This window comes from Apium graveolens, chromosome 6, assembly GCF_009905375.1.
Source record: "Apium graveolens cultivar Ventura chromosome 6, ASM990537v1, whole genome shotgun sequence".
Taxonomy (NCBI): domain Eukaryota; kingdom Viridiplantae; phylum Streptophyta; class Magnoliopsida; order Apiales; family Apiaceae; genus Apium; species Apium graveolens.
Genome location: NC_133652.1, coordinates 93,576,874 through 93,721,052, shown reverse-complemented (window position 1 = coordinate 93,721,052; position 144,179 = coordinate 93,576,874). Strand labels below are relative to the sequence as shown.

At 34.9% G+C, this 144,179-nt stretch overlaps 3 protein-coding genes across 3 annotated transcripts; 2 read left to right on the top strand and 1 right to left on the bottom strand.

The window, feature by feature from the left end:
• Nucleotides 1–78,056: 78,056 nt before the first annotated feature.
• LOC141663810 (BEACH domain-containing protein C2) lies at nucleotides 78,057–107,486 on the bottom strand. Its single transcript, XM_074469635.1, has 32 exons — nucleotides 107,384–107,486; nucleotides 104,970–106,870; nucleotides 103,416–104,200; nucleotides 101,652–102,326; nucleotides 101,124–101,258; nucleotides 100,192–100,296; nucleotides 99,883–99,996; nucleotides 98,541–98,617; nucleotides 97,255–97,336; nucleotides 96,721–97,038; nucleotides 95,125–95,741; nucleotides 88,951–89,035; nucleotides 88,591–88,785; nucleotides 87,678–88,226; nucleotides 87,453–87,596; nucleotides 86,906–87,373; nucleotides 86,611–86,756; nucleotides 86,362–86,431; nucleotides 86,194–86,277; nucleotides 85,476–85,532; nucleotides 85,302–85,370; nucleotides 85,138–85,224; nucleotides 84,944–85,060; nucleotides 84,243–84,392; nucleotides 84,071–84,155; nucleotides 83,763–83,883; nucleotides 83,473–83,569; nucleotides 83,275–83,388; nucleotides 81,999–82,368; nucleotides 79,536–80,272; nucleotides 79,183–79,305; nucleotides 78,057–78,503 (listed from the first exon to the last, which is right to left on the bottom strand). The coding sequence occupies exons 2-32, from the start codon at nucleotides 106,825–106,827 to the stop codon at nucleotides 78,486–78,488; spliced, it is 8,652 nt and encodes a 2,883-aa protein (XP_074325736.1). The 5' UTR covers nucleotides 106,828–106,870; nucleotides 107,384–107,486; the 3' UTR covers nucleotides 78,057–78,485.
• A 2,523-nt stretch (nucleotides 107,487–110,009) lies between these two features.
• On the top strand, nucleotides 110,010–112,931 carry LOC141668935 (early nodulin-like protein 18). The gene is made up of 2 exons (XM_074476001.1): nucleotides 110,010–110,346; nucleotides 112,226–112,931. The coding sequence occupies exons 1-2, from the start codon at nucleotides 110,151–110,153 to the stop codon at nucleotides 112,648–112,650; spliced, it is 621 nt and encodes a 206-aa protein (XP_074332102.1). The 5' UTR covers nucleotides 110,010–110,150; the 3' UTR covers nucleotides 112,651–112,931.
• Nucleotides 112,932–113,693: 762 nt separating this feature from the next.
• Nucleotides 113,694–123,017, top strand: LOC141665078 (calcium-dependent lipid-binding protein). The gene is made up of 12 exons (XM_074471061.1): nucleotides 113,694–114,017; nucleotides 114,132–114,240; nucleotides 115,671–115,772; nucleotides 116,671–116,721; nucleotides 117,523–117,643; nucleotides 117,944–118,065; nucleotides 118,192–118,290; nucleotides 119,305–119,385; nucleotides 119,489–119,574; nucleotides 121,178–121,403; nucleotides 121,967–122,131; nucleotides 122,473–123,017. Exons 2-12 carry the CDS (start codon nucleotides 114,136–114,138, stop codon nucleotides 122,818–122,820), a joined length of 1,506 nt encoding a protein of 501 aa, XP_074327162.1. The 5' UTR covers nucleotides 113,694–114,017; nucleotides 114,132–114,135; the 3' UTR covers nucleotides 122,821–123,017.
• Nucleotides 123,018–144,179: the final 21,162 nt, after the last annotated feature.

The following is a 144,179-nucleotide window of genomic DNA, read 5'->3' as shown; positions in this document are numbered from 1 at the left end:
CAAGGCTCTTGTCACAAAGAAGAAAAACTGGACAGACACCTCTGATTCTGAAAGTGAGGAGAACTATGCCTTGATGGCAAATGCTGATATGGCAAATGCTGAAAGCAGTACTGAAGCTGCTGAGTTAAAGGTACCTCAAACTACATATGCCTTTCATACTGATGATATTAATGAGTTGAGAAGATATCTTAAAACCATGTTCATTAGCTATAGAGACCAAACTTTAACATGTGAAAGATTAACTTCTGAAAATCTTGCTTGTAAAAAGAGGAATGATTATTTAGAAAAGAGTTAGTCATGTTCCATCAAACTCAGAAAGATAGAGATGATGCTTTCTATGTTAGGGATGAAGTACTTAAAATGAATGAATCTCTAAAAGCTGAATTAGAAAAGGAAAGAGAGATTATCAGGAATTGGACTAACTCTGGTAGAACAACTCAGAATTTGTTAAGTAGTGAAAACTGGAAAGAGGGCTTAGGTTATGGAGAGGATAAGAATGATAAAGGAACTGTAGATATTAAGCCTATAGTTGTTAAACAAAAGCCAAAGTTAAAACCTGTTAAGTTTGTAGCTGTAAAGTCTGATACTGAGAAATCAGAAGTTAAAAAGGAATTAACTTCTGACAAACTAAAACAGGAAAAGACAACTGAAGTAAACGTAGGCTTAATGACAAAGAAGCAGCTTAAACATAAGCTGAAAGATGTTAAGAATACAAACAAGGTAAAATCACCTAGGAAAAATAGGAATGGAAAGGAAGGTGTGAATAAAAGCAATGATTATAAGCCTATTCCTGATGCTCCTAGAAAAACGTGTCATAACTGTGGAAGTTCTAACCATCTGGCTTCTTTTTGCAGGAAGAATAAGAACATAAACTCCTTACCTTCAAAGCAGGAGTTAAGAGTCAGTCTGTTAGATATAAGCCACAAAATCCTTGTTTTCATTGTGGTAGTTTATGGCATTCCATTTATACTTGTAAGGAATATCATAGTATGTACTATGATTATTATCAAATAAAACCTTCTTTAAAGAAAGTTAGCATTGTTCCTTCTAGTGTAAGTTCTGATTCAAAGTCTGATAGTGTAAATTCTGATAAGAAAAATGTTAACATAAACTCTAATGCTAAATTCGCTGCAAATGTTAACAAACTTAATAAGGCCAAAGGATCCAAGCAAGTCTGGGTCCTTAAAACTAATCATTAGTGGTCTTTGTGATTGCAGGGCAACAGGAAAAACATCCTAGCTCTGGACAGTGGATGTTCAGGACATATGACTGGAAATAAAGCACTGCTATCAGACTTTGTGGAGAAGGCTGGCCCAAGTATTTCTTATGGAGATGGCAACATTGGAAAAATGTTGGGATATGGCTATATCAGTCTTGGGAATTTCATCATTAAAGAAGTAGCTCCAGTCTCAGGACTTAAACACAATCTGCTGAGTGTTAGTCAAATCTGTTACAGAGGTTATCATGTGGATTTCTTTGAAGAACACTGTGAAGTTGTAAGTAAATCTACAGGCAAAGTTGTTTTGAAAGGATACAGGCGTGGTAACATTTATGAAGCCCGGCTTTCAAGAAGTACTGATGGTTCTGCAGTCTGTCTGATTAGTAGAGCATCAATTGAAGAAAGCTGGAACTGGCACAAGAAACTCTCTCATTTAAATTTCAACAATATAAATGAATTAGTCAAGAAAGATCTTGTGAGAGGACTGCCAAAGTCCTTACTTACTTCTGATGGCCTTTGTGATTCTTGTCAGAAGGCTAAACAAAGGAAATCTTCATTCAAGAGCAAGACTGGATCATCAATTCTTGAGCCTTATCACCTACTACATGTTGATCTATTTGGTCCTGTAAATGTCATGTCTATTTCAAAGAAGAAATATGCTATGGTCATAGTGGATGAGTTCACCAGATACACATGGGTGTATTTCTTGCACACAAAAAGTGAAACTGCATCTATCTTGATTGATCATGTCAGGCAACTGGATAAATTGGTCAAAGATTCTGTGAAGATTATAAGAAGTGATAACGGCACTGAGTTCAAGAATTTGATAATGGAAGAGTTCTGCAAAAACCATGGAATCAAGTAGGAATTTTCTGCTCCTAGAACTCCACAGCAAAATAGAGTTGTTGAAAGAAACAATAGAACTCTTATAGAAGCTGCACGAACTATGCTTGATGAAGCAAAGCTTCCAACCTATTTCTGGGCTGAAGCTGTGCAGACTGCTTGTTTTACTCAAAATGCAACACTCATTAACAAGCATGGAAAGACACCATATGAGATAGTGAAGAAAAAGAAGCCAAATCTGAAATATTTTCATATATTTGGATGTAAGTGTTTTGTTCTTAAGACTCATCCTGAACAGCTATCAAAATTTGATCTAAAAGCTGATGAAGGAATCTTTGTTGGATATCCACTTTCCACAAAAGCCTTCAGAGTCTTTAACTTGAGAACAAGGGTGGTCATGGAATCTATCAATGTCTTCTTTGATGATAAGAAAATTACTGGACTTAAAGATTTCAATGATCATGATCAGCTGAGATTTGAAAACGAAGTCTTAAATTCTGATACTGAAAATCCTGACAGTCTAAATCCTGATATTGCAAACTCTGATGGGTTAAGCTCTGATGTTATTGAAACTGTAATGACTACGCCAAAGGAAGATGCACCTGTGCAGGGGGAGCATACTAACGATGCAACCACATCTCAAAAAACATCAGAACATACAACTGGCTCTTCAAGTTCTGATTCATCAAGTTCTGATAAGCCAAGTTCTGATAATTCCAAAAATTTAAATACTGAAGGATCCAACTCAGAGAGCATAGTTTCAGGGGAGCATCAGAAGATGTTGATGAAGATGGCATGGATCATGGGGGAGCATCTAGTTCTAGAGAAAACCTTCCATCTGCAAGAAAGTGGACTAAATCACATACACCTGACTTAATAATTAGAAATCCTGATGCAGGTGTCAGAACTAGAACAGCTACTTTAAGTGAATGTCTTTACAATTCTTTTCTTTCTCGGACTGAACCAAAGAAAGTGGAAGAAGCTCTTCAAGATGCTAATTGGGAGCAAGCAATGCAGGAAGAGCTAAATGAATTTGAAAGAAACAAAGTCTGGACCCTAGTGCCAAGACCAAAGAACAGATCTGTTGTTAGTACAAAGTGGGTATTCAGAAACAAAACTGATAGTGATGGCATAATTACAAGGAATAAAGCAAGGTTGGTTGCAAAAGGATATTCTCAACATGAGGGAATTGATTATGATGAAACATTTGTACCAGTTGCTAGATTGGAAGCCATAAGGATATTTTTGGCTTATGCTGCTCACAAAAAGTTTACTGTCTTTCAAATGGATGTGAAAAGTGCTTTTCTCAATGGAGAATTGGAGGAGGAAGTATATGTTGAGCAACCTCCAGGCTTTGTCGATCCCCAATATCCAAATCATGTCTACAGGCTTGATAAAGCACTTTATGGCCTTAAGCAATCTCCTAGAGTATGGTATGAGACTTTAGCTCAGTGGATTTAACAGAGGAACTATAGACAAAACACTGTTCTACCTTAACCATGGAAAGGACTTACTTCTGGTTCAGATTTATGTTGATGATATCATCTTTGGTTCTACAAATGACAGACTTTGCAAAAAGTTTGCCAAACTGATGCAGTCAAGATATCAAATGAGTATGATGGGAGAACTTAGCTATTTTCTGGGCCTTCAAGTCAAGCAGAATGAAGAAGGCACTTTTATTTGTCAAACCAAGTACACCAAAAACTTACTGAAGAAATTTGGAATGCAAGATTGTTCAAGTGCATCCACTCCCATGGCCACTGCAACAAAATTGGATAAGGATACCGGTAAATCAGTAGATATTACTGATTACAGAGGTATGATTGGCTCTCTACTCTATCTAACTGCTAGTAGACCTGATATCATATATGCTACCTGTCTTTGTGCAAGATTTCAAGCAGATCCAAAAGAACCTCACTTAACAGCTGTGAAAAGAATATTCAAATATCTTAAGGGAACAACTGATCTGGGATTGTGGTATCCCAGAGAATCAGATTTTAAACTAATAGGTTACTCAGATGCAGATTTTGCAGGTTGCAAAATTGACATGAAGAGCACAAGCGGAAGCTGCCAATTTCTTGGAGGCAGATTGGTTTCTTGGTTTAGCAAGAAACAAAAATCAATTTCCACATCAACTGCAGAAGCAGAATACATTGCTGCAGGAAGCTGTTGTGCACAGATTCTTTGGATGAAGAATCAGTTACTGGATTATGGGTTAACATATTTTAAAATCCCTATTTACTGTGATAATCAAAGTGCTATTGCTATGACAGGTAATCCAGTTCAACACTCAATGACAAAGCATATCAGCATAAGGTACCACTTCATAAGGGAACATGTGGATGAAGTTACAGTGGAATTGCACTTTGTTCCAACAGATCAACAACTAGCATATATCTTCATAAAATCACTGTGTGAAGCTACTTTTACAAGATTGGTAAATGAACATGGAATGGTTTCAGGTTCTTTCTCTAAATCTGTTTAGTTTTGTTCTGATACATCAGACTTTATGATCAGTATTTACAGATATTCCTCTCTTTGTGTATTCTGTGCCTAATTGAAAATTGCTTAAGTACTGATTGTTGTCTGATGTGAATTTCTAAACTTTGATAGTGAAATGACTGTTTCTGTGACTATTCAATCCTATGAGGATAATTGTGCTAGATGCTGACCAAGTAGTCTTTAATATACTAGAGATCCCGTGTTAGAAGTAATTATTTATGTGGAAATCTATTGACATAAGCAAATTCTGATATTGAGCTTAGTTACACTTACTTTGTCTATCTTATTACTAAGTCAAAAACTAGAATAATGCTTCTCATCTGTTAAGTTCTGATGTTAGTAAATCTGCTGAATGTACTAAGTGCTGATAAACCTCACTTATCAAAAGAAAAAGGAAAAGAAAAGGGAATAAAAATCAGGTACTCCTTTGAGATCTAGAGTAAAAATGTGGAAGGGACGACCCAAGTGCATTGCTGGTATTAAGTAATATGCATTAGAAAAGCAAATAATTATTTTTCTTGGTGACTTTTCACACTCTATGATTACTGGAGCAATACTCTGATAATAGCATAAATTCTGATAAGCAGTCGTGACTCACTTACACTGAGAAGCCACTGTAAAATGGAATTTCAAAAGATGCATAAAATAAGCACAAAACAGTTGAGGTGGACTCATGCATGAACTCATTCAATAGTAGGTTTCAGAATAATGACAGATTTTAAGTAAAGTTCTTATTTATGCCTTATTTCTAAGATGTCCTGAAGTGAATCAGACTTTACTCTTTGTATGATATTTCGCTTAATGCACACATTTACACTCCATATGAATGATGAAATTTACTGTGGCGATCAATATTGTTTTCGATGAATAGTTTGTGTGTTAGATTGCATAAATTCTGAGAATAGGTTCTGATGGAAGTTCTGATGATTAAGTTCTGAAGAACCGAAATCAGAATTTGAGTGAAGAATTACAAAAATAGGCATTCCATTTTTCGAGTTAAGAAATCATGTTCTGATGACTGTTAAGTTCTGATATAAGTCTAAGTGCTGATATTAAATTCTGATTCTTTACTCGACTTATTTGTGGTTAAAATCTGAAACGGTCTTATTTTAAATCAGAATATGTGTGGGTGGAATATTAACAGTCAATACAATTAGGGTTAGTGGTACACGTCCATGCACAGTAATATTTACTTGTTTCTTGTGCGCATTAAACCCTATTTTACACTTCCAATGGCTGTTTTTATTCTCCTCAGTCTAGGGAGACGAGGTAGAATTATTTCTACCTGTCAGCATTAAATTTTCCTTGCGTCTCCTGACATTATATTGCCTATATAAACCAACACTTCACTCCAGTCAGCACATCTCTAAATTCCTCTCAAACTCACTCTCGTTTTATTCTTAACACCAAAAATGGCTGCATTTGGCTGGTTTTACAATTATGGGGATGAGACTGTACATGTCTTTATAAATGGAATTCTAACTCCATACCCTATCGCCAACATCCCTCACAATCTCTGGATTCAATTTTCAGAGGTTATTAAACGTGATCTGTTGACAGTTCGAAGAGAACTTCATCTCCGACGTCTTCGACAGCAGGAGCGAATCATACGACTCGCTAATCTCTTTGTTGAGAGCAGGAAGAAGAAATAGTTTTTTCTCCCTGTTTCTCTTCACCATCAGCTTTGTCATGCTTCTTAGCTTAGGACAATAGTTGATGCTGATAGGCTTTGTAGCTTAGGACACTCTTGTAATCTTGTGCTGTAATTTTAATTTCATGAATGTATTCTCTTAATATACTAATGGAATTCTTATATTTTTGCAAGATGTTGTCTCTGAGTTGTTTGAAATTCTGATACATTTTTAAATCCTGATTTATCCATATTCTGATGACCATTTTATTACTGATACAAATCAAGTTCTGATTCTGACGTGGCAGTACCTGATTCCTTGATTTATTTTTGGTCATTCTCTCACCTGATGTATTTTTACAGAATATTGGTTTCGTAGTAAAAATGATTTAATAAGTGGAAACAGTTTAAATTTTAAATTAAAACTGAATTACCTTGATTAATGGGATTATTTGGTAAGTGGAACGGTTTTTTCTTGAAAAACTGCATGTGATAAGTAATGATTACTATTTTCCCATGCCCATTAATTATTCTTTACTGCTGCATGTCTGACAGGTGTCCAACGGTTACTTTTTCTACCGTGTATAAGTAAAAGAGAGAGAAGATTGTAAAATCTTTTATTTACTTTCACACTTTATCTTTTTTTACTTCTATTCTCTCTCATCTCCTGATGTTCTTTTTCGTACATACATTATATCAAACACCTTATAGGCAACCTTAATTCTCAATTTTTCTCATGGCACCTAAGGATTTGATCATAGATGGAGCCAAGTTCGTTCCCAACAACTATGTTGCAATCTTAAATCATGATGAAGCTCCATTTGAGTTGCACTTTGTGCAAGATCTTCTAGCACACAGTGAAATTGGGTATGCATTGACCCAGCCTCAAGTCATTTCCAGCCAACAAGTTCTGACGTTTTGGAGGACTGGGCATTTTGACAATGGTGGTGCTACTAGTACTCCAAGTATTATTTTCGAAGTCAATGATGTTGAGCATGTGGTAACTCCTAGAGCAGTTCGTAAAGCTCTACACTTACCAGAAGGCTGCATTTTCTCAACACCGGAGGAACCAGTTCTACAGCAGCTCATGGCCAATTTGGGGTATGAGAAGAGTTTGGCCAAGCTTGGACAGTTGAAACGAGCACATATCAGAAAGGAATGGAGCTTTTTCTTCGACTGCATCACTAAAGCATTTGGCAATAAGTGTTCCAACTTTGATGACATTCCAATCATGAGTCAGCACATCAGGTATGCTATTATTCACCAAACTCATTTTGATTTTGCAAGTGATGTGCTAGGTTTTATTGGGGATAGGATGACAGAGGATAGAAATGTAGTTTACTTTGCTAGATTATGTCGGCTTATATATACCTTTTGCTGTGCTAATCAACCCCAACCAGCCAGTTCTTTATTTCCACCTTTTAAACTTGCAAAACGTGCTTTTAATGACTTGGTAAATGCTGACCTTAAGAAAACGGTGGTCAGACCCTTATAGATACCTCAGTCTGTAAAATAGATCTTGGTAAATGTTGATCCTCTAACCTACAGATCTGTTTACCCTGATGTACAACCCACCACCACCACCCAGACAACTCAACAACCATCCGAACATACCATACATACACCTCAATCTACTCAACCTTATGTCAGAACATATCTCAAAACTTCACAGCTACCTCAACCTTCATCATCAGCACATACTGTGAAGCCTTCATCTTCCAAGCCCAAGAGGACAAAGACTATACCTCAAACAACACAGAAGAGAAGGAAGTTTGTTCTGAGAGATGAGTCAGATAGTGAGGAATAGGTTCCTGTATCAGAACCTGTTATACAAGAAGCTGAGAAGGTCTTTTCTCAGAAGGATACTGGAATTGGGGGATCTAAGCTTCTCAAAAGGCTTAGAAGAATGTCTTATACTGAAACTCCCAAGGAATCTACACCTTCAAAGAAAAGAAGGAAACAGAGAGCTCACAGGCCAGCTTTAGATGATGAGGAAGCAGCAGCTAAGGAAGGAGATTAGGAATCTCTGATCTCAAAAGAGCCAGAATTTATTGGAGCTACTGCATCTCCATCTTCATTGTCACCAACTCATGAAGCTCCTGCTACAGATAAAGCATCTACACCACATGTGTCTCCTGTACATGAACCAGTATCTACTGAAGACCCAGGCACAAGTGTTGAAATTGATATTCACAATCTAGTTGTGCCTGAAGTTCTCTATTTAGAAGCTCCAATAGCAATAAATCCATCAACAGCACCACTTACTGATGCTAATGGAACTCCAAAATTGTCTACAACACCTTCTCTGCATCTAGATATTGATGATTAGAATATAGGTGAGCATCAAACTATGGATGTTGATCAGAACTTGGAAGCAAATCAGCACTTAGAGGAGGATGTTGAAGTCTCAATTGCTTCTCATACTGTTCTTTTAACAGAAGATGCTGATTCTGTCAGTTCTGATGCTGCAAATGCTGATGATACTGGTGATGCTGCTATAAATGCAGATGCTGATGAAGCTGGTCCTTTAGGACATGCACCTCAACAGACTGTTTCTAAATCTGAACTAGTCAAGAAGTTTGTTCGAGGAGAAGCACCAGTACCTTGGAGTGAAACTCCTAGAGGACATGAGTGGACTAAGGAATGGAATACAGTTACCTTTGTTCCATCTGAAAAGATTCTTGCTGAGCACTTGGCAAAAGCTGATGAGATGTTAATTAATGATGATTTCAAGACACAGCTTCGAGTCACTGCATTGGGTACTAGACATCTGCAAGGTCTACATTCAACAACTCATGCAGAGTTACATAAAATTCAGGAAGAATTGCTCAAGCAAGAAACGATTAAGAAAATTGACAAGAAAACTTTCTTCCAACCTACCTTTGACAGAGTTGCTTACATTGAGAAGACCAAAGAGAAGCAACAGTCTCAGATTGATGATATTTTGAAAAATCAAGCTTCTCAGCAATCTCAACTCGATGAAATCCAATCCTCAGTGGAATTGATTGTCTCTCTTCTCTTACCTGCTGATGCCAAAAAGGGGGAGAAGGTAATTAAGTCCAAATGCAAAACTGTTAAGACACTGAAGGGGAAGGATGATGAAAAAGATGACCAGGGAAACTCTGGAATGGGTGGAGGTCATGGTCAAGGTAGTGGTTTCTCATCAAGAAGAGCTGAAGCTACAGGTCATAGAACAAGTTCTAATACTGGAAAAAGAATTACTTCTGATACTAGTAAAAGGATAAATTCTGATGAACTTTTGGATCTTGATGAAGAATTATCAAGACAGTTATTTCTTAAGGAAAATCCAGGAATGGACTTTGAGAGTCTGATGGAAGAAGAATCTAGACTTAAGTCAGAAAAATCAATTCTAAATCTAAAGCTTCTGTTGGTAAAAAGAAACTTCCTAAGGCCAAAGGCATTGTGATAAAAGAAAGGACAAATCCTGAAGTAACCAAGGTCAAATCACAATTGCAGATAGATCCAAGGTCCAAGGGTAAAGAAAAAGTTAGTGAACCTATAAAGGTTTATGTGCCTCTTGTGGATGAAGAAATTACTGTTGAGGATGCTGATCTTACTCTGACTTCAAGCAAGATTTCTAAGACCACCTCTGATATGGCTCAAGTTGTTCAGAGTCGAGATATATAGTTAGTTTTGATATTACAAAGAAGCAAGTAACCTCTGACATAGCTCAAGTTGACTTGATATCAGAAGATAAGGAAAAGGAAACCTCTGACATTGCTCATGTTAAACCCTCAAAGTTACTCCTACCAGGATTCACCAAAGTCAAACAGACTCAACCTTTGAAGACTGCATCAAGTGGTTTTGAAGCAAGAGTGGTTACTGGAAAGGAAGCAAGAGATAAATCTGGATTGGGTAGTGCTGATGAAAGAAGAGTACAGAACACAACCAATGATCCAACTTCCTTAAGTGAACCAGGTATTGGAGCAACTCCTGAAAGATTGAATCAACTAGAATCTGTACAGATGGTTTACCATACCTACTTGAAAGAACACATTTTGTTGTACTTCATGACAGATGGTAGGGTTTATCATATAAGGGAAAATGTTATTCCACTGAAGTATTTTGAAGAATTGGAACATGTATTATTCTTACTTCAAATGAATGACAGAATAACAGAAAGTGTTGCAAACTATTTGAAGAATCAAATTCAGAGACAGAAAAGGCTTTATTCTGTAAAGTCTGACAGCACATATCTTCCAAGGTACAGAGATTACAAGGGTGATATTGTTGAGATGAAGCCTAACTCTGCTAAGATTATAACTACCTTTCTGGGTTATAAGGCTGTAGAATTCAATCTTGAGTCTGACAAGGCGTATTTGATCAGACTGGATCAGGACATAAGAAAAGCTAGAATTAATGATCTCAGGGCTGCTATCTTCCAAACTGGTGAAGATTCTGCAGAACTTAAAGATGCTAAAAGGAGGATGATTGATGAACTCAGATATGATGATAGATGTTTGTTAAAGAACTATCTCAGAACAACTCCTGACATCAGAGAGATCAGAAAATGAAGCCAAGTCAAGATCTACAACTGCTTAAATTCTGATATGAATACAGACTGAAGTTGTTATCAGTAGTTAAAGTTGGTAAAACTTTAAGGACTGTAAGTTGTAGTTATCTAGTCAAATTCTCATGCATTTGTACTTAATATTTTTGACATCATCAAATATCTGTTAAACTTGTATATTATGCTAATTTACAAGTTGGGGGAGATTGTTAGATATATTTGATAATGTTATGACTAATATGATTTATGTTTAGTTTTCGGATCTTACTTAAACAGGACAAATCAGTACTTAACTGAAATCAGCACTTATACTGAAGTCAGAACTTAAGTTATCAGTACTTAAGGTTCAGGAGATATTTATCAGAAGATAATATCAGGACTTAAAGGAAATGTTCAGATAAGGAAGGCGGCTGATTGAAAGGAAAAGAAGATCAAGACAAACGTAAGAAGAGATATGTATGAAGAAGAAATTCTATGAAGAATAGAATACTTGGAAGAAAAGATATCTGATTGATATATTTCAGGAAGCAGAATTATATTCCATATCAATTAATGATTATCTTGTAACTGTGTAGTATATAAACACAGACATAGGGTTTACACTATAAGTGTTATCGTTATCGAGAATATTATTCATTGTAACCCTAGCAGCTCTCGTGATATTTGTTCATCACTGAGAGAGGACAGTTCCATACTATAACAGAGTTTATTTCTTTGAATAAAGTTTGTTTTCTGTTACTTGTGCTATTAGAATTCGATTTGATTGTGCTATACACTGTATTCACCCCCCTCTACAGTGTGTGTGACCTAACATTTCAAGTCACAAATTGGTAGCCATTCCCCAATAGTCACATCTTTCCATTGTATTTTGTATTTATAGAAGTGTGTCATTACATTTGAGATTAGTTATTCTTTCAACCTTTGATTAAACCCAAAGAAACATGTAAATCATGGAACATGTTGAACGTGTATGGCAATTCCCTGCTCAAGGTTGGATGAAGATAAATGTTCACAGTGAGTTTATTCAGAATGCTCCTGAAGGTCAGAATAGAAATGGCATTGGCATTATTGTGAGAGATTCAAATGGCCTTCTTATTCGATCAACATATGGCACCATTCCAGGCCTAACTAATCTTAATAGTGCCTTATGGGCTGTTTTGATAGGAATGCGTAGAGCATTTCAAGACCAGTACGAACGTGTTATCATTGAGACTGATAATATACAGGCTTACCGTGAATGCAAGTATTACAGAGAGGATGGAATAACACCACATACTAGGAGTACATTCAGATGTATCCTTTCATGTCTTATGATCCTAACATTCGTTATGAAATTAATTTGGTACATCCGCAAAGGAACTCTGTTGCAAGATGTCTGGCATCAATTGGTAGACAAAATTTGCACGATTTGCAGATATTGGACCGTCCTGTTGACAACATTAAAGAATTTCTTAATATGGATTTAGGTCTTGGCCCTCCACAAGTACGATTTCAGGATATTGAGATTAATGACCCTGAACTTGTTCAAGATGGACATGTTGTGAATTTCTAAGCATGTTCAATGGTTTGTGATTGTTCCTGTTAAGTATGTATATGTGAATATGTAACAAATTTGTACACTTTGGTTATATATATAAATGCAAATATTTATTGTAGTTATAAAAAATGTTTTTTGTAAAAGATAATGATTTGATATTACATGCATTGTCCGTCACTAAATTTGACCCACATCTATAAAGTTGTATCTTTCTTACTGACACGTTTATCAATTCGAGTCATGATTATGTTGATTTCCACAAGGCAAATATATATTGGAAATTGTTTTTATTACTGCAAGTCATAATGATGTAGTATTCCTTTCCAATAATCCAAGCGACCCCCATTGTTTTATTACGTTTTTCTGAATTTACATATTTTTAAACAATTACAAAGTAAAGTAGGAAATGAAAAGGTTTTATTCACATTTAATGCAGTTAACTTCAGTATTTGGAATACATAAAGCATCTTATTTTTTCACAAACTTGCTCTGCTCCAAGTGTGCTATCAATTACATATATAATAGTTGTAGCACGTTTCCTTTTTTCTAGACCTTATCACAGTCAGTTTAAATTCTAATTGTGCTTCATTGCCCAAAATACTTTCTTCAGTTCATCATGCCAAACTTTAACATTTTCACCGTCAATACTGACATTATGTCTATATTGTTTGGCTTCTTAATACACGATCTTGATAGCTTTCAAATGTTCGGAAAGTTTCTGATGGCCTATTATACCAAATCTAGCCGAATACAAGTTAAGGAGATGTTGCAGAAGCTCAACTGGGATGCTCTATCCCAGTACCATAATCATTATCTAGAAGTTCGGCATAACCAATTCCATGGTTTCATTCTTTTTACCATTTCTCTGGAAGTTGAGCAAGCTATGTTTTATAACTCGGTTCGAATGCTTTTCATGCGCAATAATGTGGATCATAATCTTGAAACTCCCTCTTTTCTCTCCATTAATCATTTCCCATCTAATTTTAGTTATGTGTTTTTAGAGCAGTTTACAGACCATATGAAAGAGATCAGGTTGTTGAAGAAATGTCTCATATTCTTACAATTCTTGATCTTAAATCGAAGTTATTAGACATTGTTCATTTGCTTGAAGATATATACTGGAACATATCGGACGTAGATAATCTGCTTCCTGTATCTAAATTCTGTCCAAATGCAATAAATAAAGACCTGATCAACATGATTGAAGGGAATCCTTTTGGTGAAGAGCTTTGGTATTCACTTTGTGAGTTGACTGTTAAGGAGAAGTACAGTGAAGAAGGTGATTTATATCATGCATGCTTAACCATGTCACATATCTGGAATTCAAGTTGTGGTCATTGCAAAGTGCAGCTACTTTTGTTCAAGATTTTGTTGGGTGATGTTTGTGATTGATGTGTTGCACTTTTATTTAATTTTAGTACAAAATTAAAACCTTTGGTAGTTGAACTTGTGTTATTTCTTGCCTTGATAATGAATGCTCTATTGTTTTGATAATGAATGCTCTATTGTTTTTCTTTCTTTTTGTTTAAAGTTACATGACAATGATCTGTAATATATATGTTTTGAACATGGAAATGACATTATTGTGGTATATATTCCAAGATAGATTGTATGACACAATCTTTTGTTACAAAAAAATAAGAATATGATAAATACAACAATTATATAAGTAAAGATTTTTTTATTTCATTTCCACAATTAAAGTATTGATCAGACTACATAATTTGCCCATTTTTTGGAGAACTTGGGATTATGTCATACTAACATAACCTTAAAGTTGTTTGACGTGGTTAGATGGAAATCTTCATTAACTAAAAGTATCCCTGATTTGTAGTTAATGATGTACCAAAACAATACCAAACCCATATTAGTGTCTAACAAATCAAGTGTAACTGAACAGATTTAAAATATACAAATATTGTATTTTTATTCCATGAATTTATGTTATGATTAGGTAAGTACCTTAATTGAAGCATGGAAGAAATCAGTACATATGCCCAATGGCGTGTGTACCCAAAAGTTATCACATAATATTTAAATCCAGTAATAGCCAATCATACAAATCCCATTATGTACGCATTGCGTCTACGAATTAAATCCATGCCACAATAATTGGCTAAAGTATGAACATTACATGTCTTGAAACCGAGAGCATAAGTTACAAACATTATAAAAGCAGTATAAATGCAAGCATAGTAATGAGATGTATTCAGACCAATTCATCTCCATTGCATTATCCCTGAAGTGTTTCCTGATCATTCTCTGCATCAAGAGAAAGATCATTTCAAGATTTAGATGTGTGTGAAAGAATGTAGTCAAATAATCTTGTTTTAATCAAGTAAAAAGAAGTTATGTAAGGTAAGCAATTATTGTCAATTAATATGACCATATTGTATTACAATTTTGTTATTAGTAGAGTTCTCACTAGCCTCTGGGGTCTGATCTTCAAACAACTTCTGTACTCCATATTTTTCAAAAATGAAAGCTTCAAACCGACCAGCTTCCCAGTTTGTGAACACTATAAAATCTCCCATGTTGAGGCTAAATTTTGCTGGAATTTTATAAAGACCAAAGAACCGCTTCTCATGATAGCAAAAATAACATGTAAACATTGTATCCAAAGGGAAACAGTAGAGAACAACTTCTGGGATATGCTTGCCATATCGTGCCACAAAAGGATGTGGAATATCCTTCAATAGGAGTTAGATCATATTAATCCTATGTTTTTATATTTTGTAAAAAAAAGCATATGTGCATAACATATTACAAGTTAATGAAAAAATAACTTACAACTATGCCATCATAGATTGTTTTCTCAGTAGCTTTAACTAGAATTTTAACTTTAGCTCCAGCAACATTGGTTGATCATGTGTATAAACAGTATAATAACAATCATGACTTAAGATCGGCTTTCCAATGTGTAACCAAATATTGAAGAGCAGAAGACGGTATTACCTCTCTTTGCCGCATAGAGATTTGGATCTTCAGGCTTGACATAGTTTATCTCACATCCAGTCTTATCAAATATGTGACCCCAGTAATTTCCTTTAGATTCAAAATAGAGAAGAAGCTTACAAGCACTTCCTTTTGGGTAAACTTGGATGAGTTCCCCAAGTACAATTAGGCTGCCACTCTTATTATCATAAGTGAAATCTAGCTTCTCGCCATTTGGTAGCATTATGTGTCCAGTAACAGCAAGTTTGCCACCATATTGATTAACAATAGTGGCTGGTAATTTCTGCAACCATAAATAAAGAGCCTTTCAATAATTCAATTAACAAGCACGATCACATATTCACACAAAATATAAAGTTATTTACCAATTCAAGCATAGTTGGATCAAACAGAACTATGAATGATGGAATCTTCACAGGGTCAGAGGTAGTATGCTGCGTTTGAATAATAAAAATAGTTATTATTAGCAACTACATAAATAGTATAATATTCCAATTAGTAAAACATGTTGAGTTCAACAAAACTCAGTTCAATGAATGGCTAAGTCCAGGCAGTCATGGGGGATACGATTAGAAATCAAAAAACCAGACTCAACATTGTTTAATGAATGTCCCGGCACATAACAGATTTAGACAAAAATCATAACACACCCTTCCAGACAAAACGGATTGTGACTATCAACCAGGTACTTAAAACATTTACATGATTTTTTGCACCATGTAAGTCAATATACAGATGGAAATACCTTTTCATTGCAACATAAAGGATTAGAAATCAATATACCTATGTGCAATATGCTACTGACTGTCCCAACACATAACCAACTATCCCAAGATCACAACATACACTTCGACCCAAAATGGTTTGATTGTATAAACCACATACTTAAACACTTTATAATATTTTTTCAACATATAAGTCAACATATAATATGACAATACTGTATACAAAAATACCCAATATGAATCAATACACAATCTTTTCATCAGATTACAATGACAAATCTATTTAATGTTAATAACTAATTTCATAGCACCATGAATGTAGATTATTCAGAATACTTATATGTAAACAAAGATGAGCAAGATTGATCAAAGCAAATTAAATTAACACAAAACAGAGATTTATCTACATTCATCACATTACTAATTGAATGACAGAGTATACATACCTCCATGAGTTGAGTAGAATGATGAAAATCAAAAGTTCCCTGACGATTGTTTGTGCCGAGTTTGGAGTTTTGTTCGGTGTTAGTATTGATGAGAATGGTCTTTTGCATGCAGGGGTTTATTTTGATCCAGTGAACAAAAGTCAATCAACACGGTTCTCTATGTGTAATTACAATAGGTGCTTATTTAATGGAAAAGATGTAATAAAATTTACATGTTATGTTACATAATTATGAATATTAAGTAAGATTACATATATTTTAAGTATGCATTCAAATTATGTATTTGAAAAAATGTGTAAATTTTACAAACTTAAAATCGAGAAGAATATTAAGTTATTATTTTTCCAATATTAAAATTTAAGTTAGAAAACATTATGCCGCAGTTTTAAAAGAATTATACTATAGAATAATTTTGAATAATTTTCAAGAAGTTTATTTGTCTGAATATGCCCTGAATACGGATTATAAAATTACTATTTATATTATTAAAATACACAGCACTAATAAATTTTGATTTTAATAGATTATGTCATTTTTTTATACATTTTCTCTCATATCTTCATGTATGAGCATTCAATAGTTTAAAAAAAGTATTTGGTATCTTTTGTAAATCTTTGGAGGTGTATTATATATGTTATTGTAATAAGATGTTTTATAATTGTAATTTGAATAAAAATAATAATAGGCTTATAGACTTATTATATTTATGTCTAAAATTTTGACGAAGAAAGTAATTCGAACAATCATTATCAAATATCTATTAAATATTAAACATCTCAACTACAGAATATAATAAATATATTTATTATTGATTGTATTGTATTAATTTTTTAACCCTATGGTAAAGGCTTAAAATTAATACAAAAACATTTATTTTTGAAATATTAAGACTTATTCGAGCTAATTTATTATAAAATATTTTCTTATGAATGTTTAGTTTTGTATTTTACGCCATAATATCATCAGAGGGGAAAATTTCTAATAATCGTTGTATTTAATAGATTATGTGTTATTTTGGAATCCATGTTTAGTCATCTTCCCATGATAAAGTTGCAATAGATATTCCATTTGTTGTTCCAATTTATTTTCACATTCATATAATTTGGAAGAGAATTCAATATAACATAAACTATTGCAATACAATATTTGATGAGAATAAATGTTTGCATTGATCAAGATAATATCATCACACTTATTCCTACCGGATCGAGATAATTAATTTCAAATTATATTCTTTTGAGGTTTTAAAATTGCTTATGTAGGAAATGATTACTGTAAGTACAATTTGTTAAAATAGATTAATAAATAGTTTTTCATAATTAATGTACCAATCCAGTTTAGGTGTAGGGAAATGATAACACCCATAAAATAATTAATGTACAAACTTACATTTTAGAAGAATATTTGTTATTTTTTTCCAATAAAATCATTTAATTTGTAAAACATTATGCCAAAGTTTGAACAGAATAATACTACAAATTATTTTTCCTATATTTCAAATAGTTTATTTGTCCGAATATGTCATTCGCTAGATTATAAATATTACTATTTATCTAAGATAATTAATTTCCAAATAGTTTTGCATGAGGTTTTATTTTAGCCAATTCACGCTAATATATCATCAAAATACACAACACTAATAACGATTGCTTTTAATAGATTGTGTGTCATGTTTTTATACATGTTCTCTCATATCTCCATGTAAAATTTGTAATAGTTTTCAAAATACATTTGGTATCTGATAAGATTTTTTGGACCTGTATTAAATATATTTTTGCAATAAGATGCTTTGTAATTGTAGTTGGAATAAAAATAATAGTAGACTTATAGAGAAAATAGAATTTTCAGAAAAGTTTTGACGAATAAAGTAATTCGAACAATTGTTATCAAATGTTGGGTAAATATTAAATATCTCAACTACAGAAAAGAATAAATGTCTTTATTATTTATTATAGTGTATTATTTGTAACCGCATGTTATAGTCTTAAAAAAACTATATGACATTTTCAAACATTATGACTTATTTCTACTAATTTTTTTAAAATTTAGTTCTTATGAACTTTTATATTTCTATTTTACGCCATAATATCATCACAATTAAAATTAATAATAACCATAGTTCGTCATAATTAACGTACGAATCGAGTTTTTATGTACGAAAATGATAATTCCCATGAAATAATTTACGTGAATATTGTATAAGACAATTTAACCTAAATTTAAGGTCATGTTGATACCACGTTAACTTACTAAAATTATTTGCAGAATATTGCATTTGTAATGGAGAAATAAAATTCTAACAAACTCTTATCTAAAGATCACGCCAACTATGTTAACATCAATCATGTACCTAAATCCATGGCTGACGTACTAATCCTCATATATATATATATATATATTTCATGTGTTATATGAATATTATAAAGTAAAAACCATTTAAGAAAAAATTGTTGTTAGTTAACCTTTTGTGATTGCTGCCATGGAAGACAACCTTGCATTGGTTAATAGCACTAGGACTGATTGGAGGGTTCGTGTACGTATTACTAGGATGTGGCCTTCATTTTCTCGCATTCAACAATTTCGAGGTGTTAATCTAATTGTGCTTGATTCAGAGGTAATGTCTTGCGCTTTGTGTAGTAGTAGTATATGATTATTGTTTGTATAGAAGAGTTTCCAATGAGCTTTTGTTATGCAGGATTGTCATGTATTTGCATTTGTAAATCGTGTGATTTGGCATGATGTTAGCAATATCATACTTGAAGGAAACATATATGATATTCACAATTTTGTAGTAATGGAGCCTACAGGACTTATGAGGCCTGTATCTACTGATAAGATAATTGTTTTTTCACATGATACCATTGTCCATCCTATTCTGATTTGAAGTAAATACCATTCCAAGGCACAAGTTTGAGCTTAAAACCATTCCTGAGATTTTTGATCTTGCAATGTCACTCTCTCAACATGTGCCTCCTGTACATGCTATAGGTATTTTGGAATATTATCACATATTTCTTTTTAATTGAATTCATGATTGAAAAAAGCTAAATAGTAACTATTTTGTAGATATTGTTGGTATGCCTCAGAATATTGATCCAATAAAGCAAGTTTATACACGATTTGGTGAGAAAAAGTTTCTTCGATTTGAGTTATTTAATGGCAGGTAAGACCATCATTTCAGTAATAAATGTAGTGTCGAACAGTGTTGAACAATGTTTATCTGATAGTCTCATTATCTTTCTTTCCATTTCAGTAACGTGGTTAAGATTTTTGCTTGGGATGAATTTACTGTTGATTTAGCAAATGCACTTCAGGGATATGTTGGGTATCCTCCAATACTTATCTTGACAACCATGAGGCCACTAATCCACAATGGTTCCATTTTCTGCTAATCTACATATTTTTACTACAAAATATAATAGTTTTTCATGGTGCCAACTAAAGCTTATCGTTGAATTGCTTCTAACAGGTTCACTGCAGATAAAAAGTTCATCATGTTCGCGGATTTATTTCAATATTAATCATCCTGCTATTGAAGTGTTGAGGCAAAGGTATCAACACTCTTTTAGAGATGTCAATTATTACTATATATGCGACATAAACATTAATTTGAGAGGTATAAACTCTAATGAACATTCTTTGCACTATTGTGTTTACAAGATACTTGCTGGATTGGTCTAAATAAATGACTATTCACGTGAAGTTTTACATATGGCATTGTAATGTTTTAATGTTTGCTATTTTGCATTATAAAAGCTTAATATGAATTTAAAGAGGATTGTTTTGAAACTTAAGTATTTAGCCAATCTTTCTTTTCTGAATATTGAGTTGTATGGATGTTTAATTCAATCTGTTATATGTCACTGCCAACTTTAATATTTTCTTATGACATGTTACAAATTTGTAAACCATCCATGTTGTTATGTAGCCATGATTTAAGTGGAAATCCAATAAAGCAATGATCTTACCATGAAACAATATGTAATCCAACAATGATATCATTTGATTATAGATAACAACAATGTTCACTTTGATCCAATAATGTTACAAACACTGTTTCCAGAATAACAACTTTGTTACTAATTTATACTAAACCTGATTACAGAATAACATACTAACATTCTTCTAATAATCAAATGAAGTTTTATCATATATTGCGACTATAATCATCCATTAATATGCGAATTCTACCAATTGATTCAATCAACTTATCAGCCTGAGCATTAAAATTAGCAAGATGTTCCTTCCACCCATCGTCAAACTTTTGAAAGGCACTCATCATTTCTGCAGCAGTCAATTTCAAGGTTGTCTCATGCCCACGCAGAGAGGAAGACGTATCACTTAGGAATTTTGGTTGATTTTTCATATATGATGTTGGTATTTCTTCATTGCTTTGGGATGATTCTCCACGCTTTTTTCTTTATCCATTCTACAAAATATCTTCTATGTTGCTGTAGAGGAGAGATGTAAAATTAATAAAGACAATTACCAAGCATTGGTAAAATATTAAAAGATATAAACATGTACACAATACTTGATCTGTTCTTCCAGGCCAACCGAGCGAGCAGACAAATCTGATTGCCTACTTTCCATGGATGCATACAACTCTGAGAAGAAAACATTTGCATCTTCCAAATCAGTGTTGAAATCTGTGCAAGTGGCAGCCAATGTCTACAACTCTTGCATTGCCACATTTTGCATCCTTGACCATCATTTCCTCTGTTAGGTCACACACACACTGTAGAAGGGGGTTGAATACAGTGTATAGCACAATCAAATCGAATTCAAAGAACACAAGTAACTAGAAAACAAACTTTATTAAACTCTGTTATAATGTAGAACTGTCCTCTCTCAGTGATGAACAAATATCACGAGAGCTGCTAGGGTTACAATGAATAATATTCTCGGTAATAATAACACATATAGTGTAAACCCTATGTCTGTGTTTATATACTACACAGTTACAAGATATTCACTAATTGATATGGAATATAATTCTGCTTCCTAAAATATATCAATCAGATATCTTTTCTTCCAAGTATTCCATTCTTCACAGAATTCCTTCTTCATGCATATCTCTTCTTGCGTTTGTCTTGATCTTCTTTCCTTTCAATCAGCCACCTTCCTTATCTGAAAGTTTCCTTAAGTCCTGATATTATCTCCTGATAAATATCTCCTGAACCTTAAGTGCTGATAACTTAAGTTCTATCTTCAGTATAAGTGCTGATATTCAGTTAAGTACTGATTTGTCCTATTTAAGTAAAATCTGAAAACTAAATACAAATCATATTAGACATGACATTATCAAATATATCTAACAATCTCCTCCAACTTGTAAATTAGCATAATATACAAGTTTAACAGATATTTGATGATGTCAAAAATATTAAGTACAAATGCATGAGAATTTAACTAGATAACTACAACTTATAGTCCTTAAAGCTTTACCAACTTTAACTTTTGATAACAACTTCAGTCTATACACACTTCAGAATTCGAGCAGTTGTAGATCTTGACTTGGCTTCACTTTCTGATCTCTTCGATATCAGGAGTTGTTCTGAGATAGTTCTTTAACAAACATCTCTCAGCATATCTGAGTTCATCAATCATCCTCCTTTTAGCATCTTTAAGCTCTGCAGTATCTTCACCAGTTTGGAAGATAGCATATATGAGATCATTAATTTTTGCTTTTCTCAAGTCCTGATCTAGTCTTATGACATAGGCTTTGTCAGACTCTAGATTGAATTCAAGTACCTTAATACCAAGATATGTTCTGATCTTTGCTGTATTAGGTTTCATATCAACAATATCACCCTTGTGATCTCTGTACTTGGGACAGTATGTGCTGTCAGACTTCACAGAATAGAGCTTCTTCTGTCTCTGAATTTGAGTCTTCAAATAATTTGCAGCACTTTTTGTTAATCTGTCCTTCACTGAAGTAAGAATAAAACATGTTCTAGTTCCTCAAAATACTTCAGTGGTATAGCATTTTCCCTTATATGGTAAACCCTTCCATCTGTCATGAAATATAACAAGATGTGTTCTTTCAAGAAGGTATGGTAGACCATATGTATAGATTCAAGTTGATTCAATCTTTCAAGAGTTGCTCCAACACCTGGTTCACTTAAGGAAGTTGGATCATTGGTTGTGTTCTGCACTCTTCTTTCATCAGCACTACCCAATCCAGATTTATCTCTTGCTTTCTTTCCAGTAACCACTCTTGCTTCAAAACCACTTGCGGCAGTCTTGTTCGGTGTAGCGGAGTTGTAATCTTCCTATTAATGATTGTGACAGCTTTTATAGGATACGTACCACCTTGGGGTCAGATGAGCTTTTGGGGAGCTACAGTAATTACAAGCTTAGCTAGCGCCATACCTATAGTAGGAGATACCATAGTGACTTGGCTTTGGGGCGGTTTCTCCGTGGGCAATGCCACCAAAGGTTGAGTCTGTTTGGCTTTAGTGAATCCTGGTAGGAGTAACTTTGAGGATTTAACATGAGTAATGTCAGAGATTTCCTTTGACTTATCTTCTGATATTAAGCCAACTTGAGCTATGTCAGAGGTTGCTTGCTTCACAGTCATATCAGAACTAACTATATCTTGACTCTGAACAACTTGAGCCATGTCAGAGGTTGTCTTAGAAATCTTCCTTGAAGTCAGAGTAAGATTAGCATCTTCATCAGAAATTTCTTCATCCATAGGAGGCACATAAACCTTTACAGGTTCACCAACTTTTTCTTTGCCCTTGGACCTTGGATCTATCTGCAATTGTGATTTGGCATTGGTTGCTACAGGATTTGTCCTTTCTTTTATCACAATGCCTTTAGCCGTAGGAAGTTTCTTTTCAACAACAGAAGCTTCAGATTTGGAGTTGACTTTTTATAACTTAAGTCTAGCTTCCTCTTCCTTTAGACTCTCAAAGTCCATTCCTGGATTTTCTTTCAGAAATAACTATCTTGAAATTTCTTCATCAAGTTCCAAAAGTTCATCAGAACTTATCCTGTTACCAGTATCAGAAGTTATTCTTCTCCCAGTATCAGAACTTGTTCTATGACTTGTAGTTCCAGTTCTACTTGATGAATGATCTTTACCTTGACCATGACATCCACCCATTCCAGAGTTTCCCGGGTCATTACCATCATCCTTTTTCTTCAGTGTCTCAACAGGTTTGCATTTGGACTTAATTACTTTCTCCCCCTTTTTGGCATCAGCAGGTAAGAGAAGAGAGAGAAGCAATTCCACTGAGGATTGGATCTCATTGAGTTGAGATTGCTGAGAAGCTTGATTTTTCAAAATTTCATCAATCTGAGACTGTTGCTTCTCTTGGGTTTTCTCAATGTTGGTAATTTTGTCAAAGGAAGGTTTGAAAAACCTTTTCTTGTCCAACTTGACAACTGTGTCTTGCTGATTTAAGGTTTCTTGAATCTTGTCCATATTGGCCTGAGTTACAGACTGTTGACCTTGAAGGTGCCTTGTACTAAGTGCAGTGACTCTTAGCTGTGTCTTGAAATCATCATTGACTAACATCTCATCAGCTTTTGCCAAGTGATCAGCAAAAATCTTTTCAGTAGGAACAAAGGTAAATGTGTTCCACTCCTTAGTCCACTCATATCCTCTAGGAGTTTCACTCCAAGGTACTGGTGCTTCCCCTGTAACAAACTTTTTGACTATCTCAGCTTTCGAAGGAGCTTGTAGAGGTGCATGTCCAGAAGGACCGGCTGCATCAGCATCTAAATTTATAGCAGCATTACCAGTATCATCAACATTTGCAGCATCCGAACTTACAGAGTCAACATCTTCAGCATCCTCTGATAAAAGAACAGTATGAGAGGCTATGGAGGCTTCAACATCATCCTCTAAGGGCTGATCTCCAACTAAGTTCTGATCAACATCCATATTCTGATGCTCACCCAAAATCTGATCTTCAGTATCTAGATGCAGAGAAGGTGGTGTAGGCAATTCTGGATTAAAGTCATCAGGAATTTGTGTTGTTGGTAGAGTAACTTGAGTTAGTGGAGCTTCTAGATACAAAACCTGAGGCACTTCCAAGTTATGAATGTCAATTTCATCACTTGGCCCCTGGTTATCAGCATATATTTGAGATACTGGAGGTGTAGGAATGTGAGTAGTTTTTGGCTCATGTAGTGGAGAGTGATGAGTTGCATGAGGGTCTGGATTAGCACTAGGAGAATTGTGAGCTTTAACAGGGTCTTGTGAGATCAGAGATTCCTGATCCCCTTCCTCAGTTGTTGCTTCCATTCCTTTACCAGAATCTTCAGGCCTTTTTGCCAATGTTTTGAATCTTTTTGCTTTTAAGGAGACTTTAGGAGCTGTATCATCAGAATTATGCTTTCTAAGCCTTTTTAGGGGCCTAGAACTCCCAATATCAACATCCTCCTGAGAAGAGACCTTCTCAGCTTCTAGAACAATAGGTTCTGAGACAGGAACCTGTTCCTCAACATCTGATTCATCTCGCAGAATGAATCTCCTTCTCTTCTGTTATTTCTGAGGTACTTTCTTAGTCCTCTAAGGTTTGGAAGATGAAGGCTGCACTGTAGGATCTGAAGGTTGAGGTTGAGAAGTTTGAGGTAGTTGAGTAGAGGTGGTAGGTGCTGATGGATGAGGTACAGACGGTTGGACATCAGGATATAGTGCAGTGTATTTAACAGAATCATAGGTTATTAAGGCTTGTTTGACAGATAAAGGAATTAAGAGGGATATTAACACAGCCTTCTTATTATCAGTAGATAATAAGTCAGTAAAAGCTCTTTTAGCTATTCTGAATGATGAAATTAATTCACTAGCATTTCGGGGCTTATTATCACAACAGAAACTATAGATAAGCTGACAGAATCTAGCAAAATAAATAGTAGATCTATCTTCATTTATTCTGTCCCCAATAAAACCTAAAATAGCACTTGCATAGTCAAAATCAGTTCGATTTATGAGAGCATACCCGATTTGTTGGTTGAATTTGGGAATTGCATCAAAATTGGAACATTTGTTTGCAAAAGCCTTGGTTATGCAATCAAAGAAGAAACTCCATTCCCTCCTTATGAAAGATCTTTTTAACTGGCCCAGCTTTGCCAATGTCCTCTCATATCCCAGACTAGCCATCATGTTTTGAAGAACTGGATCTTCAACAGTAGAATAGACACAGTTCTCAGGTAGCTGCAGTGCTTGTCGAACCATAGACAAAGTCACAACATACTCATCCTCCCCTGATGAAAAAATAATACTTGGGGACCCTTGAGCACCACCATCATCATATACACCGCTTCTCCAGAACTACAGTACTTGAGTACTAGAGACTGCTTCAGGTTCAGTCAGAGCATACCCAATATCAGAACTAGCAAGAAAGTCCTGAATGAAGTGAAGTTCAGACGGTGCTTCTGACTTGCTAAGAATAGCAGAGAAGTTATTAGGAACAAACGTAGCTCCATCAAAAATTATGTCCTTGGGTGCCATGAGAAATTCGTGAGAAAGAAAATTGCCTGTAAGGTGTTTGATATAATGTCTGTATGAAAAATCTTCAGTAGATGAGAGAGAATAAAAGTAAAAAGAGAGAGATAAAATATGAAAATAAATAAAATATTTTACAATCTTTTCTCTTTTTTACTTATACACGGTAGAAAAAGTAACCGTTGAGACACCTATCAGACATGCAGCAGTAAAAGATAATTAATGGGCATGGGTATTCAGTAATCATTACTTATCACATGCAGTTTTTCAAGGAAAAACCGTTTCACTTACCAAGTAATCCCATTAATCAAGGACGTTCAGTTTTATTTTTAAATTTTAAAACTATTCCCACTTAATAAACTTTTATTACTGCTTTACCAATATTCAGTAAAATTATGACCAATGAGAGAATGACCATTAATAAACCAAGTAAACAAATACTGCCTCGTCAGAATCAGAACTTGATTTGTATCAGGGCTAAAAAGGTCATCAGAATATGGTTAGTATCAGGATTTAAAATGTTATCTGAATATCAAATGACTCAGAGACAAAATCTTGCATAAATATAAAATTTCATTAATATATTGAGCAAATACATTTCATGAAATTTAAATTACATGCTTAAAATAATAAGATTGTCCTAAGCTACAATTCCTAACATCAACAGCTTTAGTCCTACGCTAAGAAGCCAGACAAAGCTGACGGTGAAGAGAAACAGATAGATAACAATTATTTCTTCTTCCTACTCTCAACAAAAAGAACAGCGAGATGAATGATTTGCTCCTGCTGTCGGAGAGCTTCTCTCCTTTCTTCTTCCAGACGCTCAAGATGGCGATGATAATCCATATAAAAGAACAAGAGGTCTGTGAGGACCTCTTGGGGAACTGAGTCCCTAATTTCATCAGGAACGGCAGTGACATGCCATTCCTGCTGTCGTTCAGTACACCTCAAATTGATAGTGAAAGTATCATAGTTCAGAACTAAGTTGAAATGAACCATATTTATGATGAGTAAAAAAAATGAGTTTGAGAGAAAATGAGAGATGTGTTGGCTGGAATGAGGCGTTGGTTTATATAACAAATAGAATATCAAGAGACGCAAGGAAAATTGAATGGTTATAGGTAGAAATAATTATACCTCATCTCCCTAGACTGATGAGAATAATAACAGCCATTGGAAGTTGAAAACAGGATTTAATGCGCACACGAAATAAGTAAAAATTAATGTGCATAGACGAGTACCACTAACCCAAATTATTTTGAATGTTAATATCTCACCCAAACATATTCTGATTTTAAATAAGACTGTTTCAGATTTTAACCACAAATAAGTCAAGTAAAGAATCAGAATGTAATATCAGAACTTAGACTTATATCAGAACTTAAAAGTCATCAGAACATGATTCCTTAACTCGAAAAGCGAATGCCCATTTCTGTAATTCTTCACACAAATTCTGATTTCGTTTCTTCAGAACTTAATCATCAGAACTTCCATCATTACTTGTCCTCAGAATTTATGCAACTGACACTTAAACGTTCATCTAAAACAACATTTATCACCACAGTAATTTTCATCATTCATATGGAGTGTATGTGTGTGCAGTAAGCTAAATTTCAGATAAAGATTAAAGTCTGATTTACTTCAGTATATCTTAGAAATAAGGCATAACTAAGAACTTTGCTCAAAATCTGTCATGATTCTGAAGTCTACTTTAGAATGAGTTCATGCATGAATCCAACTCAACTGTTTTGTGCTCATTTTATGCATCTTTTGAAATTCCATTTTACAGTGGCTGCTCAGTGTAAGTGAGTCACGACTGCTTATCAGAATTTATGTTATTATCAGAGTATTTCTCCAGTAATCATAGAGTGTGAAAAGTCACCAAGAAAATATTTATTTTGCTTTTCTGATGCATATTACTTAATACCAGCAATGCACTTGGATCTTCCCTTCCACATTTTTACTCTAGATCTCAAAGGAGTACCTGATTTTAATTTCTTTTTCTTTTTCTGTTGATAAGTGAGGTTTATCAGCATTTAGTACATCCATCAGATTTACTAACATCATAACTTAACAGATAAGAAGCACTATTCCAGTTTGTGACTTAGTAATGAGATACACAAAGTGAACTTCAACTAAGCTCAGTATCAGAAGTTGCTTGTGTTAAGAGATTTCCACATAAATAATTACTTCAAACATGGGATCTTTAGTATATTAAAGACTACTAGGTCAGCATCTAATATAATTATCCTCATCGGATTGAATAATCAAAGAAACATTCATATCACTATCAGAGTTTAGAAATTCACATCAGACAACAATCAGTACTTAAGCAATTTTTAATTAAGCACAGAATACACAAAGATAGTAATATCTGTAAATACTGATCATAAAGTCTGATGCATCAGAACAAAAACTAATCAGATTCAGAGAAAAAACCTGAAACCATTCCAAGTTCATTTACCAATCTTGTAAAAGTAGCTTCACACAGTGGTTTTGTGAAGATATCTGCTAGTTGTTGATCAGTTGGAACAAAGTGCAATTCCACTGTACCTTCATCCACATATTCCCTAATGAAGTGGTACCTAATGCTGATGTGCTTTGTCATTGAATGTTGAACTGGATTTCCAGTCATAGCAATAGCACTTTGATTATCACAGTAAATAGGGATTTTAAAGTATGTTAACCCATAATCCAGTAACTGATTCTTCATCCAAAGAATCTATGCACAACAGCTTCCTGCAGCAATGTACTCTGCTTCTGCAGTTGATGTGGAAATTGACTTTTGTTTCTTGCTAAACCAAGAAACCAATCTGCCTCCAAGAAATTGGCAGCTTCCACTTGTACTTTTCCGGTCAATTTTGCATCCTGCAAAATCTGCATCTGAGTAACGTATTAGTTTAAAGTCTGATTCTCTAGGATACCACAATCCCAGATCAGCTGTTCCCTTAAGATACTTGAAAATTCTTTTCACAACTGTTAAGTGAGGTTCTCTTGGATCTGCTTAAAATCTTGCACAAAGACAGGTAGCATACATGATATCAGGTCTACTAGCAGTTAGATAGAGTAGTGAGCCAATCATACCTCTGTAATCAGTAATATCTACTGATATATCAGTATCCTTATCCAATTTTGTTGCAGTGGCCATGGGAGTAGATGCACTTGAATAATCTTGCATTCTAAATTTCTTCAGCAAATTTCTGGTGTACTTGGTTTGACAAATAAAAGTGCCTTCTTCATTCTGCTTGACTTGAAGGCCCAGAAAATAGTTAAGTTCCCCCATCATACTCATTTGATATCTTGACTGCATCAGTTTGGCAAACTTCTTGCAAAGTCTATCATTTGTAGAACCAAAAATGATATCATCAACATATATCTGCACCAAAAGTAAGTCCTTTCCATGGTTGAGGTAGAACAGAGTTTTGTCAATAGTTCCTCTGTTAAATCCACTTTCCAGAAGAAACTGAGCTAAAGTCTCATACCATGCTCTTGGAGCTTGCTTAAGGCCATAAAGTGCTTTATCAAGCCTGTAGACATGATTTGGAAATTTAGAATCTACAAAGCCTGGAGGTTGTTCAACATATACTTCCTCTTCCAATTCTCCATTGAGAAAAACACTTTTCACATCCATTTGAAAGACAGTAAACTTCTTGTGAGCAGCATAAGCCAAAAATATCCTTATGGCTTCCAATCTAGTAACTGGTGCAAATGTTTCATCATAATCAATTCCCTCCTGTTGAGAATATCCTTTTGTAACTAGCCTTGCTTTATTCCTTGTAATTATGCCATCACTATCAGTTTTGTTTCTGAACACCCACTTTGTACCAACAACAGATCTGTTCTTTGGTCTTGGCACTAGGGTCTAGACTTTATTTCTTTCAAATTCATTTAACTTTTCCTGCATTGCTTGCACCCAATCAACATCTTGAAGAGCTTCTTCCACTTTCTTTGGTTCAGTCTGAGAAAGAAAAGAATTATAGAGACATTCACTTGAAGTAGCTGTTCTAGTTCTGACACCTGCATCAGGATTTCTAATTATTAAATCAGGTGTCTGTGATTTAGTCCACTTTCTTACAGATGGAAGGTTTTCTCTAGAACTGGATGCTCCCCCATGATCCATGCTATCTTCATCAACACTTTCTGATGCTCCCCCTGAAATTATGCTCTCTGAGTTGGATCCTTCAGAAATTGAGTTTCCAGAATTATCAGAACTTGGCTTATCAGAACTTGATGAATCAGAACTTGAAGAGCCAATTGTACGTTCTGATGCTTCTTGAGATGTGGTTGTATCTTTAGTATGCTCCCCCTGCACAGGTGCATCTTCCTTTGGCATAGTCACCATAGTTTCAATAACATCAGAGTTTAATCCATCAGAGTTTGCAGTATCAGGATTTAGACTGTCAGGATTTTCAGTATCAGAATTTAAGTCTTCATTTTCAAATCTCAGCTGATCATGATCATTGAAATCTTCAAGTCTAGTTGTCTTCTTATCATCAAAGGAGACATTGATAGATTCCATGACAACCCTTGTTCTTAAATTGTAGACTTTGAAGGCTTTTATGGAAAGTGGATATCCAACAAAAATTCCTTCATCAGCTTTTAAATCAAATTTGGATAGCTGTTCAGGGTGAGTCTTAAGAACAAAACACTTGCATCCAAATACATGAAAATACTTCAGATTTGGCTTCTTTTTCTTCACCATCTCATATTGTATCTTTCCATGCTTGTTAATGAGTGTTGCATTCTGAGTAAAACAAGCAGTCTGCATAGCTTCAGCCCAAAAATAGGTTGGTAGCTTTACTTCATCAAGCATTGTTCGTGCAGCTTCAATAAGAGTTCTATTCTTTCTTTCAACAACTCCATTTTGCTGTGGAGTTCCAGGAGCAGAAAATTCCTGCTTTATTCCATGGTCTTTGCAGAACTCTTCCATGATCAAATTCTTGAACTCAGTGCCATTATCACTTCTTATTATCTTCACAGAATCTTTGACCAATTTATCCAGTTGCTTGACATGATCAATCAAGATAGATGCAGTTTCACTTTTTGTGTGTAAGAAATACACCCATGTGTATCTGGTGAACTCATCTACTATGACCATAGCATATTTCTTCTTCGCAATAGACATGACATTCACTGGACCAAATAGATCTACATGTAGTAGGTGATAAGGCTCAAGAATTGATTATTCAGTCTTGCTCTTGAATGAAGATTTTCTTTGTTTTGCCTTCTGACATGAATCACAAAGGTCATTAGGAGCAAATACTGATTTTGGCAGTCCTCTCACAAGATCTTTCTTGACTAATTCATTTATATTGTTGAAATTTAAATGAGAGAGTTTCTTGTGCCAATTCCATCTTTCTTCAATTGATGCTCTACTCAACAGACAGATTGCAGAACCATCAGTACTTGTTGAAAGCTTGGTTCATAAATGTTACCATGCCTGTATCCTTTCAGAATAACTTTGTCAGTAGATTTGCTTCCAACTTCACAGTGTTCTTCAAAGAAATCCACATGATAACCTCTGTCACAGATTTGACTAACACTCAGCAGATTATGTTTAAGTCCTGAGACCAGAGCTACTTCTTTAATGATGACATTCCCCAGATTGATATTGCCATATCCCAGTGTTTTTCCAATGTTGTCATCTCCATAAGAAACACTTGTGCCAGCTTTCTCCATAAAGTCTGATAGCAGGGCTTTATTTCCAGTCATATGTCCTGAACATCCACTGTCCAGAACTAAGATGTTTTTCATGTTGCCCTGCAATCACAAAGACCACTAATGATTAGTTTTAAGGACCCAGACTTGCTTGGATCCTTTGGCCATATTAAGTTTGTTAACATTTGCAGCGGACTTAGCATCAGAGTTTATGTTAACATTTTTCTTATCAGCATTTACACTATCAGACATTGTATCAGAACTTACACTAGAAGGAACAATGCTAACTTTCTTTAAAGAAGGTTTTATTTGATAATAATCATAGTACAAACTATGATATTCCTTACAAGTATAAATGGAATGCCATAAACTACCACAATGAAAATAAGGATTTTGTGACCTATATCTAACAGACTGACTCTTAACTCCTGACTTTGAAAGTAAGGAGTTTATGTTCTTATTCTTCCTGCAAAAAGAAGCCAGATGGTTAGAACTTCCACAGTTATGACATATTTTTCTAGGAGCATTAGGAACAGGCTTATAATCATTGCTTTTATTCACACCTTCCTTTCCATTCCTATTTTTCATAGGTGACTTTACCTTGTTTACATCCTTAACATCTTTCAGCTTATACTTAAGATGCTTCTTTGTCATTAAGCCTACATTAACTTCAGTTGGCTTTTCCTGTGTTAGTTTGTCAGAAGTTAATTTCTCGTTAACTTCTGATTTCTCAGTTTCAGACTTTACATCTACAAACTTAACAGGTTTTACCTTTGGCTTTTGTTTAACAACTATAGGCTTAATTTCTACAGTTCTTTTATCATTCTTGTCATCTCCATAACCTAAGCCCTCTTTCCAGTTTCCACTACTTAACAAATTCTGAGTTGTTCTGCCAGAGTTAGTCCAAGTCCTGATAATCTCTCTTTCCTCTTCTAACTCAGTTTTTAGAGATTCATTCATTTTAAGTACTTCATCCCTAACATAGAAGGCATCATCTCTATCTTTCTGAGTTTGATGGAACATGACTAACTCTTTTTATAAATAATCATTCCTCTTTTTACAAGCAAGATTTTCAGAAGTTAATCTTTCACATGTTAAAGTTTGATCTCTATAACTAATGAACATGGTTTTAAGATATCTTCTCAACTCATTAATATCATCAGTATGAAAGGCATAAGTAGTTTGAGGTACCTTTAACTCAGCAGCTTCAGAACTGCTATCAGCATTTGCCATCAAGGCATAGTTCACCTTACTTTCAGAATCTAAAGTGTATGTCCAGCTTTTCTTCTTTCTGACAAGAGCCTTGCCTTTGTCACTCTTCACTTTCTTGCAATCAGGAGATATGTGGCCTTTCTCACCACAGTTGTAGCATTTGACATTTGTGTAATCTCCTCTGTCAGACTTCCCTCCTTTGCCTTCAAATTTTCTGAAACTCTTCTTATCAGAACTTGCACCTTTCCTGGAAAACTTCTTTCCCTTCCTGAACTTTCTGTATGCAATACTTGTGATTCCTTTCATCATAAGAGCACACAGCTTCATAATCTCTTCATCAGCATCCATCACAGGCAAGCTTTCAGTTTCTGAGTCATCATCACTATCAAAACTTGATGACTCGGTATCAGACTTTGCGATGAGCGTTTTTCCCTTGCCTTTCCTTGAGGTGGCTGCTTTGGGGGATTCTTCCTCAGCCTTAAGAGCAATTGTTCTTGACTTTTCTCCTTTACTCTTGCTTCTTTGTTCTATCTCAAGTTCATGAGTCTTGAGCATCCCATAAATTTCATCAAGAGTTGTTTCTTCAAGATTATAGTTGTATCTTATAATTGTGGCCTTTAAATCTCAACTTTCAGGAAGAGCTAACAGGAATTTAAGGTTTGAATCTTCAAGATCATACTCCTTATCAACTAGTGACAAATCATTCAAGAGTTTGACAAATCTGTCATATAAATCAGTCAATGACTCGTAAGGCTTTGAGTCAAAGTGTTCATACTCTTGAGTGAGTATAGTCTTCCTGTTCTTCTTAATCGAATCAGTTCCCTGGCATCTTGTCTCCAAGGCATCCCATATCTCCTTTACAGTCTTGCAGTTAATTATCCTGTTTGACATTACATTATCAATGGCACTATGCAGCAAGTGTCGTACCTTAGCATCGTTAGCAATTGTTGCTATATCTTCAGCAGTGTAATCACTGTTCTCCTTTGGTACAGATTTTGCTGCTTCACCTGCAATTGCAACTGCGAGTTTGGTTGGCTTGTGAGGTCCTTCATTGATTATGTCAAGATATTCTGGATCTGTAGCTTCCAGAAATATAGTCATCATCACCTTCCATATGGGATATTCAGATGGTTTCAGTATGGGAACTCTAATAGCCTTATATCGACTATGGATTTGAGTCTTTGGAGGTTCTTCAGTTTTGGCGGGCTTGGTTGGAGTTTCTGCTTCAGACATGATTGTTTTTGGATCTTAAACTGTTTGTGTGTTAACAGATAGGCTCTGATACCACTTGTTAGGTCACACACACTGTAGAAGGGGGTTGAATACAGTGTTTAGCACAATCAAATCGAATTCAAAGAACACAAGTAACAGAAAACAAACTTTATTAAACTCTATTACAATGTAGAACTGTCCTCTCTCAGTGATGAACAAATATCACGAGAGATGCTAGGGTTACAATGAATAATATTCTCGATAATAATAACACATATAGTGTAAACCCTATGTCCGTATTTATATACTACACAGTTACAAGATAATCGCTAATTGATATGGAATATAATTCTGCTTCCTAAAATATATCAATCAGATATCTTTTCTTCCAAGTATTCCATTCTTCACAGAATTCATTCTTCATGCATATCTCTTCTTGCGTTTGTCTTGATCTTCTTTCCTTTCAATCAGTCGCCTTCCTTATCTGAAAGTTTCCTTAAGTCCTGATATTATCTCCTGATAAATATCTCCTGAACCTTAAGTACTGATAACTTAAGTTCTGTCTTCAGTATAAGTGCTGATATTCAGTTAAGTATTGATTTATCCTGTTTAAGTAAGATCTGAAAACTAAACACAAATCATATTAGACATGACATTATCAAATATATCTAACATCCTCTTTGTACTGGATGAAGCCATTTATGATCCGCCAATAATAATTTTTCCTCTGTGTTTGTTTGTATGTTTGAGGTGAGTACAATAACCCTTATATAAGCACATAAAATGTAGCAGTTTCCATGTTGTAGAATGTGCAGTTAAGTAACCGCAAGTTAGTTACCATAAAATGTGGTAAGTGCGGGTAACTTCCACCATATTTAGCAGCAAAAAAGTCATGTCCAAAATCTCATATTACCTCTTCTAAAAAGTAGTTTCCACATATGTGTAATTCTTTTGTTCTGAAGTATTACTTCTACCATACTTAGATGGTAAACGTTGTTTATAAGCATCTTCATATGCACATATTGCAGGCAAACATTGTGACATTATGGCATGTAAATGCTGCAACAAAAGTAAAAGGATGTGAACATTGATCAGTTTGGTTGCTCACATTGCACAGTTTGGTTCCTCAACTGTGACCTTGCTCAGTTTGCTACATTGCTGCAAACATTGATCAATTTTGTTGCTCCAGATGCAAACTTAATTACCCAGTCATGCATCTGAGGTTCTAGACTTATGGTAGAAAAAATAACTATGACTGCTTGCATTCTTTTGTAACCTTAATAGTTTATTGTTTAATTTAATTACATAATAAATGAAATGAGATGTGTTGAAAATATTTAAATTTTGCATAATTCTTAGAATAGATTTTAAGTTATATGAGTTGTCGACGGAATGTTGTGTTAGCGGAGAAAAAAATAGTGATTACTAATTTTATAATTATAATATATTACATCATATTATAGAAAGCGATACAATGTTTTAACGCTATAGTTTCTCGAGAGTTATGAATAAACTCTCGATGAAACCCTAAACTTTTCAATGATAAAATTTTAACGCTATAGTTTCTCGAGAGTTATGAATAAATGTTTTATTTACTACATGAACTCAATAGAAATTTAATTTGAACGGTATGGAAGACAATAAAATTTAGATGCATAATCCAAATTTAAACCAATAAAATCCATAAGATTAATACATCATCTTTCAGACACAAAGTACTCGATCACATTCATCTACTTTCCAATTTCATAGAGATTAAACGCACTATTCGATAACTATATCGAATATTAAGTCTTCTTGATGAAAAGTAAAAACCAAGGTATCGTCTTGGTCCAGCTCATTATCTGTTGTAAATTGGTTCCATCCAGCAGAGAATCAAGGAAATCCAGTAGAACACACTACCTTAACATTCCATGTTAGAAGCCCCCTCCTCAAGGTTACATTTTCACCATTTATCCATCTCCTACCATTTGGATGTATAGCTGTTGGGATATACTACAAAAAAATATCATTTTTCAATTAATTAGCCACAACACAAGTGAACTTTATATTGTATTTGTGAACATATTGTAGGTGAATTGAAGGATTAGTGTAATAATACCGCTCCATGACATGTGTTGTTCACATTTGAAGTTGTCAGCGTTGCGGTGAACTGCATCGCCATTACTTGAACATTTTCCTCATCAATTACACCCTCTTCTACAACATCTTCTACTGCTCCTTCAATATCCATATCAAAGATATCTTCTTCCTGCATTCCTGCTTCAGAAATTTATGCAGCATCATCAGCCTCTTCTTTAATATTCATGTCAACAATCTGTTCTATTTCCGCAATTCCACCTTCAAGCTCTTCATTAACATTTGCAGACAATTAAGAAAATGTATTAAGATGAATATTTTCATAAATAGCTTCTCCATTATTAGCGAATGAGTGCATTGCTTCAATAAGTCTTAACATTTTAACAAGAATATTATATGACTAATATTTGGTATCCTAATTACCAGACAAATTAAATGATATGCAGTACTTAAAGTATTACCATTTCTTGATGAACATCTGACAGGTAATTTTTCAATTTTTGAACTATCAAAAATGACAGTGTCAAACTTCCCACATCCTCTGTAGGTAAGCAACATAAAATCCTTCCTCTCGAACATTTTGTAATTTACTAGCTCCAGTAGATCAGAAATCTTCCCAGTAGATTCAGAGTACTGACAATTGTATATCATCCCATTCTTTAACATCAACTGTACTTTGACAGGTATTAACTGTCCAAAAGAGGTGTGAAACTCTTCTGGTATGGTCTGTCACAAGCATCATAAGTATCGCTAGGTTTAAAAGTTAGTATTACTACAAAAAAGAGATACTGATCATAGTGCGGGAAAATAAAGATTAGGCTATTTAAAGCTTACTATTACTCCTGTTAGATATATTTGATAATGTCATGGCTAATATAATTTATGTTTAGATTTCAGATCTTACTTAACAGGACAAATCAGTACTTAACTGTTGATCAGTACTTATACTGGAAGTCAGGACTTAAGGATATCAGTACTTATATTATCAGGAGATAATTATCAGAAGTTAGATATCAGAACTTAAGTGCTGAAGGATGATTAGAGAAGGATAGTAGCTGATTAAAGGAAAGAAGATCGAGATAAACATAAGAAGAGATATGCATGAAGAAGGAATTCCGTGAAGAATGGAATACTTGGAAGAAAAGATATCTGATTGATATATTTTAGGAAGCAGAATTATATTCCATATCAATTAGCGATTATCTTGTAAATGTGTAGTATATAAACACAGACATAGGGTTTACACTATAAGTGTTATCATATATTCGAGAAGTTTATTCATTATAACCCTAGCAGCTCTCGTGATATTTGTTCATCACTGAGAGGTAACAGTTCCATACTGTAACAGAGTTTATTGTTTCAATAAAGTTTGTTTTCTGTTACTTAATATATTAAAGTTCGATTTGATTGTATTATACACTGTATTCACCCCCTCTACAGTGTGTGTGACCTAACAAGTGGTATCAGAGCCAATTTGTTAACACACATACAGCTAAAGATCCAAACACAATCATGTCTGACACAGAAACTCCAACTAAGCCTACCAAAACTGAAGAACCTCCAAAGCCACAAATTCAAAGTCGGTATGAGACTATCAGGGTTCCCATACTGAGACCATCTGAATATCCCATATGGAAGATAAGGATGACCATGTTCCTGGAAGCAACAGATCCAGAATACCTTGATAGAATCAAGGAAGGGCCTCACAAACCAACCAAGCTCGCTGTTGCAGTTGCAGGTGAAGCAGCAAAGACCGTACCAAAGGAGAAGAGTGATTATACTGCTGAAGATATAACATCAATTGCTAAGGATGCCAAGGTACGACACTTACTGCATAGTGCCATTGATAATGTAATGTCAAACAGGGTAATCAACTGCAAGACTGCTAAGGAGATATGGGATGCTCTGGAAACAAGGTGTCAGGGAACTGACACAATTAAGAAAAACAGGAAGACAATACTCACTCAAGAGTATGAACACTTTGACTCAAAGACTAATGAGTCATTGAATGATTTATATAATAGATTTGTCAAACTTTTGAATGATTTGTCATTGGTTGATAAAGAGTATGATCTTGAAGATTCAAACCTTAAGTTCCTGTTAGCTCTTCCTGAATGCTGGGATTTGAAGGCAACGACAATAAGAGACAACTACAATCTTGATGAAACAACTCTTGACGAAATCTATGGAATGCTCAAGACTCATGAGCTTGAGATGGAACAAAGAAGCAAGAGGAAAGGAGGAAAGTCAAGGACAGTTGCTCTTAAGGCTGAAGAAGAAATCCCCAAAGCAGCTTCCTCAAGCAAAGACAAGGGTAAAGATCTTGTCATAAAGTCTGAAACTGAGTCATCAAGTTCTGATAGTGATGATGACTCAGATTCTGAAAGCTTGCCTGAGACTGATGCTGATGAGGAGATGATGAAGCTGTGTGCTCTTATGGTGAAAGGAATCACAAAGATTGCATACAGGAAGTTCAGGAAGGGAAAGAAGATTTCCAGGAAAGGCATAAGTTCTGATAAGAAGAATTTCAGAAGATCTGAAGGCAGAGGAGCAAAGTCTGATAGAGGAGATTACACCAATGGTAAATCCTATAACTGTGGTGAGAAAGGCCACATATCTCCTGATTGCAAGAAGGTAAAGGGTGACAAAGGCAAGGCTCTTGTCACAAAGCAGAAAAGTTGGACAGACACCTCAGACTCTGAAAGTGAGGAAAACTATGCATTGATGGCAAATGCTGATAAAGAAAGTGCTGAGAGCAGTTCTGAAGCTGCTGAAACAAAGGTACCTCAGACTACTTATGCTTTTCATACTGATGATATTAATGAGTTGAGAAGATATCTTAAAACCATGTTTGTTAATTATAGAGATCAAACTTTAACATGTGAAAGATTAACTTCTGAAAATCTTGCATTTAAGAAAAGAAATGATTTCTTAGAAAAAGAGTTAGTCATGTTCCATCAAACTCAGAAGGATAGAGATGATGCTTTTTATGTTAGGGATGAAGTGCTAAAAATGAATGAATCTCTAAAAACTGAGTTAGAAAAGGAAAGAGAGATTATCAGGACTTGGACTAACTCTGGCAAAACAACTCAAAATTTGCTAAGTAGTGGAAACTGGAAAGAGGGCTTAGGTTATGGAGAAGATAAGAATGATAAAGGAACTGAAGAAATTAAGCCTGTTGATAAGCCAAAGCTAAAGTTAAAACCTGTTAAGTTTGTAACTGTAAAGTCTGAAAATGAGAAATCAGAAGTTACAAAGGAATTAACTTCTGACAAACTAAAACAGGAAAAGACAGCTGAAGTGAACACAGGCTTAATGACAAAGAAGCAGCTTAAGCATAAGCTGAAAGATGTTAAGAATGCAAACAAGGTAAAATCACCTAGGAAAAATAGGAATGGAAAGGAAGGTGTGAATAAAAGCAATAATTATAAACATGTTCCTGATGCTCCTAGGAAAACATGTCATAACTGTGGAAGTTCTAACCATCTGGCTTCTTTTTGCAGGAAGAATAAAAATATTAACTCTTTACCTTCAAAATCAGGAGTTAAGAGTCAGTCTGTTAGATATAAACCACAAAATCCTTATTTTCATTGTGGTAGTTTATGGCATTCCATTTATACTTGTAAGGAATATCATAGTTTGTACTATGATTATTATCAAATAAAACCTTCTTTGAAGAAAGTTTCCATTGTTCCTTCTAGTGTAAATTCTGATTCAAAGTCTGATAGTGTAAGTTCTGATAAGAAAAATGTTAACATAAACTCTGATGCTAAATCCGCTGTAAATGTTAACAAACTTAATAAGGCCAAAGGATCCAAGCAAGTCTGGGTCCTTAAAACTAATAATTAGTGGTCTTTGTGATTGCAGGGCAACTGGAAAAATATTCTAGTTCTGGACAGTGGATGTTCAGGACATATGACCGGAAATAAGGCCCTGCTATCAGACTTTGTGGAGAAAGCTGGCCCAAGTATTTCTTATGGAGATGGCAACATTGGAAAAACATTGGGATATGGCAATATCAATCTTGGAAATGTCATAATTAAAGAAGTAGCTCTGGTCTCAGGACTTAAACACAACCTACTGAGTATAAGTCAAATCTGTGACAGAGGTTATCATGTTGATTTCTTTGAAGAACACTGTGAAATTGTGAGTAAATCTAAAGGCAAAGTTGTTCAGAAAGGATACAGGCGTGGTAACATTTATGAAGCTAAGCTTTCAACAAGTACTGATGGTTCTGCAATCTGTCTGATGAGTAGAGCATCAATTGAAGAAAGCTGGAATTGGCATAAGAAACTCTCTCATTTAAATTTCAACAATATAAATGAACTGGTCAAGAAAAATCTTGTGAGAGGACTGCCAAAGTCAGTATTTGCTCCTTATGGTCTTTGTGATTCCTGTCAGAAGGCCAAACAAAGAAAATCTTCATTCAAGAGCAAGACTGAATCATCAATTCTTGAGCCTTATTATCTACTACATATTGATCTATTTGGTCCAGTAAATGTCATGTCTATTGCAAAGAAGAAGTATGCGTTGGTCATAGTGGATGAGTTCACCAGATACACATGGGTGTATTTCTTGCACACAAAAAGTGAAACTGCATCTATCTTGATTGATCATGTCAAACATCTGGATAAAATGGTCAAAGATTCTGAGAAAATTTTAAGGAGTGATAATGGCACTGAGTTCAAGAATTTGATAATGGAAGAGTTCTGTAAAAACCATGGAATAAAGCAGGAATTTTCTGCTCCTGGAACTCCACAGCAAAATGGAGTTGTTAAAAGGAATAATAGAACTCTCATTGAAGCTGCACGTACAATACTTGAAGAAGCAAAGCTTCCAACCTATTTCTGGGCTGAAGTTGTGCAAACTGCTTGTTTTACTCAAAATGCAACACTCATTAACAAGCATGGAAAAACACCATATGAGATGGTGAAGAAAAAGAAGCCAAATCTGAAATACTTTCATGTATTTGGATGCAAGTGTTTTGTTCTCAAGACTCATCCTGAACAGCTCTCAAAGTTTGATCTAAAAGCTGATGAAGGAATCTTTGTTGGATATCCACTTTCCACAAAAGCCTTCAGAGTCTATAATTTGAGGACAAAAGTGGTCATGGAATCTATCAATGTCTCTTTTGATGACAAGAAGATTACTGGTCTTGAAGATTTCATTAACCATGATCAGCTGAGATTTGAAAATGAAGACTCAAATTCTGATACTGAATATCCTGGCAGTGTAAGTTCTGATACTGTGAACTCTGATGGAATAAACTCTGATGTTATTGAAACTGTGGTGGCTACGCCAAGGGAAGATGCACCTATGCAGGGGGAGCATACTAAAGATCCTACCACAACTCAAGAAACATCAGAACATACATCTGGCTCTTCAAGTTCTGATTCGTCAAGTTCTGATAAGCCAAGTTCTGATAGTGCTGAAAATCTAAATACTGAAGAATCCAACTCAGAGAGAATAGTTTCAGGGGGAGCATCAGAAAATGAAAATGAAGATAGCATGGATCATGGGGGAGCATCCAGTTCTAGAGAAAACCTTCCATCTTCAAGGAAGTGGACAAAATCACATACACCTGATTTGATAATTAGAAATCCTGATACAGGTGTCAGAACTAGAACAGGTACTTCAAATGAATGTCTCTACAATTCTTTTCTCTCTCAGACTGAGCCAAAGAAAGTTGAAGAAGCTCTTCAAGATGCTGATTGGGTGCAAGCAATGCAGGAAGAGTTAAATGAATTTGAAATAAACAAAGTCTGGACCCTAGTGCCAAGACCTAAGAATAGATCTGTTGTTGGTACAAAGTGGGTATTCAGAAACAAAACTGACAGTGATGGCATAATTACAAGGAATAAGGCAAGGCTGGTTGTAAAAGGATATTCTCAACAGGAGAGAATTGATTATGATGAAACATTTGCACCAGTTGCTAGGTTAGAAGCCATAAGGATATTTTTGGCTTATGCTGCTCACAAAAAGTTTACGGTCTTTCAAATGGATGTGAAAAGTGCTTTTCTCAATGAAGAATTGGAGGAGGAGGTATATGTTGAACAACCTCCAGGCTTTGTAGATACCAAACATCCAGATTATATCTACAGGCTTGATAAAGCACTTTATGGACTTAAGCAAGCTCCTAGAGCATGGTATGAGACTTTAGCTCAGTTTCTTCTGGAAAGTGGATTCAACAGAGGAACAATAGACAAAACACTGTTCTACCTCAACCATGGAAAGGACTTACTTCTGGTCCAGATTTATGTTGATGATATCATTTTTGGGTCTACAAATGACAAACTTTACAAGAAGTTTGCCAAACTAATGTAGTCAAGATATCAGATGAGTATGATGGGGGAACTTAGCTATTTTCTGGGCCTTCAAGTCAAGCAGAATGAAGAAGGCACTTTTATTTGTCAAACCAAGTACACCAGAAACTTGCTGAAGAAATTTGGAATGCAAGATTGTTCAAGTGCATCCACTCCCATGGCCACTGCAACAAAACTGGATAAGGATACCGGTAAATCAGTAGATATTACTGACTACAGAGGTATGATTGGCTCTCTACTCTATCTAACTGCTAGTAGACCTGATATCATGTATGCTACCTGTCTTTGTGCAAGATTTCAAGCAGATCCAAGAGAACCTCACTTAACAGCTGTGAAAAGAATCTTTAAGTATCTTAAAGGAACAGCTGCTCTGGGATTATGGTATCCTAGAGAATCAGATTTTAAACTAATAGGTTATTCAGATGCAGAGTTTGCAGGTTGCAAAATTGACAGGAAAAGCACAAGTGGAAGCTGCCAATTTCTTGGAGGCAGATTGGTTTCTTGGTTCAGCAAGAAACAAAAGTCAATTTCCACATCAACTGCAGAAGCAGTGTATATTGCTGCAGGAAGCTGTTGTGCACAGATTCTTTGGATGAAGAATCAGTTACTGGATTATGGGTTAACATATTTCAAAATCCCTATTTACTGTGATAATCAAAGTGCTATTGCTATGACAGGTAATCCAGTTCAACACTCTATGACAAAGCACATCAGCATCAGGTACCACTTCATAAGGGAACATGTGGATGAAGGTACAGTGGAATTGCACTTTGTTCCAACAGATCAACAACTAGCAGATATCTTCACAAAACCACTATGTGAAGCCACTTTTACAAGATTGGTAAATGAACTTGGAATGGTTTCAGGTTCTTTTTCTAAATCTGTCTAGTTTTGTTCTGATGCATCAGACTTTATGATCAGTATTTATAGAATGTAATCTCTTTGTTTATTTTGTGATTAATTGAAATACGCGTTTAAGTACTGATTGTTGTCTGATATATGTTTCTAAACTCTAATAAGTGATATGTATGTTCAAGTAACTATTCAATCCTATGAGGATAACTGTGCTAGATACTGACCTAGTAGTCTTCAATAAACAAATGATTCCATGTAAGAAGTAATTATTTCAGTGGAAATCTTATGACACTAGCAAATTCTGATAATTGAGCTTAGTTGAGTTTACTTTGTTTATCTTATTACTAAGTCACAAATTAGAATAATGCTACTCATCTGTTAAGTTCTGATACTAGTAAAACTGCTGAATGTACTAAGTGCTGATAAACCTCACTTATCAAAAGAAAAAGCAAAAAGATAAAAGAATAAAATCAGGTACTCCTTTGAGATCTAGAGTAAAAATGTGGAAGAGACGACCCAAGTGCATTGCTGGTATTAAGTAAATATGCATTAGAAAAGCAAAATATTTTCTTGGTGACTTTTCACACTCTATGATTACTGGAGAAATACTCTGATAATAGCATAAATTCTGATAAGCAGTCGTGACTCACTAATACTGAGAAGCCACTGTAAAATAGAATTTCAAAAGATGCATAAAATTAGCACAAAACAGTTGAGGTGGACTCAAGCATGAACTCATTCATCAGTAGGTTTCAGGATAATGACAGCTCTTTAGCAAAATTTTAGTTATGCCTTATTTCTAAGATGTATTGAAGTGAATCAGAATTTACTCTTTGTCTGTTATTTAGCTTAATGCACACACTAATCACTCCATCTGAATGATGAAAATTTCTGTGGAGGTCTATGTTATTTTAGATAAACAGTCATTGTGTCATTTTGCACAAACTCTGAGGACAAGCTTTGGTTGCATATTCTAATGATTAAGTTCTGAAGAGTATAACTCAGAACTTGTATGAGGACTTACTAAGATAGGCATTCCTTTTTCGAGTTAAGAAATTATGTACTGATGACTGTTAAGTTCTGATATAAGTCTAAGTTCTGATATTACAGTCTAATGTTTTACTTGACTTATCTGTGAATAAAATTTGATAACAGTCTCAGTTAATACTTGAATATGTTGAAGTGGAAGATTAATAGTCCCTATGATTAAGATTAATGGTATTCGTACTTGAACAGTCCACTGTTACTTGTTTCTTGTGCGCTTTACACCATGTTTCCTCTTTCCAATGAATATTATTCTTTTTCAAAGTCTAGGGAGACGAGGTAGAATTAATTCTACCTGTCAGCATTAAATACTTTTACGTCTCCTGGCATTCTCTTGCCTATATAAGCAGCCACTTCACATCAGCCTTCCCATCAAATTCTTTCTCACACACTTACCTTCATACTTTTTCTTTCAAAAACACAATGGTCAGATTCAACATGTTTTTGAACTACCAAAACTTCAATATGGAGCTAAGCTGTGCCGATTGGCAGCAGGAATGGCATGTCACAGCCATTCCTGAGGAGATATGGGACTCTGTCCCACAGGAGGTACTGACCCACCTCCTGTTCTTCTATATGGATTACCATCGCCATCTGGAGCGATTGGAGGAGGAAAGACTGGCAGCTCTCCGCCAGCAAGAGCGAATCATCAGACTCGCCATTCTGTTTGTCGAGAGTAGGAAGAAGAAGAAATGATTTAATCTTGTCTTCTTCCTGTTTTTCTTCATCATCAGCTTTGTCAGGCTTCTTAGCTAGGACTAAAGCTGTTGATGTTAGGTTTAGTAGCTTAGGGAAATCTTGTATAAGTACTGATGTAATTTCCATTTCATAAATATATTCTCTTGATATATTAATGAAATTTGTTTTTGCTTCAAGATTTTGTCTCTAAGATATTTGGTAATGCATTGATAAATCCTGATTGATATTCTGATAACCATATAAATTCTGTTTTAATTTAAGTTCTGATTTTTTTTATCAGCACTTACTCATCTAATTTATCTTGGTCATTTTTACGTGATTTACTCTCAGAATATTAATGATGCAGTGAAAAATAATTAACTCAGTGGGAACGGTTTCAATTTTGAATTAAAATTGTTTCACCTTGATTAATGGAATATCTGGGTAAGTGGAACGGTTTTTCCTTGAAAACAGGCAACTGGGTAAGTAATGATTCATGTTTTCTCGAGCCCAGTAACTATCCGTTATTACTGCATGTCTGACAGGTGTCCAACGGTAACATTTTTGTTCAGAGTATAAGTACAACAGAGAGAGGATTTTTTTAATCTTTTATTTTCTTCGTATTTTTTCTCTTTACTTACTTTTCCTCTCCTTCTTCTCACGTTGGTTTTTCATACAGACATCATCAAACACCTAACAGGCACTTTTGAATCTCAATTTTTCACATAGCACCTAAGGATTTAATCATTGATGGAGCTAAGTTTGTTCCAAACAACTATGCTGCAATTCTTGATCATGCTGAAGCTCCATCTGAATTGCATTTTATGCAAGATCTTCTTGCACACAGTGAGATTGGGTATGCATTAACTCAGCCTGAAGTCTTTACGAGTCAACAAGTTCTGACGTTTTGGCGGACTGGGCACTTTGATGATGGTGGTACACATGGCACTCCCAGTATTATTTTTGAAGTGGGTGATTCATCTTATGCAGTCACTCCTGGTACAATACGCAAAGCTCTACATCTCCCAGAAAATTGTACTTTTTCAACTCCAGAGGAATCAGCACTTCAGGAGTTAATGGCTGATTTAGGATATGAAAAGAGTTTGGAAAAGCTTGGGCAGTTAAAAAGGGCTAATATCAGAAGAGAATGGAGTTTCTTCTTTGACTGCATCACCAAAGCTTTTGGGAACAAATGTTCGAATTTTGATGTTATCCCAATTCTGAGTCAGCACATAGGGTATGCTATTATCCATCAAACTCATTTTGATTTTGCAACTAGAATAATTGGTTTTATTGGGGATAGGATGACAGAGGATAGAAATGTTGTCTATTTTGCTAGATTCTGTCAACTTATATATACTTTTTGTACTGATGAACCTCAATTAGTCAGTTCCTCAACCCCACCTTTTAGAGTTGCAAAACGATACTTTAATGATCTGGTAAATGCTGATACTAAGAAAACAGTGGTTAGACCATTACAGATTCCTCAGTCTGTAAAACAGATCCTAGTAAATGCTGATCCTGATACTTATAGATCTGTTTACTCTGATGTCCAACCAACCACAAACACCCAAAAACCATCATCCTCAGCACCTACCACTCATACTACTCAACCTACCCTCAGGACTTATCTCAAATCCTATCTCTCTACTTCACAGACTGTTCAACCCTCATCCTTCAAGCCAAAGAGGACAAAAACTATTCCTCAAACACCTCAAAAGAGGAGGAGGACTGTACTGAGAGATGAATCTGATACTGAGGAACAGGTTCCTTCTTCAGAACCTGTTGTAGGTGAAGCTGAGAAAGTGACTTCTCAGAAGGATTCTAGAATTGGGGGATCTAGGCTTCTCAAACGGCTTAGAAGAATGACAGTTCCTGAAACTCCCAAGGAATCCAAATCAACAAAGAGATACAAGAAACAGAGGGCAAAAAGGCCAGTTTCAGATGATGAAGAGGAAGCAGCTAAGGAAGGGGATCAGGAATCTCTGATCTCACAAGACAAGGAATTTGCTCCAGTCACTTCTTCTCCATCAACTCCATCTCAGGAAGCTGTTTCTGAAAAGGCTAACACACCTTCTGTGTCTTCTGTTGATCCAGGCACAAGTGTTGATATTGATGTTCAAAACTTGGCTGTGCCTGCAGTAATTCTCTTAGAAGCTCCAACAGCAAATAATCCTTCCACAACACCTGTTACTGATGATGTTCAAACTCCAGAGTTATCAACAACACCTTCTCTGCATCAAGATGCTGATGATCAGAATTTAGGTGAGCATCAGGATATGGCTGTTGATCAGAACTTAGAACAAGATCAGCAATTAGAGGATGCTGAAGCCTCCATTGCTACTCACACTGTTGTCTTATCAGAAGATACTGATTCTTTAAGTTCTGATGCTGCAAATGCTGGAGATACCGGTGATGCTGCTCCAATTGTAGATGCTGATGAAGCAGGTCCTTCAGGACTTACTCCTCAACAAACTCTTCCTAAGTCTGAACTGGTTAAGAAGTTTGTTACCGGAGAAGCACCAGTACCTTGGAGTGAAACTCCTACAGGTCAGGAGAGGACTAAGGAATGGAACTCAGTTTCATGTGTTCCAACTGAAAAGCATCTTGCTGAGCACTTGACTAAAGCTGATGAAATGTTAAATTCTGATGATTTTAAAACCCAGCTTAGAGTCACTGCATTGAGTACTAAACATCTACAAGGTCTTTATTCAACTACTCATGCAGAGTTACACAAGATTCAGGAGAACTTTATCAAACAGGAACAAGTTTGGAAAATTGATAAGAAAAAGTACTTCCAACCTACCATTGACAGGATTGCTTATATTGAGAAGACTCAAGATCATCAACAAGCTCAGATTGATGAAATTCTGAAAAATCAAGCTTCTCAGCAATCACAACTAACTGAAATCCAATCCTTAGTGGAATTGCTTATCTCTCTTCTACTACCTGCTGATGCCAAAAAGGGGGAGAAAGTGATTAAGTCCAAATGCAAAACTGACAAGACACTGACAGGAAAGGATAATGAAAAAGATGATCAAGGAAGCTCTGGAATGGGTAGAGGTCATAGTCAAGGTAGAGGATTCACATCAAGACAAGCTAGTCACAGGACAAGTTCTGATACTGGGAAGAGAATAAGTTCTGCTACTGGTAAAAGGCTAAGTTCTGATGAACTTTTAGATCTTGATGAGGAAATGTCAAGACAGTTATTTCTTCAGGAAAATCAAGGAATGGACTTGGAAAGTTTAAAGGAAGAAGAAGCCAGACTTAAATCAGCGAAAGTCACATCTAAATCTGAAGCTTCTGGTAAAAAGTCACTTCCAAAACTCAAAGGCATTGTGATCAAAGAAAGGACACATACTGAAGCAACATTGGCTAGATCACAACCACAGATAGATCCAAGATCCAAGGGTAAAGAAAAGGTTGGTGAACCTATCAAGGTTTATGTACCTCCTGAGGATGAAGAAATTACTAATGAAAAGGATGATCTTGCTCTGACTTCAAGAAAAGTTCTTAAAACAACCTCTGACATGGCTTAAGTTGTTCAGAGTCAAGAAATTGTAAGTTCTGATATTCAGAAGAAGCAAGTAACCTCTGACATAGCTCAAGTTAATTTGATATCAGAAGATAATTCAAAAAAACTCCTACCAGGATTCACTAAAGCAAAACAGACTCAACCTTTGAAGACTACTGCAAGTGGTTTTGAAGCAAGAGTAGTTACTGGAAAGGAAGCAAGAGATAAAACTGGATTGGGAAGTGCTGATGAAAGAAGACTACACAACACTATCAATGATCCAACTTCCTTGAGTGAACTAGGTATTGGAGCAACTCCTGAGAGATTGAATCAACAGGAATCTGTACAGATGGTTTACCATACCTACTTGAAAGAATATATCATGTTGTATTTCATGACAGATGGTAGGGTTTATCATATAAGACAAAATGCCATTCCATTGAAGTATTTTGAAGAATTGGAGCATGTATTTTTCTTACTTCAAGTGAATGACAGAATAACAGAAACTGCTGCAAACTACTTAAAAGAACAGATTCAGAGACAGAAAAGGATTTATTCTGTTAAGTCTGACAGCACATATGTTCCAAAGTACAGAGATCACAATGGTGATATTGTAGATATGAAGCCTAATACTGCACAGATCAGAACATATCTTGGTATTAAGGGACTTGAATTCAATCTGGAGTCTGACAAAGCTTATGTCATAAGACTAGATCAGGAGTTGAGAAAAGCAAAGATCAATGATCTCAGAGCTGCAATCTTTCAAACTGGTGAAGATGCTGCAGAGCTTAAAGATGCCAAAAGGAGAATGATTGATGAACTCAGATATGCTGAGAAATGTTTGTTGAAGAACTATCTCAGAACAACTCCTGACATCAGAGAGATCAGATGATGAAGCCAAGTCGAAGATCTACAACTGCTTAAATTCTGATATTTGTACAGACTGAAGTTGTTATCAGAAGTTGAATATTGGTAAAGCTTTAAGGACTGTAAGTTGTAGTTATCTAGTCTAATTCTCATGTATTTGTACTTAATGTTTTTGACATCATCAAATATCTGTTAAACTTGTATATTATGCTAATTTACAAGTTGGGGGAGATTGTTAGATATATTTGATAATGTCATGGCTAATATAATTTATGTTTAGATTTCAGATCTTACTTAACAGGACAAATCAGTACTTAACTGTTGATCAGTACTTATACTGGAAGTCAGGACTTAAGGATATCAGTACTTATATTATCAGGAGATAATTATCAGAAGTTAGATATCAGAACTTAAGTGCTGAAGGATGATTAGAGAAGGACAGTGTAACACCCCCAGATCCGGGGTCGGGGATCTGGGTCGTCACGGTCTTTCTTTCCACAATATCACTTCACTTAATTAATAATAATAACCTTATGCTGTGACCCCACACTAACACACACCACAACCCGTTATAGTCTCAGAGATGAAATTTAAATAAGTACAAGTCTTTGAATCCACCATTTAAAAGTTATTACAACCCAAAATGATTACTTGATAAATTTACAGTTAATTGTCATTATCTGCCACAAGTTATAATTATACATAATTTGATTCTCAAAAGTAGATGGTCTGAACTACAATGGATCTACCTCTGCAGCTATAGCAGCTACAACATCATCGGGAAGACGCGGGACGCTTCCCACGCGCTTGCGCTGGGTCTGCTGGAGTCTGGCCATCTCTCCTAACTGTTGTTGTGTGATGAAGAAATAAAGCAAGAGTGAGCCTTACAGCTCGCAAGATAATACATAGTGATAACAATAATATAAGTATCTAAATGGATACTTACTAGAATCTTTTATCGTGTGTAAGATAATTACTAGTATATACTTACTAGTATATGAGCCTTCTCATAGTACTCATGAAAGTCTTGGTCAAAAGAAATGAACCAAGTTTGATATCTTAATGCGATGAAGTCGCAAAATATTCAGTATATATACATATATACTTTTCAAAATATTGGAAGTCCTCTTCCATGCATAATATACACAAAATCCCAGTGTATAACTGTATATATAAAAAAATATCGTTGCAAGGTGATCTCATATATTAACCTTGTCTCAACGTTTTTCTGAAAATCTTTGTCATTCATAAGACAATTATTAACTAGATATAAGTTTAAAAGATGAAGTTACAAGATACCCCAATATACTTATATCTTTCCCAAATACTACTTGAACTACCACCGTTCAAGTTATAATCAGTTTCAAAAGTTCATCACATAGATGAGACTACAAGACAAGATTTGAATAGATTCAATCTTTGAAATATTATTGAATGAAAAAGTTATGAGATACTTTATTTAGTCCCGATATATATATATCCCCATATATATATCTCTTTAAACATTTCCTGGAACCTCTGTTATGTAAAGTATGAACAGAGTTTGAAACATCCAATGAATTTTGGAAAGGAAAAGAATTTTGGCATAAACCAGATATCTTGCTGATCAGGCAAAGATACCAATAAGTAACCTTTTCTACTGTAGATGGATGAATTCCTCACCGGTCATCACCCTGGCCGCATTAGGACCTCGCGCTAGACCGTTACCCGGCCCCTCACGCGTTGATGGACTGCCACCCAGCCACTTACACAATAATAGACCGTACCCCGGCCTGTCGCTTATGCCGACTCAATTAGATGGGCTTACTTCCCGAACGTTGGGCAAGTAATCAATTCATTTACCAAAACTGCAACCTCATTGCGAATATAAAATACACCACAGAGCCGGATTCCCCAGGTTTTGAGCGAGTATTTAAATCCCCTTAAAAAGGAAGATCTTAAATATAAAAAAAGAGTTTTGGGATCCGCTCTGACTTTTAAAAATCATTTTGAAGACTCGAAAACACTTTAAAGAGTGTTTGGAGTAAAGCTGATTTAATGAAGTAAATCAGTCCCCAGAATATTTAGAAAATGACTGAATATTATTATTTAATTAATATTCCCATAAAGAATAATCTTTATAAAAATAATTGAAGTAGAAGTATTAAAACTTATACTTGAAACGAGTATTAAATAACCAAAGATATACTTATATGAAAGTATTATCTTTATTTGAATAATCGAAAATAAGTTTGATTATTAACACCTTATTCTTTAATAAAATAAAGAATATATTTCAGCAAATAATCGGAGTCATAGATCCTCAAATGAATATTCAAATAATATTCATTAAATAATATAAACTGAGTCATAAGCCGTCGAATGAATATTCAAATAATATTCAATAAATAATATAAAAGAGTCATAAGCCCTCGAATGAATATTCAAATAATATTCAAATAAATAAATAAAAGGAGTCATACGCCTTCGAATAATATTCGAAATAATATTCAATAATAAAATAAAGTTAAAGTTATCGAATAAACCTTATTCGATTAATAGTTTTGAAAACTATGACCATATATATATATATATAAATATATATATATATATATATATCCATATCCATATATACAAAATCTACTCGGGATCCTCGACTCCTGGTTTTAGAAAATATTTTCACCTTTGGGTCCCTATACTAAGGGTATATGCAAGATACCGCTATCCTCTAGCATAGGTATTATCAACTGAACCAACAGATATATATTTCAAGAATATGAAACAGGCATGCATATATACCATATCACATGCTACAATATATCGCAAGAATTTGCTAAATAACCAACATGCATATATCGCAAGATAATGCATATACAAGTGTATACATCACAACAACAGTATAACGGATAGAATACTTGCATGAGTGCTCCCGGATAGACTTACGCTTAGAGTGGGTCCGATAACCTATGAACAACAACATAAGTCGGAATTAAACCCCGGTCGCTTAAGAAACTAGACTTTAACCATTTAGAGTCCTAATGTTCGCTTTCGCGCTTAACGGTTTACTTAAGTCGCTCGAGTACTCTCGGCTCCACCATTTTTAATAAATTAACCATTAAGGGTTTTATGGCGATTCTTTCGCGAGTACCTTACCAACTACCTAATCCACCTTACATAATTGTTTCATACTCCAATTAGTCCTTTAAGGTCTTTAACCAAGGTTTCAAAGTAAGGCGAGGGGAAATGTTTCATTCGCGAAACGCCGTTACTTAAAACGGTCGTTTTTCCTAAACCGTACATCGGAATCAAACGAACCACCTATCAAAACGAAGCTCGTAACATGAACTATCTAATCATGGAAATGGTCAAGACCTAACAGGGAGTTCTCGGGTCCTAATGTTATGAACAAAAGCAGTCTAAAGTAAATCGGACATTACGACAGCTATGTTTACGCGATTTCCCAAAATTTTACCAACCAATTCAACCACCAATCAATCCCAATTCACAACCCAATCAAAACTCCATCCATACTTTATCATAACAGCCCCAACAACTCAACATTAACAATTTATACTATTCTTTATCATGAATTTAAACTACACTTAAGTTCATTAATCAACAACCAAGATTTACAACTCCAAAAACAACCCAAAACCAACTAATCTCTACATACACAACCATCAAGCCTCTCATGAACTATATTACTCATATTATGCTCTTAACATTCAATAACAAATCTTGGTTAAGAGATTATACCTTCCTTGAAGCTTTTAATCCATGAAAGATCCTTGGAATGTCCATGGAAGCCTTAATATATGCTTAAGCTACATTGACCTTGCAAATAAAATCAAGAATCACAAATTTGTTCTTGAAAGTTACTATTCACCCTAAACTAAAATGATTAGTTTGAGATAGAAAACCTTTGATTCAAGCACTCAAACTACTTGCTCTTCTTAGTTATGAAATATAGGATCCAAAGAAACAAACCTTATAATTTTCCATGGAGTATAGCTTGTGTTTTGAATTTCTAATTCACCATTTTGGTGAAAAATTCGAAATGAAGAAGATGAAAAGGGGGGAGAGAGAAGCTTGCTTTGTTTTCTTGATCTTTGTGCATAAAAAGCTTGGTTGATATCCTTTTGTTTTGTTAATTACCTTTTAACCATGGTAAAATTTGTGTGGCTTGAAATCAACCAACAATACCTTCCCTTTGGTCATGCTTATGTCATCCTCCTATGTCATCTTCCCACACTTGTCATCTTCTTGTTGGTGTGGTGACATCATCATCACTAACCTCTTTGATTAGCTCTTAATTACTTGGCTAATGACCGCTGATCTATTATACGGTTCACTTAACTTTCGTTCTCGTTTATCGTTTGAGGGATCATACCCGGGATCTTATTACTTGGGTTCCCTTAACCTTTCTCAATACATTATATTCCTTTTATGATCCTCTCTTATAATCCTTGAATTTAAATCCTTTTAATCATGTTACCTTATACTCAATTCTTTCCGTATCTAGTGGATTTTCGGGAAAAATCAAAGTGTTCGGAATTGGATTCTGACGATCTTTACATACACTTATATACCATATAGAGTACTAATAAAATCTCAGAATATCCATAACAGAACCCCTACATAGTGTGGCATGAAAAGTTTTCTCATTCAGAAAAAACACTATTCATAAGGGTTTCAAAAATTTCCAAAAATTGGGGTTATTACAGACAGTAGCTGATTAAAGGAAAGAAGATCGAGATAAACATAAGAAGAGATATGCATGAAGAAGGAATTCCGTGAAGAATGGAATACTTGGAAGAAAAGATATCTGATTGATATATTTTAGGAAGCAGAGTTATATTCCATATCAATTAGCGATTATCTTGTAACTGTGTAGTATATAAACACAGACATAGGGTTTACACTATAAGTGTTATCATATATTCGAGAAGTTTATTCATTGTAACTCTAGCAGCTCTCGTGATATTTGTTCATCACTGAGAGGTAACAGTTACATACTGTAACAGAGTTTATTGTTTCAATAAAGTTTGTTTTCTGTTACTTAATATATTAAAGTTCGATTTGATTGTATTATACACTGTATTCACCCCCTGTACAGCGTGTGTGACCTAACAACTCCAGAGCCTACTACATCGGCAATACCAAATACCATGAACTTGCAATCAATTCCACTTATTGTATCTATAAATTAAATATCATTATGCAATTTTAGTCATAATGAATAATGAAAATTAAAATTCTCTCTCAAAACAAATAAGTAAAATTTTTGTATAAATGTGCATTTACCTCTAAAAGATAAATGCGACTGGTAAGCGAGTCTTGCAGAAGTATAATCTACTTCAACTGCATCAGGATTTAGTGCACAGATCACAAATTGTCCCAGGTCCTCATGCTTGAAAATCAGAATTGTAGCTGAATACCTGCTAACTTCTTTCAAGAACCATGTAAGCTTTACAAAACTGTGGTCTTCCTGTGAATACTTGACATCAAATTGACGACCATTTGGTAACCGAAACCAAAATTTTTTGGCATCACGCTTGCAAATGTTGCAGCCAACCTCTCTGGTAATTTCTATACAAATCAGTTAAATTTTAAAAAACTCATTAGTAAACCATACTTGCAGCAATCTATAGATTATAGCAAAATTAATATGTTAAATTTGTACAATATTAAATAAAAAACTTACCACTACATTTTGTACATAGTTACCGGATTTAAGAATCACAATAAACTCTGGAAGCTTGGATACAGAAATATCCACCTAATAATTACAAGAACAAAAGATAATTATTTTTAAATTTAAAAAACCATTTAACTTGATTCTATTAATATGAATTGATATGATTATATAGCATCTTCTCCTTCTGCTTCAATTTCAAATTTGTTTTAGGAATATTTGCATCCTTTATTAGTGGCAACCAACTACAAAATTCCTGCAATGGATTGATCTCATCTGCTTCTTCCACTAGAAGACCTTTTCATTTTTCTCCGTCATCAAATTTATGTTCAATCTCCATATCTATAAAATATGTAATTAAGAAACATATGTCCAACTAGTATAAATTTAAAATCATAAAGATTTTAAGACATTGATAAGTGACATACCTTCACCTGAATCCAAATGAACCTGTAGAAACCAATCTTTTCCAATCATCTATTTTCCTTTAATACGCCTTTTCAAATAATCAATCTCTAATCCATCTTCCTGAAATATCCTTGCTGAAATGATATCACTATCATCCATTGTAAATAAAAGTGTATCTCTTTCGCGCAAATGAAATATCCTTAACACATATCCAAGGCAGTTAAAATATCCATTTGCCGAGTTGTATGAAATGAAAGATTCATGCCCTTCAAGCGAGATTTTCATTATTTTCATGAGCTTTTCACTGTATTTGAACCGCACCAAACTTGGTACAACCTTGGAAAAAACAATAAACAATGCAATGTTTACAGATTACACTTTAAAACACAAATACAAAACAAACAAACAAACATATATACTCTATTATATATACAGCCTTTTCAATTAAATCACATAAAAAACTACTTACAAAACCTCCACATGCCAGAGTATCTTTAGAGACGATTTTCAGAAATGATTTTGGCGCAAACAAGTTTCCTGCCACAAAAAATAAAATAATTTATAAGTTTGTAATATTATAGAATATCCGTAATTGAATCAATTTAAATATAGAATTTAAAGTAGTTAATTTATCACATTACCTCTATCAAGATCTTTCTCATAAACATCATTGTTAGATATATTTGATAATGTCATGGCTAATATGTTTTATGTTTAGCTTTCAGATCTTACATGAACAGGATAAATCAGTACTTAACTGTTGATCAGTACTTATACTGGAAGTCAGGACTTAAGGATATCAGTACTTATATTATCAGGAGATAATCATCAGAAGATAGATATCAGAACTTAAGTGCTGAAGGACAATCAGATAAGGACAGTAGCTGATTAAAGGAAAGAAGATCGAGATAAACATAAGAAGAGATATGCATGAAGAAGGAATTCCGTGAAGAATGGAATACTTGGAAGAAAAGATATCTGATTGATATATTTTAGGAAGCAGAATTATATTCCATATCAATTAGCGATTATCTTGTAACTGTGTAGTATATAAACACAGACATAGGGTTTACACTATAAGTGTTATCATTATTAGAAAAGATTATTCATTGTAACCCTAGCAGCTCTCGTGATATTTGTTCATCACTGAGAGGTAACAGTTCCATACTGTAACAGAGTTTATTGTTTCAATAAAGTTTGTTTTCTGTTACTTAAGTTCTTAAAGTTCGATTTAAGTGTACTATACACTGTATTCACCCCCTCTACAGTGTGTGTGTGACCTAACAATTGGTATCAGAGCCTATCTGTTAACTTACATACAGTTAAAGATCCAAACACAATCATGTCCGACACAGAAACTCCAACTAAGCCTACCACAACTGAGGAACCACCAAAGACACAAATTCAGAGTCGGTATGAGACAATCAGAGTCCCCATACTGAGACCATCTGAATATCCCATATGGAAGGTAAGGATGACCATGTTCCTGGAAGCAACAGATCCAGAATACCTGGATAGAATCAAGGAAGGTCCTCACAAACCAACCAAACTCGCTGTTGCAGTTGCAGGTGAAGCAGCAAAGACCGTACCAAAGGAGAAGAGTGATTATACTGCTGAGGACATAGCATCAATTGCTAAGGATGCTAAGGTACGACACTTACTGCATAGTGCCATTGATAATGTAATGTCAAACAGGGTAATCAACTGCAAGACTGCTAAGGAGATATGGGATGCTCTGGAAACAAGGTGTCAGGGAACTGACACAATTAAGAAGAACAGGAAGACAATACTCACTCAAGAGTATGAACACTTTGACTCAAAGACTAATGAGTCATTGAATGATTTATATGATAGATTTGTCAAACTTTTGAATGATTTGTCATTGGTTGATAAAGAGTATGATCTTGAAGATTCAAACCTTAAGTTCCTGTTAGCTCTTCCTGAATGCTGGGATTTGAAGGCAACGACAATAAGAGACAACTACAATCTTGATGAAACAACTCTTGACGAAATCTATGGAATGCTCAAGACTCATGAGCTGGAGATGGAACAAAGAAGCAAGAGGAAAGGAGGAAAGTCAAGGACAGTTGCTCTTAAGGCTGAAGAAGAATTCCCCAAAGCAGCTTCCTCAAAGAAAGACAAGGGTAAAGCTCTTTTCATAAAGTCTGATACTGAGTCATCAAGTGCTGAGAGTGATGATGACTCAGATTCTGAAAGCTTGCCTGAGACTGATGCTAATGAGGAGATGATGAAGCTGTGTGCTCTTATGGTGAAAGGAATCACAAAGATTGCATACAGGAAGTTCAGGAAGGGAAAGAAGTTTTCCAGGAAAAGCATAAGTTCTGATAAGAAGAATTTCAGAAGATCTGAAGGCAGAGGAGGAAAGTCTGACAGAGGAGATTACACCAATGTTAAATGCTATAACTGTGGTGAGAAAGGCCACATATCTCCTGACTACAAGAAGGTAAAGGGTGACAGAGGCAAGGTTCTTGTCACAAAGCAGAAAAGCTGGACAGACACCTCAGACTCTGAAAGTGAGGAGAACTATGTATTGATGGCAAATGCTGATAAAGAAAGTGCTGAGAGCAGTTCTGAAGCTGCTGAAACAAAGGTACCTCAGACTACTTATGCTTTTCATACTGATGATATTAATGAGTTGAGAAGATATCTTAAAACCATGTTTGTTAGCTATAGAGACCAAACTTTAACATGTGAAAGATTAACTTCTGAAAATCTTGCATTTAAGAAAAGGAATAATTTCTTAGAAAAAGAGTTAGTCATGTTCCATCAAACTCAGAAGGATAGAGATGATGCTTTTTATGTTAGGAATGAAGTGCTAAAATTAAATGAATCTCTAAAAACTGAGTTAGAAAAGGAAAGATAGATTATCAGGACTTGGACTAACTCTGGCAAAACAACTCAAAATTTGCTAAGTAGTGGAAACTGGAAAGAGGGCTTAGGTTATGGAGAAGATAAGAATGATAAAGGAACTGAAGAAATTAAGCCTGTTGTTAAGCAAAAGCCAAAGTTTAAACCTATTAAGTTTGTAACTGTAAATTCTGAAAATGAGAAATCAGAAGATAAAGAGGAATTAACTTCTGACAAACTAAAACAAGAAAAGACAGCTGGAGTGAACATAGGCTTAATGACAAAGAAGCAGCTTAAGCATAAGCTGAAAGATGTCAAGAATGCAAACAAGGTAAAATCATCTAGGAAAAATAGGAATGGAAAGGAAGGTGTGAATAAAAGCAATGATTAAAAACCTGTTCCTGATGCTCTTAGGAAAGCATGTCATAACTGTGGAAGTTCTAACCATCTGGCTTCTTTTTGCAGGAAGAATAAGAATATTAACTCCTTACCTTCAAAATCAGGAGTTAAGAGTCAGTCTGTTAGATACAAACCACAAAATCCTTGTTTTCATTGTGGTAGTTTATGGCATTCCATTTATACTTGTAAGGAATATCATAGTTTGTACTATGATTATTATCAAATAAAACCTTCTTTGAAGAAAGTTTCCATTGTTCCTTCTAGTGTAAATTCTGATTCAAAGTCTGATAGTGTAAATTCTGATAAGAAAAATGTTAACATAAACTCTGATGCTAAATCCGCTGCAAATGTTAACAAACTTAATAAGGCCAAAGGATCCAAGCAAGTCTGGGTCCTTAAAACTAATAATTAGTAGTCTTTGTGATTGCAGGGCAACAGGAAAAATATTCTAGTTCTGGACAGTGGATGTTCAGGACATATGACTGGAAATAAGGCCCTGCTATCAGACTTTATGGAGAAAGCTGGCCCAAGTGTTTCTTATGGAGATGGCAACATTGGAAAAACATTGGGATATGGCAATATCAATCTTGGAAATGTCATAATTAAACAAGTAGCTCTGGTCTCAGGACTTAAACACAACCTACTGAGTATAAGTCAAATATGTGACAGAGGTTATCATGTTGATTTCTTTGAAGAACACTGTGAAATTGTGAGTAAATCTAAAGGCAAAGTTGTTCTGAAAGGATACAGACGTGGTAACATTTATGAAGCTAAGCTTTCAACAAGTATTGATGGTTCTGCAATCTGTCTGATAAGTAGAGCATCAATTGAAGAAAGCTGGAATTGGCATAAGAAACTCTCTCATTTAAATTTCAACAATATAAATGAACTGGTCAAGAAAGATCTTGTGAGAGGATTGCCAAACACAGTATTTGCTCCTGATGGTCTTTGTGATTCATGTCAGAAAGCCAAACAAAGAAAATCTTCATTCAAGAGCAAGACTGATTCATCAATTCTTGAGCCTTATCATCTTATACATGTTGATCTATTTGGTCCAGTAAATGTCATGTCTATTGCAAAGAAGAAGTATGCGTTGGTCATAGTGGATGAGTTCACCAGATACACATGGGTGTATTTCTTGCACACAAAAAGTGAAACTGCATCTATCTTGATTGATCATGTCAAACAGCTGGATAAAATGGTCAAAGATTCTGTGAAAATTTTAAGGAGTGATAATGGCACTGAGTTCAAGAATTTGATAATGGAAGAGTTCTGCAAAAGCCATGGAATAAAGCAGGAATTTTCTGCTCCTGGAACTCCACAGCAAAATGGAGTTGTTGAAAGGAAGAATAGAACTCTCATTGAAGTTGCACGTACAATGCTTGAAGAAGCAAAGCTTCCAACCTATTTCTGGGCTGAAGCTGTGCAGACTGCTTGTTTTACTCAAAATGCAACACTTATTAACAAGCATGGAAAAACACCATATGAGATGGTGAAGAAAAAGAAGCCAAATCTGAAATATTTTCATGTATTTGGATGCAAGTGTTTTGTTCTCAAGACTCATCCTGAACAGCTATCAAAGTTTGATCTAAAAGCTGATGAAGGAATCTTTGTTGGATATCCACTTTCCACAAAAGCCTTCAGAGTCTATAATTTGAGAACAAAAGTGGTCATGGAATCTATCAATGTCTCTTTTGATGACAAGAAGATCACTGGTCTTAAAGATTTCATTGACCATGATCAGATGAGATTTGAAAATGAAGACTCATATTCTGATACTGAAAATCCTGACAGTCTAAGTCCTGATACTGCAAACTCTGATGGATTAATCTCTGATGTTATTGAAACTGTGGTGACTACGTTAAAGGAAGATGCACCTATGCAGGGGGAGCATACTCAAGATCCTACCACATCTCAAGAAACATCCGAACATGCATCTGGCTCTTCAAGTTCTAATTCGTCAAGTTCTGATAAGCCAAGTTCTGATAGTGCTGAAAATCTAAATACTGAAGAATCCAACTCAAAGAGCATAGTTTCAGGGGGAGCATCAGAAAATGAAAATGAAGATAGCATGGATCATGGGGGAGCATCCAATTCTAGAGAAAACCTTCCATCTGCAAGGAAGTGGACAAAATCACATACACCTAATTTGATAATTGGAAATCCTGATGCAGGTGTCAGAACTAGAACAGGTACTTCAAATGAGTGTCTTTACAATTCTTTTCTCTCTCAGACTGAGCCAAAGAAAGTGGAAGAAGCTCTTCAAGATGCTGATTGGGTGCAAGCAATGCAGGAAGAGTTGAATGAATTTGAAAGAAACAAAGTCTGGACCCTAGTACCAAGACCAAAGAATAGATCTGTTGTTGGTACAAAGTGGGTATTCAGAAATAAAACTGACAGTGATGGCATAATTACAAGGAATAAGGCAAGGCTGGTTGCAAAAGGATATTCTCAACAGGAGGGAATTGATTATGATGAAACATTTGCACCAGTTGCTAGGTTAGAAGCCATAAGGATATTTTTGGCTTATACTTCTCACAAAAAGTTTACTGTCTTTCAAATGGATGTGAAAAGTGCTTTTCTCAATGGAGAATTGGAGGAAGAGGTATATGTTGAACAACCTCCAGGTTTTGTAGATACCAAACATCCAGACTATGTCTACAGACTTGACAAAGCACTTTATGGACTTAAGCAAGCTCCTAGAGCATGGTATGAGACTTTAGCTCAGTTTCTTCTGGAAAGTGGATTCCACAGAGGGACAATAGACAAAACATTGTTCTACCTCAACCATGGAAAAGAATTACTTCTGGTCCAGATTTATGTTGATGATATCATTTTGGGATCTACAAATGACAAACTTTGCAAGAAGTTTGCCAAACTAATGCAGTCAAGATATCAGATGAGTATGATGGGGGAACTTAGCTATTTTCTGGGCCTTCAAGTCAAGCAGAATGAGGAAGGCACTTTTATTTGTCAAACCAAGTACACCAGAAACTTGCTAAAGAAATTTGGAATGCAAGATTGTTCAAGTGCATCCACTCCAATGGCCACTGCAACAAAACTGGATAAGGATACCGGTAAATCAGTAGATATTACTGACTACAGAGGTATGATTGGCTCTCTACTCTATCTAACTGCTAGTAGACCTGATATCATGTATGCTACCTGTCTTTATGCAAGATTTCAAGCAGATCCAAGAGAACCTCACTTAACAGCTGTAAAAAGAATCTTTAAGTATCTTAAAGGAACAGCTGCTCTGGGATTATGGTATCCTAGAGAATCAGATTTTAAACTAATAGGTTACTCAGATGCAGATTTTGCAGGTTGCAAAATTGACAGGAAAAGCACAAGTGGAAGCTGCCAATTTCTTGGTGGCAGATTGGTTTCTTGGTACAGCAAGAAACAAAGTCAATTTCCACATCAACTGCAGAAGCAGAGTATATTGCTGCAGGAAGCTGTTGTGCACAGATTCTTTGGATGAAGAATCAGTTATTGGATTATGGGTTAACATATTTCAAAATCCCTATTTACTGTGATAATCAAAGTGCTATTGCTATGACAGGTAATCCAGTTCAACACTCAATGACAAAGCACATCAGCATCAGGTACCACTTCATCAGGGAACATGTGGATGAAGGTACAGTGGAATTGCATTTTGTTCCCACAGATCAACAATTGGCAGATATCTTCACAAAACCATTATGTGAAGCTACTTTTACAAGATTGGTAAATGAACTTGGAATGGTTTCAGGTTCTTTCTCTAAATCTGCTTAGACTTGTTCTATGAATAAGACTTTATGCTCAGTATTTACAGAATTAATCTCATTGTATATTCTGTGCTTAATTGATAAATGTCTTTAAGTACTGACTGTTGTCTGATATATGTTTCTAAACTATGATAAGTGATATGTTTGTTCTAGTACCTATTCATTCCTATGAGGACAACTGTGCTAGATACTGACCTAGTAGTCTTCAATAAACAAATGATTCCATGGAAGAAGTAATTATTTCAGTGGAAATCTTATGACACTAGAAAATTCTGATAACTGAGCTTAGTTAAGTTTACTTTGTATATCTTATTACTAAGTCACAAATTAGAATAATGCTACTCATCTGTTAAGTTCTGATACTAGTAAAACTGCTGAATGTACTAAGTGCTGATAAACCTCTCTTATCAAAAGAAAAAGCAAAAAGATCAAAGATTAAAATCAGGTACTCCTTTGAGATCTAGAGTAAAAATGTGGAAGGGACGACCCAAGTGCATTGCTGGTATTAAGTAAATATGCATCAGAAAAGCAAAATATTTTCTTGGTGACTTTTCACACTCTATGATTACTGGAGAAATACTCTGAAAATAGCATAAATTCTGATAAACAGTCGTGACTCACTTACACTGAGAAGCCACTGTAAAACAGAATTGCAAAAGATGCATAAAATTAGCACAAAACAGTTGAGATGGACTCTAGCATGAACTCATTCATCAGTAGGTTTCAGGACAATGACAGATCTTTAGCAAAATTTTAGTTATGCCTTAATTCTAAGATGTACTAAAGTAAATCAGACTTTACTCTTTGTCTGTTTTTAGCTTAATGCACACACTAATCACTCCATCTGAATGATGAAAATTTCTGTGGTGGTCTATGTTATTTTAGATAAACAGTCATTGTGTCATTATTGCACAAATTCTGAGGACAAGTTCTAAGTTACACGTCCTGATGATTAAGTTCTGACGTCCATAACTCAGAACTTGTATGAGTATTTACTAAGATGGGCATTCCTTTTTCGAGTTAAGAAATTATGTTCTGATGACTGTTAAGTTCTGGTATAGGTCTAAGTTCTGATTTCTCAGTCTAATACTTTACTTGGCTTATCTGTGAATAAAATTTGATAACAGTCTCAGTTCGAACTCGAATATGTTGAAGTGGAAGATTAATAGTCACTATGCTAAGGATTAATGGTATTTGTACTTGAACAGTCCACTGTTTCTTGTGTCTTGTGCGGTCTAGACCATGATTCCCCTTTCCAATGACTGTTATTCTTTTTCAAAGTCTAGGGAGACGAGGTAGAATTAATTCTACCTGTCAGCATTAAATATCTTTGCGTCTCTTGGCATTCTCTTGCCTATATAAGCAACCACTTCACATCAGTCTTTCCATCACATTCTTCTCACACACTTATCCTCCTTCTTCTATCAAAAACACAATGGTTCGATACAACATGTTTTTGAATAACCAAACCTTCACTATGGAGCTAAGTTGTGCCGAGTGGCAGCAGGAGTGGCATGTAACAGCCATTCCTGAGGAGATCTGGGATTCCGTCCCACAGGAGGTGCTAACTCACCTTCTATTCTTCTATATGGATTACCATCGCCATCTGGAGCGATTGGAGGAGGAAAGGCGGGAAGCTATCCATCAGCAAGAGCGAATCATACGACTCGCCATCTTGTTCGTCGAAGATAGGAAGAGGAAGATGACTTAATCTTGTCTTCTTCCTGTTCTTCTTCATCCTCAGCTTTGTCAGGCTTCTTAGCTAGGACTAAAGCTGTTGATGTTAGGATAAGGAGCTTAGGGAAAATCTTGTATAAGTATTGATGTAATTTCCATTTCATAAATGTATTGTCTTGATATATTAATGAAAATTGTTTTTACTTCAAGATTTTGTCTCTGAGTTATTTTATCTTGTGTTGATAAATCCTGATTGATATTCTGATGACCATATAACTTTTGTTTTATATTAAGTTCTGATTCATTTTCAGCACTTATATATCTAATTTATCTTGGTCATTTTCATGTGATGTATTTTCAGAATTTCAGTGATGCAATGAAAAATAATTCAATCAGTGCTAACGGTTTAAATTTTGAATTAAAACTGTTTCTCTTGATAAATGGAACGGTTTTTCCTTGAAACTAGGCAACTGGGTAAGTAATGATTCCTGTTTTCTCGAGCCCAGTAACTGTCCGTTATTACTACATGTCTGACAGGTGTCCAACGGTAACATTTTTGTTCAGAGTATAAGTACAACAGAGAGAAGATTTCTTTAATCTTTTATTTTCTTTATACTTTATCTCTCTCCTTACTTTTACTCTCCTTCTCTTCTTTCTCACGTTGGTTTTTCATACAGACATTATCTCAAACACCTAGCAGGCATCCTTGAAACTCAATATTTTTTTCACATGGCACCAAAGGATTTAATCATTGATGGAGCAAAGTTTGTTCCAAACAACTATGCTGCAATTCTTGATCATGCTGACGCTCCATCTGAATTGCACTTTGTGCAAGATCTTCTTGCACATAGTGAGGTTGGGTACGCCTTAACTCAGCCTGAATTATTTTCAAGTCAACAAGTTCTGAGGTTCTGGAGGACTGGAGTTTTTGATGATGGTGGTAACCGTGGAACTCCCAGTATTATCTTCCAAGTGGGTGATTCATCCTTTGTAGTCACTCCTGGTACAGTACGCAGGGCTTTACATCTTCCAGAGGATTGTACTTTCTCAGTTCCAGAGGACTCAGCCCTTCGGGAGTTAATGGCTGAATTGGGATATGAAAAGAGTCTGACGAAACTTGGACAGTTGAAACGGGCTAATATCAGAAGAGAATGGAGTTTCTTCTTTGATTGCATCACCAAAGCTTTTGGGAACAAATGTTCAAATTTTGATGTTATCCCAATTCTGAGTCAGCACATAGGGTATGCTATTATCCATCAAACTCATTTTGATTTTGCAACTGGAATAATTGGTTTTATTGGGGATAGGATGACAGAGGATCGAGATGTTGTTTATTTTACTAGATTCTGTCAACTTATTTACACTTACTGTACTGATTAACCTCATTTAGTCAGCACTCAAACCCCACCTTTTAAGGTTGCAAAACGATACTTTAATGACCTGGTAAATGCTGATACTAAGAAGAAAGTGGTTAGACCATTACAGATTCCTAAGTCTGTGAAACAGATCCTGGTAAATGCTGATCCTGATACTTATAGATCTGTTTACTCTGATGTCCAACCACCTCCAACCACCCAAAATCCATCAACCTCAGTACCTACCTCTCATTCTACTCAACCTACCCTCAGAACTTATCTCAAATCCTATCTCTCCACTTCACAGACTGCTCAACCTTCTTCTTCAGCACCTACTGTGAAGCCTACATCCTCTAAGCCAAAGAGAACAAAGACTGTTCCTCACACACCTCAAAAGAGGAGGAGAATTACTTTGAGAGATGAATCAGATTCTGAGGAACAGATTCCTTCTTCAGAACCTGTGGTGGTTGAAGCTGAGAAAGCAACTTCTCAGAAGGATTCTGAAATTGAGGGTTCTAGGCTTCTCAAGAGGCTTAGACGTATGATAGTTCCTGAAACTCCCAAGGAATCCAAATCAACAAGGAAGTACAAGAAACAGAGGGCACAAAGGCCAGTTTCAGATGATGAGGAGGAAGCAGCTACGGAAGGGGATCAAGAATCTCTGATCTCACAAGACAAGGAATTTGCTTCAGTCACTTCTTCTCCATCAACTCCATCTCAGGAAGCTGTATCTGACAAGGCTAACTCACCATCTGTGTCTCTTGTTGATCCAGGCACAAGTGCTGAAATTAATATTCAGAACCTGGTTGTGCCTACAATACTTTTCTTAGAAGCTCCAACAGCAAATAATCATTCCACAACACCTGTTACTGATGCTGTTCAAACTCCAGAGTTATCAACAACACCTTCTCTGCATCAAGATGCTGATGATCAGATTTTAGGTGAGCATCAGGATATGGCTGTTGATCAGAACTTAGTATCAGATCAGCAATTAGAGGATGCTGAAGCCTCCATTGCTACTCACACTGTTGTCTTATCAGAAGATACTGATTCTTTAAGTTCTGATGCTGCAAATGTTGGAGATACTGGTGAAGCTGCTACAACTGTAGATGCTGATGAAGCAGGTCCTTCAGGACATACTCCTCCACCGACTCTTCCTAAGTCTGAACTGGTAAAGGAGTTTGTTATCAGGGATGCACCAGGGCCTTGGAGTGAAACTCCTGCAGGTCAGGAGTGGACTAAGGAATGGAACTCAGTTTCATGTGTTCCAAATGCTTTACATCTTGCTGAGCACTTGACTAAAGCTGATGAAATGTTAAATTCTGATGATTTTAAAACCCAGCTTAGAGTCACTGCATTGAGTATTAAACATCTACAAGGTCTTCATTCCAATACTCATGCAGAACTACACAAGATTCAGGAGAACTTTATCAAACAGGAACAAGTTTGGAAAATTGATAAGAAAAAGTTCTTTCAACCTACCATTGACAGGATTGCTAATATTGAGAAAACTCAAGAGAAACAACAAGCTCAGATTGATCAAATTCTGACAAATCAAGCTTCTCAGCAATCGCAACTTACTGAAATCCAGACCTCAGTGGAACTACTTATCTCTCTTTTATTACCTGTTGATGCCAAAAAGGGGGAGAAGGTAATTAAGTCCAAATGCAAAACCAACAAGACACTGCAAGGAAAGGATGATGGAAAAGATGACCAAGGAAACTCTGGAATGGGTAGTGGTCATAGTCAAGGTAGAAGGTTTACATCAAGACAAGCTAGTCACAGAACAAGTTCTGATACTGGGAAAAGAATAAGTTCTGCTGCTGATAAAAGGATAAGTTCTGATGAACTTCTAGATCTTGATGAGGAAATGTCAAGACAGTTATTTCTTCAAGAAAATCCAGGGATGGACTTGGAAAGTTTAAAGGAAGAAGAAGCCAGACTTAAATCAGAGAAAGTCACATCTAAATCTGAAGCTTCTGGTAAAAAGTTACTTCTAAAACTTAAAGGCATTGTGATCAAAGAAAGGACACATACTGAAGCAACATTGGCTAGATCACAACCACAGATAGATCCAAGATCCAAGGGTAAAGAAAAGGTTGGTGAACCTATCAAGGCTTATGTACCTCCTGAGGAAGAAGAAATTACTGATGGAAAAGATGATCTTGCTCTGACTTCAAGAAAAGTTCTTAAAACAACCTCTGACAAGGCTCAAGTTGTTCAGAGTCAAGAAATTGTAAGTTCTGATATTCAGAAGAAGCAAGTAACCTCTGACAGAGCTCAAGTTAACTTGATATCAGAATATAGATCAAAGACACTCCTACCAGGATTCACTAAAGCAAAACAGACTCAATCTTTGAAGACTACTGCAAGTGGTTTTGAAGCAAGAGTAGTTACTGGAAAGGAAGCTAGAGATAAAACTGGATTGGGAAGTGCTGATGAAAGAAGAGTACACAACACTACCAATGATCCAACTTCCTTGAGTGAACCAGGTATTGGAGCAACTCCTAAGAGATTGAATCAACTGGAATCTGTACAGATGGTTTACCATACCTACTTGAAAGAATACATCATGTTGTATTTCATGACAGATGGTAGGGTTTATCATATAAGACAAAATGCCATTCCTTTGAAGTATTTTGAAGAATTGGAGCATGTACTTTTCTTACTTCAAGTGGATGACAGAATAACAGAGACTGCTGCAAACTACTTAAAAGAACAGATTCAGAGACAGAAAAGGCTTTATTCTGTTAAGTCTGACAGCATATATGTTCCAAAGTACAGAGATCACAATGGTGATATTGTTGATATGAAGTCTAATACTGCACAGATCAGAACGTATCTTGGTATTAAGGGACTTGAATTCAATCTTGAGTCTGACAAAGCTTATGTCATAAGACTAGATCAGGAGTTAAGAAAAGCAAAGATTAATGATCTCAGAGCTGCAATCTTTCAAACTGGTGAAGATACTGCAGAGCTTAAAGGTGTTAAAAGGATAATGATTTATGAACTAAGATATGCTGAGAAATGTTTGTTGAAGAACTATCTCAGAACAACTCCTGACATCAGAGAGATCAGAAAATGAAGAAGCCAAGTCGAAGATCTACAACTGCTTAAATTCTGATATTTATACAGATTGAAGTTGTTATCAGAAGTTGAAATTGGTAAAAACTTTAAGGACTGTAAGTTGTAGTTATCTAGTCTATTTCTCATGCATTTGTACTTAATGTTTTTGACATCATCAAATATCTGTTAAACTTGTATATTTTGTTAATTTACAAGTTGGGGGGAGATTGTTAGATATATTTGATAATGTCATGGCTAATATGTTTTATGTTTAGCTTTCAGATCTTACATGAACAGGATAAATCAGTACTTAACTGTTGATCAGTACTTATACTGGAAGTCAGGACTTAAGGATATCAGTACTTATATTATCAGGAGATAATCATCAGAAGATAGATATCAGAACTTAAGTGCTGAAGGACAATCAGATAAGGACAGTAGCTGATTAAAGGAAAGAAGATCGAGATAAACATAAGAAGAGATATGCATGAAGAAGGAATTCCGTGAAGAATGGAATACTTGGAAGAAAAGATATCCGATTGATATATTTTAGGAAGCAGAATTATATTCCATATCAATTAGCGATTATCTTGTAACTGTGTAGTATATAAACACAGACATAGGGTTTACACTATAAGTGTTATCATTATTAGAAAAGATTATTCATTGTAATACTAGCAGCTCTCGTGATATTTGTTCATCACTGAGAGGTAACAGTTCCATACTGTAACAGAGTTTATTGTTTCAATAAAGTTTATTTTCTGTTACTTAAGTTCTTAAAGTTCGATTTAAGTGTACTATACACTGTATTCACCCCCTCTACAGTGTGTGTGTGTGACCTAACAATCATGTTTATAGATGCAAATATTCACATTGTTCATATTTCCTATATCATTATGCATCCTGTACATCACTATAGAATCATCAATTCCAAGTCCTGTGTCTGATACAAAATCAGACTAGCCTTTCCCAAATCTACAATGGCCTCCAACCCTCTCCACCTCACATTTCCATTCCTTAGTGGTGAACCTCAGACTGACAGAGTTTTCATGTTTGAATTTTTTGTAGAAATTCTCTGTTCCTGACTTCATTGTCTGTCATATATGCAAAAATTTGTTCAGGTATCCAGCATATACACATTGGTATTAAAGTATGAATGCGACCTGATATGGAAAATAATTGCAAATAAATCTTACCAGATCAATCCCATCACCTTGCAAGTCTGCACTATTTACGCTAATACGGTAAGCTTTAGTTTTGTTCAGGAAACCATCATAAATTAACATAGCAACAGATTTCTGAAACTGAATGTTTTCATAGACAACCATAAATTCTTCGTCTTTCCATTCTGGTTTATTTAACATCCACTCATTTGGTTCTATCATCGGGTAGTTTATCTCAATTGCCGCTTCCTTATATATCTTGACATTAAAGACCCCATCTCCATGATAATCAAATAAAACAAGATTATATATCGTAATTCCATAAAACTCCATGAAGCGAGCAAGACCACATATTTTTCCGATTTCTGAATCATATCGAGCACGCCATTTATGTGTTTTACAATATATCTTCAAGCCAGTTGGAATTCTTCCACCACAAACACTTTTAAATCCTCTGGCACTCTCTGATCAAGTACCATTAAATCAAATACATTTAAAAATAAACATAAATTTGACACTATATAAATTAACGCTGTAAAATATATACTTACAAAGTGCCCGAAATCAGAGACTTCTAAATTTGCTGCCAGAAAGCTACATATACTCTCTTCATTATCTGTACAGTTGGTATTTTGTTAATGTACCTAAATAAATGCAGTAGATACATTCTAGGTTAAATTTTTACCTAAATTGAATTTGACATTCTTTGCTCTAGAACTGGATCTTTTCTTCATCTGTAATTACATAATAAATTTGTTCCAATCAATATAAAGCACGTTATTTTACTTAGATATTACATGCATGAGATACAAATCAAAGATTTTACAAGAACATTACATGTATAGGATACAAAACTTGAGAATTACATGAATTTGAGCAAGTAATGTTCTTAAATTATATATAACATTAATCGATTAAGTTAAGGTGTGTATACTTTAAAACTCTATCAATCAAGTAATATAATCTCAAGTTCTAACACTGATTCATTGTTCTATTGCATATATATACTGTATGAAAGCAAGATAAACTATAGACAAAGAATCGATTTTTTATTCCACCGAGAGTGCTGTCTCCTTAGTGAAAAAAAGTTACTTTTTGCTTGAAGAAGTTGAGAATCCCAAAGTCACGGTAGTTTTCTTACATGTGCTTCTTTTAAGACAGGACTTTGATTTTATATGGGTTTCTTTTAAGACAAGAGTTTAACATATCCGAAAGTCAACTTATTTGGGTTGTTTAGGTTTTTTAATTCTTTTGATATTTTCTCCTTTTTAATAATTTTTAAAAAAATGATTTTTACAAAATAGTGTTATATATTATGTTTTAATATAAGTGAGTTTTTGTATTATTTTGATTTTAAAATAAAATATTGCAATAAATTGTATGTTATGTAATATTTACTGGATTTTTTTAAAAAGTGTTTAATTAAAAAAAATATTTACTCAGTTTTGTTGTACACATTATTAAAATATTAACTACTAAAAACGTAAAAGAGAAATGTTAATATATGAGAGAAAGAAAACTAAAATAAAATACTGACATTTAACGTTAAACTATAATATCAGTTTATATTTCAAAATAAACGGAACCTAAATAACTGTAATAAATAAATTAAATAAAACTAGAAGATAACCGTTTATGTTATAAAAATTACAAACTTCGATAAAAAAATTCAAAATTTAAAAAAATTGGAGCGCGCGTAGGCGCGGGCAAAAAGTCCCTAGTGATACATAAAAGTACGTAAAAGTAAGCGGGACATTACCTCGTCCCATGGTTTTCTTCTCGTAAGAGCCATCTTTTTCCTTTGATTCTTAATATCTTCGGGCAAAAAACTCACACTAAATTGTCACATTTAAGATTTAGCCGCGACCTTACTTTTTAATTACAATTAACACCAGACACAACAATTACTCGCTACTTGTTTTTCACTCTTCTCTTCAGCTATCAACCCTTGTATAAATCAAAAAACATGAAAATATAACATCTCAAAATATTAAGAATAAATCTTAGAAAAGGTACATAGAGACACCTTTCGGTCTCATTTGCAATATCAAGTACCTCTGATTTATTTGGGTATCAAGCACTTTGATAGTAATCTTTGTTATTTAAATCTTCAAGCGAAACCTGTCAAAAAAATCTGCAACAATAAAAAATCTTAAAACATAAACAAACTTACAAATCCCCCTTGCATTCTTTAATTCCCGTACAAAAACAGAAGTTCCAAGCAATACGTTTTATTTTTGGAGCCAAAAGCTTATATAAAAAAGGCTTATCCAATATTTTTTATGCTTTTAATATCGTCACGTCAGCACCAGCAAGGCTAACAATCACAAAGAATGTTAACTCTATTTTCATAAAAATTAAAAAAAAAAAAATGAACGATTTCAACACAATTTTTCACTCAGGTAGTCACGTAGAGTAATCACGTACAGTAAAAAATATAAATTATAATATTAAAAAAGAATGAATGTACGAATATTCAAATTTCGAAGTACATGAATAAAAACGGCAGATGAAGAACGTGAATTAAAACACACTAATAAAACATAAAAATGAAAGATGGTTCGGCTGTTTCCGTCTTCCGAAATTGTTACACGAAATTCATGTCCCTAGCTTAGTTCATCGCAGTATATAAAATAGGATGAACGTGAATCCATAAAGCTTTACAGGTGTTATAATCTTCATCAACAATATGTATTTCATATTAATTCAAATTCTTTTTCTCTATAAATTTGAACTCTTCTCCTCTACAAATTAGAACACCAATTCTAATTCTAACATGTTAAAGGATATTTTATATGTTCTAGTATTTAAAATTTTAAAACTCTAAGAAATTAGAAAAATAGATTGAAATAATTTTAGAGCGTGACCTAACCTCCCGCGTATCCTTCTTTATATATATACTAGTCGAAAGAGTCGCGCTGCATAGCGGCCCTAATTAAACATTCTTAAAAATTTCATATAAAATTATTTAAGAAAAACATGAACAATTATCAAAAAAAAACTATTCATAGTTACTGTCCATTTTGTGTCACGCTTTATAAGCCGAATCATGTTATAATTTACATAACAAAACAAAATGGCGTACATGTTTCTTATGATACAATTTATATCACGATTTCATAAGTCAATAATAATCGTATAATTATGATATTTTGTTAGGTCGACGCCTGTTGAAATTGAAAAACTAATTTGATAAATTCTAATATAAACTAATCTTATAATTTAAATGAAAATTAGTTTGAGCCGCTCTCCCTAAATCACAATACTAATAAAAATTTAACATGATTTAAATAAAATTAGTTTGGGCCGCCCTCCCGTCAAACAAAATGATAATGAAAATATTATTAAAATTTAGATAAGATTTTTTTTTGTGTTTTATTCTCGTTAAATATAATACTAAAAAAAATATTATAATTTAAATAAAAATTAGTTTGATCCGCCCTGACGTCAAACAAAATACTAATAAAAAAAATTATAGTTTAAATAAAATTTAGTTTGAGTCGTCCTCCCGTCAAATACAATACTAAAACAATATTGTTTTGGATATCTTTATATAGCTGCCAACGTCTTGTAAAATTAAAATACAAAAGAGGATTACAATAAACAATCAATTGTAAAGATTTGTATGTGAAGAATCTATGGACACTTTTAACTCCAATGACCATAACTATGGGTCTTTCCACGCTATCTTGCATGCAGAAAATTAAAATAATTGAAATTTAAATAAAATTTAGTTTCATCCGTCCTTCCGTCAAACACAATATTAATAATAAATTATTATAATTTAAACAAAAATATTTAAATATTGGAAAAACAGAACACTGTATAAAGCACAACCGGCACAACCGGTCCTAGTATATCTAAGGCTCTGTTTGGGATTTCTGTTAAAAATTGTTGTACTGTTAGAAAAAGTGCTGCTGAAAAAAGTGCTGTTGTAAAAATCAGATGACTGTTTGGTAATTTTTTTGATACGTATATGTGTTGATGCAAAAAATTAAAAATAAGGATAATTTTGGTAAGGTTTGATGGTAAAATCAGCATCTGCTTCCCGCAGCAGCTGAATAGCAGCTTTTTCTAAAAATATGGGAGACTTACTTTCTCTAACAGCAGCTTTTAGGCCAAAAACACTTTTCCGAAAAGCAGCTTTTAAATTTTACCAAACAGTTTTTTAACTGCTTTTCAGCAAAAAGGTACTATAACAATACCAAACACACCTTAAATCAGTCTTGCACCTAAATGCAAATCATAAAATAATTGTGCACATTGGTTTGTTTTTTCTAAGATAGTTTAATGTTTTGTACATGCATCAAATAATAAATTATTCAAAAATATATAATTAAAAACGCAGTCCAATTACCTCATCACCAAGCATGATTACGAAGCAGAAGTACTTGATTCATACTTCACAGAGTGTAGACCAACTCAATTTGAAGCCTCCAAAAGAAAAAATATATTCTCTAAACAGGTTCCAGCGTTATTCAAACATCCATTAGAATAAAAATTATTATGTTGAAACTTACAAACAAAAATTATTATCTCGAAACTTACAAACAATATAATTGAAGAATATATGCAACACTACAACATCACGTTTCAATCTATAAAACATTAATTATTTAAAGTATTGGAACAGATTTGCTTCGGAACATCTGCCATGCTTGATATAAAAAAAACATATACCATGCTAAGCAATATAATTTTTTTACAAAAACCATGCCAGGCGATATGAGAAAGTACAAAATTGAGCCCGTTTGATTTGTTTATATAAATCTACCTGCGATGATTTAGCATTTCGATTGATAGAATATCGTAGACCATTCTTTACACAAATTTAGATGTTTTTTCTATTTCAAATATATAATTTAATTATTTTTCACCTTAAATTTAGGACCTTAGAAGGGAATTTTATTTTTAATATTTAAATTAGAGAAACTCTAAAAAAATAAATAAATATGATTCGAGCATTAATAAATTCTAAATTATATTAATTTCAAAATATTTATTATCTTACCTATTAATTCGAAATAATTTGATTAAATTAATTCTAAATAGGATTGATTTCTAAATATGTATAATCTTCCCTATTAATTCAAATATATAAAAGAAATTTAATTTTATTGAATTAAAATTGTGGAACTCTAAAAAATAGATAAATATTTCTTAAGCGATTTAAATTAAAAATTAGGAGCTCTATAAAAAAAGATAAATATGATTGAAACGATTCTAGAGCTGACAGGGGTTTTCCTTTATATATATTAAGATTAAGACTAGTCGACAAAGCCGCGCTGCGCAGCGACCCTAAAAAAATAATTTAAAAAAATTTCATATGAAAATTATCTAAGAAAAAACATAATCTATAATAAATAAAAAATTAATTATTTATAATTGTTAGCCATTTTGTGTCACAATTTTTTAGGCTGACACTCGTTAACAAAATTGCGTACATATTTTTTCATGATACCGGTTTATATCACGTTTTCTTAAGTCGATAATAACTGTATTAAATTTGATACTTTATTAACCCGACACATGTTGTAATGAAAAAAGACTGATTAAATAAATTCTCATATAAACAAATATTATAATATAGATAGAAATTAGTTTGAACCGCTCTCATGTCAAACACAATATCAATAAAAAAAATTCTTGTGATTGAGATAAATTAGTTTAGCCGCCCTCCCGTGAAACACAATATTAATAAAAAATTTATTAAAAATTATATAAGATTTCTATCCGTCAAACCCAAGACTAATAAACAAATATTATAATTTAAATAAAATTAGTTTGATCCGCCTCCTATCAAACACAATATTAATAAAAAAAATATTATAATTTAGATAAAATTTAGTTTAAATCGTTTTTCCATCAACTATGATATATTTGTGAATAAAAATAAAAATAGTTGTAAACAGATTATATTTGTGAATAAAAATCAACATACTCACCAGGATGGGAAGAGGACACACTAAAAAAACTTGAAACTGCAAATCAAATTAAAAAAGCGGGTTGCATATCGCGAATTCCTAAGCAATCTATTCTGGCTATTAGTATCATAAATATCTAGACTACTCACAAGAACGTGAAGAATAAGCACAAAAAGTTTACAAACTTAACAAAGTAAAGAAAATTAGAAAATAAGATGTGAATCGCAATAAATTAACATGTAGAAATTAACCCTAAAAATGTACGAACCTCAATTATCATACTCATAATTTCATTATATAGTTGGCTTGATTGGATTTACACGAATAAAAATTAAATTTAACATTCACATATAAAGCGAGGATACATGAATAGACGGATGAGATACGGTTTAGGTATATATCGAACAAAAGAGAGTCATGTATAGTCCCAAAGTAATATAAATTCACGGTTCCCTTCTATAATATAAATAATAATTACAATTATTAGAACTTGATTAGATTAGTAATTTTAAAATCTTTTCTATTTTGAATATGTAAAGGACCCCAAAAAGGTTTTAATTTTTAGTATTTAAATTATAGGAGATCTTAAAAAAAATAAAAAGTTGAATTTTAAATATTTATTAAATTCCCTATAATTTGAATGTATATACTTCTTTGTATGATATTATCTTCCTTATTAATTCAAATAAACGAATTATAAATAGAATTGACTTCTAAATATGTATCACATTCCCTGTTACTTCGAATGTATGTAAGGAAATTTAATTTTATTGAATTAAAATAGAGAAGCTCTAGAAAAAATGATAAATATGATTGAAACGATTTTAGAGCTCCTGAGTGTTTTCCTAAAATATGTACTTGGATTTTATTTTCTAAATTATAGGACATAGATAAGGAAGTTCTAACTTTTTAGTGAACTTCAAATTCAAATAGGAAATTACGATTTAAGTTATTTGAGAAAAAGGTAAAAAAAATTCTAAATAAATTTTAAATAGGATTGACTTCTAAATATTTAATATATTTCCTATTAATTCGAATTGATTAAGATAAGATAAATATATATTGACGATTCTTTTTGTTTATTTATTCATTCATTCATAAATTGACATAACCAATTAATTTAGACAAAAACGTACTTTGCGTGCCTCAAATTTGCCTAATCCGCCCCTTAAATGCTAATTTTTAGAAAATATAGAAAATATCACAGTTTAAACTTAATATTTATGTATCGCGATCAAGAACCAGCTAACGGTGTGAGGGTAAAATGGTTCAAAAATTGGTTTTGAAAATTTATTTGGATTTAAACCGATCAAAGGGTGGGTGTTGAAGAAGGTGACATGTCATAGAACATTATACCGGAATCTGGGTATCTGGGCAAACCAGATTCCGGTCAACGGAAAAACAATTTGACAAACTCTAATTTACTTAAAAATTAGTTTGTTTTCAAAGCTTTTCAGCTCAAAAACTCCCAATAACACTATGGCAATTCGAAATTATCATCAATAACAACAAACGTTCAACGATTCATCATCTTTGACGAAGAATCAAACATAAATTCAAAAAGAATTGAAAATATCAAAGTCAAAGTAATACTTAACAAAACTCATTATGTATCATCTAATAACTATTAACGAAGCTAACAACGAAGACTATTGATAATGATTCTAGCCAAATATTTGAACACCGACAAAAAAAAATACGAAATCGAAAAGTAAAAACTAGCAACCAAACCTAAGAATAAAAATAGATACCTGGTATTTAAGTATCAATTTGACTAGTCATATGCACAATATAAAGTTTAATACACAATCAAACCCTAAATAAAATATTTTCCCCCGATTTAAATTTTATCAATATTATATTTTTAATTAACGTACTGGTCCTTGACAGTGATATAATTTTTTTTAATTAAATTTAAACTGCAGTATTTTAAGTGATACTTTTTAAATGTTACTTTAAGTGGTAAATTTTCCAAATTTTAGGTCCACAAAATACACTGTTGTCATTAATTTATTTGCTTATCCGTTCTGTTAAAAAAGATATAAAAGTATATATGTTGGGTGTAGTACGATATTTAACATTCGTTTTTTTTCTTGAAACTGTACTTTACATATGTTTACTTGAAAAAAATTATACGGAACAAAACAAAGTAGAAAAAAATAGGAGCATCTTTGATTCCTCCTTCCTTTAGTAGAGAAAATGCATGTAGGTGATAGAATGAAAATGGCCTATTTGAAATAAATTATGTCCGATGACGCTTAGTTCCTCGCTTATTCTTGTTTTTAAGACACTGCAAAATATCACAAAAAAAATAAAAAAAACATTCATTTAGAATAACATATTAAAATAAAAAACTCAAACACAATTGTATGTAAATCACATCCATTTATTGCCATTCAAGTAAGGCTAAGAAGGGAGCTGAACTTGTCATCTTGTCAACAAAATTCAAGTGCAGCTTCTCAAAAGGCTAAGAAGGGACCTGAACTATCATTATACTTGTGTTACCAAAAATTAGTTGCTCAGTATTTACATTCTTAAACCCTAAAACAAAACAGTCTCAAAGGGCATGTTACAACTCAATCCACTCGATTTCTACTCAAGGGCCTCGTGTTACATTCTCTACTACATGACTCCTATGTTATGTACAAAGCTTAGTTCCCTTTCTGTTCTGTTTTAGTTCAATATGTTACACTCTGCTGGTTGTACGATTATCCGTGTGGTTAGTCGCCGTCAACTTGGAGTTTGAACAGGTGTGGCGAGTTATTCTTTGTATCCATTTCGATATCAAAATGGCTTTCCTCCAATGAAAGAAATATCTGGCTTCCCTGAATCCGTCATTCTATGAGAGGGCCAGGCCAGTCGCATTTTCACCAAGCTTGTGCGTTTGATCTTCAACCTTCGCGCTTTAACTACATTCAATGTCCAGTAAATTATTATAAAGGAATGCAGTTTCGTCTTGTCAATGGAACTGGAAGGGAGATTCAAGCGAATGTACTCCTATTTAAACTTTATAACTAATCTAGTATCTCCAAATACTTGAAATCATGACATTCCAGAAACTAGCACTATACTTTCACCAATCACCGCCTTTACTTAAAAAAATTGTTACATAGTTGGGACATTTGGGGCAGAGAACTTTATAGCCTAGCCCTTTCAATTTTAAATCTAGCTTATCTTAATTATTATTATCATTACTATTTTGGTGTAGCAAATTTCAGATAACCGACTGCAAAGTATAGTGTTCTAGCTCATCACCGGTACCATTACAATACTTTCAAATTGCAACATTTCAGTACAAAAGATATTTTTTGAAAGAACACCCGCTACAGTTGATTTGTAATATCTTGTGTGTAATCCCTGTTCTCATCCATTTCTTAACATTCTCCTAAATCTACATCAGCACAACATGCCGTGGGTTCGTAATTGGTTCCCTCTTCACATGTTTGGTTTGATTTAGACGCAAAAACACTAATGGAAGTTTAACTATTTTATCTTTAACATTATTGCCCTTAAACATCAGTTTTGGCAGAACTTTACGTTTTACGTCAACAACTTAAAATCCTATAGCAGATATCAGTTTTAACTCACCTTAGGATCAGTGAAGACGATCAGCTGTCTATTGGCAGTTGACACCACAAGATTCGTATGATCCTTATTCAGAGCCATAGCTGTAATGTCTTGACCTTCTTCAAGCTTCATTATATGTACCACCTGAAAGAGCAATTGCCAGAATGTGACATGCATTATAATTCATATACAAGGTTAATAAGACTAGAGTGGTTCCTAATGATGGAAAGAGACTATCGATTCTGAGACTCATACAGTGTGTTAAATTGTAGCAAATCTCTAGAGGTTTGAACCCCAGTTTTATCACCAATACTTAACAAAAAAATCTGAAGCCCACTAAAAAGGTTATTCAGTTCTTTTATCCAATATCATACCTTTAGCGTACAGAGATCAAAGATGGAAACAGAAGGCGTAGAAATGTTCAATTCATTTTCGTCATCACATACTCCAACATCCAAAGACGAGCTTAGACCAATTAGAGCACTCTGTCCATCAAAAGAAACCTCTATGCAACTAATGGTAGAGGAGGAAGGAAGTTCTACACTAGCAATCAGAATCCCATTAAGTGTATAGGTGCTGAGAGTATGAAGTAATTCATTCCAAGTTACAATGATCCCATTGGAGGAAAGGGATACCAGATCGGCCCTGACACCGTCTATCCGCCTGATCAGGCGGCCACTTTTCATCAAATGCACCAAAACATCAGATGAGTTGGAGCAGGACACTACAATGCCAAGATCCAAACTGATTGAACAGCAGTTTATTTCACAAAAATGACCCCGAAGAACACGTATAGGACCTTCAAAACAACATCTTCTGCTTTTATCCGCTAGGCTACTTGCAGTAGAGTTACTACTTGAGGGATTTTGCACCTCAGAGCCAGTGGAAAGCTCTGGCATACTACTGCTTGACCGAAGTGTGGATGACCGAAGTGTGGATGCGCGATGTACCCTCCACAGTAGTAATGTAGCATCACGAGATCCCGTTATAAGGTAATTGCCATCAGTTGATAAAGAAAGACAAGTAACAGGAGCAGAATGCCCTCTGGCTATTTCCATTGTCTTTGCATCATCTGATGATATAAGTCTGATACTGTTATCCACATGCCCACCTAGTAATAAGTTAAGCTATTCAATGTGAGAAATGAGGAGAACTGCTAGAGAAAAAGTAAATGGTAAGGTCCACAATGTTAAAACATGAACACCCGGCATGTTTTGTATTAATGCACAAATCAATTCATCTTTGCTGGCTAATATCATCTGTCCATTAATTAGTTCTGGACGAGCTCACACACACAGATATGAAAAACTTCAAAACTAAAAGAAAGATATTAATTACAGTAATGACAATCTTAACTATAAAACAAAAGCTCGAATCAGAAGGTTCGTCTGATTAATGAAGTAAACCATTTTCTTTTTTAGTTTATTTACATTTGTTCTTTGTACAAATTAATATTATTAAAGCTGTTTCCCGTCTGACGAAAATTAAACCATGATCTCATACTTTGATCTAAGAGTACAAACAGAGATTCTACAAACAAATTGATATTATATAGACAAAAAATAAAGGGATCACTATTAAAGCAAAATACATTACAAATGGCCACTTCTATTGGGTGTAATTTAATCTCTTCTGAAGGTCCATTGTTTTGAGTATCGCCCTAAATTTATAGACAAAAAAATCGTCCTAATCTATAGATTTGCAATCATGCCGATTGGAGTATTGGGTGATTATATGTATTTTAGCAGACAGTGTGTGCTTATGGATCATGTGCAACTTTTAAGCATACTAGCTTACATCTGCATGATCTACTTTAATATTATAAAATTCTCTGACTTAAATTTCAATTATTATATATAAATTTGATGAAAATCTAACGTGAATAATAAATTACAATTTAAGATATGTTTTAATATAAATAATACTACTTCAGTCCCATTAGATTGTTAACATTGTTCATATTTTTCCTCACAAAATTTGAACAATATTAACAATCCAATGGGGCGGAGGGAGTAGATTGTCATTTTAGTAGGGAATTAAATATGAAAACTTAGTTATCATATAGTTATAATCTTCTTCAAAAAATAAATTTATGAGAGTATTGAACTTCTAATTGAAATCAAATATAATACAATAATATGTGGTTGACGATATTTGAACCCTATTTCTTTATTTATAGTTTTAAATCTTTGGAATTAAAAATATAAATGTTTAATTTCAATATGTTGATGGGATTCAAACCTTAGATCTTTTATAGTATTTTAGATATTAAGGTATAAAAGTATTTATATTAGATCTAAGTATCTAATAGTTCTAATTTGTTAGTTAAAAAAATCTAAAAGTTGTTATTCTTTTGTTAGTTAACCAAAACTAACCAACTACAAAAGATCTCAAGTTTTCTTAGTATAAATAGATGATTTTATTTAAACAGCTGCCTGCTAGAGATGAATTAACCAAAAATTTAGAATTAAAGCCTGAAACACCATCCAGCCTCTTATATTTTCTAGTCAGCACCCTACTCACCTAATAAAAAAAATCTTTTGAGAATGCTTTAATACATCCCTAAGCCCATTCTTTGAAACACCTTAAGGTTTTGCCTAAGTTTGTCCTTTAACATGGTATTTATGACTACTAGAGTACTGAGTCAAAGCCTAGGATCTGATCAGTGCCACAAATATTTGGCTCAATGTGTAAAGTAATGGCACAAAGTAGCAGCCTTCAGATGCATCCAACTACCTGATTTAATGATGTTATTGCAGATGCAAGAATGGAGAGGCAAATGAATATCATATCTTTACTATAAACAAACGAAGTTTGATCAGTCTGATGAACTTTACCAGTAATAACTTCCATGTCACAAGTGATAGCAACTACATCTGAACTTCTAATCCCGGAAGCTGCAAATGTGAGTGCTTGAGGAAATTCCTGTTGCTCTGAACTAGAGCTGGTTGATTTCGTCAACATGCGCATAAGTGTTTTGGTAGATGTGTCTGAAGTGGCTTTTCCATGTTGAAAGAGGAAAGGTGTCCCCTGGTCATCAGGTGTGTTTGGCTGCCACTTGTGTTGTGCTATATGAGCTGATGGAGCATTAGTATCCACAATTATGAGAGAATCTGAGGAAGCATGTATACAAGAAGCAGGTAGATTGCAGCGCTCGGGGGAAGGAACTTTGTACGCTTGAACTTCAGAGGGGTTGCGAAAGATTGTCTACATCCACAAATTCAAATGATAACTATGTTCTGAGTTTTATTTTGTTACTCGTTCTACATGGGAAATAGCTAAAAAAAAGTTATATTGTATGTCGTATATCATTTTCATATGATTCGAGTCTAGTTTGCTAAAAAAGCAGCCAAATCAAATGTCATGTGAGCATGAGTATAAGATATGCAAATTAATAGGTGCAAGTCATGCACTTATATCGTTGGTTTTGACGCAGAAACCTGCCAAAAGCGGCCATAACTTTAAATGAAGGTGGTGAAATTAAGAAAATTTAGAAGTGTTCCTCTCATCCACACACTTCAGGACAATAAAACCGACACTTCACTATCTCTTTTTTACCAGAGCTATAAAATTAAAAAAAAAGTACATCTACTTGTAGTCTCACTTAACCAAGAACCCCGTATAGAGTACATTGACGGTTTTTTAGCCTGGGATTAGTGGAAGAAATAAGTATCATCAGAAGACAACATTCACAATGTAGCAGGACCAAAACTGTACATTAGAAAGAAAATTTTCCAGTCCAAAAATTTAGTCATATGTGCTGAATTATGAACCAATATAGCGTGAAAACACATATGTGAAAAAGTAATTTTAAGATGTATAATAATTGAGGAAGAAAGTATAAAGCCGCTTGCAGAGTAGTGCTAAAACAGAGCTGGCCAACTAAAAGTACTTTCTAAAGGATTTTACCTTATTTGTAATATCATGTTTATATACTATCAGTATCAGTATATAGTAATGCCCTTTTATGTTACATGTAAACATACAACAAGATCATCTCTACCTCATATTCCTACCAATGGCTACTAAGATTTCACTATTTAATGATTACACTGAATCAAAATCTCAAATCAGAGCATGGACATAAAAAGCAGGATCCAAAAGAAGAAATACCTGCAAATGAAGAACATCTGCCAGTGGCATTTTCTTCAAGTGAGGGACAGTTAGAAGTTGTGATGGTGTTTGTCCTATACAAGAAATTTGATTTTGTAGAGCACGTTGTTGCACCTTTGGAGATGTTAACATATAATAAGTTAAGTCAATAGAAAGTAAAAAAAATAAGATAATGTGGAAAAGGAAATTAAAACTTACAGGATCCGAAATTTTGTCAATATCCACAGTGCCTTCGTAGCTTGTGTAAAAGAATACATTATACGCTGACTCCGCGTGTTTTCCTCGTTGCTTATAGCTAAAATTATATGAAAGCATATAAAGCATATAACAATTACTAATTTCTTCACAGACAAACGGAAAAAAAAGAAGAAGATTTCACACCAGCCACTGATAAAGAGGAACTCCATCATACTAAACATAAATGTAAGAAAATGACAATCTTTGAGTGACAATACTTCACAAGCATTTCCAACACTTAAAGAGCTTACCCGAAAATAAGATCAACCCACTCGTGTAAATGTGCTGAGACATACTCACTCTCAAGAGCCTTCTGATGCTTGTAAATGAAATCAACTGCACTTTCAGCCCAAGCAGGAAGTCTAACAGAGTCTGACATGACAAGTGGGAATATTTGTTAGGGAATAGATCCTCCCCCTTGCCTTACTTCTTCATCTCAGTGCTTATCTCATATAAAAGCCCAAAAAACAGTACAAATAACAAGATTATAACTAAAGGCGGGGGGGGGGGGGGATTGAAAAACAAAAGTATTGTTTCTGACACTCAAAGGCATGCTTACCAATCTTTTCTCCCTGCTGCGTTGTTCCAAAGTTAACTGAGTTTTGATTGGTTAGGATCTCCGGCAGGTAAAATAGTTCCGGAACCTAATATAGAAAATTCAATTATCTCACATTGTTACAAAATACGCTGAAGTATGACTGTATGAGAACTCTGAGAAAACTGATATATACCAATTCCTTAACATCATTCATGTCCTCAAGAACTCTATTCCAAGTTGCAGATAAATCGGAAAACATTCTGTTTGCGTGATGGAATTTTCCACTATTTAATTTAATTGAGAGAGTACTAAAAGGCTCCACTCTGGTGAGGTAATATAACACCTGGAATATAAGAATTGCAATTTGTTATCAAACAAATATTGTGGAGAGACACAAAAACGAGGCAAACCATACAGAGCAGTGAGTGAGTGAGAGAGAGAGAGAGAGAGAGTGGTGGGATGTCTGATGTCATATGAAAAACGAGTAACATATTTCCTAAATTTCATCTATGTCCCTTAATGAGGAAATGAAGAGTTATAGGGGATATTTAATAGGGACTTCATGAAGAAAAATATTAATATAGGGAAGAAATTTCGTTATTTATTACCTAAAAAGGATGAAGAGTTCCACCCGCTCTATATTTAATGGAAATCTTAAAAATTTAAACAATATAGAATGTAGAAGTGTTTCAAAATCTTCACTAAACTACACAGAAATTGCAACTACTACAAAATACGTTTTAAATGTTCGTACACAGATAATAAACATGCAGGCATATGCTGATAATGAAGCATATGAGCATATTAAATAGTTGCAGTAGTGTCATAACTTGCAACACCTAAATTTTGCAATATGAATGAAAATAATGAGTAATTTAATGATAGGTTACATACTGCCTCAGCACTCAAATAATGTGAACCATAGTGAAACTTCGGGATGACTGGATCATTAAAACTGGAGTATCTCTCCTGGAACTTTTTCAGCCGGTCAGGCCTTAGCGCACCAACGGGCTGGATGTTAATAACACCCCGTATTAGTAAAAAATAATTCTTATTAAGGATTCGTACCAATTTTAAAATTATACCACCTTTGAAAGATCTCGATAAGAAGATGGACTCGAAAGATCCAATGTCTTTGAACTGTAATCCGAAAGTATCCATGGGAAAATGGGATACTGCACAAAAAAAGATCTTAGTAGTACAACAGGTAAAACATTTTGATAGCAGAGATATCACCGGGACAATTTTTTACTTGGGTGATGTCATTATAACTGCGCCCAGCTAATGTATTCAACTGCATTAGATATTCAAAATTGCTGATCTGCAATCAATGTGTTTGGATTGATTTAGTGGAAGGATAAAACAATAAAATGGAGATAAAAAAATTAACACATGAGATATATGTTATGCTGAACCTATTACGTACCTCCCACCTAGCCCAACGTTCCATGAGCTGGGTTCTCTTCAAAAGTTGATCAGGCTTCTGTATAAGGAATACAGTACATAACGAAAGAATAATGAAATAGTCAGCCACATGATTGCTAGAAGCAATGTGCTTAAAAGTCATGCTGCACAATTGCATACAAATGATGTGGAAGAAAGAGAAAAAGATTAAAAAGAATAAGACATCATTTCCTCCAAAATTAAAACTGCTGAAGGCTACTGCAAAGATCCTAAAACACAAAGCTCTGAATTATTGGGCGTGAACTGCATTAATGTGAAGCTACAGCATGATCTAATTTAGGTTGTAATGTTGATAGTAAGAAATTTAATAACCAAATCTACCACGAAATATAAATTAAAAAATATTATGCAGCTAAAGAATCATAAAAGCAGTTGTCCTGATATAAATTGACTAACAGTGCATACATAAATTAACATGTCATAAACCCAATTATGCAAGATTTCATTTTATATACAGAGGAAGTATTATTAACAAGGGCAATACGGTGGACATAAGTTTTAAAAGACCCTGAAGAGGTAAACCACTCTCAGACACATTACAAGACCCATAAAGGGTGATTAATCATGCAGTTGCCAACGTTCCTTCTATATCTTTGCGCACAAAATTAACGTCAAGCCATTCAGCTAACTCACACATTTTGCAAAGGCTGATTTACATATGTAGAAGAGAAAGGAAGAACCTGAGTAGTAAGAAAAATATTATTTAGGTGAGGTGGGCGTGCTTGGACAATAGCTTGGTATGCGTGTCGTCTTCCCTTGGTACTCTGTAGCAAGTACAGAGAAAGCAGATCAGATGGCAGTTCTCAACATGATTAGGTATACAGTCGTGAATTTATAAGGAGTTATACCCCCAAATCAATGAAGAAGTTTGACCGGTCACCCATGAACAACTCCAGTGCACTTTTTCTTAGTAAATATCTGTAATAACTTAAACAATGAGCCAACTACAGGAAGCAGACCCAGTCTGGGGGAAGTGTCAAAAAAACATTTCATGAAAATTTGATAAGTTTAAAATACGTAGACCAAGATATGTGAAGTACAAGATATCTGATCAGAAGAAGAAAATGATACAAGTATCAAGCTTTATCTCATCTCACCTTCTCCTATAAATCTGGCGAAGGGAAGATAACAACCAGCTCCAATCCTTTTCCCGAATTCTACTTTCAATAGAGCAGTCTGCTTTACAATCCACGGCACTGTCCACGGCTTTATCGACAACAAAATTTATTCGTTTTGTGGTAATCTGGAATCAAATAATTGTTCGATCAGCTAACAACCGTCGTTGTAATTCGTTGCAGGAAGAAATGTAGAATTGTTCAAACGAAAATGGATACGTTGTGCTAACAATTAAAGTAAGCTCTTAAAATCCTTTAACATTGCTTGTTTACTCACTTGCAGATTTCCTTTAATAACCTTTAATGGCCGGACCATTGAAGCTGGAAGCTCGTAAAGAATTCTTTCATCATGCTCACCAGGAACATGATCAGTTGCAACTATTGAAGGGGGTTCCACAAAGTCCTCTTCGCTAGTAATTTGAGGATCAGCAGTCATTGACTGTCTTACTTGCGCTTCCTCCTGACGTACTACACCTCCTTTACCTTTAAAATTAACAGCATCCTCCTCGTCATCGCCGTCGTCATAGTCTTCATCATCATCATCATCTTTTGCCTCTGTTACCATAGCTTCCGCCGCAACAACAGATGCTTTAGATGTACAAATGTCATTACTATGATCATGAGTAGATTCTACACTGCTGTTATTAATTGCAGTAGCATCACAATGCTCTGATCCACAGTAATGTCTCCTCAAACATCGCCTCATCCTCGAAGAACTTTCCGTGCAATCTAACCTCCAGAAAACCTGTTAATATGTAGCTAAAGTTTAAAATCTTGAACATCAGCAAAAAATCTAATTAAGAGTATGAAAAGTTTGAACATACACGCTCGTGGTTGCATAAATTGTCCCTAAATGGCCCAAAAAGACATCTCATCTCAATCATATAATGGAGGAGTTTGCGCCATGCACGTATGCCAGTACAGATACGATGCCGAACTATTATATCCATCTGTGTGCGTCTGTCAACCTGCATATAAATTATATCTGATACTAGGTATTCTCACTTATAAGGAAATTAAAGGTTTAGTAACTCCAGGAAAAAAGATACCTCAGATCTTTGCATGGTTCTAGCAAAGGCTAAACTGCCAACAAGAACAGCTATAAACTTATATGATAAAGCATTAAAATCTTTCCCATAGACAGACTTTGAATCAACTGACTGCAAGCATTCCATCCAGGCAGTTCCCATGGCTTCAGACACATTCCATCTGTTTACTCGTTCCATATCGCTTTTATTTCGTCGCTGTGCAGATGTAGCCATAGCTACAGCACTAAGACCTCGTCCTGAACCAATTTTTGAACTACGTTCAAGATCACGTGCAGCAGCCAAGGTAGCAGCTTTGGCAGCAGCTTTGTCCTTTGGAGTAACAGGTGGATGGTTAGGATCTTCCAGAGGCTTCTGGAAGCTTGAGAATGTGTGAAGTCTAGTGCCTGCTTTCCTCTCTAATAACGAGGAGTCACGCTTGAGATGTGCGAATGTTGCTGGTGCAGGGGTTTCTCCTCCACCAGCGCCAGCAGCAATCATTGCTAATGCCATTGCAGCAGGAGGTGATGCAAAAGCCGCAGCCCATCCAGGAGATATCATAGAAAGAGCAGCCTGATTGATAATTTAAACAAAGTAAAAAAATTTTGCTTAAACACAGATGGACATCGTCGGTCCACCTAATTTAAAGTAAGAAGTGAAAAATGCATGTCAATAAGAACCCCAAAAATTTATTGATATCTTAAGAGGTAGCTCAATAAAGCTGACAGTATCAACATCCTGACAGACACCAATAGTCAACCCAATAAAAAACAAATCTTCCATTCTCTTCAGCTGACCTGTGAGGCTTAGCTGATTTCATAGTGCACTATTTTAGCACTAAAGTGGAGGGAAATATAATTAAAACAATGCATATACAGAAGCATAAAAATATGATCTGTAATTTACTTCTTTACTTTCGGGATGTAAAAGTTGTTACCTCTATTGGGGAAACATCTGTAGCTAGTGCAGGATCATCAGCAGAGAAAGGATTTAAATCATCATTAGTCGCGAGATCAGGAATTCCTGCAAGTAGAGGTCGCCACTTTCTTAATGTAGCAACAAAAGGGGGCAAAATTGACTCCAGGTACTTCTTACGTAGAGGAGTTCTGTCTCTTCCTACGGCATGCCACACCTACAACATACACTCCTATGTAAGCAGCAGATAACAAAGATAGACTACTCTTAACACTATCAATATAGTCTCTTAGCCTATAATAGAAGACGATGACAAAATCGGGAATGTAAAGAAGCATAAACTACTAAAAAATTGAAGAAGCAAAGCTTCTACCGGACTAACCTCAGAATACATAACAGAACAAGTAACAAGCACTCGTTGTCTCTTGGACTCGGAAATCGTCATGTTCAGGATTGGTGAAAGCACACTGCAGACCAGTTAAGATTCAGTCGCCCTGGTATATGATAACATCATAAAGGTGCCATGCTAAACAACTAATGCAAAAACCATTTTATTAACTATATTACCCTGAAGAAAATGCAAAAACAAAATGTTTTTGGCATTGTTGCAATTAATATTCCTATTTACAATTTACACAGAGAGAAGCTCGTGCAGTTAAATAACTGTAATTTTCCTACCCTGGGGACCAAATTACAAATGGCTACGGTCTATGCTGTGTCTCCTAAATCTACAGAAAAAAGTGAAAAAATAAAAATATATAAAATCATAAATGACATCAGATATGTTCTTAACAGCATAAGAAGAGTTGACCTCAAGACCCCAAGCTTAACAATATTAGTTAGTTCTATATAAGTACAGTAAAGCTCAAATTTAACACTTGTGAACCTAGTGAACATCACAAACACACACACACATATGTATGTACCCAAATGAGTACACCTACATTCCAATATGCAAATGTAGCTTATTAAGATATCTCCGTGCTCTATATTATTATAAACTTTTAACATAGTTTTGTCTATTTGATGCTCGAAAATCACATCTGCATTGTATCAATTTTATAATATTCAACTTTTGAAGAAGTTGATTGTATGAAATTATGTTTTATGTTCTAATTATATGAAAATAGTATTCATAAAAAGCTCACTAGTATACCATCTTGGCACCTCTTTGGTAACCGTTAGTGTAATGGAACACTAAGGCTCTGTTTGAGAGTGCTATTGAAAACTGCTGTGCTGTGAGAAAAAGTGGTGCTGTCAGGAAAATTAGATAACTTTTTGGTAATTTTTTTAATTTATGCATATTTTGAGATATAATATATAAAAGGTTTGATGATGAAACTGATAGTTACTTTCTGCAAAAGCTGAAAACAGCCTTTTCCAAAAGTATGGGGGACATGTTTTTGCTAACAACAGTTTTTAGACTAAAAGCGGCTTTTCTAGACGGCAGTTTTTAGAATTTATCAAACACCTTTTTGACAGTTTTTGAGCAAAAAGCTGTTGTAACTGTCTGCAACAGCAATACCAAACGGAGCCTAAACCGCATGACCAAACCAATATGGGCACCAGCATAAGTAAACTATCCAGTGATCATACAAAAACATATTCAGTTCTGAACAACTGCAGCGTGCACCAAACACCATAGAATTCAAATGACAAATAACAAACGATAACGCTCATCTTAATTCATGTAGAGGTAATTGTTGGGATTTATTTTAATCTAAACATATATGTGTTTTATTTGTTTTGTGTTTGAATAAACCAACAGCTAAGTGTACGTTGGATTAGGAACTGGTCTTTAGGAAGTTGAGTGTGTTTAGGAGTGTAGTTGATGATGGACAGAAAAACCAGGGAATGTTCTCCTGGTTTGTAGGTTTCTAGTTCTCAATAGTTATATATGTAATCGTTTCTTTATGCAATAAAAGAGAAGAGAAGTTTTCCATTGCAGATAATTAAACTGTATTGTTTCTGCACTTTCACTTTAAAACCAACATCTGGTATCAGAGCAAAGATCATACGAGAAATTTGAGAGATGGAGACGAGTAAAAGCAAAGAGAGTTCTTTCAGTCTAAGCTGTCCAATGCTGACAAAATCAAATCACACTGTGTGGGCTCAAAAGATGAAAGTATTTATGCAAGCATATGGGGTGTGGGATGCAATTGAACCTAAAGATCCTAAGGCTGCACCTGAGGAGAAGATGGACAAACGGGCAATGGCTCTAATCTATCAGGGAATTCCAGATGACGTACTCTTGGCACTTGCAGAGAAAAAGACATCTAAACAAGCCTGGGAGGCGATCAAAACTTTATACCAGGGGTCGGATAAGGTGAAGCAAGCAAAAGCACAGACCCTCAGATCGGAGTTTGAGGCAATAAAGATGAAAGAATCTGAGCAAATAGAGGATTTCTGCATGAGACTCAATGGGCTGGTAACGAACATCCGGGCATTGGGAGAACAAATTGGTGAAGGACAAGTAGTGAAGAAACTATTGAGAGCTGTTCCAACCAAGTTCCTGCAAATTGCTTCAGCCATTGAACAATTTGGGAACTTGGATTCTATGTCAGTAGAAGAGGTGGTTGGATCGCTTCGGGCTCATGAAGAACGATTACAAGGTTCAACAGACAGTGGCGAGGGACATGTTCTAATGTTAACTGAGGAGGAATGGCAGAAGAAAGAGAATGGTGACAAGAAGCTCTTGTTGACGAGAGAAGAATGGCTGAATCGGTCTGGTAAAGGTAGTTCTTCAGGAGGTGGAAGGGACTATCGTGTGCGAGATAATCGCATTGTGCGAGATAGAAGCCAAGTGAAGTGCTTTAACTGTGGTGGCTACGGACATTTCGCAGCAGAATGCCGTAAACCAGTGAGATCAAGACAACAAAGGGGCGAGGTAAACCTGACTCAGACAAATGACAACGAGCCTGCATTGCTCATGGCTATGTGTGATAACAGCATACTAGCTTTCACTGAGGAGAAGGGCGTAACCCACAGTAAAGAGGTGGAGGAAAACACATGGTACCTCGACAACGGGGCTAGCAATCACATGACAGGACATAGAGAAAAATTCGAAAATTTGGACAGAACGGTGAAAGGCGAGGTGAAATTTGGAGATGGATCATTGGTGAAAATTGAAGGAAAGGGGTCAATTCGAATTGTGTGCAAGAATGGTGAAACAAGAATTTTACAGGGGGTATACTTTATTCCCACACTTCAGAGTAACATCATAAGCCTTGGACAACTTTCAGAAGAAGGAAATAGAGTGGTTATAGACGGTGAAAATTTGTAGGTCTATGATAGTTGTGGGAGAATGTTGATGCAGGTTAAGCGATCTGGAAATCGATTATACAAAATTCACATTGAAGAGGCACAGCAGCAGTGTTTATTGACAAAGGATGCAAAAGAAGCATGGTTGTGGCATCAACGGCTCGGACACGTAAATTTTCATGCCATGCAATTAATGTCAAAGAATCGAATGGCATATGGGATGCCCGTTATCAGAAAACCAGAGGAACATTGTCATGGCTGTATTATGTCGAAGCAGACGCGTAAGTCTTTTCCCTCGAAATCTGATTTTTCTGCTTTAAGTGCTTTAGAATTGATTCATATGGATCTATGCGGCCCTATTACTCCTGCTACACCAGCGGGTAATCGCTATTTTATGTTAGTTGTTGATGACTTTACAAGGATGATGTGGGTATATATGCTTAAAACAAAAGATGAGGCCTTAAGTAAATTCAAAACGTTCAAACTAGCAGTTGAAAATGGGACAACACGGAGCATAAAAGTCTTGAGAACTGATCGAGGAGGGGAATTTTGCTCGAGAAAATTTCAGAATTTTTGTGAAGGACAGGGTATAACCAGGCACTATACGGCGCCCTATACACCTCAACAAAATGGTGTTGTAGAGCGCCGTAATCGAACAGTGGTGGCCATGGCCAGGAGTCTCTTGTCTGAACGAAAGATGCCATCGTATTATTGGGGAGAAGCGGTGCGTCATGCAGTCCATATTCTGAATAAATTACCCACACGTTCAATGTCTACCATCACCCCACATGAGGCATGGTACAATCGAAAACCAAGTGTCGAGAATCTGAAAGTTTTTGGATGTACTGCTTATATGAAGATTCCCACTACCCACACAACGAAACTTGATGCTAGAAGTAAATTAGTGATTCACCTTGGTCGCGAGCCTGGCACCAAGGCATACCGTCTTTATGATCCCGTCTCACGGAGTGTGCATATCAGTCGAGATGTAGTTTTCAATGAGCATGACAGTTGGGACTGGGCATCAGACATGACTGCAACAACTCAGACATTCGTCCTGGATGGTTTTGCAGCAGAAACAGGAGACGAGCCCTTAGAAACTGCTATGACTGAGCCACCAACGCAAGCCACACCAGTCCAAGAAACTAGTATGAGAGATAATGCAGACATAAGAGATACATATGATGACAGCACAACGCCACGACGATTTCGTCCCCTCCGTGATATTTACAGTACCACGACTGCCACCGAGCTCGAGGAAGAACTTCTGTTGATGGGAATTGATGAACCCGTTTGTTTTGAACAAGCAGTCAAGGAACATGTGTGGAAGGATGCCATGGATAAGGAAATCAGTTCCCTTGAAAAAAATAACACCTGGAAACTCACCAACTTACCAGCGGGACATAAAGCAATCGATCTGAAGTGGATTTTTAAATTAAAGAAGGATCAAAATGGGGAAGTGACAAAGCATAAAGCTCGGTTGGTAGCAAAGGGTTATGTTCAGAAACAAGGAGTCGATTTTGATGAAGTGTTTGCCCCGGTCACTCGATTGGAAACCGTTCGGTTATTATTGGCATTAGCAGCTAAAAACGCTTGGGAAGTTCACCATCTCGATGTTAAATCTGCTTTTCTAAATGGTGTACTCTTAGAAGAAGTTTATGTCTCTCAACCCAAAGGTTATGTGAAGCAAGGTTCCGAGCATCAGGTGTATCGCCTTCTGAAAGCTCTTTACGGTTTACGTCAAGCACCTAGGGCATGGTACTCTAGATTAAATCAGTGTTTAATGCATTTGGGTTTTACAAAGTGCCCATTTGAGCATGCCGTTTACACTAAACGTACTGGTCAAGACTGTTTGCTTGTTGGTGTTTATGTGGATGACTTGATCATTACGGGCTCAAAATTGTCAGACATTGTCAAATTCAAGGGGGAGATGAGTCGTGAATTCGACATGTCTGACCTTGGCAAGTTGTCTTATTATCTGGGACTGGAGGTCTTTCAAGGTCCTGATTTCATCGAGATTAAGCAATCGAGTTATGCCATGAAAGTACTGGAACGAGCAGGAATGGGAGACTGTAACTCTGTTAAGTATCCGATGGAGCACAAGTTGCAGTTGTATGCAGACGAAACAGGTAGTCCAGTAAACTCAACCTATTACAAGAGTATAGTGGGTGGTTTACGCTACTTAGTCCATACACGACCAGACATAGCGTATGCTGTGGGAATGGTTAGTCGGTATATGGAACGACCCACGGAATTACACCTAAATGCAGTAAAACGTATTTGTCGTTATGTAAAGGGAACTCTGACATACGGGCTGGTTTATACAAAAGGGCGAGGGAATTATATTCTGTCAGGATTCTCAGATAGTGATCTAGCTGGAAGCTTGGACGATAGGAAGAGCACGGGTGGTATGGCATTTTACTTGGATGAAAATTTGATCACTTGGGTCTCACAAAAGCAAAGGTGTGTTGCTCTGTCGTCTTGTGAGGCGGAGTTTATGGCAGCCACTGCTGCAGCATGTCAAGCCGTGTGGTTGCAACGAGTCCTTAGTCACATTACTGATGTCAAAACAGGTCCAGTTGTGTTGTACATCGACAATAGATCTGCTGTAGACTTGGCACGCAATCCTGTTTTCCACGGAAGGAGCAAACATATTGATCTGAGATACCATTTCATTCGTAATTGTGTTGAGCAGGGTTTGGTTATTATTAAGCATATTAACACGAATGAGCAACGGGCCGATATTCTGACCAAGGCATTGGCTGCAGCAAAATTCGAAAGGATGCGGAGTCTGCTTGGAGTCAGGAAACTTGAAGATGTTTAGATTAAGGGGGAGTATGTTGGGATTTATTTTAATCTAAACATATATGTGTTTTATTTGTTTTGTGTTTGAATAAACCAACAGCTAAGTGTACGTTGGATTAGGAACTGGTCTTTAGGAAGTTGAGTGTGTTTAGGAGTGTAGTTGATGATGGACAGAAAAACCAGGGAATGTTCTCCTGGTTTGTAGGTTTCTAGTTCTCAATAGTTATATATGTAATCGTTTCTTTATGCAATAAAAGAGAAGAGAAGTTTTCCATTGCAGATAATTAAACTGTATTGTTTCTGCACTTTCACTTTAAAACCAACAGTAATAAGGCACAGTGATACAAACATGCATAAATTTGAAGAAATAAATAGGTGAAAAATAATGCAATTCATTTTTCCCCGAATGGCATAATAGTTTGTTGCTGGAGTGCATAGAATTGCATATCATGGTCTTGATTTAGAGTTTAAAGTAGGAAACAGTAGTTACCTCCACAACAATTCTGATTCTGGTGTTTTTTGGGACATTCTAGAGGTGTTATCAAGGGATGACATGCTGGCAACCCGTAAAGGCAGCCTTGCAGAAAAATCATCTCCACTGTTTACATGGGTCTCACTAGTCTCGCCATTATCTTCTTCCCGCATTGAAAGAAGAACCATCCGGAGTATGCATAAGAATGGCTGGTCACTGTCTAATAATTGGTAAAGAGTTGTCATACTTCCCATCCCAGTACCAGATCCTCCTCCTATACCAAGGCCACCACCAAGTCCAGACTCGTCTAACATCAAAGCTTGTAACATCAATACTGTCTTTTTAATAAGAGGAAGTTCAATCCAATTTCCGTTTTCATCTTTTTCCAAAACAGATCTCCAAGCTTCCCAGCCACTTCCACCACCACCAAATGCTGTAGGGGTCAAAGGAATGCCAATTCCGTGCCACAACCAGCTCCTGAATTTCCAACCTTCAGCTAAATCCTGAGGACAACTCCCATATGAGACAAAAGCACAGGAAACCGACTGATAAGGTTCAGCTGCAGCTGCAGCAGTAAGCCGCTCCATTGCTGCTGCAGATATTTGTCCTTTGGAATCAGCCATTGAAGCGAGTACCTGATGTTATATAATATATGTAGTTACAAGTAAAATGTAAAGATATTATAATATGCCGAACCTACGGGAACTAAAAGAGATCTCCTAGGATTTAGTCTGATACTCTACAGAGGTGGCAGATGCCATATGTTTGAAAGATATTCGTAGGAAACAAAATGAATATGTGGGCATCATGCATACCCTTTTTGGCCAGCTAACAAAAGATACTTCTCTTAGTATATAAACAAGTTCACTTAAAAATACTTATAAAAAGCTAATGGATGGTCAGCAAACGAGTAATATTGATCTTTAAAATCACACATCATAGATATATCTCGCCATGGTACATTCAAAAGTCCAACTGCAAGCAGACCATGTGCACCCTTAATTTCCTATTGTTCTCAATGCCAAGAAGTCATATGACAACACCACATAAGGCCTGAAAGTCTCATTAATGTATATTGTGTGAGCAAAGCAGCATTATAAAGTTTATGAGACCAGATAAGTAATTTGTTCTTTGTAAATGGCTAAATGTATATGCACATCTATACTTCGTAGGAGAACATCATGTAACCATTTGCGAGTTCTCCAGAGAATTTCAGCGAAAAGCTTATTTTCCTACTTCACCGATCCAGAATTACAGGCCATATATACTTTATTTAAAATAGACACAACTATGTTTCCCAAATAACTTCAACAAAAAATAACCATCTCCATCCCACCCCCCAAAAAGAAGTAACAAGACTAATATAGACAGCATAATTCTTTCTCTATTCATGTCCCCTTTTATCTTTTTTCTTTCATTTGAATTCGTGAGCTACTATCTCCTGTCAACTAGTATTATCTCATTAGCTTTGAATATTTCTCTATTGAAAACTAAAAAAGGGTAACTGAAAGGTGATATAGAGAATAATCGAGAAAATATTTTAATAAAAAGGTCATGGATTGGATCCACTAAATACCAAGCAATTTTGTGCATTAAGTGGAAACTGAAACATACATCAAGAGGAAGTCCTCCAGAATCACTAGATGTTGACCTTCGTTCAAGCAGAGAATCCGAGTGTTCTGAGCTAAATGAACCCCTACTTGAAGTGTTCGCCGCTGCAAGTACACGTGATAGAGGAGACATAGAAGGATCTGGAAGACGTATAGGCTTGGTTTGCAGTCTTAAATGATCTTCAACAAGCATTAAAAGCACAATTGCATTGTCTACCAAAGCCACAGACACTTGAGCAGCATTCTCTGCTTCTGCCTTCGAATCTAACGGAGACAATCCCTCGGAAGCAATTCCCGCAGCAGCAGCAGCAATGATTTGCGTCTGCAGCAAATCAAGGATGAAATTTTTATAGACTTTATATCTTTTTAGAGAACTCATCTTTTAAATTTTATAAAATCAAATGTAAAAAAAGGATATATAAACAAGTAGATCAATTGATAAATTTTTATGCTTCCACTGAATAAATTGATATTAACTGTAATTGATTAACTGGGTACAACATGGGTATAGGAATGGACACAAAGATTTTGCTATTACCTGAACCTGTAGTTCTCTGGCAGAAAATTCCAGCAGTTCCCCCAACAACCTTCTTTTGAAAATTGGCAATGATTCTTCCCGTCTTTAGACACAAAGAACGATAAATCACCACAATAAAAATTATAACAATCTGAAAAAATATTATTGTGTTCTAAGTAGTTGTAGCTACTGAAAATGCAACACCAGAAACTAAAATATTTTCCTACTTCTTGCCGCATCATGTCTTCCATTGTACATTCTTGCAAATCAACAAACAAGTTGGAGATAGAGTAGATACAATTTAGATTGATGTTGATATTATTAAGTGGACACCATCGTATGTCAATATTATATAATCATAATGTTGGAACCTTTGTTTTGCTCAAAGGAACAAAACTTAGAATTGAAACTTGAAAGGTTTTCTATCCCTCATGCCAGATACATACCCAACCTTTCTGTATGGAAATTTAGCATACTTGTAAATTCAGATTTCTTACAAGCTAATTTAATACAAGTCAAGAAAATTGTGATGCACACTATCCATGAAGAACCACAAGAAATAATCTATTTCCTTCTGTGCTAAATACATTGAAAATGTTATTATTATTTATTAAATGGGTAATGGGTAATGGCTGCTTATACTTTTAGTAGGTCGACTGCTATGGGACATCGTAGTTAGTACTTCAGATAACCATAAGATGGGTTTAAAATAATTACTTGAGGTACTTAACTAGCACATGCCCAATCACCATTAATAATTTCTTTTAAGTTGTTGAAAGCCTTTTTGACTCTATAAAACATTGACAAACATTTTGTTTTGCAAATTGAACACATTTGCACACTCAATTTGCTTTCAACAATGCTTGAACCCTCAACCTCCTGTAAAGAGATGAGGGCCATACCGCTAGTGGAAGAGCTCTTTGGTGTCAAGCTCTTAATTCCCTACTAGTTATGAAAGTTTCCAAGTAATATAATGTAAGAAGTATTGTTGAGTTGTATTTGATACGATGAACTAAAATTACGCAGCAAGCATCTGACTCCATGCCTATGGAACCGTATCCTGGTTGCTCGGGGTCAGATCAGCATCTATGGTCTCCTCTCTACTGGTGCTTGTAGTTTGAAGAGAGACACAAAAGCCAATAACTATAACACCTCATCAAAGTAATGAAAAAGGTAACTGACCATCTACTTAATATATGGTTAACCATAGAAATAGGTAGAAGAGGAAAAATTGAATATTCGACATGCTTTAATTTTTGTTTTAGATAGTTTTCTGTGTCACTAAGTTTATAAACACAGGAAAGCACCTGACTCGTTGTTCTCCTGTACTAGATCCACCAACCATGCAAAGCCACTCTGCACAATGAATTGTAGCTTCAATATCCTGTCAAGTAAAACAATGATTGCACAAAAAAAATTAACTGATAATACTGAATTATATAATTAAATTAAATATCATGAACATCTTAACAGGTTATAACAAATGGTGATAGAACCACTAAAGATATTGAGGATTAGCAGGATAGGAATCAGCAAACTAGATCATATATGTTATGTGGTATGTTCATTGCAGTAAAGACGCTTTCTTATCCTTCGCACAAGAAAGAAATGTTATTTCTTTTCCGCGGATGACAAGATAGTGAATGTAACATTTATATCTTAATTGTGTTCCAGCCTTAGTTTTAGTGCTCCGCTTAAACTTTAGGAAGTGATGACAAGGTGTTTTTGTCAGGCAAGTGATGACAAGGTTGACTGCGAATCATTACTCTGAAATATTATTTACGTTTAAGCAAATCGAGCCACTCACTAGTAAGCTCAAGCTTGTTTTCTAGGCTCAACCCAAAACATAAACAAGTGATTTTTTTGTTAGTTTGCATTTAGACTAGCCTGATTTATTCATAAATAGCTCAAGCTTGTGCTTGTTCATAAAAAAATTCAGCTAATTTGCTCAAGTATTCTAATAAATCTGAAAATGAACCCAGAGAGACATTAGCACTCAACAATCTAAAGCTCGGTTACCTTGCGCAAACTTGTGCGTTGTAATCAAGTCAAGATCAAACACAAAAGTTATTTTTTCTAATCATATAGGCTTAACTTTTTATGAAAAACTTGTGGTTGAAAACAGGTCACATGGCTAAGCGACATGCCTGGTCATGTACTTATTTGTGTTGTGTTCATTTAGAAAATTTGTGCCGCCTTCTGAAGTCCTAAATTTTACCTTCTCCAAGAAATCAGATCTAAGATGAGGAACATCATCAAGAGCTACCTAGATTTTTTGAACTCTACATTAGCTTGTTTAGTAAGATATTTAGTTTAAATTTTAAACAATCGGGTGATTTTCAAATGTCAGTTTACGAAAGGATTATGTTATTTTTATCCAAGTAAAATATTTTCATATTTATGATATTGAGGATTAGCATTAATATGGCTAATCGATGAAACATCTCAGCAGATATTGTTATATTTTATTTATTTTTAAACTTGGTCATGTGCATGTGTATGCTCCATGATTCTAAGAAATGCTAAATTTAGAGTCCAAATTGTATTGCAGGTAGATTAACACTAAGAAAAGGAACATGGTCTAAAGAAGATATGAGAATGGTGCAATAAATGATAAATTAGAATCAATGAAGAGGTAATATGTTATACCATCCACCCATCCTTCTGGCGCATAGAATGCTCTAGCATAATTATAAGGAAATTGTGTATAAGATCTTCCACATCTTTCACGGTATGAGAATTCGCCCCTTTATTGGTCCCTATCTGCAGGGAAAAGTATAATAATTAGAACATAGCAAGACGTATGGAAAAAGAATGGGATTTCCACATAATGCTCTTAGTATTACAGCATGGAGAGATCTATCATAAGTTGTACATAATTCTCTATCTAAGTAGTAAGAGGAAACAAAAACACTCACAATTTTTTTTCTTATCATAACAAAAGGAACAAGTTGCTACCTCATAATTAGATATGAGGACCTCCAAGATCCACTCAGGCCACTCCTCCATTTGGGTTAGACTTCTTCTATTTTCATGATGACTGCATGCCAAAAACAGAAGATCCTGAAATCAAATCGAGAAGACGGTTGAGAAACTGGAAATTAACTTCACGAAGACCAGGATAAGGAGGAAAAAAAAAAGACAAGCCAGGGACAAAAAGAATATTTTGTAATATTTAGCCTAACAAACTATACTTCTGGAGTATGCACCAATAGAGTTCCAGAATTTTCAGAAGGGCGGAAAATGCAAGCTTCTGGTTTCTTAACTTTGTTTAAAAATAGTCAAACCACTACCAAATAAGCAGAAACCATTGAAAAAGTGTGTAAAGGGATTGTTTTATCTTTAATTATCATTTTTTGATAGGCTAAAAAAATATTTGAACTCACACAACTCGTTTATCCTGCAAAGTCAAATGCCTTCATCATGGAGGGTACATATTAAAATTAGTCATTCTAAAACCTTAAGGTGTTAGAGGAAGGCCCCAACCGGATCTTATATTATATTCTAACAGTACAACATTAGGTCAAATTCTTTGTCATTTGTATAAACAAATTTAGGTTTCTAGTTTTTCCATGCACTTTTATTCACCATAACCTAAAGAAACCAAAACCCCAAGTGTATAAGGTAAATAACAATGCATGCTTCCATAAGGTCTTATCTACGATTTCTTTTATGTCACATGTCAAATCGACTCTGTACATGCTTCAGCTGATACCAGTTTGTAAACATGAAATGCAACACGGGATTATAAGGACTCTTTTACTAGTCACGAACAGGTTTTGAATGTGAGAACAATCAAACTGCATGATACAAGGAGTCAAACTAAGACTTCTTAAAAAAAGATGCATATTGTGGGTCTATTAGCAAGGGGCAAAGAAATTAGATAGTACCTGTAGTGCTCTATCTTGCAGTTCCTTACATGCAAAAGGAAGTGAACGCAAAAGAACCAATAAAATCTCAAGATGCTCAAAGCGATGACGAGAATCATAGAAGTTCATCCCATCGTCGGTCGATGACACATTTATCTGATACATCAAAGGAAGAAAACGTGATCAACAATTCTATATAGACATCCGTTATGGATAGTAGGCACAGCAAAATCAGATCACTCTTGCTCCACATACAGGTTATATATGGGCCAAACTGCATATGAGTTATATGGTGGATGAGTAATTTTTTGAAAAATAATGAGAATGTTAATGGATTGGTGAAGCAACATCTACCCAAGGAAATTGTTTGTTTTCTTGTCAACTTTTATAATTTACTGTTACAAGCTTAGCTTCGCTAAAGTGGAATCAAAGGAAATTTACTTGGTAACATTAGGTTGATGCCAAAAATTATTATGGTTAACAGATATACGCCACTAATGATGCTTCTGAATCAGATCTAGAAAAATAGTATAGGGAAATAGCACTTACTGATGCACCCAATAAAGCTATACAGACGTTGCTAGTAAAAAGCCTGTTTGGTGCTGCTTGAAAGACCTTCTGTAAGGCAAAATGAAGAAGAGAAACTTTATCATCAAACATGGTGCCGCTCCCCTCTACTATATCCATTAGGTCACCTGTCACATTGGGAGCAGCTTGTGGACCGAAATCCAGTTGTCCTGCTATAACTAAAGCACCTAAGAGGCCAATAATGGCAACAAGGATACCATCACTATGATCAACATTGTATACATTATTCCTCATTTCACCAGTCATTGATGAACGTACACTATCTAGATTTCTTAATAACGAGTATTCAGAAGCAGACATCCTTCTTCCAATACCAGAGTTTGTTCGACTAAGAATCAGATCAGAATTTTGAGTTTTGAGTTCAAAAGATAGGTTTGGCTTCTCTGTGCCAACATAATCGGCTTGACTACTTTCCAGAAACTGCCCACTATTTCGACATTCAGATAATTGGACTGATGAATTCTGTTTGTTCTCAGCATCAGAATTGCAGGAATCTCCGGCGTTTGCCTCGCGCTGCAGTAGGACAAGAAGTGATTCTATACCGCCAGATGATATGAATGCCTTTGCAAATGTATGTGCCCTGGAGGTATTTGGTTGTACTACTAACCTGTGTATCAGGTGCAATACCCTTTGAACCTGGATGAACATAGTTACATAAATGAGTTGGTAAAACCATTTAAGTAATAATACATGCAAATATTTCCGGGCAACTAATCTAATATCGAATGCTAGGTGTACAACACTCTTAAATTGCATATCATGCATAAAATATATTACCATAAGCATATGCCAATATCGGACTCCAAGAATATAAGAACAAACCATCTGTTTTTAAGGCAATAATAAATAAATATGTTAATTAAATAGGGCACTCGCTCAGACATGAGACATTTTGATAGAATTGGATCTCACTTACCTTGTTAGGCAATCTAACTTCCTAAAACCTTGAGCTGTTAAGATTTGGGCCTGATACGTAGATCATGCATCTTAACATCACACATTAATTCTACAGATATATTAAAAGGGTATATATTCTGTTTGGCTGACAGTGCCGACTGCAAGATCATTCAGTGGGAAAAAAAAGATTAATCTATAATTCAATAACATTATTGATATCAAAGTCTGAGCAACACCAGATGGACAATGTAACATCATGTAATTTTTTATCAATCCAACAGCTGCATGGTGTATTGATTGTGTCAAAACTAGCTCTATAGGTAATTTAATAAGTTGTTAAACATAGAGCACTGTCCAAGTAACCTAAAAAAATGCATCTTTCCTCAAATGAGGATGTCTTTCCTATAACAAATGAGTAATCTAAAGAGATTATATGTCCTTTGTATGTTTAGGTTCGCATGTAATTGTGAAGTTTGGATGCACAAGTTTATAGAGGCCGGGAAATCTTCAGGACCTTCACCGTCAAATCCTTTCAACAGTCTTCCTGAATTCAAGGGTAAATAACTGCCCTACTTCCAGAATAGAGATTGATCTTTAACGGATAGACAGAAACTTCTAGATATACAAATAGGTTGGGATAGTTACAGTTTAGCATCTCTAGTATCTTTCTCCAGGGGCATGTATGGTTCAGGGTTTTAGAATCCTCTAAGATTGAGGATTTTGGTTGTTGAGGAATAGGTTTCGTAAACATTGCATATTCTAGGGTTAAGCATTATCTATTTATTTCCAATGTCCTGCAGTCATTTCTTCAGACTAATCTAATGTTACCTGATTAAGTTGTGGACAATCGACCATGAATCCAAGTAAACAACGCATATCATCATAAGCCAATGAAGGAGAAGCGTCCACTACTAGGAGTTCGATGACAACCAAAAGTTCATCCACTAAATCGTTCACTTTACTAATGGGACGTGTTGCCCCTGTTTGAGAAAATGTGTTGACAGATTCTTTTTCGGCAACAGCCCAATAACATCTCCTGCAGCCATCAAGAAGCGTCTGAATAGCATTGGCGTCTCGCATTACAGATGCTTGGGTAAATACTATATCTGCAAGAGATGACAAAAGCTTCTTTTGTATTACATAGCTGCATCGGCTCCATACTTTCAAATCCAGCAACAATGTACTGAAAAACTGGACTTTCAGCGCATGGTTATAATTTTGAGACTGGCACAAGGTGACAATTGCTTCGACAAGTTCTTCATCAGCTGTTCCATTTTTACTGGCATCAAGTGAAGATGAATTTTTAGTAAGATGATTCAGTATTTTGGAGAGAATCTCAGGCCCTCTTATTCGACACAATTCTTCAGTGTTGCCAGGGTGTTGAATGGCCATGGAAATAATTCTAAATATTGAGGCAGCAAGAGCAGTTATGCACACAGATGAAGAAGGTGTGCCCTGCTGAGGTTCTAAACTACTTTTATCGACGCTGCTTACTGCCAACGGAAGTAAAGACAGGGGTCCTCCGTAAGCCAAAGACCACAAAGCCTCTGCAGGTCTCATTCTAGTAGCAACATGAACTCGGCCAAGAACTTCAGCAGGCCTTCTAAGCATACCTAACATGGAACAAACTACCGGGTAAGTCGAAATTTTTTAGCCAAAATGTAGTGAAAAATAGGCTAAATGACCTTTTGACCCTTAAAGTATATAAGCCCCAAATATTTGAACTCGTACCTTATGACCCTCAAGGTATGAGATTTCGTACCCTTTAGCCCTTGTACCGTTATGGGTTAAAAGGTACATTTCTCATAACTTGAGGGCGAAAAGATTACATATTTATTATACCCATTAGCCCTTAAAGTATATTATGGTGTACGTTTTAACCCTCAAGATATAAGAAATGTACTTTTTAACCCTCAAGGTATAAGAAATGTACCTTTTAACCCATAACAGTACAACTCAGAGAGGGTAAAATGTCTTGTTTGCCCCTCCGATTTATACCGGTAACATTAAAAAGGGCTAAAGGGTACGAAGTCTCATACCTTGGGGGTTAAAAGGTACGAGTTCAAACATTTTGGGATGATGGGTATAAGGCTCTATACTTTAAGGGTCAAAAGGCCATTAAGCCTGAAAAATATTATGCAAAGGAAAATCATGTCAATGTTTCTAGGTATCGCTAAAGGATTTCACATCTCCAAATATCCAAATCCTATAAATGAATCTTACAATATCCAGTAGGAAACCTGACATGTAAAAATCTTGTGGCTACAAAAAAAATCCAGTTTTATATTAATAGTTAAAATTATAGTTGATTAGCATTAAGCCATTAACTGGAATATATTGTCAAGTGTTGCTTTGATAACAGTGGATATTCCATACACAAACCTGCAGCGCCAGAAGGGGAAGCATCTGAACAGAAACGCCCACTGAGTAGACTTGGGTGATACAGTAAATGAAGGCATCCTCCAATTTCTGCATCCAACTTTGCACTCTCTTCTGCCTTACTTCGCACGTAGTCATTTGTGGATACCCATGGTAGCCCTGACCCATTACCAAATAAAGGAAATGCATCTCCTCCTCTAGCTGCTAAGCGGGCCATTTTCTCTGGTCCTATTGAGTCTTTAAAGATATATATAGGTCCTATCTCAGCAAACAACGGGCATTGAGGACTACGACGATGCAGATCAGCCATTGTCGGTGGTTGATTAGTTCCAATACAGCAAAAGGCAAGTGGCTTAGTGATTTTGGGATATTCATAAGCGATACTTTCATACAAGGATCCATCAATGTACAACCTCAATACACTCTCTGCCTTACCAAGTAAGCCTTGTTTGCCAGTGTGCTCCACAGCCAAAAAATACCAACACTGTGGCTTAAAAGCATGTTTAAAATGGATAGAGGTTTTCTTTCCCTTTCCAAGACCAATTTCAACCACCAAAAATTGAGCATGAAAGTAAGCCTCAATAACTTGATTGTCAGCAGATATGAAACTGAATAGTCGTGGCATATTGGCAGTGTCTTCACCAACTAGTGCAGTGGCAGCAGCGGCAGCTGACAAAGTTGATTTTCCTGATTTGGCTACAGCAGCACTAGATATTGCCGCAGCAGCAGCGGCTGTGTTTAGATTGTCTGCAAATGATTCAATGTAAATCCATGTTGCAAATGCATATCCATTAACAAATGGCCAATTGCTATCTCCAGGACCAAGCAATGCAGAACTTTCACCATCAAACTCGAATGTACAGGCCGGAGCAGTTGACTCTTTCCCTTTCATGGCTTTCTCCAGTGCTAGCATTAAACGAACTGCCCAATCAGTGTTAAGTATTCTTGTGATGACTTCAAACCACTCATGCAGTTCAATCACTTTGAGTGAATGCTCAGCTAAGTACTGAATGCAGTTGCATAAAGGAGTTCCATCCCATTGCAGTTTTTTCGCTACACTTGCATCATGAAGGAAAATCTTCTCTGCTGACTTAAGAAGAACTCTCAAGAGACCAGCTGAAGAACACATAGATCTGTTTCTTGTACAAGCACGCAGTATGGCCAGTAGTCCTCTAACCATCCGAGTCCTTGCTGACATTAGGCCCTCAAAATCCCCGGTGGAAGGAAGACAAGGAATAAGCTCAGCTGCCACAACAGCAGCCCTAGAGTTTAGCATCACACTAGGAGGACTAGTGTCTTCGTCATCGAAAGATTCAACACCTCCCATTGTTGCAAGAAGATTATCAACGACCAATAAGGCGATTTTTTCTGCCTGTCCCTCTACCTCTTCATTTTCAAAACTCTCGGAGCCGCTCACAATATCCTTCAATGTATCCATGCTTTCAGGCTTACCCATTATAGCAGAATCCACCAAATGCAAGATCTCTGGAGTAAGATTAGACATATCAAGCTTGATCTTAGTCTTGGGTTTGTTTGATGAACTCGTGTGAGATTTGCCACCCTCCTTGTGTAGATGCAAAGTAGAATCAAGATTATCTAAAGATTCAACCCCTCCAATGTCCATCGAGTGCATTAAATCATCAACCTTCCCCTTGCCTTTTAAAGGCACCTGCTGCTCAGACATGCTATTATCCGCTCTATTTGCAGTTCCAACCTCTTGGCTAGCATTATCACCTACCTGACCTGACCTACGCTCACTAACATCAGCATGTTCTGTACTAGATGTTCCTACTGTTTCATCCCTATTTAAATTTTCTCCAGTAGTAGTTTCTTTTCTATCTTGCAACTCTTCATCTTCCATTTATAATCTGATTATCCCTCATGCAAACCAATTCAAAGTACTCCTGTAAGGAAAAACTCGAACGTGAGGTCGTGAAGAACATACAAAGACATCATAAACTAAAATTGCAAAAAAAATGATGCTAGATAATTTGTAAAACAATCACACAGACGTCAAGCAATTTGATAATGTGTGCTGGTGTAACATTACTAATTCGATTTCAAGCTTAATTTAGTCACTGTTATTATCCGGAATTAATAGCAATTAGCTCATAACGAATTTCAAATACATAAATGAAAACACACACACAGACAAGTCCCAAACCAATTCAAGTTAATGAAATAAACATGATGAAAGTGCCTATAAATAATGATCTAGCTGGCTCGTGCAAAATGATAGTAAACCTAAACGCATGATAAATCAAATGTGAACATAATTACAATATTTAAAGACACATACTACATGCATAGATCAGAGATGGAGGGGAGGATGCAGAAATAAAGATAAGGAGATCATGAGGTAAAAAAAAGAGAGACGGAGGGATGAAAAATGAAAAAAATAAATAATGTATTATTACCTTTAGGGAAATGGATGGAGAAATGGGTGAGATTTGCTGGGAATTGAAGAAAGATGAACACAATGAATTTGGAGGAGAATGGAGAAAGAGTGTTGTAGAAATATGAGGCGATTTGAGCGCCAGAGTGTAGAATCGATCGCCCCTTGTTTTATTTGTTTCTCGTACCATTTCCCTCAACGTTACGTTATACTATCATCAAAATATTTCAAGTTATGCTTATAGTTTTAAAATCCGCTCTGTTCATTTATATTTTAAATATTTTATATTATTTAAAATCAACATCCTAATTTCATGATTAAAATTAAATAGTATAAAACTAAAATTTTATATTATTATTCATAAACATAATAATAATAAGATTAATGATTAAAATGTCATCAATCATATACTATTTAATCTTAACTGGTATATGGTTTAGTTAAGATTAAATAGTATGTGATTGATGACATTTTAACCATTAACCTTATTAGTATGTTTAAAAATGATAATATAAAAATTTGTTGTGTTTGATGAAATTCGGAACTAAAAACTTGAGTTATGCATAAATAATAATATAAATATTTATTATTGGTATGATTCGAGCCTGATAATTTAAATAGTGTAAATTCTTTTAGTGTATATGTATCTAACTATTGATTATTTGATTAAGAAGATATAATGGTCAAGATCATGATGGTTATGATTGTGGTAGGATAACCAAAACTAACCAAAAAAAGATATGTGTTATATTAATTTAGTATAAATTCATAAGATTAATAATACTGTAAAAAAAAATTATAAACACGACTTGCATTCAAAGATTTCCCTTAAATTTATTTACTTATAAGTATTTCACCTTTTTAATAATTTTTTAAAATAATAACATTTTTTTGGCCGTACTAGATACAAATTTTATAAACGAAATTGATAAATAAAATTATATCTTATCAATAAAAAAAGTGTAACCATCGTTTGAAAAAATGAGTTATTCCAATATTGAGGATAAAATGAAATTTAATATTCTAATTGAATGATACGATTATAACTCGTGATGAAATATTTAAATAACCATTTTTAAATAATAATCGTTTAAAATATTTATCAGAATTTTAAGATATTTAAAATACCCGCTGAATAGTCCATTTTTAATGAAGTCTCCTTTAAATAACAATCGTTTAAAAATTTTAAGATGTTCAAAATAATGAGTGTCCGGTTGATGCTATCGACCCATATATTAAGTGAACACACCCTTACTTTAGTACTCTCCTCTGACAATTCTTGACACGCACTTATTAGTCACTACTTATTAGTCACTTAGTTACTTAACTATAAAATGCATGCATTTTTTAAACTTATGAATTACTCACATTTTTTTAAAATATAAATACTTTTAGTTTAGTTCAACCGTTGAATTTTGTTATTCAAATTAATAAAAAATTACATATATAAATTATTTAAAATATTAAAAAAGTTATATCACCAAAAATAACATTAATATATCTTAAAATATAATTTTCAGTCTTTTCAAAATAATAAATAAGTAAGATTTAATCTTTGGTCAAAATTTGCTTAATTTGATTAGTGAAAAATTAAATGTGACGACTAAAAAAGAACTTAGGGAATAATAAATTTGGGGCCAAGTAAAAAATTATTTTAATAAATTTATTAATTTTTCGGGAGTAAAAATATATTATTTCTGTATTATGTTGAAACCAAAAAATAATATTATTTTATATATTATTACTTAATCGAGATTACTCTAAAACATGATTTAGCAAAGAAAAATAACAAATAAAAATATAAAATATATATATATATATATATATATATATTTTACATTTCAAACTACCCGTAAAAAAATCAAACCTGCCTATGATTTATGAACGGTGGGAGGGAGTATGTGCCCACAGGCCTCAAGACAGGAGGATAACAGAAGGATAGGGGCGTACGCGGTTCGGATCGGATCAGTTTTTGGATAAAAGTCGAACCAAACTGCGAAGAGTGATTTTAAAAAATTATCATCCGCAACCGCATTTGCGATTGCGATTAACCGCGTCAATTGCGGTTGCGAATTTACGATTATTGCGGATTGGTTTGCGGTTCAACCACTTATTTTAAAATAATTAATAATTTACAAAAAAATAAATTCGCAATATTAATAAATTCAAGTTTAGGTTACGTGAGTAAGAATATTAAAAACATACAAAAATATGGAAGCAAGAGAAAAGAAAAAATAAAAGGATAAAAAAAATTACATGATAATTACATTTTCCATTTATTTGGTTATATATCTTATAATGATCGTAAATTTTATGAACGGAATCTTAACATTAACCTAAGATTAGTTAATACATGTATATACATATTAATTTATATGATATCAACCTAATTTTTGGAAATTTATTTTATTATAAATATATATTGCTAGTTACGGTTGTGATTTTGTGATTTTTAAAAATTTAAAACCGCATCCAAACCGCGAATGAGCAGATTTTAAATCCACGACCAATCCGTGTTTCGTGATTATCCGCAAAATACGGTTCGGTTACGAGCGGTTAGGCAGTTGGACGAAATTAAGCGGTTGACCAGTAAACCCCTGCAAAAGGCGCCCCACAGTTTGTCCTTTTGTATCTGCACATGTTATTGTGAAGTCATTCAAACTTTGAGTTTAGTAATGTTCTGAAGTCGCATCTCCCTCTCCATTTATTTTATTCCTTTCCCATCAAATCTAAATCTGTAGTAGGTGTCAGACTTAGATTTGCAAAACTTGGTCGCTCTGGTTCTAACTATGGAAACTAAATATTTTACAACTTTGATAATTATATCTTTCATCATCCTCATCTCGCCTCTGCCTGCAGCTGCGTACACTAACCACACCGTCGGTGGCGCCGCTGGCTGGTTCTTTAATGCCGACACTTCCACTCCTGCTGCTAAGTACTCTGACTGGGCTGCTAAACAGACTTTTTATCTCGGCGATTACCTCAGTAACTTCTCTCTCCTTGTTTTCCACCTTTATTTTACTTCAATATTGCATCCATTTTACATTTTATTCTTCATTCTTTTAGTTTATATTCTCATAATTGTCCCTTCCATTTTACTGTTCTTAGGCCTGCGAACTCGGATTCCTTTCGATTTACTAGTATGTAGATTTATGTCTTTTTTTTCAGTTAAAGGAGTATATGAATTGATTGTTGTACTGTTTTAGGAGTAGGTTATTATTTGGCAATGGTCAATTGCAAAATACAGCCATGCCTTCCATTACAGTTGATATAATGATGGAGATTGGAAGTCATCTTTTGATGATATGTTTCTTGTATTTGAAAATAGGATCGCGAAAAATAATGATATCCAATCTTTCTCAGTGATGCATAATGTGTTAGTATTTGGTAAAATGTATCTGAAGCGTGAATATGCCTGTTTCTATCTTAGTGTCCGTTTGAGAAATCTAAAAATAAGTAACTTACGATTTAAAATGAATAAGTGAATTATAAGTGATAATGAGAAGAATACTTATAACTTAAATAAGTGTTTGGATAGTTATACTTATAAGTCAGAATTTTTTTTTTCTTAAATGAACTAAAATAAATAATTATTAAATATAATTATCTAAATTCATGAATTTTAAGTTAGATTAACATTTAAAAATATATATTTTAAAACTGAGGTTAATAAATCAGCAAAAAATCAAAATAAGTTGAGAAAAAATACGTCGTTACTAACATTCAACTTATTAGCTTATAAGTTATAAATTTTTATAAGTTGGGTCGACAAACACTCGTAGATAAGCTGTTACGGGCTTATAAACCATGAGTGATTTATAAGTTGTCTGCCAAACAGGCCCAATTGTGGGTACATTGTCTCTAAATTTTGTTTTTAAGTATGAAGCCTCAACTTTGTAAAATTTGTCCTCTTATTTTCCTCTCGAAACATATATTTAAGTTACAGTTTGTGGCCTAGATGCACGTTAAAATAAGTTGCCATTTGGGTCCTGAACTCTTTTGTGTAAAATAAGGGTAAGGTTGGGGACTTCCTCTGGACCAACTGGATATGGTCTAGGGAGTTTTGTGCATACGAATCTACAATGCTGGACATAGACGCACAGAACTACTAATGTTCATTTAAAGTTGAATGTCTTATTTTCAGGCAACTGAGATTTGAATGTTAGTACCCCAGTCTTCCAAACTATAACCGGAAAGCATCGGCATTTTGATAATATTCATTTTTTTTTCCAATTTGGTAAGGTTCAATGGCCAATGGCAGCCATCAGCCATGCCTCCCCTAGTATAGCTGATATGATGATGGGGTCAGAAGTAAATCGTTGATGATACACGTTTCTTCTATTCATAGAAAAGATTGCAAACATTATGATTTCTAATCTTTTTCAATGTTGTATAATGTGTAGTATTAGTACTTGGATGTTATGTAGTTGCTTGGCCTAATTTTTTAATATGTCAATGTATATAAATAGCTGCTACATTCCCTTGTAATATTTCTTTTAGTTGATACATAACTTTGGTTAACCATTTTCTTCTTTCCTTTGAACTAGATAGCTGGATTCACATAAATAAGTTATGGTTTGTATCCTAAAACAGATTCTTCTGTATGTAAAGTAAGAGTTAGGCTGGGCATTTCATACACACTGCCTGGATAGGGCCTTGGGAGTTTTGTGCATAGGTATTAAGTATACAAGTGATACAATGCCAAACCTAATTGCCTAATTGGACATTACCAATAATATTTACTCAAATGTTAATTTTTAGGCAAGACTTGGATTTGATCATTTGAATGTTACCCTGTTTAACCTTTTCAAACTTCAGCAGAAAGCCCAAGTAATGTTAATTTTGTTTTATTTTGTTCTTGCAGTATTCAAGACAAGTACAAACCAAAGTGTGATCCAAACTTATAACGCAACTACCTACAAAAACTGCACTATCGACTACTCCGAAGACGATGACACCTTCTCATTCACAAGTGGCAACAATGAGTTCAACCAATCACTCACCATTGCAGTCCCATTGACTATAAATGGTACAAACTATTACTTCTCCGATTCAGATGATGGTGTACAATGTGAGCAAGGAATGGCTTTTGAGATTGATGTAAAATATGGCAGTGGACTTCCACCAAGCCTCAACCAGCCTCCACCACCAGCCTACGTGGAGCCATCACCCCCGGTGCCAGACGTGACTACTCCACCTCCTAGTACCGGTGTCAGGACAACCATTGCTAATTTACCTTGGTTGGTCAGTTTTATTACAATATGTGGAATGATAGTTCTTATGGAGTGAGTGTTGAAAAAGTGTTTTCCACTTTGAGTGTACACTATAGATAAATTATTTGGGAGGAAAGTAATTATGTGAGAATTGAGTGGCATTTTGGGAATTTAAGTACAGAAATGAGCTGTGAGGCTGTGTCGGCAGAAGTGGGACTTAGCTGTCCTGTTTGGTTATGGGTTTAGATAACAATTTTCTGGGATATCACTTGATTTGTTACATTAATTAGCACATCAGTATTCTTGACTTTCTTTGCAAACCTTCATATTAATGATTTAAAAATTAAAATTACTATATCATATTCACTTAAACTTAAGAATATCTCATATCTTGCTTTAGGAAAAAACTTTAGGATATGTAAATGGAAAAATATTCTAATTTGATAAAGTTATGTGTAATGTCACAATTATATTTTAAAAAAATGTTGAACGAGATGATAGTATGTTCAATGCTTGTTTTATATTCTAAACATTTCTGTGACACATCGAAAAAAATTCAACTTGCAAATATTTCTTACTTGATACATGCTCAATTTTTCCTTGTCTGCATCAGAAAACTTTTCTTGAAAAAAAAAAACAAAAAACATGATCATAATTTCCAATCCAAAAATAAGAAACTAAAGCTTTTCTATACGAAGTAAATGATGTGTAACGAAATCTTCACTTATAAATATAGGTGACATATCATAATATACAATGACCGATAAATAATTAATTTGTGAAAAATTTCGTGAACAAATGAATTTTATAAAAAATTATATTATATTACGTGAAGTGTCGTATATTCACATCAATTTATAATATTAAATGTATTTATGAAATTTTTTTACTAGGAAGATGGTAGCTTTTGTGGTAGACCCGACAAATTTACCTAAAACACTATAGCTAAATATCTGAGTTAGTTTACTATGCTCGTATAGTATATAAAATTGTATTATTTTATATTTTAAAGTAAGATATGAAAAAAAAACAAAGAAAAATGGTCAAAATTAGACAGATTAGATGAAATGGGGTCATGAAACACAATAATGCGGAAACAGTGGGGTCTAAAATGCAAAAATACTAAAGTTGTAGGAAACGAGACAAATCTGAGCTAATTGAATGCGAGTGGGGGTTGATCACGATTCACGACGCTTCACACACACACTCGCTGTGTATGTATCTGTATGTATATTAACGAAATGATCCTTTGCTTGTTTTGATCTTTGTGGATAGAAGTAACCGCCCCCCCCCTACAACAATAATAATATCTCCCCAACACACACACTTTTTGAGAGAGAGAGAGAGAAAAAAGGAGAGAGCGAGCGAGAGAGAGAGAGAGCACGCGAGAGAGATAGGTCTGATAAGAGACGAGTGATTGTGAATTGTATTGGCTGAATCAGTGTAAGTATTAATTGAATTGAATTAGTGTAAATATTGATTGTGTATATTTCTGATGTTTTAGGGATTGTTTGAACTCATTTTTGGGTTTTTTTATGTTTTGTGATTTTGTTGCAGAGAGATGGGGTTAATTTCTGGAATTCTGATGGGGATGATCACCGGAATTGCACTGATGGCTGGTTGGAGTCGTATGATGAAGTATCGAAGCAATAAACGTATTGCTAAGGTATTCTTTCACATTTGGATTTATTTTGTTTTGTTACATTTGAATATAAATTTGTAATTACGGTTTAGTTTATGAGAATTATATTTTATTTTATTTTGCAAGTAATTTGTTAATGGACAAGCTCTAGCTAGGTTTTTTTACTGGGTAGCTACTAGTGTGGTGAAATGAAACATGATTTTTTTTTAGTGTTCGAAAGGGGCCGTGTGGATTGTTGGTGCAAACTGGGAATAGGGGAATGGGGATGCTCAGTGATTTGGAAACCAATGGGGGTAAAAAGAGAAGGAGTTTCCCAATCGAACTAATAAATCTCTTAACCACATACAGATACATGGTAATACATTCCAATTCTTAATAAGCGGGTTATAAATACCATTAACCAAGTTGCCCATTTAGTATTATATGCTCGAATGTTCCCAGAGGACAGTTGAGGTTTTTTTGCAATATCGTGCAGTATTAGGTTATGTAGCACTCAGTATGTAGACAATTTACTTAGTCTTAACATTGTGTGATTAACAGTAATGATTTGAGTATGTTCACGAGGATTAAATGTTATGCATTGATGTTGTCTCATTTAGCACCAGTCAAGTTTTGGGTGTCAAGACACGCTTTGCTGTGCCAACTGTAATTGTCATCAAGCCACTTTTGAGAAACATGAAAGACAAGTGGCACCATTTGAAAAAAATTATGTTACTGCGAAGAAAATCTGGCCAACCAACCACCTGTAGTCCTCTAGAAATTACTTGAGCACTAGTTTAGCGTACAAAAATATTAAGTTGGTTAGGGGGGCTTAGCTAATGGAACTACACAGGGTTTTTGCGCTTTAGCCATAGATGAAGAATTCAGTATTGGTTTTATGGAACTTGCTTAAGAACTTAAGTTGGTAATGAATACTGTGCATTTAGTTTTTTTTTGGTTTTTGTGAATATACTTACCTGGTTCCTGTTCAGTTAAAGAACGAAACTTCTTTTTATTGCTACAATGTCGATTGTCACGCCTTCCTTAGATTTTTGGTCTTGCTACTGTACTCTCAGAGGCTATATTAGTATGCCTTTATATTCGGAAATGGTCTAAATTTCTAAATAGTGAAAGGCTCTGTCGTAATATGTATATAATAATAGTTCTAAAGATAGAAATCAGTATTTTTATTTCTGAATTAACAAATTTTAAGGTAAAAATGATATTTAGAATGTGAATTTTGAAGTACTTAGGTTGACCTTTAGGCTCCAGTGCCATCAAATTGATTGGATCCTTGGTGGTGACTGTTATTCTTGCGCCAACAATCGACATGTATTAATTACTGTTTCAGACTATATACCAGAATCCTTGATACACTAGCTACTCCCTCCTGTTTACTTTCAGCTTCTGCCGTCAAAAGATGTGCTTTTCTTGGTTACAGTTGTTAATCCTCTTATTGTATTTTTTGGCTCCAGGCAGTTGACATTAAGCTCCTTGGATCCCTCAATAGAGATGATTTAAAGAAAATATGTGGAGACAACTTTCCTGAGTGGATATCATTTCCTGTTTATGAGCAGGTTAGTTTACTTGCTGGTTGGCATGATTTTTCTTATGAAGTCCATCTACCAGTGTCTTGTTAAACTTGTTATATTGCATTATAGTTGATATAGCATCTCAAGGTCAAGTCCTAAGTACCCGTAGATAGTTAAGTGTAATCATGTGAACTGCTGACCTTCCTGACCTGGGTTAATGGCATTTTGTCCTGTTTACAATAACGTAGGAGCGGTGGCTTTATTAATACTAAACATTCTTACAAGTATGTCATGCTCAAGGATTTTGAATCAAGGGTTTTTTAAAATATCGATCAACATACCTCATGAATTTGAGTTATGGGTGTTTTGTCACATTTTAATCAACAAAGATATGATTATTTGTTAATATTAATCAATTTGGCAAGTACACTTTGACTAAAGTGATGTATGCTGTGTATGTGTTTACAAGTGTAATATACTAATAAATGTCCTCGTTACAATCTTATATAATCCATTTTCGGACCTCTTTATATCTTATTCAGCGAATTGTGGTGTGAGATCTATATACTGTTCAGAGTTAAGGTGATTGCTTGGATTATATTATACTAAAAAATATGGAAATGATAATTCATATAACTTTTGACACACACACAGGGGATGTCATTTTCTGTGGCTAAATAACATGTGGTTAGAACTGAACCTTCAGTCCTTCACCAATTTAATATAATCAAATTTAGTCATTTGGGGGTTAGGTCTCAAGTTGCCACTAGAACCCGGCACACACTCACATATTACATTCCTTCAGAAATATAATATCCATAAATTGTTATATTTTGAATATGTATCCTTCTGGTTACCTTCTTATTACTTTCTTTCATTACTGGTAACTCAAATAATTTTACCAGTTTAGATATAACTCCTTTTTCATTCTTTGAAACTTCAGGTTAAATGGTTGAACAAACAACTGAGCAAACTCTGGCCATTTGTTGCAGATGTAAGATTTTCCCCTTTCCCGTCTTTCAAATTTGTCTTTGAAGTTAAAAGACAAGATGCATTTATTCATAAAGCTATGTCATAGACCCCTTGCGTCCTAGACAATACATCTTCAATTATAGTTGTGTTTATCTGTTCACTGGAATTTAGGTATGTTTTTACTGAACTTTTTGACTCTCCCAGGAATTTTGATGCATCGTTTATTGCACATGACCTCTTACGATGTTTTTTAGTTTTGAATACTTTTGATGAATAATAAGAGTTCTGTAGTGATCTTTAAATCTTGTTTCCAACGTCCACAGTGACATAGTGATACCTTATGTAGTATAGTGTTCAATATTATTAAAATTGTTGAAACAATCAACTGGGATGCATAAGTGCATAACGTATTTAGTTGTGACTTTTAGACACATTGATAATTAGTTAATTACAAAATTCATCACCATACACAGTCCCACGCCCTAGGAAATCTTGGCAATGGTAGCTTCAATGATGGAATTCTTGATTTGATATATATTATGTGTTCGTTAAATATTGATTATTTTTGTAGGTGCCTTATGGCTTATTATTATAAGTGAATTGTTTTACCTATCAAACAAAGAATCCCACAGCCTAGGAGATCTATACTTTTTCATGCTGGTGGAACCTTCTGTTCTTCAAAATAATGCCATTGCAAATTGTCCATAGCTTTAATAAGTGATAATTAACTGAAATCAGCATCATGCTGTCATTTTTGTTTAGTATGCGAGCTTCTTTTTTTCGTCTTGTCGGGCTAACCATTGTTGAATGTGATTATTTGCAGGCAGCAACGGCAATAATAAAAGAATCTGTCGAACCTTTGTTAGAGGAATATCGACCAGCAGGAATCACGTCGATGAAGTTTAGCAAACTATCCCTTGGAAATGTGCCTCCTAAGATTGAAGGTATTGATCACATACTGGACTAAGATCTGCTTCATGTGCTGTTAGCTTCTGTGGGTCACAGAAGTCATGCCTATTATACTGTGTACAAAACTAGTTTCTGTTTCACATATATTCTATAAGTATGGAATGGCATAGTGGAAGCTGCTTGGCATATGCTAATTGATATTTATATGAGGTCCAGTTTGTGCTTATGTTGTCTTGGGTCAATCATCTGAACCACATTTCCACCTTTCAAATACATCTCGCCATATTTTTATTTTGGAATATGCTTTATACTTGCAAAATAATATTTCGGTGCAGGCATCCGTGTTCAGAGCCTTAAAGAAGGTCAAATTACAATGGATATTGATTTCCGGTGGGGTGGTGATCCGAGCATCATCCTAGGCATTGAGGCTGCAATGGTTGCATCTATACCCATTCAGGTTAATAAATCAACCAATTTTCATCTTCTAATTTAACATATTTTAGGGTTTCTCTTTTTCATTATTACATTGGTTTTATGTGTACTGCCACCTGTCCACTCAATATTATGTGGTTATTGGCTGCAGTTGAAGGACCTCCAAGTTTTTACTGTTATCCGTGTCATCTTCCAACTCACTGATGAAATTCCATGCATCTCTGCTGTAGTTGTTGCTTTACTTTCGGAGGTACAATAAAGCAACAACAACAATGTTATTGGTTATTCTTCATTGTAGTATTAATTGCTTTACTTTCTGTGCACGTCCATACAACAATGTCGATTTGATTCGTTATTCTTCACCAATCCCAGTCAAGGAAGGACATCTAGTTAAATTACTTTAGAGTGTGACTTTGACCTACAAGTAATAAAATTCTAATATGATGAACAATATTGCTCTTCTTGGTTGGGTTTGAGAAGGCAAAATTCATTTGATAAACGGATGGCATATTCATAGTTTATTCCACATCTGCTTCGAAACTTTCAGTAGATAATGTGCAAGTAGTGCGGTCTCTACCAAATTCAAGGCTGAATCTATGTATAAAAAATGGACCCTTGTACATAACTTGCTCTTGCTTGCAACTTTTTTTATCTTGCTTAAAGAGCCAAGTCAGCATCATTTACTCATTCGGCCTTCTTATTGAGATGGCCCTGCTTGCAAGTAGTATGATCATTATGTGAGGAGCAACCTGTTCTGGCAAAGGAAACTGCTTTATACTGAACCTTTCAGTTAATTCAGTAAGCCTGTTTATGTAGAAAGAAAGTAAGCATCAATAAAGCAAATGAAGCCAGAGCTAATCTTGAGTAGTTCAATAATGGGAAAGCTATTAACTCTATGATTAGACATTATGAACCTGGTCGGCTTAAGAGTAGCTGATTCATCTGTAATATGGAACATGTGCTCCCTCCCACCCTCTCCCTCACACACGCACATATACCTTGAGATTATGTATTTCCGGACTACTTTTTAATGCTCATCTGATCTCTTAGTCAAGAAACTTGCTCAATCGCTGGAGTTTCTCCCCTGTCTTTAATAAATTTATTCAAGTTAACCTTGTACTCTATGTGATGAATATTGCAGTGGAATTTGTGTTGTAATTATTGCTTTCCTTTCCCAGTTAGTATACCATAGTATAATAATATGTATATTATACGTTCGACTACTAGATAATGGACTAAAAATGATTCCTATGTCATTAAACAGCCAAAGCCAAGAATTGATTATACTCTGAAGGCTATTGGAGGAAGTTTAACAGCTATTCCTGGACTTTCAGATATGATAGATGTAAGTTTACTTGGGGTGCCATTTCTTCAACAAAAATACTTGCATTACTTCTTTGAAGTGCATTTAATAATCTATTTTAAATGAGGTTTTTTCTCGTGGATAGGATACTGTACATACCATTGTCACAGATATGCTTCAGTGGCCCCACAGGATTGTTGTTCCGATTGGTGGTGTGCCTGTCGACACAAGGTACATATCATTGATTAGGGGATCTCTTATGAAAAATCTGCAGTACCTTTACCTAGATGTCTTCTTTCTTTCTTTTTTTCTGCGAGTTTCCATGGTCTGTTGCTACATAATATAGGTTCTAGCTAAGTGAGGCAATTGAATTGACTTGATTTCCTGAACTCAAGTGTACCAAGAAGTTCATGATAAAGGTCTAGTTATAAATCTTGCTGTATGGACACGCAGGCTATGCTGTAGTAGACCTATGGTGTCCTTGTCATGTGCTAATAGTTGATGCAGGATGTGAAATAAGAATAGACCGACTCGTACTGTTGCCACATGTCTCATTGTTTTACTAAAAATGCATGTGACAACCTATACCTAGAATTTCTAAGTTGCTAATTACTTGTTGGCATGGTTGTTACTTCGCTCGACTAGTCACGACTAATCGTCGACTAGTTGAGTAGTCAGTTGGCAAGGGTCGACTTAAAAGCTCGACTGGGTATTTGTGGCTCTCTCGGGCGACTGGACGTCGATTGGTCGACTGGGTCGACTAGGAGACCTAGTCGTTCGACTAGGTTATAATTTTTTTTAAAAACAGCCCAATTGCAGAAAAGCCCATTTAAGTAGCCAAATATTCTTAAAACAAAAGCCCAGTATATATCGTCTCAAATCTCAATTCTTCATTCTCTTCCTCTTGTATGTAAATACACACATTTACATATATACATGCACTTATATATATATATATATAATACACAGGTTACAATATATGAACACTCACACAAACATATATATATATACACACACACACACACACTTGCACAGTACACACACTTACACAGTACACACAAACAATGATTGTTTTTACTTATTTATGCACTTACACTTACTTATTCTTGTGGCAGATGGCTGATATTTAGAGAAAAATGAGAAAATGGTTTCTTAGAAGTTAGAACACATTTATTATGTATTTATATAAATCTACTTATTTATTATTTTATACTTTGTCGACTAGTCTTGACTAGTCACTACTTGACTTGCCAGACATCCCGGCCGACTCGATGCACCGACGTAACAACCATGCTTGTTGGGTCCCATATGTCCCAAAATGATTAGTGTAAATTATTAATCAGCCAGTTTGCTATTTTTAAGATTCCATCCTTGTATTCATTAAGTTTTAATCTAATGTGACCTATGTGAAACATCCCGGTAGTGGAGCTATGTATTGCCTGATGAGGCAAATAAGGGATATTAGAAGTGAATAGAGAAATCAAGTGTCTTTTTTCAGTTTTTATCGAGGTGCACCCTTTTTTTCTGTGTGCAATAGACATTTGAAGGCTATCTGCCTAATTGCACTGCTGATCTTTTGTCAATATTATAGTTTTATGTTGTATGATTTGCTGATATTAGTATAGTATTTTTTGACAAGAAGTTCAATATTTGTTTTCCAAAATTAGTCTTAGAAATTCTTAGCTTGCATTCTGTCTCATCCAGACCATAATCTTTAACCAAAAATGTAGAGACCTTGTAGCTATAGGTTATTTGATCATGCACTAACAAATATTCTAGTCTTTGGTTAATCATGTGAGTGTAATATTCTACTTGTTCCTGTGGTGTGATGCAGTGATTTGGAGCTTAAACCACAAGGGAAGCTTACTCTGACAGTAGTGAAGGCAAATGATTTAAAGAACATGGAGATGATTGGAAAATCTGATCCATACGTGGTTGTGTACATAAGACCACTTTTCAAGGTTAAGACAAAGGTTGTTGATAACAACTTGAATCCCGTTTGGGATGAGACATTTGAGTTGATTGCTGAAGACAAGGAAACACAGTCTCTCATTTTTGAGGTTTTTGTCCTATGGCCTTCTCTTCGTATATGTTGATTCTATTTTCTTTCTTTAGATTCATTTGGTGCTTTAATATATGTCGACGCAACAAGATTGACTGTATATTTGAAGCTGTACATATCACGAAATCTGCAAAATCTTACAACCAACAAGAGTTGGTTGAAAATATTTTCCAGTAGTTCTACACCAATTAGTTTGATCTGTGAAAGGTCATGTCTTGTATTGTACGTTATAACTTGTTATGTCGCCTACTTTATACTTTGTATGATTTAGCTTATTCATGCAGTGTGTTGCTTGCTAGATCAAATTAATTATATGAAATGTCTGTTGAAGTAAAAGAAAATGGGAACGCAGAAGAAAAGCCAAGTACAGTCATGTTCATGACCTTTCAGTTTTTTTTTCTTTGTGGTAGTCAACTTTGTTATTTTCATATGTTTAGTTTGCTGATGTTTATGGCTGCTAGAATTGGTAGATTTCTTTATCCTGTCATTGTGCCATCTAGGTTTGTAATTGATTATAGATATACCTATTGCTGCAATTATACTTAAAAGTTAATTATGCAGGTATTTGACCAAGACATTGGACAAGACAAGCGACTGGGTATAGCAAAGTTACCATTACGTGAGCTAGAAGCTGATACATCAAAGGAGATTCAGCTGAGACTGATGCCATCACTGGATATGCTTAAGATAAAAGATAAGAAGGACAGGGGTACTATTAGTATTAAGGTACCATATCAAATGAACATTTTTAGCTTCACCTGTAAATGTAAGCCTTGATACTGTATATACTTTTTAGGGAAAAAAAGAAAAAAAATAAGTTCCTTCGATCATTCAAGACCTTTTGGCTATAGTTCTTTGAGGCACACCTAGGCACTAGGATCTTTCCATTCCGAAGCTTTACTACCTTGTGTCATATGAATCGAGCACATTGCATTAGGGGGGCATGCTTTTGTTTGGGAGGCAAAGCGTGCAAATGCTGGATTTTTTGAAGTAAATGTATTACATTAATGTAGTACATGCTCCAATTAGAATTTCAATTTTTTAATCCCCGACTTCTGAAATTTTAGGTTTTGTATCACGACTTCAACAAAGAAGAGCAATATCAAGCCCTGGAAGATGAGAAGAGAATTCTAGAAGAGAGAAAGAAACTAAAAGAAGCAGGGGTTATCGGTAGCACAATGGATGCTGTGGGGGCAGTGGGAAGTGGTATTGGTGCTGGAGTTGGGATGGTGGGTACTGGTCTCGGTGCTGGAGTTGGGATTGTCGGGAGTGGCTTTGGAGCTGTTGGAAGCGGTCTGAGCAAAGCTGGAAAGTTTATGGGCAGAAGCATAACGGGGCAGTCCTCTTCCAAGAAGAGTGGTACAAGCACCCCAGTCAACTCTGCTCAAGAAAATGGTGGCGCAAAACCACTTTAGTAGTTTAGTGTTGTCTTGCTCTTACCTACACTATCTATGATTTATGTATCAAATCTTACTTGTGCATTATTTACTTAAGGAGTATATTGGTATAATTGTTTCCTTTGTGCAAGTGTGAACTCGTTAGAACATAAACTTAGCTGGTCCATTATTTGCTTAATATGAGTCTTGTTGAATAAGAATGAGATGTGTATTTATGTTGCTCCTCTTGGTTCTTTATATGTTAGTGGTATTCATCGGTGTCTGAATGAAAAATGATCAGATGTTAGTAGATAACAAGGGCGGGTAACCAGAAGCCCCCCAAGTAGAGAAGACAATTCTAAAATAGCAAAAAAGCATGTAACATTTTTCTTTTACATATTAGGTATATTTTTAATTTTATTCTTGCTAGCTAGATATTAAAATTAACAGGTGAACCTGTTGAAATGCTATCAGCAGGAGTACCTTTTTTTTTAAAATATAGTTTGTATTCGTGGTGGCTCTTTTTTGTGTAGTATTTCTCTTGGTTAATTGCTTTACAATTCTGTTCATTGGCATCTGGTAACTGATAACAGTGATTTGATGTTCAGTGCATTAAATCATAATTATTCTTAATCCTCAGTAGATGAGATCTTTATCATTAGCCATTTGTTACAATACGAGAATTCGAAGTCTTGTCAATTGAATATTTCTGTATGTATGTATGTATGTATGTGTATCTCTTCTATGTATCTCTCGAATATGAGACCCCCTTGCGTCAACTTTATAAAATTACACTCTACTTTCAAACATGTTTATCTTGGTAATTGTATTGATTTACAAATATTAATACTTGTATTACCCGAAGTGAATGGAGGATGTGTTATATTAGTATTTTGTTTGAAGTGAGTGAAAATGATGAAGATTCGAGAGTGCACCGACAAGCGTGGTGAGTAATATTTTTTGTGCAGTGAAAAGGTCACAGTAGGGAGGGGGCTAGAGGAAGTGGGAGTATGTGGGACTCACGTGATCTCAGTATTTGCCCCCTTCTTGTTTTTTTAATCCATCTTTTTACTATATTTTATTTTATGTGTACATATTCTATGACCCTTTCTGAGATGCAGCAGACCCTGGCCTCACGTACTAATATCAATACATGTAAAAGTTTACATAAAAAAATAGCATAAGTCAAACACAAGTTGATTAATTCAAAGGTTTCATATACTATATATTTTACTGCACGCATTTCTCTGATTCAACTATTTCATTACTGACTATAAGTATTTTAAGCAATATTCGAAATAAAATAAATAAATCTACTGTTGCGAATCATAGTGCATGTTTGGCGGACAAGGAAATGAACATCGATGGGCCAAAAGAGTTTTATAGTTGGGTTGACTGTTTGGCTAACACCTATATATTATCACAAGTAGGATGTGAAAAAACTACAACATTCTCATTTTATTTGCTTGGATAAATTTGCAATACTTATATGATCATATTATGTATATATATTAAATATAATTCATGATATCATGCTTAAGTTTGTAGATATATAACACACGTATATTTTAGTGTAAATTTAGTTGATTAAAATTTTAAGATATAAAATTTGTTTATGTAAAATTTTTAAATGATGGTTAGTTATTTTTTTATTTTAATTTTAATTTTATTTTAACCCTAACTAATCGTATAATTCTTTTATTTTCTGTGAATAGTGTATATTATTTTGTTTTAGTTCGAGACCATTACACTGACTAAACTAAATTCAACTAACTATACGTAGTTTCGCCTTTTTAACCCGGATCAATTATATAAATTTATTTTAACCGGGATAAATAGTATATTATATAATTATATATCGAGGTAAGAATTATTGTTTTAAAATTTTCTCCTTTTGATTTTATATTAATGTATCATAATTATTAATTCATGTAATTTGTAATTTATATTTATAATTTTATTTAAAAAAATATGACTTATAAGTTATAATTACCAAATACATTATGAACTTATAAGTAATTTTCACGTAAAATTATCCAAATACCTAAATAATTTATAATTTACAATCTTCATATCACCTAAACTTGATGTACTTGAACTTCATGTCATTGAGAGTAGGCATTAGTGCATCAATTTTCTTATTTACCAGCTCCTCAACTTCACCTTGATGACCATCCAAAGTCTGTTCTACAACTTTGCCAATGAAATTGAAGGCTTTGATTTGAGCCTTGTAGACATCTGTAATGACATCATAGACATCTTGTGGAGTGAATAATTTGGCATTGCTGCCTAGAATGGTGATGTACTGTTAGAAGAAATTGATGATATCAGCTTATAAACTATCAGAGTTAATTATCAGTATTTGATATCAGAGTTTAGCAGAAGGTGACATCATCAGCATTTGTTATTAACATTTGCTGATCAGTATTTGGTCACTTCAGCTGAAAAGTCAGAAGATATCGAAGAAGGAAAGGATTGCAGAATACATGTCGGTGTAGAACTTTACTTCTTGTAGCAATCAATACATGGATATGTTTTAGGATTCTTTATTGTATAGAATAGAATTCCTTATTGATTGTGTAGCTGTGCAGTATATATAAGCACATATTAGATTTACACTTTATGTGTCGCGTATTGATATATCTTTTTATGTAACCTAGCAGCTCTCAAGATATTAGTTTTGTAATCAGTTTTATCAATCAATACAAAACTGTTTATATTGCTGAGTACTTAATTCAATTTGTCTGCATAAACTGTATTTGTTGTGCAAGACATGCATGTATAATAACAAAACTAAGTTATATTGATAAACCCTAAGATTTAGTTGTTTGATAATCAATTTTGTATTTTGTATTGTATTACTCGAGTCTGTAAAATGGTTAGAAGATTAGACTAGAGGATTTTTCTGTGAACAGATTCAAGCTAAGGAATAAACTCTGGAAGAAGATCAAGTCATGATCATGCCTCAGAGAAAAGTGTAGAAGCTTGGAGTTGAATAAAAAATATTCTAGGAAAAATTTTCTAAGTCAAGATATCAACAAGTCACAGATCAAGTTATATCGAGAAGTCATTCGAGAAGTCCAGAATGACTTATCGAGAAGTCCAAAATGGCTTATAGAGAAGTCTCAGAGTTATCGACAAGTCAAATGAAGATGTAGAGAACTGGAGATATCGACAAGTCATTTCTGCATGTAGAGAACTCAGAGATATCGACAAGTCAAATGAAGATGTGAAAAATTAGAAATATCGATAAGTCAATATCTCATATAGAGATCTCAGAGATATCAACAAGTCAAAATGTATATAAAGATCTCAGAGATATTGACAAGTCATTTATATATGTAGAGATCTTAGACATATCGACAAGTCATTTCATATGCAAGGATCTAGAGACCTCGATAAGTCAAGTATACATATAGAGAACTAAGAGATCTCGAAAAGTCATTATACTTATCGAGATATCACTTCTCTATAGAACAAACTGGATATCTCGACATACTTCTCAAATACAGAATGCAGACAAGTTCAAGATTTAAGATTATCAGTCAACAAACAATCTATCAACTAGATTGAAAAGTCTACAAAGTAGCTGGAAGAATACAAGATCAAGGGCCAAGATTAACTGGACAAAGGATGGTCACAGACCTGCAAGATTCTGCACAGATTTGCTAGGCTAGAAATGGAAATAGAAAAAGGTTGTTTTAGAAAGTAGAATACATTTTAGTGCAAATCTTGTAAACCTGTGTTGCTAGTTTATAAAGCATGCACTGGTCCTTAGTTCAATGTAACAAAAACATATCTAAATTTTCTGGCATTCTCTCAAGAAAGAAGCTGAGTTCTTATATTCTTAAGAACACAGAATGTGTAGTAAGACAAACTTAATTAATACAAATTAAGTGAGTTTTGAAAATTCTGTGCTTGTTGATTTATTTCTATAAACACGATATATCTGCAAAATTAAAACTGCTATGTTCACATAAAATCCAAACAAGTACAAAAAGGCTAAAAATCCAAGAAACACATTCACCCCCTGTGTTGCATTCAATATCTAACAAGTGGTATCAGAGCAAAATCTGAAAGCAAATAAATAAAGATTTTGGAAGAATGAGTGCACAAAAGTTAAGTAGCATCAAGATACGAGCCTTTAACAAAGCTAACTATACACTGTGGAAAAAAAAAGATGATGTTGCTTATAAGGATGACCAATCACATGTACATCCAAATTCTTAAGAATGGCCCTTTTATTTCCATGGAAAGGGTTGATGAATCTACTGATGGTGATGTAGTCATTCCAGCTCATTTTTCCCCTAAAGACCCCTCAAAATACACCGAACCTGAAAAGGAAAAAGTCTCTCTGGACAGTGGCTTGCAGCTAATATTGATATAGTCACTTGATAATGTTATATACAACAATATTGTCAACTGTGACACAACTAAACAGATTTGAGAGAAGATTGAAATTTTGTATGAGGGTACAGAGGAAGTAAGGTATAATCAAAGGAGAATACTGGTGTCTCAGTATGAGGGTTTCATGGCAAAGCCTAAAGAAGGAATTACTGAATTTTTTAAAAGATTCAATAAATTGACAAATGACTTGCAACTTCATGATAACTATTATGAAGCTGAGGAGGTTAACCTAAAGTTTTTGCTAGCCCTTCCTGACCATCTTGATTAGAACATATCAGCTATTAGAGAAGGAAGAGACTTGAGCATAATGACACTGAAAGTCTTATATGGGATCTTAAAAACATATGAGCTTGAGATGTTACAAAGAAAGTCATTGAAAGAAAACCAAGGACATGTGGTTGATGGATCCGGTGCCTTAGTGTTCAATGACAGTGAAGCAAGGGAAGATGAATAAGATGCTCAAACTCCAGTCATTCATGTTGCTGAGCAAAAGAATAAGGGATCTCGGAAATAAGTTATTTTGGAGCTAGAGGAAGATGAATACTACACCCTTGATGAGCTAGATGAGATGGATCAATCAATATCTTACCTGGATAGAAAATTCTATAATATTAGAGTTAAAAAGCCAAGGTTTTTCAAGAACAAGGGATAGTCCTGAAATAGCAACATCTGGAAACCAAAAACTCAGTTTAACTCAGCTAGCAAAGGTGGTTATAAAACTGGATCTGTTGACAAATCAAAGATAAGGTGCTTTGACTTTGATGAGTTGGGCAACTTTGCAACTGAGTGCAGGAAGTCAAAGAAAGTGAAGAAGGATAAAGCCTATCGAGAATTGGAAGCAAAGTATGAAACTCTCATGAAGATACAACAGGAAAATGCTTATATAACCGAAGGTAAAAGTTGGGATGACACTGATGAAGATGATGACAAAGAAGAATTTGGAAATTATGCACTCATGGCTCTTGAGCATGGAGAATGATCCTCTTCAAAATCAGAGGTACCAACTCTAAACACTATTGATTTAGATACAAGTCAATATAAAGAAACTGTTGAAAAGATGAGTGTAGAGATGTTTCATATCCACATGCATGGTGGAAGCTACTGTAGAAGCAACATATTCTTTTCTTGTTTGATGAGTTCATGTCTGTAACAAATAGGCTACCCTTCATTACTCCTTTCAGAGCAACTTCACCGGTCTTTTTGCTTGTGATTGAGTAATCTTCTTTGTCAAAAATAACCTTGAAACCTTTATCAGTAAATTGGTTGACACTTAGAAGATTCACTTCAAGACCTGCAACCAGTGCTACATCTTCAGTGACAACATTTCCATGAATCAAACTGCCATATCCCATTGTGAATCCCTTGTTATTTTCTTCAAAGGTCACTAAAGGGCCAGGCACCTCCTCAAACTGTGATAGCGGGTCTTTATCACCAGTCATGTGTCTGGAGCATCCACTATCAATGATCCCAATGACTTTATTCTTCTTGCCCTGCACACAATGAGGTTTAAGTGTGTTTAGCTACCCAAACAGTGTTGGACACTTTCTTCTTCTTGACAAAGTTAGCAGAAGTAGAACTTGAGCATTTAAAAGAAACAACATTCTTAGTTTGATTAACATTTTCTTAGTTTGATTAACATTTTCTTCTTTGATCACATATCTGAAGTTGACTTCTTTTAGATCCTTTCTCAACTTATGACAGTTGGTCATAACTTTCATGTTGCAAGGAATGCAATCAAACTTGTCACAGAAAGAGTATGGTTCATTTGTTTGTGCCTCATTGTGTTTGCAAGCTCCATACTTTGGCTCACTAACAATCATTTTACAAAGGTGAGTTTGATGATTTGTTGGGCCACATCTTTGACATTGCTTTCTAGGAGCATCTGCAATATATGCATAATTGTTGCTTTTGTTGACACCTATCTTTCCATTTCTGTTTTTCTTTTTCTTTCCAGTGCTTTTATTCTTGATCTTATTTACCGGTGTCTTGGAAATTGGACTAACTTCGGGATTCTTCTCACATTTAGTGTTGATAGTAGATTTTGCATTCTTCTTTCTTTCTTCATTTATAATTTCCTGCTTGATGACAAGCTCCACTTCACTGAAGTTCACCTCACAAGCTTTGGACAAGGGTGCATTCACCTTTTTTAGCACCACATGAACATCTTTATTCACATTTTCCTTTATAACGTCAACATCACTTTTCTTGTGGGATGAAACAGCCTCATAGTCCAAGACAATAGCTATGCTAGCACATGGTTTGTTCTTCTCATGGTATCGACCAACCAATTGAGATGCATTTTTAAATAATTTGAGCTTAAGATCATTTTTCTCAACTTTGTCTCTTAGCACAGCTGCTACTTCCTCTACACACTTCAACTTTTTCTTGAGTTATTCATTTTCTTATCTAACTACTTCTAGACTAATAAGCTGCATATCTAGTTATTGTTTTTCAATCTCAAGTTTTTCATTCACTTTTGACAGCCTACTCACTTCCTTGGTAGTTGTCATCCAAGCTTGTGTGAATGTGAAATATTTTTACACTCATCATTTCAACAATTTCCTTATATTGTGTAGCATTCAAATTAATGGTGGTCAGAATATGTACCTCATATTTAGATGTTGATGACTCTCCATGCTCCAATGCCATGAGAGCATATTTTTCATATTCTTCAACGTCATCTTCATCATCTGTGTTAGTCCAACTCTTACCTTCAGCAATATAAGATTTTCCCTATTGTTTTCTCATAAGTGCTTTATACTTAGCTTCAAGCTCCCGATAAGCCTTATCCTTCTTCACCTTCTTTGGCTTTCTGCATTCTGTGACAAAGTGACCAAGTTTATCATAGTTGTAGCATCTAATCTTTGAACTGACCACAGATCCTGAATTGTAGCCACCTTTTCCAGTTGCATTTGTCTGAGTTTTTCATTTCCAGTTGTTGTTGTAGGATAATTGACATTTACCCTTGAAATACATAGGCTTCTTGACTCTGATGTTTGAAAATTTTCTTGCTAGATAAGCCATAGAGTGGTCCATTTCATCTAACTCATCTAGAGTATAATATTCATCATCATCCAACTCTAAAATAACTTGTTTTTGAGGTTCCTTGTTATTCTACTCAACAGCCTGAATAACATGAGTCTGGGATTCAATTTCATCTTCGGTTATTTTCTTATCATTTGCTATCAAGGCACTTGATACATCTATAACATGCCTTTGACTCACTTTTAATGACTTTCTTTGCATCATTTCCAGCTCATAGGTTTTGAGAATACCATACAAAACCTCCAAAGTTATTCTCCCTAGATCTCTTTCTTCTCTTATTTTCTTGTCAAGAAGAGTGAACACGAATTTAAGGTTAACTTCCTCAGCTTCATAGTATTTATCACGAAGCTGCAAGTCATTTATCAACTTGTTGAATCTTTCAAAGACCTCAGTAATGCCTTCCTTAGGTTTATCCATGAAACCCTCATATTGTGAGACTAGAATCCTTCTCTGGTTTGATCTCACATCTTCAGTACCTTTACATAAGATCTCTATCTTCACCCAGATCTGCTTAGCTGGCTCACAGTTGATAATGTTATTGTACATCACATTATCAAGAGATTCAATGAGAATGAGTTACAAGCTGTTTTCAAGTAAATCTTTCTCCTTCTTTGGTTCAGTGTATGTAGATGGATCTTTAGGAGCAAAGTGTCCAGGAATGACCATATCACTATATGTTGCTTCAGGCACCTTTACCGTTGGAATGAAGGGTCCATGCTTAAGAATTTCAATATACAGTGGATTTGGCCATCTTGATGAATAACATCATCTTCTTCTTTTATAAAGTGTAGTTCACTTTGTCAAAGACAGGGATCTTTAAATTGCTAAGTTTCTGTGCACTCATACTTTCAAGATCTAATCTGTTTACTTTCAGATTTTGCTGACTTGTTGAGGTCTCCAATTCTTGATAAACTTTTTAACTTGTCAATATCTCCAGTTCTCTATATAAGCTTTTGACTTATCGATATCTCCAGTTCTCTACATAAGCTTTTGACTTGTCGATATCTCCAGTTCTCTGCATGTAGATTGACTTGTCGATATCTCTTGGGACTTCTCTATAAGCCATTTTAGACCTCTCGACATACTTCTCTATATTCCTTGATCTGTGACTTGTCGATATCTGACTTAGAGCATTTTTCCTAGAATAACACTATTCAACTCCAAGCTTCTACACTTCTCTCTGAGGCATGATCAAGATTGTCTTCTTCCAGATTTTATTCCATAGCTTGATGGTTGTTCATAGAAAAATCCTCCAGTCCAATCTATTTATCATTTTTACAGACTCAAGAAATACAATTAAAAAATATAATGGGATTATCATACAATTTATCATTAGGGTTTGTTGTGCAAGACATAACTGTACTATAACAAGACTAAGTCAAATTGACAATCCTAAGTAAGTTGTATTGTAATCTAAGTTTGCATTTTGTATTGCAACATTTAAGTCTGTAAAAATGTAAATAGATTGGACTGGAATATTCATCTGTAAACAGTTTCAAGCATAAGAAAAAACTCTGGAAGAAGATCATGAAGATCATGCCTCAGGGAAAGTGTGAAAAAGCTTGGAGTTGAATAAATCTGTTTTGGGAAAAACATTCGAAGTAAAAAAATCTGCAAGTCACAAATTATGTGTTATAGAGAAGTCATCCGAGAACTCCAAAATGACTTATCGAGAAGTCAAAGAAAAGCTACTAGAGAACTCAGAGATATCGACAAGCCAAATTGAAGACATGAAGATTGGATATATCGACAAGTCATTTCTTCACTAGAGATCTCTGAGATATCGATAAGTCAAAATCTCACTAGAGATCTATGAGATATCGGTAAGTCATCTTGTCACTAGAGACCTCAGAGATATCGATAAGCCAAAGTGAAGACATGAAGATGAGAGATCTCGACAAGCCAAATTCTCTTATAGAGAACTCAGAGACTTCGATAAGTCAAACAACTATAGAGTGATGAGAGATCTCGATAAGCCAATATACTTATCGAGATGTCAAGTTCACTATATACCAAACTGGAGATCTCGAGGTAAAACTCAAAGTACAAAGTGCAGACCAGCTCAATATCCAAGATTATCAATCAACAAACAAATCAATCACTGATTTGAAAAGTTTACAAAAGCAGCTTGAAGAGTACAAGATCAAAGGCCAAAATTAACTGACAAAGTAAAGTCACAGGCATGCAAGATTAGAAAAGATACACTAAGCCAAAAATAGAAAGATTTGGTTATCCAAAAGTAGGGTTTAGTACATGCTGTTGCATGCTATGTAAAAACCAGTGTTTACTATTCTATAAAGTAAACACTGGATGCTTTGTTTTAGAAGTAACAAATAGATCTGAAATTTCTTGTAACTCTTAAGAGAGAAGCTGAGTTCTTAACATAACAAGAACCCAGAAATTTGTAGCAAAATACATACTTGATTTTAATATAAAATTAAGTGAGTTTTGAAAGAAAGTGTGTTCATGTGCATGTTTTAATTATCCTGTTAAAACACATTTTTTCTACACTACAGATTACTTTGTTCACCATTCTTAATAGTTTAAAAAGCCATTAAAATTGTCTAAAACACATTCACCCCCATCTATGTTGTATTCATTACCCAATAAGTGGCATCAGAGCAAAATATGAAAGTAAACAGATTAAAGATCTTGGAAGAATGAATACACAGAAACTGAGCAGTATTAAAATCCCCACCTTTGAAAAATCTAACTATACACTATGGAAAAAGAAAATGCTGCTGTTTATCAGGATGGCCAATCCATTATACATTCAGATACTCAAGAATGGGCCTTTCACTCCTATGGTAAGAGTTGAGGAATCTACAGATAGAGATATGGTCATTCCAGCTCATTATGCTCTTAAAGATCCTTCAAAATACACTGAGCCTAAGAAAGAAGTGGCTTGCAGCTGATCTTGATAGAGTCACTTGACAATGTAATATAAAATAACATTGTCAATTGTGACACAACCAAATAGATCTGGGAGAAAATAGAGATATTATGTGAAGGACTAGAGGAAGTTAGGTCAAATCGAAGGAGGATTCTGGTTTCTCAGTATGAAGGGTTTATGGCCAAACCAAAAGAAGGAATCACTGAAGTTTTTGAAAGGTTCAATAAATTGATAAATGACTTGCAGCTACATGATAAATATTATGAGGCTGAGGAGGTTGACCTAAAGTTTCTGCTAGCTCTTCCTGACCATCTTGAATAGAAAATATCAGCCATTAGAGAAGGAAGAGATTTGAGCAGAATAACTTTGGAAGTTCTATATGGAACCTTGAAAACTTATGAACTTGAAATGATTTAAAGAAATTCATTGAAAGCACACCATGGTCATATTGTTGATGGTTCAAGTGCTTTAATTGTAAATGACAGAGAAGAAAGTGAAGATGAGCAAGATGATCAAGTTTCAGTTACTCAAGCTATGGAACAGAAGAATAAAGGACCTTAGAAGCAAGTTGTGTTGGAACTGGGGGAAGATGAAGATTACACCTTGGATGAACTAGATGAAATGGATCAGTCCATGGCTTACTTGGCTAGATATTTTTTAAATATTAGAGTCAAGAATCCAAGATTTTTCAAAGGGAAGGGACAATCTTCCAACAGTAACCATTGGAAACCAAAAACTCAGTTCAATTCAGTTAGCAAAGGTGGTTCCAAAACAGGATTCGTGGATAAATAAAAAATATTGTGCTTCAACTGTGATGAGTTGGGTTACTTTGTTACTGAATGCAGAAAGCCTAAAAAGGTGAAGAAAGATAAGGCATATCTTGAAATAGAAGCAAAGTATGAAGCTCTCTTGAAGAAACAGTTTGGAAAAGCTTATATTGCAGAAGAAAAGAGTTGGGATGATACTAATATTGATGATGAGGATGAAGAAGTTGGAAACTATGCACTTATGACTTTTGAGCATGGAGAAGAATTCACTTCAAAGTCAAAGGTACCAACTCTAACCACTATTAATTTAAATGCTAGTTAATATAAGGAGACTGTGGAAAAGATGAGTGTGGAGATGTTGCATATACACACTAGCCTAGTAGCAGCTACTGAGGAAGTCAGTAGGCTAACCAAGGCAAATGAGAAGCTTGAGAAGTAAAAGATAGATCTACTGCTTGCGGAGCTTGAGTCAGTCAAGCAAGAAAATAAAATCTGAAAAACAAGCTGAAGTGTGCTACTGAAATAGAAGCTATGTTGAGGGAAAAGCTGGAAAAGAATGAAGTCAAGTTGAAATCTTTCAGGAATGTATATGATTTGGTTGGACAATACCATGAGAAGAATAAGCCATGTGCTAATATAGCTATTGGTCTTGATTATGATGCTTTGAACAGCAAGAAGAAAGATATAGGTGGAAAAGGAAAAGCAATATAAAATGAAGATGTTCCAGCTATGCTGAAAAAGGTTGATTCACCTATGTTCAAAGCATGTGAAGTAGATTTCAGTGAAGAAGAGTTGATCATAAAGCAAGAAATTTCTGATGAAGACAATAAGAAGAAGAATGCAGAAACAACTCCAACTTCCAAAGCTGAAAAGAAGCCCATGGTCAACCAAGATTCCAAGACACTTGTCAAGGAAATGAAAATTGAAATACAAGAAATAAGAAGAAAAATAGAAATGGGAAGATTGGGATATGTTAGGTCCCAATATGTTTGTAGAAGGGGGGGTTGAATACAAAGTATACCGTTTAATCGAATTTAATGCGGAATAAAAAAAAGTGAAACAAAATTCAAGTTAAATAAAACTATTATTAAACTTGAAAGGTGTTACAACAATGGTATCGTTTATAAGGAATTAATCTCAAATAAATTATTACAAATCTAGAATAAATTTGACATGAACTTTTTCTATTTTTGCAATAAAAAGATCAATTGCTAAAAGCAATTTGAGATTAAGTTCTAGGGATTTTGATCCGCTAGATAGTTACACAAGAACAATAGAATGATTTCTAGTGGTTTAGATTTAACTTAAATGACTAGAAATAAATGAACTGAAATGCAGTTGAGAGTTAAACTTTTTGCGGCTGCTGCTTCTGTCTGTTCTTGAGTTAATTGGTCTATGTATTGAATGTTGTATATTTTAAAAAGGAATGTCTACTGCAAATGTCTTTTAATCGATCAACAGAAATCAAATGAACTGGCGAGACAATCGGTGAGACAATCTGTTGAGCTAGCAAGATAATAGGCTGAACCACCATGACTTTCGGTGAGACAATAGATTGAACTAGCAAGACTATCAAACTGAACTGGCAAGACTATCTCCTCCCTGCTAGAACTTTCGGTGAGACAATTGAAAAAGGCCTGGCATGATAATCGGTATGACAATCCAGATTGTCATGCCAGTTCAATCTTAATTGTCTTATTGAATTAAAACTGATTTAAATTCAATTATAATTCAGAAAATTCTTAATATTAATTCAGGATTAATTAATCAATTAATTTAATTAATCAATAAATTAATTTTTGCAGATATAATTTATTTTCTTAATTAAATTATATGACTTAATTAATTAATAAAGAATTAATACCACTCTTGAACAATAACCATTCTTCTGAAAATCTTCTGAAAATTATGAATCAATTTCACCCCTTCAATGTTGACACTCGATGTACTGTCTGGTTCATGAGTGACTAACTTCTATGACGTTTCTTCATGTCTTGAATTTAATAACTTGATTTTCTTCAGATTAAATCCCTATAATTAATTGATACCCTGACAAGATCTTTGTCACTTGATAAAATCCACAATCTTGATTTATGTCACTGAGGCTTGATCAATTTCTTGAACTTCTTCCAGTGAAGTAATTCCTCAAGTTTGTAGATGAACATTGTTACTTAATCCTTTGACATATGTTACTTTGAGAGATCTCTTTGACGATAGAACCACTATTTACTTGTTACATTCTTATTTGAGTTGAGTTAAATCCTCGAATAAACAAATAGGCTATGACATATGCCTTTCAATCTCCCCCTATTTGTTTGTTAGACAATAACAACAAATACCTAGAGGATAACTCAACTAACAAATAAGAAAAAGATATAAACAGTAATGCAAAGTAAATAGCAGAAAAGTTCTGGATTATATTTAACATTTTCCATATTCCAAAAGAAATTTACAAGTGAATACAAGATAGATGTTCCTCTAGTCTGAACATATGAATACATTTGTCTATCTTGATTCATTAAGCTCTAAACATATTACATTTAGTGTTGAGCTATTTGAATTCAGTTGTCTTCTCTTCTGAATTCACCTTCTTCCAAATCTTGCAACAACTCCTTGTCATAGACACGATCCCTTTCTGAAGTTAAACTCTCTGGTCTAACTGGTTGAACTCCAACTGACTTTAGCTTATTCTTCAATTGATTGTACCTTTTAATGTTCTTTTCACAGTAAGCTTGAATCAGATTAGCAGCTTTAGTTTTCAACTCAGATGAGTATCCAGCAGTTCTTAAGTGATGTTCCATCCAGACAAGATGCTTAGCAGAGTAGTCTTTAAGAGATTGTGAATCGAGAAGGCAGATTTGAAGGCAGTCAGACTTAAAGAATCTTACTTGAAAGGGTAAGTTGACCACTTGAGGACTAGCCCTATTAGCAAACTCTTTTAGCCTTTCACGAAGGACTTCATTCAATTCTGAGCTTCTTTTGACTTTGTTGAGAAGAACCCAAATCTCTGATAAAGAACGATTCTCAAACAGATGAAGTGATACCTTGAAAGATCATTCACTCTAACAATATACAAATATGCTCATTTCATTTAGTGATCTGTCAAAAGCAGCTGAGATCCTTGAGATTTCAGTCTTGATAGCATTCATGTACACGTCATTGTTTGGATTAGAAATTTCCAGCCTGTCGAGAAGATGTAGAAACTCCCTATCATTGTTTGTACTCAGTATATGTATATCAATAACTCTTCTTACTTCATCCCATTTTACACCAATCTTCAGAGTGACATCTATTTTTCTTGCTTCAGCTTTAATGTCATGAAGATGTTGCTTTTCAAGAGTTTCTGTTCTTTGGATTTCTTTCCTCATATCAATGATCTGAGATATATTTTTAAGTTCAACTTCTTTTCTCTTCAACTCTGACTGCTATTGCTGGAACTCTTTCTCAAAAACAGGATCCACTTAAGCTTCCTCTTCCCATTCTTCAAAATTACTTTCCTCCTCAGCTTCAAAGAAACCAGCTTTATCTTCCAAGACTGGTTCAGTGGGAACATCAAGAATATCGAAGTCATCTTGTTCTCCACTATAGTAGACATCATCAGCCTTCCTTGTCTCTCCAGCAGAAGAATCTTTTTCTTTCCATTTTGCACTTCTCCCCTACTTCTCCCCCTTAGTTGAGTAATCCTCTACAGATTTTCCTTTAGACCCTTCATGACCTCCATTACCTCCAGAGCCCAAGCCTTCACCAGACGGCCCTTCAAAGAAGGTCCTTTGCTCTTCATTAGGGCAGTGAGAATTTTTAATCATAAAAGACAAGTGCTTCATCCCTTCATTGAGATGTTCCATGCCCTTTTCTATCTTTAGGAATCTGGAGGAGTCCAGTGAATGGTTCATTTCAATCAGATCTTCAAGAAAGTTCATTCTTGTATGGATAGAGTAGAGGTTTGAAATGTCTTCGGCTGATAAAGTTGGAGATTCCTGAATGGAGTTAAGCTTCGGTATCACAGTGGTCTTCAAATCGGAGATATCATTCCTGATGAATGCCAGCTGATTGTTGACAGAGGTGGAAGAAGAAGACCGTTCAACCACTTGTACTTTGAATGTTTGAGCCTCAGCTTGACTTTTAGCAAGTTGTTCTTTCAGAGTAGCAATTGAGCTAACAGGTTTTCAGTGTTTGTGTCTGTGTGTGCGCTCACCTGAATAACTCTCGTTCCTGGTTCACTCATCTCACGTGCTTGTGTTTCTCTCAATATAATTGCTCGTGAGGAGCCATCCTATTGCTGGTCTTCTGTACCTGCAATTGAAATCACCCTAGCCTCTTCAAGAGAGGTCAGTGGTGGTGCAATGGGAATTTGCGAGTCCCGATCCTCAGTCAAATCTATCTTTTCATGTGAAATAGATATCTGAATTGCTTCAGGGATAGATTGACCGAGTTGCCCTCCACTTTCTCCAGATAAATCTGCGAGTGGAGAATCCCGTGAGGGAGCCAGAGGTATTGGATCTGGGAGGGGATAAAATGACTCTATTAGAGGTGGCTGAGAGTCAGATTTTCCCTCTGAAGCATGTGACTGCTCTTCTGCCGTTAACTATGGCAGGCAGTGTAACCGACTCAATGTGCACTTCTCTCTCTGTGTCCTGAGTGTCATCTATTGGTATGTATGCTTCCATTATGAGCAATGAAAGTGTGCTTGACTCAGTACAAGATGCCATGACCCTATGGCGAATTTCAATAGATTCATCATGTTGAGAGAATGTCTCTGGTAACTGTTCAGTGGCCATTTCAAAGTCCATGTCCTGTTGAGAGGACAAGGATGGGCTTTCAGATGCCTCAGTAAATGTTCTTCTCTTCTTGGGAGGAGGCAGAGCTGAGGGTTCATTCACATCTAAAAACACACCACTTCCTACTAATATACTCGGTAACATTTTTGACAGTGGGGGAGAGTTTGAGATAGGTTGTGACTCTGTCTTTGGCTCTATGACCTGGGATTGAAGCTGTGGTTCTACAATTTCATGGTCAGCCCTATCAACCACTGGGGGTCTTACATCAGAAGTAGGAATAGGTTGAGAGAGAGGAATTATTACCTGTAGTGGAAGAGCATCTGATGTTTGTGCCTGAGTGGCTTGAACCACTGGAGGTTGAGTTTGCTGTTCATGACCGGGAAGATTAAAAATTGGTAAAGGAATGAAGGTGGCCATGAAAGCAGATACAAGTACTGGAACTTGCATGAATTTAAAGGTTGTGTCTTGGCGTGTGTAGATCTTTTTGCTTACCGGAGGGGGTTCAGCTACTGATGAGTTAGCAAAAAGAGCCTTATGCTCAGGTGAGAGAAGATGTTCTGCTATAAGCATAAGAAATCGAGCGTAGTAGCAAGAAATCCTACGATTCGTAGAATGATCACGCAAAGCTGCAGTGAGACGTCTCAGAAGAATGGGTAAAAGTAATTTGCCAAAATTGATCCTTTGATTGAAAACAACCGCAAGACCAATATACTGCAGAGTGGAAGTGATGTTATGAAAATTGGATTTAGTGCAGTTGGCAAACACTTTGGAAAGTGTATCGAAGAAAATATCCCATTCAGAAACCAAATTGGATTTAGACAGCTTAGTCAAATTAATCATCCCCTGATAGTGAATGGCATGGAAAAAGTTTGAAATCTCATTGTCAGAGGGTAAATTACAGAAATTGTCCATTGGAAAATTTAAAGCTCTATTGATGACTGTTTCATCAACTACATACTGTGTATTTGCCACGGTGAATGAAAAAAATTTAGAATCAGCGGCCACAGTAGAAGTTGTGCAAATCAGTCTAAGCAAGTCGACATTTAATAGAATATTTGATTTAATAGCGGAGCTAACAATCGAATGATCGTTTAAAAATCGAATCCATGACTTAAATTTCTCAACATTACAATTATCTGGATTAAAAAAACCAACATGATTGTGCGAGACAATCTGGAAATTGAGAGCCATTTTAAAAACAAATACAATAAGACACACACTTTCAGAATTTTAAGAATTAAATTAAGAAAATCCGAATTAAAAAAATTAATTAATAATTCAAATTAATTCAATTATATTCAAAAATAAAAAATATAAAAAAATGTATCTTGATGACTTTTATCCCACAAACTCAGTAACCCACGACACAATACCAGACACACAATCAGATTGAAGTTCAAAAACACTCGACACAAAAAACATAATCAGAACACAGATTGAAAGAAAGAACTGAAATAAAATAAAAATAAAAAAATGGGCAGCACTCCTGTATGTATACAAGTGTATGTATATAACAGGAAGTGAGGAATAAGATTGCTGAGTAAGAACTCGAGCAAGAAAGGACAATGACGATTTGGTTTTTAAAAACGAAGCAGACGACTGATGGGAGGAAGATGGAAACAAAACAAACACAAGAGAAAAAAACGTAACAGCTGCCTAAGTAGTACAACTGGTATGACAAATCGGGATTGTCTCACCGATTGTCATACCGATTGTCATACCAGGCAAAAAGGGAAAATAAAAGAAATAATAAAAAAAATGAAAAAAAAAGAACTGGAATGACAATCCGATAGTCATACCGATTGTCATTCTAGTACAAAATAAAAATAGAAAAAATATATATAATATAAGTTTTATAACTGGCAAGACAATTGATTGTCATACCGATTGTATTTCCAGTATAAAACTATACTAAAAATAAAATAAAATAAAAATAAACGCAGTTAACTGGAATGACTTTCAGCAAGACTAGACAATTGCAATAGTCTTGCCGATTGTCATTGTAGTTAAATATATTAAATAAAATATAAAAAGGATTTTTAAAAACAAAAATAACTTAATCAATATATACAATTACAGAATAGACAAATACAGACTAATATAAATATGGCAAAAGTGCAGAAAATATTTACAAAATTAAAATATTCAGAAATAATTATAATTTAGTCCAAAAATAGATTTCCTTTGAATTTTAGCAAATAAAATTCATAGAAAAATATTTTTAGAGAAAAATAAAATATTCTGAGATATTAAAATTAACAAGTTGAATAAATAAAGAAGATAAGATAATAAAAATTACATAGAAGTAAGCAAGAAATATGGTAAACATGATAAAATAAATTTGCAAATAAATTTTTCATTCATGAAAAATTCATTTGTAAATTCATTCAAGAATAGATCTCAGATATTAACTAGTTTAATCACTAAAATTATTCAACATACCCAATTTACCAACTAATCTGGTAAATGTGGATTCATCAAGTGGTTTAGTGAAAATATCTGCTATTTGTTCTTCTGTTGGAACAAAAAATAGTTCAACATTACCATTCATGACGTGCTCTTTAATAAAATGATACCTGATGTCAATGTGTTTGGTCCTTGTGTGCTGCACAGGGTTGTTAGTGATGTCTATTGCACTTGTATTGTCACATAGAATAGGGATTTTGTTCAATACAAAGCCATAGTCCCGTAGCTGGTTCCTAATCCACAAGATCTAAGCACAGCAGCTTCCAGCAGCAATATATTCATCCTCGGCCGTTGAGTTGGAAACTGTTTGCTGTTTCTTGCTGTACCATGAGACTAGCCTGCTACCTAGGAATTGACAACTCCTTGATGTGCTTTTCCTATCAACAACACTTCCTGCGTAATCTGAATCTGTATATCCAACAAGGTTAAAACCAGCTTCTTTAGGGTACCAAATACCTAGATTTGGTGTTCCCTTAAGATATCTCAAGATTAGTTTAACAGCAACGAGATGAATATCTCTAGAATCCGCTTGGAACCTTGCACATAAGCATGTAACATACATAATATCTGGTCTACTTGCGGTAAGATAGAGTAATGAGCCAATCATACCTCTATAGCTTGTGACATCTACCTTAATGGAGTTTTCACATGGTCCAAGCTTGACAGTTGTAGATGACGGAGTCCTTGCTGATGCAGAATCCTCTAGATTGTACTTTTTGAGGAGTTCCTTGAGATACTTGGATTGACAAATAAATATTCCATCTAACCTTTGATTTACTTGGAATCCGAGAAAGAACTTCAGCTCTCCCATCATGCTCATTTCAAATTTGCTGTGCATTAACTTAGCAAATCTCTTGCAGAGACTATCATTAGTAGACCCAAATATTATATCATCCACATTGACTTGGACTAATAAAGTATCATTCTTATGCTTTTTAGAATAGAGAGTTTTGTCTATGACACCTCTAGTAAAGCCATTTTCAATTAGAAATTCAGAAAGAGTGTCATACCATTTTCTCGGGGACTGTTTGAGACCATAGATAGCCTTGAAAAGAAAGTAGACAAAATCCAAATGATCTGGATCTTCAAAGTCAGGAGGTTTATCTACATATACCTCTTCATCCAACCTTCCATTCAGAAAGGCACTCTTGACATCCATTTGATAAACTTTAAAGTTCGAGATTGCTGCGAATGCCAGAAATATCCTGATGGCCTCAAGTCTAGCCACTGGAACATAGGTTTTATCATAATCAATGCCTTCAGCTTGAGAATAACCTTTAGCTACCAGTCTTGCTTTGTTTCTTGTAACCACACCATCTTCATCTAGTTTATTCTGAATACCCACCGAGTACCAACAACTTTCTTGTGTGTAGGTCTAGGTACCAGTTTCCAGACTTGTTGATGTTTAAACTGATTGAGTTCATCTTGCATAGCAATCACCCAATCTGGATCAGTCAGTGCTTCCTCAATCTTCTTAGGTTCCATCTCAGAAAGAAATCCTGAGAACAAGCATTCATTTTTAGTAGCACGTCTAGTTCTGACTCCAACATCTGGATCACCAGTAATCAACTCAAAAGGATGAGCTTTATTCCAGACAGTTTGTCTTGGAAGATTTGATCTTGATGATTCCCCTTGAAATACATTGGGATGTTGTGTCCTACTAGTTGATCCTTCAGCATCTCCCCCTAAGTTGTTGCCAGGTTGACTTGATGATTCTCCGTCAGTAGCAGTGGTATCTCCATTGTTGCCAATGTCTCCATCACCATTACCTTGAGTATCATCATGATTAACAGGTTCTTCACCAGTAGCAACCTCAGGTTCTTGATCATTTTCTTATTCTGAATCTGACATATCATCAAACTTCAGTTTCTCAGAAGGATCTTCAGTTTTGATACTAGGGAGTTTAGTGTCATCAAATATAACATTGACATATTCAGTTACTTTGTGTTGATCAATGATATACACCCGGTATGATCTTCTTCCATAACCAACAAATATACCCTCATATGCCTTTGCCTCGAATTTACCACGACGATCATCTCCATCCTTGAGCACGAAGCATCTGGCACCAAATACATGAAAGTATTTGATAGAAGGTTTCTGTTCATTCATAATCTCATAAGGAGTCTTCATGAGGTCCTTGTTGATTAGAGTTCGATTCTGAGTATAACATACAGTATTGACAGCTTCAGCCCAAAAGTACATTGGAAGACCTGATTCACTTAACATAGTTCTTGCAGCTTCAATCAATGTACGATTCTTCCTTTCTATCACTCCATTCTGCTGAGGGGTTCTAGGAGCTGAATATTGTCTGGTAATCCCTTTGTCTGTACAAAATCCATTGAGAAGTAAATTCTTGAATTCTGTTCCATTATTTGACCTTATTGCTCTAACAGGGACATTAGAATCTAACTCGATCAACTTGATATGATCAATCACAACTTGTGGTGTTTCATCCTTAGAGTGAAGGAATAAAACCCACGTATACTTGGAATAGTCATCAACTATCACAAGACAGTAACACTTTTTTGACATCGAAAGAACATTCACTGGTCCAAACAAATCCATGTGCAATAATTGAAGAATACCAGTTATGGAGGATGTGTCAGTGCCTTTGTGACTTGCTTTCTTTGACTTTCCTTTCTGGCATGCCTCACACAGTCCTTCTGGGGAGAATTCCAGTTGAGGCAGACCTCTGACCAATACTCTCTTGAAAAGAGAGTTCATTGCTTTAAAATTTAGATGGGAAAGTCTCTTGTGCCATAACCAACTCTCATTTGACGATGCCTTTGCATAGAAACAATTAACTTCAGGACTGCTTCCAGAGTTCATGTCAGCTACAAACAGATTTCCTTTCCGGATTCCCATCAAGGAGGGTTTTTCACTTTTCTTGTGCAGGATCTGACACTTTAGCTTGTCAAATAAAACATAGTAGCCCTTGTCACAGAACTGACTGATACTAAGTAGATTATGTTCAAGTCCTTGCACAATATACACATTTTCAATGATAACATTTCCAGCTTGCAAATAGCCATATCCCTC

Bases quoted from the DNA above. Each gene is read 5' to 3' on its own strand.
- LOC141665078 (XM_074471061.1), top strand. From the start codon at position 114,136: ATGGGGTTAATTTCTGGAATTCTGATGGGGATGATCACCGGAATTGCA. The intron at 121,404-121,966 runs GTTTTTGTCCTA...TTAATTATGCAG, and splicing joins CACAGTCTCTCATTTTTGAG to GTATTTGACCAAGACATTGG. The intron at 122,132-122,472 runs GTACCATATCAA...CTGAAATTTTAG, and splicing joins GGGGTACTATTAGTATTAAG to GTTTTGTATCACGACTTCAA.
- LOC141668935 (XM_074476001.1), top strand. From the start codon at position 110,151: ATGGAAACTAAATATTTTACAACTTTGATAATTATATCTTTCATCATC. The intron at 110,347-112,225 runs GTAACTTCTCTC...TTGTTCTTGCAG, and splicing joins TTATCTCGGCGATTACCTCA to TATTCAAGACAAGTACAAAC.
- LOC141663810 (XM_074469635.1), bottom strand. From the start codon at position 106,827: ATGGAAGATGAAGAGTTGCAAGATAGAAAAGAAACTACTACTGGAGAA. The intron at 85,061-85,137 runs GTGGTATAATTT...ATTAACATCCAG, and splicing joins CTTATCGAGATCTTTCAAAG to CCCGTTGGTGCGCTAAGGCC. The intron at 80,273-81,998 runs GTAAAGTTCATC...ACTTATTACTAG, and splicing joins TGACATGGAAGTTATTACTG to GTGGGCATGTGGATAACAGT.